This window comes from Desmodus rotundus, chromosome 4, assembly GCF_022682495.2.
Source record: "Desmodus rotundus isolate HL8 chromosome 4, HLdesRot8A.1, whole genome shotgun sequence".
Taxonomy (NCBI): domain Eukaryota; kingdom Metazoa; phylum Chordata; class Mammalia; order Chiroptera; family Phyllostomidae; genus Desmodus; species Desmodus rotundus.
Window position 1 is genome coordinate 124173714 of NC_071390.1, and position 144179 is coordinate 124317892.

The 144179-nt window shown below is 36.0% G+C and overlaps 1 long non-coding RNA gene across 1 annotated transcript; it reads right to left on the reverse strand.

Annotated features, from left to right (window-relative positions):
• Nucleotides 1-46067: 46067 nt before the first annotated feature.
• On the reverse strand, nt 46068-103880 carry LOC128780635 (uncharacterized). The gene is made up of 3 exons (XR_008426576.1): nt 103757-103880; nt 101996-102093; nt 46068-46659 (listed from the first exon to the last, which is right to left on the reverse strand). It is a non-coding gene; the product is annotated as an uncharacterized lncRNA (long non-coding RNA).
• Between the last annotated feature and the right edge of the window lie 40299 nt (nt 103881-144179).

Below are 144179 nucleotides of genomic sequence, written 5' to 3' on the forward strand. Positions count from 1 at the left end.
GTCTCTAATTACTAGTTATAAAAACTTGTGGAAATTGTTTGACACAACTTGCATCTCAGATTTCCATGTGGACAAAATCGGGTCTGCAAAAAGTAACCTCGCAGATTATCTGATCCTAAACTCCTAACAGGGCAGGTCATGCTGAGTAGTCATGCCCCAGGCATATACTTTTTTTTTTTTTTAGTAAAAGGTTTATACTTGCCTTCAGCTCGCCCTTTCTATTGTTCTTGTGCTTCTACTTTAACACACCTTTGAACTTCACATAATCATCCTCCAAAGAGCACATAATCTTGTTAAGTATCCTGTAATTCAGCCCTCACTTCGATTTCTCCCTCTTTCATGTAATTTTCTTTAAATTCCCTTCCTTAATTTCAAATGCATAAATGAAAAGTGCAAAACTATCATTCTCCAAAGCATTTGAGATCTTGCTTCCCAGCAATTTTGGGGGGGTTTGGGGGGATATTTATGCAGTTGTTTTTATTTACTCAACTATAAAGACTGACTGCACAATTTTTTAATGGATAATACCTTAGATTAACACTAATTACATCGCTAAAATTTAGTTCAGGATAAGAATATAATTCAAGAAAGAGAATGTTTGGCTCAAATAAATGCTTATAAAAATTCTCTACAGGTTTGGACACTCACTCATAACAGATTAATTTAAATGTCTAGAATTAAATCAGAAAATACATGCAAGGTGTCTGTCATTGAGCATTCAAAAATGGTAGCTATTGCAGGAAAATATATATATTTTTGGCATCTTTGATCTTAATTCCATCAGGCATAAGCTATTTCAAAAAAATTCTTTTTAAGATTATTTGTTTTTAGACAGAGGGGAATAGAGGGAGAAAGAGAGAGAGATACATCAATGTGTGGTTGCCTCTCGCTCATCCCCTTCTGGGGACCTGGCCCACAACCCAGGCATGTGCACTAGGAATCGAACCAGCGACTCTTTGGTTCTCAGGCCGGCACTCAATCCACTGAGCCACACCAGTCAGGGCACTATTTCAAAATTTTAAATTGCCAAAATATTCTCTGTGTGCATTCCAGAATATATTCACAATACACAAGATATAAACATTCACCTCTCTCCCTTTTACACGGCATTGCCATGTGGGGAACTTGCCATTAGCTCCAAGAAAAAGATGAGAGACATGTGAAGAAGAGACCTCCAGCAACCTCAAGCTAAATCAGCCAACATTTAGCTCAGGGGCCTCAGAACTTCTTTTCCGTTAAGGGAAAGAGGGTAAATATTTTCAGCTTTGGGGCCGGTCATACGGTCTCTGCACCAACTGTCAACTCTGTCATTACACCAACAGCGGCCATAGATATCATGATAGAAACAAATAGTCATGGCTATATTCTAATACGACGTACCCTTGGAGACTGAAATTTGAATATCTCATTATTTTCATGTGTCACAAAACATTCATTTCCTTTTATTTTTTTTAACCATTTCCAAATGTAGAAAGCATTCTTTGTCATTAAATGTAGAAAAATAGATTGCAAACTTTATTTGGCCATCAGGATACAGTTAGCCGACGACCCCTACTGGTGGCTGCTCAATCAGCCCGACTCCTTAAGTGACCATTTTTGAGAACCCTCACTTCTGTCTCCTGAAGGGCATATGGCATGAATAAGAAATACTTACTTAACAAGGAGGCCATCAGACTGAGGTGGCTTTAATGCCTTATAACCCACATAAGCAAACCCAAACCTAACCCTGTAAATGCCTCAAGATTAAAAACTCAAAACCTAAAGACAACTAATCACAAGTAGTCAAATGGGCTTTTCCAAATAAGACACATGTTTAAGATACAACCAGTCAAATCATGTCCTGGCTTTGCTTCTGCATCTTCTCTATAGAAATCTTTACCTCAGCTCCTGACAATGGGAAGCTCCTAACAACTTCCGGCTTGGTGCTGTTGGACTACAGTCCATATTTGATCAAATAAATTTTGAAACTTTTAATGTGCCTCAGTTTATCTTCTAACAATTAAACTTATTTAGTAACATGGTTTTAGGGTTGCTGTTGTCACCATGGAAACGGATATGATGCATGGACATCTAAAAGTTCAAGACTTGGTTTCCAGTGTTGCATTTCATTTTAAAGGTAAACACATTGCCAAATAATGACTGCAATATAATTTTAAAAGTCATTATTGTGGTCTTCATTGTTGTCTTTTCATGACCGTATCACTGATTTACAAATTTTACAGGGCCTCAAATTTTCTCTACATGAGGTGAAATATAAAACTCCAGAAAATAAATATAAATGTCATATATATTTAGGCAGATACGTTTGGCTGACACTATCAAAGTTTAAAATTACTAATGTGAATCAAAGCAATTTCATTATATACACTAAGCTTCAATCAGAAAGTCAAAAACAAGTCAATTATCTGTAAAGAAATATCATAAATCGTTCCTTCATACAAACAAATGCAAATAAATGACGCTTTTGAAGAATTTTTCTTATCTACAAGTAATTCTTATATTGCAGTAAAGGACTTGAGGTCTGGAGACTTGAAGTAATGCAATTGTTCATCTATGAGTTCTTTTGTCTTTTCTGTTGACCTAAATTGTTGCTCCAAGCACACTGGCATAGATATGCATTGAAAGGATCCTCTTTTGATTTAAGTAAATGAAAGGGCAAACAAGGAACCACCACACCCTTTTCCTACTTTTACAACACCAGCAATCGCATTCAATCTGTTCCTAGACATCCTCCAGTTCTGCTTAGCCCTAAATCACTGGTATTCAAAGGTTTATTGCATATTCACACTCATTTGTCATTTGCAGGAAGTCTAATTGAGAGAATTTACAGTTGGTTGAGTGCTTCATTTAAATTGTACATGTTTAATAAAAGCTTTTTAAGTTACTAATCTCAGCTCAGGAAACAACAAAAGTGCTTGAGGGTTAAAGAATAAAACATAGCAGGTAAATGTTATGGTGTGACATTTCCTTATAATGTTTCCAAGTAACTGCATTTACTGACTTTGAATTGTTTTTACACAGCTAACATACTCTGCTGGAAAAATTTAGCCTGTGACAGAAATGTGATGGTAGAATTACTCCTCAGTCAGTATGCTGTGGTTAGCTGAAAATAGTGTCAATAATTATTACACTGTAGGAGAAAGTCTAAAATAATATCTCAAGAGAAATAATCTTGAGCATAGTCTCATAAAATAAATCTAATTAAATAGTAGGGACTGACTTTCATCTATTACTCTGCAGTCATTTTAAAATGTGATTCCGATTTTCACTTGATTATTGAACGTTGTGCATTGTATATAGGATAGTACTGCACAGAGGGAAGTCTTTTTACAAAAATAATCCCTGTTGTTATTTAACCTTGTATTTCAAAGAAAATGTGAAACTATGTAGAAAAAGAGAACAAAATGTTAAGATTCAAAATGTGGCATGAATATACTTGAAAGAACCCAGATATGTCAGCATATGAATTCTTCCCTCTGGCTTGAATTGCTGGAACTGTTTAGCCACATAGCAGTAAAAAAAAAAAAAAAAAAAAAATTGACAGTAGTAATGAACAAGGCTACAGGAGAAAAATGGAATCCGGGGACCGGCTCTTTTAGTAGAAAGTTGGTACGAGCCTGCCTACCTTGTCATTACTCAGCAGATGTTAGTGCCTCACTATTTTCCTTAACCTGGTAGACTAAAAGTTAGTCCTACTGTATGACAAAGAACCGCCTTTTAAACTCGATTGCTTCAAAATAAACTCTCTGCTTCTATGAAAGTGTTAATCCACTGTTAACACCTACTGCATTTGGATTAGAATTTGAGTAAAGAAAATGTGTACAAAGTCTTCAGAAATAATGATAAAGTGAGGCATGAAATACATTAGCATGTTTTGACAGAATCATCTGTCCATTCCTTGGAATTGAATTTACAGTGGACAAAATAAAGAAAAGCATTCCCCAAACAGATGGCCAAACTTGCTAAAATGAAAAATATTAATGAAAATATTCTCCCTGATTAGACTGTCAGACATTCTCTATTTATTCTCTAAATAAAACACTGAGTTTAGATTTCAATGAGCGTGATTCACATTCCCTTGTGCCATTACATTTTGGACAGCCTGAAGAGGAAGGAGTAAGGGAAGTACTTTGGCCCCATAGAGGAGAGTATCCCAAATAGGGACCAAAGGTTAGGATTTCTCTTCCATTCATTGAACAAGTAATTATTGAGCATCATAAATAATTTTCTAGATGCTGGAGATAAAGCAGTGAACTAACATGCTTTCTGAATTTATGAAGCATACATTCAAGTGGGAGAAAGATAATTAAAAAATAAATTAGTAAATGTTTTCTTCGGGAGTTTTATAGAGAAAAGTAAATAAAGCTTTCAAAGAGAGGTCTGAAGTAGGATGTGGCAGAATATTTCACACTTTTGTAGAGTTTCAGAGAAGGGCTCACTGACCACGTGATATTTGAACGAAAACTAGGGAGAAGTGACAGAGTGAACCATAGGGATCACCAGGGAGAAAAATGATCAACACTTTAAGTGTAGTTTTATATGATGTCAAAATTACCCTCAGCTACATAAGCAGCAAAGTATGGTGAAATTATTTCTTGAGTCATCAATTCCTTCGTTGAAAGCTTTATCCAATACAGCATACAATTTGCAGTCTTTATCTCCATTTACCATTCCCGTCGCTTCTTTGCTGTGTGGGCTTCATCTCTCACCTTGGCTCTCACAACACGAGGCCCTCAGTGCGATCTCCTTGACTACTTCTAGGACACATCACACAGCTTGCACAACTGCATTTTCTTCCCTCCCTGCTTTTTGGTTTGTGTAATCATTGCAGGTTTAAGAGAAATAAGGAATTCACTCACTTTCTCTAAAAATTGAGTTTTACTTTTTTTTCTATTTTATTATTCTATCATTAGTTTCTTCAGTTTTGTGTATTATCCTATGATGCATTCATTTCTTTACTGTTTGTATATCATTCATATTAGATAATAAAGGCATCCTTGTACCCAGGGATATTACATTTGCCATTACTCCTGCTTAGAAAATACATGCATATTCATTTTCTATTGCTGCTATAAGAAATCACTACAAACTTAGTAGATCAAATAATACCAGTTTATTATTTCACATTTATTGTGGGTCAAAAGTTTATGCAAAGTCCTACCCAGCTTAGAGTTCTCTACTTAGAGTCTCACAAAACTAAAATTAACATGTTGGAAGGGCTGCTTTCTTTTCAGGAGGTTCTGGGGCGTGAATCAGCTTCCAAGCTCATTCATGTTGGCTGGAGGGAAAAGGTCCCTGTTTCATTGCTGTCAGCTCTGGGGATCTGGCTTTGCTCCTAGAGGCTGCCCACATTCTCTGTCATGTTGTATGTGTGGCCTCCTCCAGCTACAGCAGGTCTAATCCACATACTTCAAGTCTTTCTGATGTCCTCCTCACCCTCATCTCTCTTCTGTCACTGCCTTCCCCACATCTGCTCATTTCTGTGACCATAACTAGAGAAACTTCTCTATTTTTAAGGACTCAAATGTTTAGTGGGCCTACCCAGATAATCAAGAACATCTCCCTATTTTAAAGTCAGTTTATTATTACATTTGATTCTGGCTCTCCAGACCCTCACTGCAGCACCTAGATTACTGTTTGAGTTAATACACCAAAGGACAGGAGTCTTGGCGGAACATCTTTAGAATTCTGCCTACCACTGAATGTTAAGACCTATGTCAGTATGCATTGTCATAAAAAGAGTTGATGTTTAATCATCATAATTTTATAAAGACTATAATTATCTTCATGTTATAGATGAAAAAAATTGAATGTGGTTTGAATAACTTACCCAATGTTCTTTATCTAGAAAGACATGGAACAGGTATTAGACCTATATCTGAGTGATTCCAGCACACATACTTCTCCTCAAATACAGCCATACTCAGAGATACTGTAGGTTCAGCTCCAAACCACCACGACAAAGTGAGCATTGCATACAGCAAATTGTAATCTTCTTGCAGGTGGAAGGTCTTGACTTGCATTTGTAAAACACAAAACAAAACGAGACTAAACAAAACACACACTCTGTGAAGCACAACGAAGTGAAGTGCAATAAAGTGAGGTCTGCCTGTAATGACACGAATTGCAAAGTCAGATGATGTTACCCCTTGATGAGTAGGCATCAAGACAACGGTTCTAAGTTAACCTTGTTCAGCAACTATTGTTGAGTTCAGATTATGGATAAAGTAGCTGAACCGGCCCCCTGTAGCACATTAGTCTTCCACATGGAAATGCACTGCACTTGAAACTATTGCTGTTCCTTTAAAAATACAATATACTTTTTGCTGTTTAGATAACAAAATAATTCTCAATTAAAAGAGAAATAACAAAATTCAACTTATATTTGGATATATAGTATATAGATTTTAAAGCATTCATCAGTAGAAAGAAAATGTGTTTTCTAATACCAGAATTACAATGTTATGATTTCCTAAAAGGCATATAGTATTTTAATAATTTAGTGACAATTAGAAAGATAACTACCTTAATGATGCTACATCAAGTAGTTTTTAAGGCAATTTCATATTTGTAATAGTGTCAAATATGAACTTCAGCTCATACATATTAGTTGTTTAATCTAGAAATTATAATCAGATATGAGTAAATTAAAACACAGAATAAGGAATCTCATACATAAAGATCTCCAAACACAAATTAAAAAGAGAGAGAGTTTGGCAATATGTGTTTAATTAACATAGATAGTAAAAGTACAAAATGTACTAATGTATTTGCATAAATAGGCAAACTATATAATTCAAGATCATAAAAATTTTAAAAATTAATAGTATATAAATTTTTCTATGATTCAATGAATATATTGGATATTGGAGAAAGTGTTCCCTATGGATTATTGACTATAGATGTATAGCTTTTAGAATAGTTTGAAATCCAAGATTCTAAAAATTTTCAGAGAAAGTAAAAACTCAACATGTTGTTTAACTGTTGAAATTCTTAGCAGGCTATGTGTATAGATTTTTTTGACCCAAATCTTTGTGCTACAATCTCAAAAGAAGACAAAAAATGGTAAAAGTCTATTCATTTTTTAAGACTCAAAACCTAGTTAGATTTAACATACAGAATCCATTAATCAACATGTTATTTGTCATTATTTGTTATATAAAATTTTTATCCCCACTCTTTTAAAGCAGAGGTCTTGTCAAATTCAAGGAAAAAAATGCAGCTAAAGGAAACAATTTACCAAAAATAGAGGTAAATTATATTTATGAAAATTAAACACACTAAGAATTCTCCTAATTATTGACAGATTCAATTTTTAAATGCTATTAATTCACATAAGATTTTTTTTGTATTTAATAGTATTTTAGGTACAAGCTACAAGATAAAATTTGAAGATTTTCTAGGATATTATAAACTTAATGAGTTTGGATTTTAACACCTGTTATAGCTTTAAGGATGTGGCATTTTTCTTACTAAAAACCCCAAAAAATTCCAATACAGGAAAATCGGCTGGGGCGAAGTCAAACCTGAATTTGAGCCAAAACCTCTCTACTTCAGCCGACTGTGATTTTTAAGTTCTTTCCAGGCCACCCATCTAGTTTTCTGACTAGTGAGATTTTTCCCCACTCTGCTAAAGCCAGAGGAAGTATTCAAAGACCCTAATTCTGGGGTTCTGCTTGGCATGCACAGGGTTACCCAGAGGAGCAATGCTGCAGCGTTTTCACAGAGCAGCTTGGCAATGGAGGTTTGCGTGTATCAAATCCTTGACAAGTGTTCCGGCAGTTAAGTAAAACTTTGTTTATATTGCGTGCCTCTCAACAGAAATTAAGAACTGTGGAAATAATTTGCGCAAGTGGTTGGCAACCTTCTCTCATTCTCTCTTAGTGAATATGACAAGTTAACCTGCTGTGGGAGGCTGCAAATACAGGACAATCTCACCACATTAATAAAACATGAGCCACAACTGAATCTGAGGCCAACTAAACCACCAGAGACCTAGGTGACGCTTAATTTTGTCCATGATGGAAGTAGTTTAGCCTGAGGTAACTTTCACGGCGGCCATACTTGCGTGCAAAACTTCACTTAAAGCACTAAGCCAAGCAGAGCCAATGTTCATGAGAGTGTAAACCTACAGTAAAAGACAGGAACCACATAAGATGTTACATCACTCAAGCTAGTCAGCTTTGGTAGCGGCCTAATGTTTTATTGAAGCTCTTTCTCCTCACAGGAGATCTGAAAATCCACTTAGTGCCCTCAGAGATTTGTCTGTTTTGGCTACATGGACTGGTTCCTAATCACAGAAAGATAACAATATTAAAATAAGCTAATAGGATTTTTCCATGAAATACAGTCCCAAGAGAACTAGAAGTAAAAGGAGGAGGTTTCTTAGACATCTATTAAGTTCGAGGTTTTACTGAAGTTAATGTAATATACTTCAGTAAAAAGAAAGAGGGAACAGAGAGAACATATAAGAGAAAAAAAATGAAGAAAGAAAAAAAAAGAAAATTATTGACTAGAAAATGAAAAGAAGCAAGACCCAACAAATTGAGTAAAGCCATCCTTAAATTTTGTATGTCAGCCTTTTAAAATGATGCTCAGGCACTGAAAAAGAATTATGGAGATGGCTCATGAAAAATATTATTTTAAAAAGTGTTTAAATAATATCTCATAATGAAGTGTCACAGAGAAAAGACATTTTGTGAAAGAGAATTTTTCTTCTGTCAATTATATAACCATAGGCAACAATTTCAAGATTATGTTTTCATTTATTTCCATGCTTGTTTCTTGAGACTGAGAAGGTCTGATTTTTAAAAAGAGTTATACTAATAATCTACTTTTTTAAACAGAGCATTTCAAAAGGATACTAAGAAAAAGCATATAAAATTATTAATTATTGGAGACCCCTGGGATTTATTGTTGGTTTTATTTCAACTATTTGTGGGATTTCAACCAAAGGCTTAGAGAAGGAAGTTTATAAAGGAAACAGTGCAACTAGCAGAAGAGTTCATTTTTCCCTGGTCCCAGTGTGTTTCAGTTTACCGTGAGCAGAAAAACATCACAGCTTAGAAACTCCTATCAACTTTTGTGCAACTGTGCAATTTTATATCTAATAACTCATAGAAATTCGTTATGAGAAGCAATGGCACCCACTAACTGGTTCATAAATTTGTTACGTAGGGCACTGATGTTTTTGCTAAAGGTATTAGAGAACAAATTTTGAGCCATGTATTTCTCATATTTGCAAGAGCATCTATGTTATTCTGTGCTCTTTCTTATTTCTACAGCAAGAAAAGATTTTAAGGAAGCAATAGATCATACAAAATGTGTGTTACCTTGACAGTTCTTGTCTTATATTGTATTAACTGTGAACCTTAGTCATTCAGGTGAAAATTCCTACTATTCTTTCAAACCCTAACAAAACATGACCTCAGGGAGTAGTTGCAAACAGTTTCCTCCTCTAGCTGAATCCAGCCAGCGTAGGTATTTTGTGTGGTCCAGATGCTTTTATTTTTCAATGTTTAATAACTTGATCCAATTTTTTAAAATGAAAATGTTTGAAATTCAAAGCTGGAATTCTAGCTTCTCTTGAAAGTCCAAAGTTGTGACACTGTTTGGCCCACAGTGTCTGCTGGCAGCTATCAGTGGGAGCACTGCCAGGCCTGGGCCTCGCAGCCAGCCTCCTCCCGTCCACAGTATCTCCATCCTCCCTGTGCTCTGTTTAACACTAAGACAAACATTCTTTGCCATTCATTGTTATAGTTACCCTATTTCTAATGTTTTTCAATTATATGTATCTGTATCTTTGCTTGCATCAAAAGTTGGAAAATGTGTATAAAATAGTCAGTCTATATAGTTCAAGAATATAGAAGAATGTACTTCTTCGGGGTCATGAAAAATGTACCTGTATTTAATGTACACTGTATGCCAATATCTTCCACCTGGACTACTTTATTCATTTAACTTATCTATCTGTCCCCCATAAACATTTACATTTCAACCTCCTCTCCCCCTTTTTTTCTATTTTATTAGAATGTTGATCCCTGTCCTATGGACCTTTAAAGAATTTCTTATGAAACCTGACTCTGCCTTCCTGGTATTTAACAATATACGTGGATACTTCTTTCTTAATAGAATCAAGGATCTCTGAGGGAAAGCCTCATACATACTTGTTTTGCGCCACCCACCCTGAATACTTGGTATAACACTCTTAAATAACCTTAATTATTTTGTCAAAACTAATGAATGCATAAAGATGAAACTAGTTAATAAGCAATACATTTATTTAAATGGAAAGGTACATCAAAGGGTTACTAACTAAAACAATTCTAAAATGTGGAGGAGACTGGTTCACTACTACTGGATATAATTACATCTCTTCTTTCTTTAAACATGATAAATAAAAGTGTTTTTATGGACCTCCTTTGTTGTAGTTTTGTCCACTGACATCTGCTGAAGACTCTTTTTGATCTTCCAAATACATGTCATAATTTGAAAGTGGAATATGATATAAAATAACATTCTTCGTGTACTCTCCACTCCAGATGAGACAAATATTTTATGACTATTGCATTTTACTTTTTATGGGTAGTTTTACCTCTACCTATATTTGAATTAGAGACTTATTTATTAATTGACCCAGAGGTATTTGATAGAGTCATTTAGTATTTAATGGGTTATATGTAAGAATGTTTTTCTATTAATTAAGTAATGTTAAGTAGTGAAGATTTTCAAAAATTCAAAGAGAAATTTTAATAGCTATAGCATACTACATCTATCACTGTAGTGCTATTTAGAGAGCTCTCTGAAGAACACTTCTGATGTTGTCATATGCAGTGTGTTATTATCCTAATATTTTTTCTGTATTTGGTCCTCTTGCACATGTTTATAAAGTTTACTTTGTTAAAAACAAAATTAGATGTGGAACTATGTAATAATAATCTCCAATTAATAATCACTGATGACTTCATTTCTGTATGACAGTTACTATAACAAGACTTTAGGTGAAGAAATCTAATGCTCATGATAGCCCTCACTGTACTGATGAGTAAGTTGAGACACATGCAGATTACATAACTTGCTCAGGTCACCCAGCTAACAAGTGGCAGAACTGGATTTCCACCCAGGCTGGCTAGCTGCCAGGCCCCTGCTTGGAAGCACCAAATAATACTGCCTGTATTTATTGTGACATCATGTGAAAGAACTGTGAGTTTTGATAGTTAATTTCATCTGATTTTAAAGATACATCCTGGGTATAATATTTCATGAAAAGATAATATCTACTTTGTTAAATTTGGAAGCAAATGTTACTATAAAATATTTTAACACGCAAAAAGGATTGTTTAGTGATTTCTCATATCTCTGTCAATGAGTATCAGATTGGTTAGCATTTAAAGTAGATGTTTAAACCAATAATAAAATACACTTGTGCATTGTCACTTATGAAAAATCAGACATATCCTTGAGCACATTTATAAGGGGTGTTAAATATTACATCCCTTAATATGCCTTTGTACATCCCTGCATTAATTTTTCTCAGAGGATTTATCTGAACTCATTCTTGCTTACACATTTGTGTATATGTATATTATTTCTTTCACAAATTATAAAATAAACTTCAGGAAGGTGGAAACCACATGCACTACATTCACTGGGACATATCCATTACCTACCACAGGGTCCAGTATAAAGAAATATATTGTATAAAAGACTTCCAACGAATTGTGATTAGCTTGGTACTAAACTAAAGATGGCTGATAGTTGAGAATCAGTGTGAGCCCAATAAGAGATGAATTAGAGAGAAAGCCAAATGTATTTCATAGATTCTTTTAGTCTATATATAGTTTCATCAATACCCTTTAGCACCTTCTAAAACATTTTTCTTATACATCCCAATCAATAAAACTTTTTGAGCATACCCTCCCAATGTAACAATAGTCATTTATTTAAAATACGATTTCACCTCCACTGCTTTAACCATAGCCCAAGCCATCATGCCTCACTTACAGTTCCAGCAATAGTACCCTATCTGGTCTTCCTACTTCTACACTTTCTCTCTCACATATTTCAACACTAAAGCCAGAGTAAGGCAGACCATGTGCCTCCTCCAACCAAGCACTGCCATGGGTCTTTGACTCACTCACCACCTAAAACAGAGCCCCCCACCCGCAGACCCAGGAACAAGAAAAATAAATGCTACTGTTATAACAACTTGTTATGCATTATTATTTATTGTTATAGCCACTTGTTATACATTATTATTATGGCAATCACTAAAGTGCCTAAATATATTTATGAATTGTATTTCCTATCTCTTTCCCTCTACCAGAATACAAATTCCATGAAAGTAGGAGAGGGAGGAGTTTTGTACCCCAAATGCCTAAAACAGTTTGTGACACATAGTCGGCAGTTACTAAATACTTGTTGAATGACTAATTATATATTATTAGCTAATTTTTATAGTTACAGTGAGATAGCACAGAGACTTGGGCCAAGGATAAGAGGGACATTGGTTAAGAAAATCCAAGAGCTGGCACCAGCCCACCACCCTCCCCAGGACTCCAAGGATATCAAACAGACAGGAGAAACACCAGATAAGCCCACCACAAGAATGCAACCACCCTTCCACTCCCTATGAAAACTGTCTCTTTTAACAGCTTGCTTCTCACACAATTAGAGGTGATATGGAAAATTCCACAAGCATGATTTTTCCCTATAAAACCCTTACTTTTTCACACAAGCCCACATTGTCTCCAGTTCATATGAACAGCCAAGCAGAGCCTGGCCCTGAACCAGTTCTGAGGACCTTCCTTTCCTCTCTGCTGCTTCCCTTGTGCTTGAGCATAAACTAAATACAATATCTAAGAATTTCTCTGGAGTTTCCTCATAATTTCTATCTCAGGGAACCCAATAATCTCAATTAGGATGAATCCTCAGTTCATACACATAGGATGCATTTTGTATTTTGAAGAGTAACTAAAATCCCAACTGGAATTATCATTATTTTAAGATGTCAAAATTAGTCTAAAATGTATTTTGAAGACTAACACATAAAAATAACAAAAAAATCCAGAACCATTGAATAACGCTCCAAGGTACCTATTTTAGTAAATGTTACACCATTTTATAAAGCTTCTGTTTTTGAAACATTGGCACATGAATGATCAAAAATTCCCTGTGGGAAATAATATAACTAAGTGATATCACCAAGATGTGGAAGCTGTTGACAATTAAACAGGTATCTACAAAAAAAAACCCACATCTCTTGGAGAGCTCAGGAGTCCAATTTTAGCAACACAATAGGATAAGACATCTGAAAATAATGGCATGAAAAGGAAGAACAACTTCATTGGTCTGCACATCTTTGATAGGGAACTGCCAAGATAGAAAGAGGTCTCTCGTAGGAAAGGAAGAGTAGGGTGAGGTACAAGCTTCTCCACATTTCAGGGCACCACAAAAGAACCTGCTTAGGTTTTATCTACCCAGGGACCAATAAAGCTGAGATTTATCAAGATAGCTAGGAACAAGAAACAATAGGGGCCCTGGAGGCTAAGAGTATCAGCCACACAGTAAGATACACCACTATTTCCAGTGACCTTCTCTATGGAGGATCCAGCAGCTTTTTACAGTAAGGAAACCAAAAATCAGTGAAGCTGCCACTGAACTCCTGAAGATTTTACCAGTTTTGACCCCATAGGTATTCATGTTCACGGATGCCACCACCTGAGGCTCTGTCTACACCCTCTCCTCATCTCCACCACCAAAGCTCAAGATCTTCACTGGCAGCCAGCCCAGGCCTCTGTGGCTGAGTGAATGCAAGACACCAACCTAGACCCATGCAGCTGACAACCACCACCGTGGGTGGATTTAGGGCTAGCTGCTCCAGCTCTGTACCCGGCCTGACTTCTCTCACTGGTCTCCATTACCTGTGGCAAAATCCTGCAGCCACAGAAGTCTGTGCATATGGCTAAGGCCCTCACACTGTTTGTAACCTGCATTCACTCACTAGCCTACTGACCTGCAGCTAGTCCCTTCAGCTGTGTGCCTGCATGAACCCCCATAAAGCTATCAGCAGATTTCTCAGCTGAGTTTTTGCAGGCCAGTTTAGTGGAAAGATACAGTCAAACTGCTGAAAGAAACAAAACTGGCCAAGATATTTTATCCAGAACAAAATGTCTTTTAACATCGAAGGCAATATAAAGACTTTATTAAAAAGAAAAAAAGAAAAAAAAAAGCTGAGGTGTCCATCACTGCTAGACCTATCATACAAGCAATGCTTTAAAAAAACTTTGAAGCCAAAATGAAAAAGATATCAATTAGTAGCATAAAGATGTACAAAAATATACAACATTGGTAAAAGTAAATATATAGTCAGATTCAGAATACTCTAATAGTAAAAAGTGGTGTGTGAACCACTTAATTCTACTATAAAAGTTAAAGAACAAAAGTATTAAAAATAACAATAGCTATAATAATTTTAATGGATACACAATATTAAAAGATAAATTTGATGTCAAATACAACATGGAGTGGAGGAAAGGTAAAGTTTTTGTATGAGATCAAAGTTATCAGCTTAAAATAGACTGTTATATCTGTAAGATGTTTCAGGTAAGCTCTACATAACCAAAAAATAAAATAAATAAAAAAAAACTACAGTAGATACACCCAAGATAAAAGGAAAGAATCAAAGTACAGTTGGCTCAGTCATATCCATGGGTTCTGAATCTGTGAATTCAATAAACCACAATAACTTTTAGAATACTTTAGAAAATATTCTAAACATACTATATTGTTGCTGACAGACAGTATGAAGTTAGACCTACAATGGTTGCATCTGTACTGAACATGTATAAAACCCTTTTCTTATCATTATTCCCTAAATAATACAGTATAAAAACTATTTACATAGCATTTATCTTTTACTAGGTATTATAAGTAATCTAGAGATTATTTAAGTATATTGGGATAATATGTGTAAGTTATATAAGGGACTTGAGTATCCACAAAGTTTGATATTTGCAGGGGGTCCTGGAACCAATTCCTAATCAATATTGAGGGACAACCATTTATCACTAAGGAAAGTCATCAACTCACAGTAAAGTCAAGAGAGGAAGAAAGGGGCAAAGACACTACAAATGGACCAGAAAACAATGGGTAATTCCTTCTGTAATAATAATTATTTTAAATGTAAATGAATTAAATTCTCCAATCAAAAGACAGAGTGGTTGCATGAATTATAAAAGCAAGGTTCAGTCATATGCCCCCCATAGGATACTCGCTTCAGCTGTAAGGACAGACATAAGCTCAAAATATAGAGATGGGAAAAGATATTCCTCCATGCAAACAAAAACAAAAAGAGAGCAGGGGTAGTTACACTTTTATTAACTTAAAATATACTTTAAGTCAAAAACTGTAATGATAAAAAAAAGTTCATTTTATTTTTTATTTAAAAAAATTTTAAGAGATTTTATTTATTTACTTTTAGAGAGAGGAGAAGGGAGGGAGAAAGAGAGGGAAAGAAACATCTATGTGAGAGACAAACATCACATCAATCAGTTGTCTCTCATATGTGCCTCAACCAGGGACTAATCCTGCCACCTGGGCCTGTGCCCTGACTGGGAATCTAACCAGTAACCTCTTGGTTTGGGAGATGATGCCCAGCTAACTGAGCCATGCTGGTCAAGACAAGAAGGTCATTTTACAATGACAAAAAGTTAATTCATCAAGAGGATATAACAATTGTAAATATATATACACTTAATATTGAATCACCTAACTATATATAGTAAATACTAACAGATCTAAGGGAAAGATAGATAACAATATATTAATAGTAGGGCACTTCAATACCCCACTTTTGATAATAAACACATCACCCATGCAGAAAATTAACAAGAAAACATTGGACATGAATCATACTTTAGAAATAGACTTACTCATACTTTATATCAAATGGACCTAATAGAGCTATAAAGAACATTTCATCTGCTATCAGCAGAATACACATTCTTCTCAAGTGCATGTGAATATTCTCTAGGATAAATCATAAGTAGTAAAATAAGGCAGCAAAATTAAGAAAAATAAAATTATACCAAGTATAATTTCTGACCACAATGATACAAAACTGGAACTAAATTACAGGAGGGAGCTAGAAATTAACAAACTCCTGAACAACCAATGACTCAAAGAAACAAATCTAAATGGGAATCAAAAATAGAAACAAAACATACCAAAATGTATGGGATGCACAAAAGCAGTGTTCAGAGGGAAGTTAATAGTGTAAATGCCTATACTAAAAAATATATAATTAAAAGTCTCAAATAAACAATTTAATTTTATACCTCAAGTAACTAGACAAACAAGAACAGCCTGAAGATAGCAGGAGTTAAACATTAGAGCAGAAATAAATAAAATAAGGACTATAAGGACAACAGAAAAGATTAATGAAACTAAGAGCTATATTTTTGACAAGAGAAACAAAATTTACAAAACAAAATTTTTATTTATCCTCACCTGAGGACATTTTTTCATTGTTTTTAGAGAGACAGCAAGGGAGGGAGAGAAACATCGATGTGAGAGAGAAGCATGGATTGGTTGCCTCCCATATGTGCCTGCACTGGGGATCATATATACCCAGAATGGGAATCAAACCCACAACCTAGGTTTGTGCCCTGACTGGTAATTAAACCCACAACCTTTTGGCACTCCAACCAACCAGGCCACACCAGGCAGGGCCAAAATTCATTAAACTTTATATTGACTTATTTAAAAAAAAAAGAGTATTCAAATAAATACCATTACAAATGAGGGAGACATTGCAACTGATACCACAGAAATACCAAGAATCATAAGAGACTATATGAAAAATTGTATGCTAAGAACAGGAGCCAGCCTAGAAGAAGAAACGGATAAACTCCTGGAAACAGTGACATGCTCTGTGCAGTCGTTCTCTGAGAGTCCTCATATTTTATCCTTGTCCTTCATCTTCATGACTGCAAGGTGCTTCACGAATATCTCCCTGTTATAATATGTGTATCTTACATAAATCATCCACTGTATTGGTTTTCTACCATTGCCAAAACAAATTACCACGAATTTAGCAGCTTATACCACACACATTTGTTATCTTACATTTCTGCAGGTTAGAAGCCCCACCCAGATCTCAGTGTGTTGACAGGGCTATGTTTCTCTTCTGACTGCTCTAGGGGAGAAGCTATTTTCTTGCCTTTTCCAGATCCTGGAGGTCGTCCACATCCTCCACCTCTCCTTCCTATACCTTCAAAGCCAGCACCACTGCATTTCTTGGACCCTTCTTCCATGGTCACATGAATCTCTTACCTCTGCTGGGAATGGTTCTTGTGGTTAGATTTGCCCCAACTCGATAATCCAGGAGAATTTCCTATCTCAAAATTCATATCCCTATCACATTTCCATGACCGTGTGAGCCTTTTGCCACGTAAGGTAAGAGCGGCTGTGTTTCCAGTGGTTGTGTTTAAACATTTTAGGTGTTTATTATTCTGCCTACAACATTCACTATGAAATGTTCTCTCAAATATGAGAATTTAGTATGTGAGATCTCTAATAACATAAAACTAGATGCAGAATTCCACATATGCATTACAAAAAAACCCCTTTAATTATACTGAACATATATGTTTACTAATAATCTTATAAATTTCCATGTAACAGTATAACAAATTTCCCACTGATCAGTATTCACTCAATATAACTTAATATTTTATTTAAAATAAAGCATTAATATTTTATAATAAATATATTGTTCAACTGGTATTTTACAAATGGAATATTTGGAAACAAATACATCTATATTCTCATTTTACAAATCATTAGAATGAATGAAGATGTAAATTATAATAAAATGATCAAAGGGAAGGCAGGTTGCATCTGACTCTCTGCTTTGGAAGCTCAGGGATGCCATTCCTTTCATTTTCAGAGATAATCAGCCCCTGAGGGACTATCTTATGCTAACTAAATAGTGGAGAGTGAAGGGGAAAAAAAAGGATTGCAGTTTTATTAATTAAAGTGAGAAATAAAGTTGTCACAAGACCTGAAATTCAGAACTTATTTCAAATCAAGTAGTATATCTTCATAATGTAGTTATACTACCTAGAAGTTACATCATTACCAGTTGTCACTTTATTATAGCAATTTAAGAAATAATTTTCCTAAAGGCATAAATACACATGGACTCTGTAAGCAGCCTTTCTTGGTTTTGTTAAAGGTGAATGGCACCAGATGTTAGAAGTTAGACCTTGGTCCTTGAGTTCAGCTAAGAAAGAATTCAGAGTCAAGAACTTTCTAATGCAAAAAATTTACTCAGAAAGTCATAGAAGTAGAAGTGAACCCTCTGAGCTACTTGGGCTCGGAAAATAAATTATAGAGGCAAAATGAGGGCCCTTGGAGCTCAGGACAAAGAAAGCAAAGGTACTCACCTTGTGGGTAGAAAAGGAGAAAGAAAGGTACGGGTGAGAGAGAGAGAGCGCACTGCACTTGGTCCTTTGTCTTAAAGGTCTTTAAAGGTGGGGATCTTAGGAGAAGTTTCAGGGAAGGATATCAACAGAATATTCATCAGCTTTCCAGGTGTGGCCTTTCAGGGTTGTGACCTCTACTGATTGGTAGTGCTATGGTAGGAGATCATTCATTATCATTGCACCTGATGGTCCTGATGGCATTGCCTCATCTTGGTTTTACTGCTTTTCTTGGCCTGGAACTGAAACACTACTAACACCTACATAGTTATCTCTAGTTGGACCAAAGCTGTCTGTGGTCAATAGACTCAAGGGTTTGTTCATAAGATTATTTGATGCTGGCCAGAACTTCGTTCTCCTGAGGGATTAATGCTTAAGGAAATGGTCGTGCAAGGGCTTGTATGGGAGTACATGAGGCTATTCTCTCCCCCCTTGTTCCTCCTCTAAGGGGGTCTCCCACATGACTAGCAACAGGCCAGGAAAGAAAAGGTCAGGAGAGGGTCTAAACTGCCTGACCAGTGATATGCTAGGGGAGGACAGGTCACCCTGGGGTGTGGTCCACCCTAAAATACTTGTCTTCCCAGTTTTTCTAGTGCATTACCAGGGTGCACTGCCAGTCTCCAGGGTGCATTACCAGGGCTTTCCACCCTAATAACGTTCTGTACCTGGCCTATCAATCTGACTCTGCTCATGTCTGTCTACAGTAGGATTCCCACCAAGGTGACTGGCATACCAACATGGGCGAGCTTCAAATGAGAAGAGACTTAAAAATGATATCTCTAACCCCAAAGCGTCTTAGATCCCTTCAATTCAAATTCTACTTAACAAAAAATATTCAAATGCTGTCACTTATATGCAGGGAAGTGCGAGAAAATTAGCCCTTGGTTGGGAGCAGCACATTAGTGCCACCATGGAAAAAGAGAAACATAGAAGAAAGATGTACGCATTAGTCAAATAACAAGTGCTCTGAAAAAAATCTTATAATTTCAAGTCTTTTTAATCATCGGCCTCATTGTCAGTCTTACTGAAGAGTTCAGGACCTCTTTGCTACATCATCTCCCATATAAACAATCCTAAGGTTTGCAGGGGCACATTTCAACATGCAATACTATACCCGAAAATATGAGGCGGGCTCCCCCAAAACAGGAATTTACTTATAAAAGTTCATGTATTTATTATTACATGTTTAAACTTCAGTCACACTCAAAGCACTCTCCGTTTGATGCAATAGAACTACCAAGACAGTAGTAGTTTTTCCCACTGCTCAAAACAGTGTTTGGACTTATCAATTTTGATGCTTGTTAGTGCTTCTGCCATTTTTTGTTTCACCTCTTTTACCTTAAAAAAACATTTCCTTTTGAGGATTTTTTCATCTGGGAAAAAAAAAAAACCGCTTGGTATGAGATCAAGTCAAGAGGGAGGGTGAGGCACAGGGGTCATGCCATTTTTGGTCCAAAACTGCTGAACACTCAGCTTGGTTTGGGCAGGTGCCCCAATAAATCACCCACCATAAAATGGGCAAATGTATTGAAAAAGTCTTCAGAAATATTTCACTTGCCCTGGCTGGTGTAACTCAGTGGATTGAGCACCAGCCTGTGAATTGAAAGGTCACCAGTTTAATTCCCAGTCAGGGCACATACCTGGGTTGCGGGTAAGGACCCAGGTTGGGGGCCTCGTGAGAGGCAATGGATATCTCTCACACGCTGATGTTTCTCTCATTCTCTTTCTCCCTCCCTTCTTTTCTCTCTAAAAGTAAATAAATAAAATATTTTTAAAATATTTCACTGAAGCCGAATGCAGCCTCTGACAGCAATGGCAGCTGGCACAATGATACAGATGGGTTTCTAGAATAGTGACCTAGCTGGGGAATTCTGTACTACAAGGACCATCCTCCAGAAGATAATTCTGGGTTTTGGGGGGTCACTCATTATAAAATAGATGGTTGAGATACAATTTTAATTTTTTATCTTCTAATTTTTCTTAAAAACAGACTCTTTGTCTCTGTCTCTCTCACACACACAGAAACACAAAGTCAGTAAGAAAATGAAAATGACTTAGCCACTCATCTACCTGTTATCAAGATTACTGCTTAATCGATCTAATAATACTTAATTAGTGTAAAAAAGAAAACCACAGTCCCAAAATGGCATCATTCATGCTACAAGCCCATGACACCAATCCTAGACATCAAATCTGATCTAATTACAGTTTCAACTTCTCCCAGAAACAAAATCTTCATCAACCAGTCTGAATTTTCTGGTCAGGCACCAGTAAGGTAATCTGTCACATGGGCCTTTTCCACCCCCTATAGAAAGAGGAAGCAATCTGTATAAAAACCCTTCTCTCTCTCCTCCCCCAAATAAAAGATGCGGTCCCCAAATAGCCTTTCTTTTCTTTAGCTAATAGCTTCCTTGTCCCACCCTTTTTCCTATAAGAACCTTCCATTTCGTACAACTCCTTGGAGCACACCTCCAAGTTGCTTATGGGATGTGGCTTGATTTATCAATCTAGTAAAACCTATTAGATCACCAAATTTACTTGGTTGAATTTTGTTTTTAACACTAGGAAGAAAACTGAGAAAAAAATTCCATTGTTAAATAGCCACAGATATTAGAATGTTTCTTTAGTTTTCTGGGTATGCAGCTCCTTTAATTGTTAAAACTCTGCTACTATTGGAAGAGTTTTCAATACAGGTCTAAGCAGGTGTCTAATTTTTGCAAAGTATTGTGTTCATGTGAGATTTAAAAAAATCCAGATATTTTTTAAAATAAATGTATTTTTCTTAATTAGTTTGTGCACTCTTTTGGAAAAAGATCTGAAAATGTGAAAGGCACAGGGGAAATTTAATGGTCAGACCTAAGAAAAGCTAAAATAGTGTAAGGCAGATAAATGTTTTATAAAATCGTTTTTAGTTTTACTTCGGGGAATATGAGTACATACTTGGGAAGCTCAGTAGAAAAGGGAAATGTTTCAGATGATGGTGTGTTTTTCTATTTAGCATGACTGCTTAGGGGAATAAGTTATTTTGAAGTACATAAAGGCATCATTATATTTTATCCTGAACAACTTCTAAGCATAAATGAGCATTATTTGTGGTTCAGATGCTCATCTTGAGCAATAAAATTGGATTTGAAAACTTCTACAGAGTTCAAATAAATAAGCAATTTTTTAGTGTGTGTGTTTTTGTAATCTTTCTTCATGGCCAAATGTCTTTCTTCTGGAATCTTAGTTAATTCCCATTATCATTATCAAGAAATAATCTTACCTTGTTTCTAGTGTCTTCAGCTTTCCACACATTCTGTTTCTTCAGCATTTACCTAAGGTCTGTTTTAGAAGCGAATAGAAAGGTGGAAGAAGTATGAGTCAAATAATAAAAGTCATAGCATAAGAGGAAATGAGATGATTTTGTACTTCCTGAAATCTAAAGGCAGTTTATAGCTTTTTCCATTGTAGCAGCCTGAATTTGATCGCTATATTATAATGCAATGTTCTTATAAAAGGTACATTAACCAAAAGAGGAAAACCGAAAGAGTTGAGTAGTGTTTATTGAAAACTTTAGAAGGGTAATTAAAATGAATGACTCGCCATAAATCATTCTAACCCTGAAGTTTCTCAGACACTTCTTTTGACATATTAACAGAGTGACAGGAAAAATAGCCTGTTTCCAAAGATATTTTTTTCTCTTCCCTTCAGGTTTTCTATTTACATTGCCACATTTAACTTGTCAAATTAAATAGATTGGAATTAAATTGTAAATGAGCCTTTTTTTTTATTTCCTTCCTAAAAAAGGATGAGCATGGTTTAAAACATGTTTACTTCTTTAGCACATTATGCAGTAAAATTGGTTTAAAACTAAATTAATGTTTATTCTCTAAATACACATTTTAGATTACAAAAAATCTTCTCCTCTTTCTCTAGTAAAATTCTTAATTTTTAAAACATTTCTTCCAATTTATTTTCCTCAATTTACTTTGTACAATAAAGAATGGAGCCCTGGCTGGTGGAGTTCAGTGGATTGAGCCCGGGCCTGCAAACCAAAGTGTTGCTGGTTCAATCCCCAGTCTAGGGCACATGCCCAGGTTGCTGGCCAGGTCCCCAGTAGGGGGGTGCGCTAGAGGCGACCAAACATTGATGTTCTTCTCCCTCTCTCGCTCCCTTCTCTGTTCTCTAAAAATAAATAAATAAAATCTTAAAAAAAAAAATGGAACTGCAGCCCTGGCCATCAGTTGGTTGGAACATTGTCCCACAGACCCAAAGGTTGTGGGTTCAATTCCCAGTCAAAGCACATACGCGGGTTGCAGATTTAATCCCCAGTCTGGGTGAGTACAAGAAGGCAATCAATAAATGTTTCTCACATCGATGTTTCTCTCTCTCTCTCTCTCTCTCTCGCTCTCTCGCTCTCTCGCTCTCAAAGCAATGAAAATTTTTAAAAAGCCCTCTTGAAAGAAGAAGAAAAAAGAATGGATCTGCATATGCTCAGAAAACATCCATAATAATTGATTGATTTCCTTTGGAAAAATAGATTTAATGATGAACTAAGAAACAAAATATCAATATATTATCCATACTCTTCACTAACATAACAACTAACACTTGGAATTATTGTTGACCTTTTTCACAAAAGAAAGTATTTGTTTATAATGAACCCCCCAAAATTACACCGATATTCTGAAGAATTAAACATTTCTTTATTATAGTTTAACAGTAACAGAAATTTTTGAATCAGCAATATAAGTAGTTCGGAATATAAAAAACTTAAATATTTGGAATATTCATGCCTTTTATTTTTAATTTAATGAAGTCTTGTCTACACAAAGACTGGCAATGATAGCAATGACTGTCACAGCACACTTGCTGGGTAAATTGTAAAAGCAGGAACTGACACTTTAGTGCTAAATGATACCTTACTAAAGGGGTGTCTTCATTTTAAAAATAATAACACAAGGGGCCAGAAATTTAATGATTCTATCAGAATCATAAAACTTGATTATATCTCAAGTCTCTTACTTCTTACCAGGTATGAAAACGTTTAGCTGCTATGCTTTGATGCCCCTTAGGAAACTGAAAATGACATTTGTACTCCTTACACTATGTTTTCTTTAGCCTTCTGTAACTCTGGAAAACTTTACATTCGTAACCAACTATTTCTCACAGATCTTCTAGTTTATAAACAATATTGCCACCTGTGAGGTGATATCAAAGATGTGTAACACTATCTCTCTAGGACCTGAGGGATAAAAAAAATCTATAGACAATAGAAAGAACAGCAACAACAACAACAGAGACATTTGAAAGGCAAAGCCATGACCTTCAAATTTCCATGCATTTTCTTTCTTACTTCAAAGAATGCCCTGACCAAGTAAAGCTCCATGTGTATCAGAATAATATCATTTCATGTAGGAAATATGAAACACCTGGTAAATACTTGTCTTTTCCCCTCGAATATTGCCTAATAAACTAAGACAGTTTGGTCAGAACCTCAGAGTTTGGGATAAGAGGACTTAACCAGAGACCATCTCTCTAACCACACACAAAAAATTTAGCACAGTGTCTATGCATATAATTTAACGCACACTCAGTGCTTACCAAGTGGTAGACAGTTTTCTAAGAACTTTCTTTGTACCACCTCATTTCATCTTCTTAACAATCTTACCAAGTAGGGCTATTATTACTTCTATTTTATACATGAGACGAAACTGAGACAGGTGAGACTCACATACCACACTATAGCAACTGTCTTGGACACAGCTTAAACTCTGAATATTTGTTGAACAAATAAAATAACAATATAATCTGATAACAATCACATCAATTTAGCCACCATTTACGATGTTCAACAATATTAACAAGCAGGCTATAAATTCCAATCTATTAGTATGCTTGGGGAATAATAAACATTTTTTTCTTCTTAATGAAATAACAAAAAAAAAAGGGGGGGGGGGAGAAGAAGGTTTCATCCAGTGTATCCATCCTAACTAATTCTATTTAGAACATCTCAACTTTTGAAGAATGCATATAGAAATATAAAGATATCTACGTTTATCTATATAGGTAGGTATTTACATATAGATAGATACATTTGTATATATAGATATTTTCATATACCTATATGTAGAGAGAAGGATAGAACCCAAATAATCTCTTTCACTGCCTTAGAAGTTGCAATACTGTGCTCTTTCCCTCTATGTCTGCATAATCGGTATCATTGCATAAGAAATTGACTTGGCTGAATTAGACAAGCCCAGGTGGCTCCCCACTGTTTATCGTGTGCACATATTGCCTGGCACCTGCTGAATATTACTTCTGTCTTTTCTGAAATAGCACTTTAGCCACAAAATTAATAGTGTACCCATAGGTGGACAGACGGAAACCAGGACACATTATTCCAAATTGTTATTATTTCTCTCAGATTGATTTGAAGGCACTTCACCATCTTGGGACCTAGAATTGATCCATTTGTCTAGTAACACATAGTCAAGCAGAGTCATAATTTTCTCTATAATACTGGTATGGTTACAGTTTCCTTATAAAATATTCAAGCCTTTGAGTAGAGAGATTTTATACAGTAAATATCAATGAGTTTTTGTGTGATTTACTCTTTTTAATGATTCTTTTAAAGTGCTCTATTAACATGGATTCACTAATACGGTATGGGTTGGATCCACAGAAATGACACTTGCCTGCACTTTAGAATAAAGAGAAACATATTATGGAAAATGTAATCAGTTTTTAGTATATGTTTTTTTGTGTAACTCATGGGAAACCCACAGAAATATAGGATATACAATACATTCTGTATAAGGAATTAAAATATATTTGGAAGTATTATACAGAAAGAAATAAACATACTTAAGATTCAATTTATATAATTTGTTAATTATAAATTACAATAGTATAAATAAAAATTGTAAGTTGAAGTATGCAATTTGCAATAAATATATTAATCTGTTATTAATTTTCCTTAAATATTCAATGAATTATTTTGATAATTATTCTGATTGTAGTGATAGACATAAACATAAAAGATAGTGGTCCTTAAAAAGAACATAGTAGAGTGAAAAGTTAGGAGTGTAGAAGCAGACGAAAAGGAAATCATAAACAGATTAAAATCCACTTTACTATCAGCATAATTAAAACTCAGGTTCTTCAGCCAATCCTAAAGAAGAGTCAGCAAGGAACTAATGATATTCAGACTAAACTAACTACACAATATATGAACTCTATAATGACATGATTAGAAATTTAGGAGATCAGAGTCTTTTAGATTTACTTTGGGCTGCTTCTTGTAAGATAGATTTTTGTATCTTTGTTTCCCATATGTGCTGCTTCTGCTCATTTTAAGTGAAATTTTGAAAGAAATAAACCCAGTGTATGTGTGGGTTAATACTACCTTCATTAATAAATATTTGCATGCTACTCCAGTGTTGTCTCATGCTAATTTTCCTAAAGACTGAATATCAAATTATTCAAGTAAGGTAATAACCAATCATCCAGCGTGATCCTAATTAGACTGTGAACTTACCTACAACTGAGATATACCACTTGGGACGGAGGCACCTGCTGAACCCCGTGATGAGGAGGTATCTGTTTTGGCACATCGCCAGTGTTTAATTAACCTGTCATCCTTTATTATGCTTCTGCAAGGCAGCTAAATCTTGTACAAGTTAAACATGCTAAAAGTATTTCAAAATCAAACCTATGATTAATTTAAAGTTAGTCAAATATGGGCAACGTATAATCTTTTAATTTATGTCTTTCAGCTTGGGAGGGTGTTTTGTCCTCTTGATGGTTAAAGTTTGGCTGTGCCCAGCTCAGAGTAATTTTAAATGGGTTAAGTGAAGCAACACTCGGAGGGATGTGATTTGGCTTCAGCTATGCATTACATTTGTAGTTTTTTTTTTCAGTTGGACCCAAAATTTTTTTAAAAATTGAGTACTTTGACCAATGTTATGTCCCTAAGAGCCAGAACTAAAGTGCAAGTGTATTCAGTATGATAACAAAGCATACTGTGATCATGTAATTTGTGTTCCTGCAGACAGCTCCATTTCCCTAGACTCTTTACCACTATGCTGTGTGTGTGTGTGTAATTACCAGGTATAATAAGTACTCTGTGTCAGCAGTGGTTCATGAGTAGAGAACCCTAAGGTGAGCTTGGATTCAGGATCTTCTGTTCTAAGCGACATGGTGCTTAACTCAGTTATGACACTTTTGACTAATTTTAAGTTTACAAAACACATCTATAGGTAATATTTATTAGCATCTCCTAATTTTCCTGTTTATGAATATGTTTTCTATGAAGCTTCCTATTTAGAACAAAATAATATATACTATTTTCTTAGCCACTACATATTTTTGGCCAATGGTCTTTTTTATTCATTGAAATTTCTATCAGTTGTTCTATGGAAATAGTCCTTCGAAAAGAATTTCTGCGTGCTCTTCCAGACCTGGTGGTGACAAGGGGAGTAAGCTGGTTGCAGCATTTTCTGGAAGATGAGTCAGGTGGTCTCATCATTTCTTAGGAGTCTTACACATAACTCATGAGTGTGCAAATTTTTCCACTGCAGAATGCACGTGTGTTAAGCAAAGCACTTGTAGATGACATTTGTGGCAGTTGAAAAGCTCATAATGTTTCTTCAAAATGTAAGAGGCCCTATTATAATCTGGATTTTTAGATGTACATTGTCCGCTTTTCCTTTCTGTAAGGCTACAGTAATAACTGTTATAGAATTAAAAGTAAAATTAAATATGTAGCTTCACCTGTGTTGATATTACATATAAAAAGAAAACGATAGAAGAGAAGGAATAAATCTCTTACTTGTACAAATTGTAAGAGAATATAAAACTTCCCAAGTCCCACAGATGCCAGTGCCAATATACTGTAAATGTGGCACAAGTGTACTCCTGACTTAGAGGGAGTCTGGCTCTTCCAGTTACGTATGAGATGTGCTTCTGCAGGACTCCTAGTCTCAGGAGTTACACACTTCACTATTCAAGAAGTAAACTGTTAGAGTCCTGCTCTAAAATGACTGGAAAATTATGGAAATATTCCAAGTTTAACTTGCCACTATAATGAACAGTATACAGCTTGGAAAGCTTGAACTTTTGGCAAAATGTAAACTGTAAAGTTACTACAACTTGTCTGAAATTATCTGTATTTACAATACCTGTTGCCGAGGAAAGAGTATGAATAAGATGTCACTACAAATTTGTACAATGCTTTGCTCATCAGCATTCTGGATGTAGAGTGTCTTTACAAACAAAAATAAATGATACAGTAAATGAATAAACAGCACAAATTGTGTGGCACTAAATGATTCTTACATAAGTTATATATAATTCAATTCATTACATTTCTATATTTTTATATGATAATAAATTATTTATGTGGATCTTCAATAAAATGAATCAGTCTTCAGTTCCCCTGACCTTTCTGATATACTTAATTGCTCAGCAGATTTTTAAAGTTTCAATAGCTCGAGACCAAATGCAATATATATAAAAGGTGAAGAATAAATATTTTATTATTAAATGCAAGAATTAATGATAAATGCATATTCAGGGTTTACACTCACTTCATTAAACCTATACCAGGTTTATTTCATTACAAATAATATAATATACTTTGCTTATTTTGAGTAAACAACCTTTGTGTTTGGTTATAGGAATTCAAGAAAAGTAATATGGTACAAACCAAAGTCATGCTAAAATATGTGTAGCCATATCGAATTTTCTCACTTTAAAACAATAGATCTTAAAATAAATACAACTGCTTGTATGTTTTAGCTATCCAGAATGCAATAAAAAAGAAACAATTTTGATTGAAAATTACACTGAACTTTTAATTCTCATATTGGTTTTGTAAAATTCCCAAGAAGAAATCCACAGTTTATATATCTTGCTATAATATAGTAGTTTCCCCAATTTTTGTTCCAATTAATATTCCTCAGGTAGAAAACAATGATTCTTATTATTTAAATATAATATTTATAATACTATTAAATTGGGATATGTATAATATTTCAGATATTTTTATCTTAGATTTTAAACTACATATGCATCATCAAGTCAAAGCAGCATAATGAATGCATTTTTAAAATAATACTTAGTTGACCAAATAATATTTGAGGACAAAACACCTATAATTAAGAAAAAAATCATGCCCTGGCTGGTGTGGCTCAGTGGATTGAGTACCAGCTTGTGAATCAAGGGGTCAACAGTTTGATTCCCAGTCAGGGCATATGCCTGGGTTGTGGGCCAGGTCCCTAGTAAGGGGCATGCAAGAGGCAACCACACATTGATTTTTTTCTACCTCTCTTTCTCCCTCTCCCCCCCCTCTAAAAATAAATAAATAAATAAATAAATAAATAAAATATTTTTTAAAAAAATAAAAAGAAAAAATCACTTACTTTGCACATGATCGAATCTAATATTATTTGGTTATTGGATATACCCTGAATTTGGGAATTCCTTTCAAAATGCCGGCATTAAATTCACATCCACATTTGTAGCTATTCTTGTCTGTGTATTTCCATACAAATGGCTGAAACTAAATTATTAAACACTTAAGTAGAACTATTTTTTGTCTTAAAAGATTTTAATGGTTAAAAAATGGCACTGCCTTTACACAGAAAGCTAAGTCATGGCTATTAGTTAAATGAAAACCAACAAATTTTTCTAACTTAGTTAATAGAGTCAGTTGAGTGCTTTGATGTATTATCCATGTACCTTCTTTAGGAACCCACGTGTTTATGCCTGTGTTGCCAAGAATACTGGCATCTCAATGTAATCTCTTCCAGGGAGTGGCCTTGGAAGGTAAAAGGGAGTTGCCTGGCCCAAGGTCATATGCTTCCCTTGGGATAACATTTACCCAATGACCTGTCAGAAATGAGGGTAAAAAGCTTCAGGCTTGTTCTTCAATTTGAGGCATTTCTCATGGGTCGTCTCAACTTCAGAGTTCCTTTGGGATATGCTGAGGCAATTATTGCACCTGTGTTACTGTTCAGTTCCCTTCCTACAACTCTGCTTCCTTCTGACTCCTCACAGATGTCATTCATTCCTGAGAGTATCCCCCGTGAACCTTCTGCATGCCGATCTCTGTCTCAGAGTGTGTTCCCAGCTAACCCAATCGAAGATGTCATCTTTGTTGGGAGAGGAAAATAAGAGAGACGTAGGGCAGATATCTGATCCTCAGACAGCTTTCCTTAGGAGAAATGAGTGTAAGGAGAAATGCTTCCATTTTTTTTTCTCCTCCCTTGGGCAGGGCAGTTAAGTTACAACCAGCCATGGACAATAGGTAAAATTACCTTGCTTTAATCTATAACAGCAAGAATGTAAATCAGCATTTTGGAGGGAAGAAAATGTGTCAAAGGAAGAGACCGAGGAAGTGTCAAAATAAAAGCTTTGCATTTTTCCATCACTGTAGTGTAGTTTGAACAAATGTGTATAGTTCAAAGGTCTTCGTGTTCACATCTTAATATTAGGTAATGACCCTATGTTTCAAGATTGAATTGATTTTTAATTTTAATTTTCTTTTATACAGTGTGTGGATAGCTCCCTTTTCTCTGCATTTAGGAGTATAAACAACATAAATTTGATAATTTGGTAATTTTATAATTATGATGTATCTCTATCCCCTCCTTAAAACATTTCAAATAAACCCTTTACTTACAACAAAAACAACACACCTTAGTGCAGAAAGTCCCAGGGTTTGTGTGGTTGAGCATCAAAAAGGCAAATTGCTCTTTTCTGAACAACAGAAAATATTGCTATCTTAGATTTCATCATTCAAAATAGAAATCATTTTCACCAGCAGAAAGTGCCTATATTGCAATAAAGGCAAACAGAAATCACACTTGGTTTAACAAAACGCTCTATAGTTCTGAACCTGCTTTTGGTTTTCTATTTGTGTTTGTTACTCTACTATTTGTTACATAGTTGCAAATTCTCAGAGCAAATTATATTTTATGTTATTGACTTCTCAATGAATGTATAAAAAAAATCTCTGTAAATTTAATAGAACACATATGAAGCAGAAGCACACTGTGGCAGCCTCTAGATTACTGTATACAGACTTTCAAATGAGAAAAAGCAATGAGAAGAGTTAAGATACTTTCGATGTGTGGTTTATAAATTATATGGCAGGAGCCTTTAGTTTCATATATTCTATACCAATTATTGACAGAGTAGATGACATATCTATATAGATATGCATGCTAATGCATTCAAATTTCTCAATTGATTGTTTTTAACTATGATGATTAATTTTTTCAGACATCTAAATATATGTATATTGGTGCTGTTCAATTGTACAATCTTTTTTAAGTATATTTACTTTATTATGTTATTACAGTTGTCCCTTTTTTTCCTCTTCTTTATTCCCCTCTGCCCTAAACCCCGCTCTCTCCAGCATCCCCACCCACTATAGTTCATGTTCATGGGTCATACATATAAGTTCTTTGGCTTCTCCATTTCTTATATTATTCCTAACCTTCCCTTGTCTGTTTTGTGCCTACCAATGAAGCTTCTTATTCTCTGTACCTTTTCCCCCATTCTCCCCTCTGTCCCTCCCCACTGATAACCCTCCATGTGGTCTCCATTTCTGTGATTCTGTTCCTGTTCTAGTTGTTTGATTAGTGTGTTTTTGTTTCTTTTTTCTTTTTTTTTTGTTTGGTTTTCAGTTCAGTTGTTGATAGTTATGAGTTTCTTGTCATTTTACCATCCATAGTTTGATCTCCATTTTCTTAGATAAGTCCCTTTAACATTTCATATAATAAGGGCTTGGTAATGATGAACTCCTTTAACTTGACTTTATCTGAGAAGCACTTTATCTGCCCTTCCATCCTAACTGATAGCTTTGCTGGATAAGAGTAATCTTGGATGTAGGTCCTGGCTTTCCATGACTTTGAATACTTTCCAGGCCCTTCTTGCCTCTAAGATTTCTTTTGAGAAATCAGCTGATAGTCTTACGGGAATTCCTTTGTAGGTAACTGTCTCCTTTTCTCTTGCTGCTTTTAAGATTCTCTCTTTATCTTTAATCTTGGGTAATTTAATTATGATGTGTCTTGGTGTGTTCCTCCTTGGATATAGATTCTTTGGGACTCTGAGTTTCCTGGACTTGCATGTCTAGTTCCTTCACCAGATTGAGGAAATTTTCCTTCATTATTTGTTCAAATAAATTTTCAATATCTTGCACTTCCTCTTCTCCTCTGGCACCCTTATGATTTGGATGTTGGGGATATTTAAAGTTGTCCCAGAGATTCCTAAACCTCTTCTCATTTTTTTTTTTAATTCTTGTGTCTTCATTCTGTTCGAGTTGAAGGTTTATTTCTTCCTTCTTTTCCAAATTGTTGATCTGAGTCCTGGTTTCCTTCCCTTCACTGCTGGTTCCCTGTATGTTTTTCTTTATTTCACTTTTTATACCCATTACTTCTTCCTTTATTTTGCATCCATACTCAATCATTTCTGTAAGCATCCAGATTACCAGTGTTTTGAACTCTGCATCTGATAGGTTGGCTATCTCCTCATCACTTAGTTCTTTTTCTGGAGTTTTGATCTGTTCTTTCATTTGGGCCATATTTCTTTGTTTTAGCATACCTGTTGTGTTTTAAGGAGTGGAGCCTTAGGTGTTCACCAGGGTAGGGCTACCCATATAACTGCATAGTGGAGCTATATGTAAGGGAGCAGTCGGAGAGGAAACAATGCTGCTTGTTCAGCTCTCGCCCCACTTTCAGTCACTTCTCCCACTATCCCCAAGTAAATTGCACCCTTCTGGTGCTGATTCCCAGGTAGGTGGGTTTGTGTACTTTCTAGGATCTTGTGGGCCCCTCCAACAGACTTTTCTGTGAGACTAGGAGTTTCTCCTGCTGCTGCAACCCCCACAGGTTTTCACAGCCAGAGGTTTTGAGGCTGTATTTCCCGACTCTGGAACCCTGGGTTGCATGGTCTGTCTCACCCCCAGTTTTTCCTCCTGGTTTATCTGCATGTGAATGTGGGACAGCCCACTCTGCCAGCCACCTCCTTGCCTGGTCTACCAGCTGCTACCTTGCCATGCATTCTCTCCATCCCGGCTGCCTATCTCTACCCCTTCTACCAGTCTGAATGAATGTTTCTTCTTTAACTCCTCAGTTGCCAGACTTCCATACAGTTTGATTTTCTAGCAGTTCTGGTTGTTATTTGTTTTTAAGTTGGTTTTATCCTGCTTTTTTGGTTGTGTGAAGAAGCAAACTGTATCTACCTATGTCTCCATCTTGGCCACACTCTCAATTGTACATCCTTTATAAATAATATGTAAAAAGGGCTATTTGCTAAATAATTATTCATAGCAAGATATGTCCTCATGGCCCTAGCTGGTGTACCTCAGTAGATCGAGTGCCAGTCTTCAAGCCAAAACATCATTGGTTTGATTTCTAGTCAGGGCACATGCCTGGGTTGTGGGCTAGCCCCAGTAGGGGGCACGGGAGAGGCAACCACACATTGATGTTTCTCTCTTTTTTTCCTTCTTTTCCCCTCTCTCTAAAAATAAATAAATATTAAAAAAAGAAATGTCTTCACAGAAAATGCTGATGAGAAACCCAACAAAAAAGAAAATTAGTACAGATAAATGATCAAGTATCCTCATATTTGGCAGAAAGGCTAAAAACCATCATTGTCATCAAATGCATATTTTGTCTTCCACCATTTTTGAGGACTTAAATATATTTAAGATAAGGTGATATGCCTTTGAATTATGTATACGTGCCAGCTAAATACACTGGCAATTTGACTTACAGTCCCCATGGTAGTGACAGGACCTTTTGGTAGGTTTAATCATGACTCTTCAAAAAATGTTTTCAGCATGTAATGCCGTCATTCTTTAAATACTTCTTGTAAAGTACTGTAAATTCTTTAAAAATAGTTACGTGGACTGGGCCTCTTCTAATGAATTACTTTTGTTGTTGAAATCATCAATATATTATTTCTTGGCTGTGTCATTTTAATAGATACTTTCCAGTAAGAATGTAATAGTATTTGTTACTATTTTGTTTTATCTAAGTCTATTTTACTTAGAGGGTTTTTTTTTTTTGTATCTGTTTTGGACTTTTTTTAAAACTTTGAATGAGAGGGAAGATAATAACTAGACCATAAAAGCAATAACATTAGAATAAATCATAGAAATATTTTGTAAATTTGACCCAAATGATATATTAATTACAACATGGTCTTCTATCAGTAGAAGTTTTATAGTACAAACATCTCTTCAAAAGGAAAACTTTTCATTGTCCTTTTAAATAAGGCAAATAAAAATATTCATGAAGAATTTAAGTAGAGAAAATTTGCATATGGGTCACAAACTACTAAAAAATAACATTCTAAATGCAACACTTTTAGAGATACTCAGTTTACCCTGCTTAGTGAAGACTGATAATTTAGAAGAAAGCCATGAATATTACATAATAGAACAAAATACTACATATCAGAGCAGAAAATGTTTTTCTATAACCACACACTAAACACTAAAGTACTTCAATTTACTATTGGGCGCCTATCCAAATTCCATCTATACTCCTTTTAGAATATATGGTGACCATTTACTTGAAAAAGAAATGCTACATCACCAAAACAACCCAGAGAAGGGCGTTTTTAGGCCTCATTTTATGATGCATCAACACGTTCTACAGACAGATTCACACACTGGAAAAAGAAATTACTTTTAAAACTCTCTTAGGAAGAATGGAAGCTTCTATTTGCTATTAAATTATATCATAAATGTGTACATCCATCATACATTAGGGCATTAGGAGGAACCTGGATTTCCTGAGTAACTTAGGATTATTTTATGAAAGTCCTGTAGAATCATGTCTCAAATTGAGGACCATGACGTGCAGAAGACAGTGTTGACGGGCAGATGCAGGGTAAACTGGGGACACAAAAAGTGGCTAATTGTGTAGAGAACTGCAGGTCCTACAAATGGGAAAAGGATCCTTTCCCTCCTATCTGAAGTATTTCTCTATCTGAAAAAACACATTGAAAATTTAATAGGGATTGCCATAATGTTAAAAGATCACATAAAGCATTATTCTTTGGCAGTTACTTAAAAAATTATATACAATTAATTTGCCAGAGCTATTTTGTTTTATGCTAATTTAATGCCTAGACATTTGGTCGTGTATGAAATTCGACTATCAGTATTACTTCAACTCAGTTCTAGAAGACTGCAATATGGTGTTAATTACTTATGTAAATTTGGTTAATTACACAGCGACTCAGTTATCTTATTTATTGCATTTCAATTAGCATCCTTTTAATAGTCACTAACTCTTTAATTAACTCACATGAATAAGAGGTGTCTTGTTAAACGTAAATTAAGTAGATTTAAGTAGACAATAGATTGCAAATGGTAGATTTACTGCTAACGCTATAGAAAACTGTTGTTGGAAGAACTAGATGTACTCAATACCATCTGCCTTCATATCTAGGCAAGAAGAAAATTTTATTTTCCTTGGAATTATTTTTATCACAAAGGTAAGAGCAAGGCAAAACAAAAGCATGTCAGGCTTTTGTTCTGTGTTTGCAAGAGTGGGTTAAATGTAATTTAGAGTTCTGTTTTATTGGCAATGAAAAATTCTAACAATATAGGGAAATATAAAGTAAAATCTTTCTTGAGTGTGGAATTACTTCTGAAATGAATTTGTAAAAGGTTCAAAAGTAATGTACAATCACTGATGTTCAGGGTAGAAGGGAACAAACTATTATAGCTCTTTCCTAAATGATCTCTTGTGACCCGACCAGGAAATTAGTTAGCAGGGCACCACTATGTAACAACAAGAATGACTACGGGGGAGGCCGAATGTCAGTGCGCTGATACTGTAACCTGGTTTTATTGGATAAATGTTTCTGCTTTAGCCAGTTTATTTCTCAGAGGTCAAATAAATGCTTAGCTAATAATATGTAGAGAGTGTCTACTTTAGTGCAATAGTGAGTATTCCTTGCAAAGGGAGTGAAGAGCATTTCTGGATTCAGTTATTTTTGTGGGGGGACTGGCAGAGTCTGTCGCTGAAAACACTGAAAATAGATGAAAGGGGGTTTGTGCATAGTACATATATTCTCTGCTGTAGTCTCCACGTTTTGACTTTGTAAGGGTCTCACATAGAGGAAAATGAGTTTTAAAATATTTTCTGCCCAAGTTTGGGGTACTTATTGTATAGAGAATAACACAATAGACTCTAATATTGCTATAAAATCCTGAAATTTTAAAACCAAGTTTTTTGCTTTTTCTTTCAAGATTTTAGTAGTCCCCTCTTATCTGTGAGTGTTACATTCCAAGATTTTTAGTGTAGGCCTGAAACTGCAGATACTACCAAACGCTATATATGTTTGAAAAAAAAAACCTGTTTTTTTTCTATACATACGTATATCTATGATAGAGTTTAACTTATAAATTAGACACGGCAAGAGATGAACAACAATAAACAGTAAAATAAAACAATTATAACAATACACTATACTGAAAGTCATGTAAATGTGCTCTGTGCGTGTGATAAACAAGAAGGCTGCCATGTGACTAAGGGCAGGGAGCGCACGCCACGTGGATGCGCTGTGTAAAGGGCACAATTCACGTCTCAGGGGGGATGCGGCGGGAAATCAAGAGATTTCGTCATTGTTTATTTCTGAAATCCCCCACTTAGTCTCTTCAGAGCATGACTCCCCACAGGTAACTGAAAGCACAGGAAGTGAAATCATGCATAAAATGAGACTACTGTATAACACTTCAGAATTAATGATAAAAAAAATAAGCTTTTAAAGCAATAAAAATATCGAAATGTAAAATAGAAAAAAAAAGATTATCAGAACACATTTTCACATCTTTGGCAGCCCCCACATTCTATTTATTTAACTTGTTACTCTCAATGTGGTAGCCTCAGATTTTTCCCTTTCTTTTTGAACGTCAGGAGTGAGCGAGCTGGAATGGTATCCATGGTAAAGTAAATCTGACTGCAAGCAACATTTCCTGTGACTATCCTGTGAGACTACCTAATGCATTATACCTTTTTCTTTTTATTACAATTATTAAATTTTACCATTTCAGTATTTCCAGCATAAAATCCCATGTCGTGCTTTCATTTAAAGCTCTTCTTTAAAAAAAAAAAAATGTTCTCCATTCAAATTCCTTTGAAGGGCTCAGAGTATCTGTAGAAAAATCTCTGAACATTTTCTAAAGTAATTAACCTTGGCAATACTGAAAAGAATATGAATATTGCTTTATCCTGAAACTCAGTTTCTAGAAAAGCATCTCGTGTGGGTCTATTAGCAGAACTGTTCTAACCTGCACAGCAAATGGTATGGAGCTGACCTTCTGAAGTGATGGGCCTGAGCTGGGGTCTTGGCTCTCACATTCAGCAGCTATATTCCCCGGGGAAATTTCTTAATCTCTCCAAACTCCAAGTCCTTATTTTTCCAATGGGAATTATAATTTTAACATATTAGGCTTTATATGAGGTTCGATTGGTGTTTTATGTAAGTGGTATGTGTAACATGTTTAATAGAGCGTCTGATACTTAGTGATTACCAAATAAGTGGTAGTTGTATGTATTAAAACATCCAAAGGTTATTTTTGCTTCAGAAGGGACAGAAACATGTTGCTAGATGCAAATGATAAAATATGTGTCATTTTGTTTTATAAATTAAGAAACAGGCAGAGGTCAAAACTAAAATTATTTGAATATTGGGGTTTTTTAGATTATGTATCAACAAAAATTGTAAGTGCTACGTTATGGAAACTCTACCTACAAATTTTTCTTTCAAAGATATTTTAAAAATTGTATTTATTTATTTTTGCAGTTGTTCCTGCTCATTCTCCCCTTCCCCAACCCCCGCCCCCAACACTCTTCCCTCCTTAAGCCAATCCCCATATTGTTGCTGGTGTCCATGGGTTGCGCATAAATGTTCTTCGTCGAATCCCTTCACCATCTTTCATCCCGTCTCCACCTGCTTTCCAACAGCTGTCAGTCTGTTCCATGTATCTAAGCTTCTGTTACTATTTTGTTCATTAGTTTATTGCATTCATTAGATTCCACATATAAATAGGATTATGTGGTATTTGTTTTTCACTGACTGGCTTAGTTCACTTCACATAATATTCTCCAGGTCTAGCCATGCTGTTGCAAAATGTAAGAATTTTTTCTTTCTTACTGCTGCATAGTATTCCGTTGTGTAAATGTGCCACAGATTTTTTATCCACTTATCTACTGATGGGCACTTTGGCTGTTTCTAAATCCTGGCTATTGTAAATAATGCTACAACAGACATCGGGATGCTTATATTATTTTGAATTAGTGTTTTGGGGTTTCTTCAGATAAATTCCCAGAAGTGGAAATGTAAGTCACAAAACCACAAAAATCCTAGAAGAAAACATAGGCAGTAAAATCTCACATATCTCACATAGCAATATTTTTGCTGATATATCCCCTAAGGCACCACTGGAAACAAAGGAAAAATGAACAAATGGGACTACATCAAATTAAACAGCTTCTGAACAGCTAAAGAAACCATGAGAAAGATGAATAGGAAACCCATTGTATGAAAGAATATTTTCACCAATGATACATCTGATAAGGGTTTAATCTCCAAAATATACAAAGAACAAATACAACTCAACACCAGGAAGACAAACAACCCAACTAACAAATAGATAAAAGAGCTGCATAGACACTTTTCCAAAGAGGGCATAGAGAGGGCCCATAGACATATGAAAAAATGCTCAACATCACTAATCATCAGAGAAATTTGAATTAAAACCACAATGAGATATCACCTTACACCTGTCAGAATGGCTACCATCAATAAATCGACAAGTGTTGGTGAAAATGTGGAGACAGGGGAGCCCTTTTGTACTATTGGAGAGGATGCAGATTAGTGGAAAGCAGTATGCAGGTTCCTCAAATAATTAAAAATGGAACAGCCTTATGATCCAGCAATTCCACTTCTGGGAACTTATTCAAAGAAACCGGAAACACTAAGTCAAAGGTCTTTATAAAGTATTCTTATTATTAACATAGACAACTTCAACAACTCCTTCAAGCACTTTAACTCCACTAACTTAAAAATTATTTTACTTCCTGATAACACTTTATATATATATTCCTTTTTAGCTAACCACACCACAGAAGGCCCGTAGACCCCATCTCCTGGAATGGCTCTGCCTCTGGAATCCGAAAGTCCATTCCTCAGTGGACATATTCTAGCCCAGCGCTGCTCTTCTAAAGCACCCGACAAGCACCCGTCCCTGATCGCTGGCTCATATAATTCATGGAATTGCGCATATAAGTCATGGGATCTCTCAACCTCCTACTTCCACAATTTAGAATGTTTCTGCATCTACTCTCATCCTCACTTGCTTTATTTTTTTTTTACTAATTTTGCTATTTTAATGTAAGTCTAAATTTGTTAATTTTTTTATTGTTAACACTTTTACAGATGTCCCCCATGCTGCCCCTTTACCCCTTACCTCCAACCCCTCTTCCCCCACCAGATTGTTGTCTGTGTCCATGGGCTATGCATATATGCTTTTTTTTTCTTTTGTTTCAAAGGCTGAGATAGCCTGTTCATGTATAATCCTGCCACTTGATCTCTGATTCCATTTCCTCCTATTCTTTCTGGAACTTATTCCATTTCTTATACCTAAACAAACAAACCCATTATCTCTGTAGGTCCTGAGTCCCCCATCCAGCTGGTATATATTGTTTTCTTTCCTTTTAATTAAGGTTATGAATGAAACTCCCACCAAGGATAACATCCACTTTGTATGTCCCTTGTTCAAAATACACAATCTTGAACTCACCACTTCCCAGAATCCTCTGGGAGGGTTCACCACTATCATCACTGCCACTTAATCAATGACCAATGCTTTAGGAACTCAGCATCTCCATTGCAGGGGACACTGCGACCATTTCTCTTTCTTGGAAACATCCCTTTTTCGCTTCCCATGACAGTATTTCTCTCTGGATCTTATCTGAATCCTCTTTTTATTCCTACTCAAGACCAGTTGCTAGCTCCACTAGCAAACATTTTAGATAAGCCTTAAATTATAATGTTTCCAAGGGTGTAGTTCTTTGTCTACTTTCCTTCTGACTTTCTATATCCCTATCTTCTCATCCACTCTCTTAACTCAGCTAATACCCATACTAAATATTATCAAAGGTGTGTCTCTCCGGTTTTCCTGAAATCAATATCACTATGTATTGTCACACAGATAAACTGCACTTTAAATGTCCAATGGCAGGTTTGACTCAAATGACGAAATCAAAACTTCCATTTTCTCTAAAATTCTCTCTCTTTAGGAGCAAGAGTCCTAAAACCACAAAAATCAATGCATCATATGTACATTGTTTAAAATATGTCCACAGAAATACAAAATACATTTTCCCAGAAATTTTAAAACTACATTCAAGGTGATTTATTTTGTGACAAATATTAATTCAAATGTCTCAAGCAAAATATTGAAATGGAAGTTTTAGCTTTTATTCCTTATAAGTCCTTCTATTGTAACCTCCAAACACTCAAAGAACTTCAGTACAGAATCATTGAGCAGAGGGTTCAAACGAAAAGATTTTATTGTTAATAATTTTTATGCTAAAATGCATTTTATTTTATTTTATTTTATTTTAATCCCTACTTGTGGATATTTTTTCATTGCTTTTAGAGAGAGTGGAATGGAGAAAGAGAGAAATACTGACCAGTTGCCTCGGGTGCGTGTTCGGACCGGGGATCAGTCTCACAACCTAGGTATCTGCCCTGACAGGGAACTGAACCTGCAGCACTGCAGTTATGGGACAACTCTCCAATCGACTGAGCCACACTGGCCAGGGCTAAAAAGGCATTTTAAAATGGTTTAATGTATCAATAATTAAATTGATGTTAGCTTGTCAAATTACTTAACATTTTTTTAAATCCCAAGTTAATTTTTTTCCATGTCAGAATGAATAACTTATTTTAAAGAGGATTCTCTAAAAAGAGGGTGACACATGACAAAATTTACCCAATAATTTATTGTTTTAATCTTTTACTTGTAATTTTTGAGAGCACGATTACAATAAAGGTATTTGAAAGTCTTATAATTTATCTCACACCACCTAAGAATACTTTTTTGAAGAAAATCTTTATGAAGGGTTACTTTCCTAACATTTTTTGAGCTGGATTTATTCTCTACAATGTCAATACCATGACTGCAGTGTAAAGGAAGAGTAACTTCCGTAACGTGTGCAGCCACAAGTCTTGCTGGAAAAGGAGAAAGTAAGTTGTATTGCCTTGCTCAGCCCAGGGCAGGATGAAGAATAGGGCTGCATGATCAAGAAAAATTATTAGACAGTCCATATTTGATACTTCTTTATATAACCCTTTTAAGAAAAGTGGGAACAAATTTATTCTGTTTAAGTAATTATATGGCTATTAGTCATGCTATCTTTACAGGGTCTGAAAAAACTAAGTAGCACAGGAAGTTAGAAAACTGCAGACATCTCTAAAGTTGACTCATACGCATAAATGCTTGCTTCAGCTAAACCACCTCAATTTGTAAAATGACAAACCCTTTAAACATTTGCTCGATGTGTTTCCCTCTTTTGAAGTTTAATGGATACAATGAAATAGTGGATTTAATAACAAATTTAATAAGCCACCTTTCCTTTCCATTCACTCTAGCTGAATCTCAGGGTTTTTTTTTTTTTTTTTTTTTTTAATGTAATCTTGAGAATAGAAATGTTAGGAAAATTTGCCTGAATACCTAGTCATCTTATTGACTGCCAGTCATTGATTCACCTACTTTGGTGAATAGGTAGGCTTCTTTCTTTTTCCAAATGCACCCTTCCAAAGCTGTGGGCACCACATGTTGAAGTGGATAAACTTTTGAGATGGTAGGAAAAGAAGATGCTGACAATCACACATATGTGATGAAGATGATTAAAGTGTACAGAATATACTTCATGGATAATAACTTTGCTAAAATGTATTTTACAAATATAATTATCACTAGTAGTCAGGGTAGTACAATCAACTGGACAGATCACTGCAGTACATTGAAAATATCTACTTGTTTCTTAGTTTCCCCTTTAACTCTGCACACATCAAGAGAACCTTATATGGTCCTCAATTTTCTGAACTATGAAGTAGATAATTATCAATCAAAGATTTAGAGGTAAAGCTCAGAAATTATACATATATAAATATATATAATTTTCTTTCCATAATATTTATCATTTATTTAGCTAGTACAGTTGATTCTTTTTTTTTTTTTACCTGTTAGTCTCCATGGAGACAACAAGAGGCAATGGCCACGGCCTCACAAAGCATTTCCTCAGGTAATTACTCAATTTTCATAGCTCTCTAGCTGTTGCTAGTGAATAGTTAGGTTATGTCCCCTTAGGCTAGCTATCATAGATGTTTGCTAACCTATCCATTTCAAAATGACCTTCTTGGCTTTAGAAATTGGGAGCTATTGAAACATCCTTCGTTTCACCGGTTCATATACGAGTGAAATAGAACAAGGAAATTTCTTCAGCATATTGCTCATTATGAAAATAAAAACAATAGTCATAATGATGAGACCCATTTACTATTTATTTCAGCAAATAGTTGTAACGGTAGAAACTAATGGTGTTATTACCAACTCAGCATAGCCTGGCTTTCTTTTCGTGGAGATGTGTCCTAAATTTAGTTTTGGCAAAGAAAGTGTGGTAAAGGATTCCTTAAAATTATTCTCTTACCACTGCAAGTTATTATTGTTACACAGTCACATAGTTTCCCTAATTTTTCTATATTAAGGTAGAGGTCATAATTTCTAATTCACCTTCAGGATTGTAAAACATTGTGTACTTTAATGGAATACTTGTTTATGGAGAATACACATCTTTCTGCTCAAACGAGTATGATGGTAGTGTTACATACAGCCTTGTGGGGGTGTGCCATCTGCCGCCAATAAACTCTGGGGGCAAGGGTTTGGTGAAAAGGGAAAGGGGTTGTTTTATTTAAAGGCTAAAATTATTGGAAGAATAATGGGCTTTTACCTCAAAGTTTATTTCCTTTAAAACACCCAAAGCCAAATATCCCCTCTACCCTTTGCCATCTCAGTTCAAGGGTGTGCCTGGAATCCCCACTCCTATCTAAAAAATACATCATCCTTTGGGAAATACAGGTGGATTAGCGTGTTACCGGTCACAGTTCGACTCCAGGTGTAATTTGGAGTCGGTACATGCTGGCGTCCTTCTTGCCAAGTGCTGCCCTTTCCTCTGGCTGCTGCCCACCTCTTCTCACGCTTGCAGAGGGGTGCTGGGCTTGTCTGACCATGCAGTTTCTAAGGCCTGCCAGCCCATGAACACTGGGCCCCAATCCCTGATGAGGAGTGCAAGGGGGAAGGAAAGAACAGGAGCTTCTACATGCATTTAATTTTAAATATTTTGCCCCCAAATCCTATGCACATGCACTCCAACATGTTAGCCACTATGCACATCGGCTTGCACCCTGCCTCTGTCCCTCCTCATGCCATGATCTAGAAGCAGGTGGGAGGGTTTTCTAGCCATGCAGTGGCGCTGCATCTCTGCCCAGGAAGGGGTGTCACCTTGTTATATGTGTGTTGTGACCTTTTCAGCCTGAGCTGACTCTGTGCAAGCTGCCTCCAGCTGTGTCATGCCACACTGCTTAGTAGCCAGGTCAATGTAGAGGGGCACCATACCAGCTTGCCTGAGCGTGTAGAAAGGCTATCATGTGGTTTGGGTTGCAATTTCAATGTTTACTTCATGACACCACCCAGGGTTCCCTCCAGGAAGTGCAGGCTCTCGCACCAGCTAAGGGTTTCTTTCCACTCCCCAGCAGTCTCCCCAGACCCCTCTGTTACAGTAAAACCAGCTCAAACTGCCCCTATCTTATTTCTGAGTTGCTTTTCAAGTTAAAAGACTAAAACTTCAAAAAAAATACAGCAAAGCATGTGCAAAGGAGAGAATTTTGACCTCCAGTTGCACCTGGAACCAAAGTCTCACCTAACCCATTTCCCCCAGAAAATCAAGAACTTGGACATGACCAGAATTTAAACAACTGAACCCTTTCAGAAGCAAAGGGTCCATTGTCCAGGAAGATCTGGAACTGAAACCCCTTATCATATCTTACCATATATGGTCAAATTTCCAAAACCCTCAAATTGAAACCTGCCCCACCAGCACTTCTATGTAGCCTGTGCCCCCTAACCTCCTAAAACTCGCCCCAAAAATCTTAATTCAAGACAGATATGAGCCTTGCCTCCTGTTGTAATCTCACAGAAACTAAATGTCTTCAATATGACCTTTGCTCCTCTCTTTCCTTTTGATTCAAATTGGCCTCTTCCAGCACTCTGACTCCCTCTCCCCTGCAAGATCTACTCCCTTAATCACTAGGCCCTCAGGACAGTGAAGTTCTGACCATACCTAATAATCTCAGGAACAAAGCCTGGGATCTGTTGACCACAGAGTCAGAGTTCCAGTTCAGCCAGACCCAGAAAAGCAGAATGGTCCCAGTGACCACCCCCTTTCAAGCTAGACAAAGCAATGCCATGGCCGATACCAGGACCAGACACCATCAACTACCTTCCACCCTAGTGCCAACCGAATAATAGAGACCACAAGCCTAAGCATAACCCTATAAAAACCCATCCCCTAGAATCCATCAGGGAGCCAGGTGTAAGAATATGGATCCACCTGTTCCTCTGGGTTTGGTGCCATTTACTCAAATAAATCTTAACTTTTTTTGCTGCAAACCCCTGTTCACCTCCTATTGGGCTTTGATGCCTGCAGGCAAATGGACCCCTTTATTTGGTAACACTGTCTCCTCACTGGCCTACTCTGTAGGAAAAGATGTTCTTTTTCCTCAAAAGTCAGTGTCAGAGTATTAACTTTCATGGGTGTTGGCAGCGACTCCTTGCTGGATAACACTCCAATATCCCTGCACTTTCATGAGAAATATTCCCAGGTCACTTCTCAAGATCAGAAAGGCTTTTGATTGGTAATGAAATCAATTAGTGATTTGCTGATGAGTTTTCATTAAGAAGTGATTTAATTAAGAAGGTCAATAAAAAATAATATATAGACCAATCTCATTTGTTTAAAAATAAGCTTATATTTGAAAAAAACAAATTATATGATGAAGGCATTGGAACATTTTCTTCACATTATGAAAATCACTTCAAAATAGCCTCTGGCTAAGATTGTCTGTACCATTGTTTACATTTAAAATTACCTAAAGTAAGGAAACAATTATTTTTAACTGAGAAAAGTAAAACCATGCCCTTTAACATCACAAATTTAATCTTTAATACCTGACAAATCAAACTTCTTTGACAATTCCCTATCCAACTGATAGTAACATAAAATGTACTATAAATATATGAACAAATGTATTTTTAATATCTGAAGAAATGCTTTTCACTATTAAATTTTGATATTCTTTGATATAATTAGTGTGACTAATCAATTGGGCCAATAAATCAGATATTGTTACAGAGCTAGTCATTCATTTATACTTTTTCCTTTAAGTAATTCTTTTAACTAGAGGTTTATCTTTATGATTTGTGGTACTTTTCTTTGAGTTTAGCAATGCAAACCATTTATCTTTAAATGAACTTTGTGACTAAAATAAAGTTGTAAAAATATTTTAAAGTGAAGATCAGAATTATATTTATTTCATTAACAAGATTGCTATATTTATACTTTTTGTTCCTAAATTTTCAATTAAAAGTTTCAGGATGCATGAACAGTTTTAGTGCTTTCCTTTGGTTTTTGTCAATTAAAAAATGCCATTCCAATTTTATTCCAAATTCTCTTTCTCAGATTTAAAGTTAAAAAAATTAGAATTTTTGTCTTCTCAGTTAATTAGATAGAAATTATAGTGCTGAATCAGCCTGACGCAAAATCCACCATTGGCATTGTTTTGCCACCCCCCCCCCCCCCGCCCCCGGGCAGGAAGGGAGTCTGTTGGGAGAGTATTCACCTTCAATGGCCATAACGCTGGCAAGAGAAAATCACCGACTTTCAAATTACATTTGGCCTTTTGGAGTATTAATTATTTACACAACAATTTTCTTCTGAGTGTTCAAGTACAGAATTACTCATACGCTTTGACTTTCGTGACAATGAATAATTGCAAAACGAGGGCTGAAGGAATTGAATCCTCTTCTTGGAACTGGTTTTAGGACGCGTCTATTTTAGTTATTTTACCTACATGGCACTAACAAAAAGTTATGTGTTCAGCATTAGAAATTTCTCATCAAATGAGTTTTTGCATGAAAATTACAATGAGGATATAAAATGACAATGATTTCTGAAATGTTAATCTTTATTTAATACTCTTGTCTTACATGCAGGGTAATAAAATTAAACTTATTACATGTAAAGTTCAAATGTGAAGAAAAGCATAATAGCATTTATGAAGTATACTATTACTGTCATTTGTTTAGAATCCTTATAGTTTGCTCCATTTACCAAAGCTAGTTGGCTTATTGTCCCAGAGTGGAACAGCTCAATGAGAAAAGTACGGGACATGGTAAATTCTCTGTCTAAATGACAAAATCCTGATCTCAACTAATCCCTATTCTGGGGCCTTATTGACAAAAATTCTGTGTAGATTAGTTAGGGGGGAATCAGGCATTGGTACACCATCAAAGCTCCCAGGTAATTCTAAGGTATAATCAGTGCATGAAGTTCCTAGCCTTGTTGCACTTTGGAAAGATCTGGGAAACTTTAAGAAATATGGATGTCAGCATTGTACATCCAGATATTCTCATTTAATTGTAATGAGCTTTGGCCTGAGTATCATAGTTTTGAAATGCCTAGATGATTCCCTGGGCTGAAATGGCCGTCTGCATTTGACCCCAGCAAATTCTAGCACACCCTTTATGCTTGTGGTCCAGATACAAGCCAGTTGTTCCAATCTGCTATTGCTATTGCAGCTGAATGTTGCTGCTCAATTTTTCTTTGGTATCACCTCCATCCTCTGCCTTATCTTCACATTTTCATTTTGGCACCTCTCAAGTTTGACTCATGTTCTCCCCTTGAAATCCTGGGAAACATCTTGTCCTTTTAACTGACTCTGCGGCTCTCTTGCATGTGACTCTTGCCTCTCACATGGCTGAATAGGAAGTCCAGGTGCACCTCAGAGATATTGCAGGTTGGGTTCCAGACCACCTCTATAAAGTAAGCATCACAATACAGTGAACATCATAATAAAGGGAGTAGTAATCATTTTACTGGTGGAGGGTCTTGCCTTTAATTTGTTTTTTAAAAAAGTAACACAACATCTGTGAAGCCCACGAAAGTGAATTGCTATAAAATGAGGTCTGCTTGTACTGAGGTTCTGCAGGTTCCCACCCAGCATGAACAGGACAAAATACAGGCTGCTCCTGAGTCATGAAAACTCAGTAGGCAAGGCTGGGAAACCCCCTGTCAGCTCAGCTGCCATGAATAATATGTGAACCAAAGTTAAGGAGATAATTAATTAATTAATTTAATTAGATTAATTAATTTGATTAATTCCATTAATTCCTCCACAGAATGTGATAACTGCATCCATGCATCCCTGTAGAAAATCCTTCACTTCCCAGTTCTATTGCCTCCACTGCTCTGTAGAAAAAAATTACTTAATTTGGTAAACTTCTCTTAAAATGTCCAGTGTCTCCAACTGATTCCTCCTGCTCTTTACTGATGTCCTCTACAAATCCCAGCACCTATATCCGTTCCTTTTAGCCACAAATTTCACCAACTGGTCAGAATAGACAGACTGTTTGAGTTTTAGTTTCAATTCACTTAAAAAATACATTACTACGCTGCCTTTAGTTTTGTTGTTTCCAACTTTTTTTTGTTACATTCTGTAGCTATAGTTAAAAATACTGAAATTTACGTTCATTAAAGCATCGAAACCTAATTTGTGAAATACACTATAGAATAGCATACTCACAACTGAACTGCAAGGGAGTTATTCAACAACTGAAATACTCGTCACATAAGCTTTGTAAATTCACGCTGAATATAAAATTCTCTGAAATGCTGAATTACACAGCTCTGGATTACAGTCTATTTCCTTCAATTTCTTTCAATGAATGTGAAATTATTGACTCCACCTGGAGTCCTAGCAAGTTAAAAAAAGTAATTCAGTCTTTATAACAAAAAGCTATTAATCAGGTGATTTGTTTGTGAAAAATGAAAAGAATAAATCCTTGCTACTTGATTACAGAGAAAGATTTCTGCTTTGTTCTTTGTTTCTTACATAAGACCATACACTAAACAATAACTTCCAGGGTACTTATATTTTTCATGTTACCCATTAACGATTAAATGAAAAAGTAAATGGGGTATGTGATAATTCTTAGGGAAAAAATGGTTTAAAATGGCTGTTTTTCCATAAACAAGTGGACCAAACATTGAAAGTGTAGCAAAATCAATAGTATGATTTCTCAGGACAATTGCAATAGGTGGAATATATTCTTTCTGTGTATGAATTTTGTCAATATTTTAATTCCAAATTCTTTGATTCTTCAAATAGCTTCAATTTGAAAGAGATTAAAGTCATTTAAGGCCCATTTTGAAAATTATTTGGTGATTAACACAAAAATAATTAATAAATAATAGAACTACACATTATACTAGGTATTTGTATAGTTCCTATCATTGTATAATTGTATAATAATTAATATAATGAGATTCCTCTAAAGTAGTTTTTATGCAGACAAAGGCACATAGCCCTAGGTAGCAGTGTGATGGTAAATGGCTAGCACCGGCCCTTCAGAAAGACATGTATACATACGGCTATAGGTTTATTATAAATTTTACAGATAAAAAAGTTTGCAGCACACAATACACAAATAATAAAATATACAGTATGCTTTATTCTAAATTCCATAGAGCCAATTGATTCCCCCAATATGCTTTTGATTTTTGCTGAACTCTTGTATCCATAGCCTCTGTTTGTAAGTGATTAATGAATAAAATTCTGACAAATGTTGATGGGTATTTTTTGCTTCAATGACCAAGATGAAAGTGAAACAAAGAAGCCATGCACTGGAAGGTCACCCTTCCATCAATGATATTAGGGACACCTTTGTTGATTTGGTAACAGGTTGTGACAAATGGAAGAGGAGTTTCTCATTCTTGGGTGCTATTCACAATGCAATGGCCACAATCACAACACAAACACATTCCAACTGCATTATTATCATTTTTTCCATTGCCTTCTGAAGTCCAGACCAAAGTTTTGCAAACTTCTGAAAGAGCCAGATACCTAGAAAATCCAGGCCTGCAGCCACACGGTCTTTGTTGTGGCTACTCAACTCGGTCATCGGAGAGCACGAACTCAGCCTGCCCTGTCTCATTCCTGTGACACTCTGTCTAGAAAAACAGTAAGCTAACCCACAGGCGACAGTTTCCCAACCCCTGGTTTACACAGTGAATAAAACAATAAATCAAGCTCAATTTATAGAATGTGCTGATTTTCATGGTGTAAATACTCCCAGCATGGCTGACTTTAAGCTACCAAAGTAACGTTACTGAGAGAGGAGTTTGGGATATATGCTGGTAGCAGAATGTCATGTACTATTTCAAGCATACAACTATATAGTAGTTTTACTACTATATAGAAGATATAGTAGTAAAATGTTTATTATAAAATTTGTTCATAGGTATAATATATACTTATGTATTCTGTACTAACAACCAGCTTGTAAAATTTTTAATAATATTCTCTGTGAGCCAGTATAGACTATTCCAAAATGCACTGGTTTTAAACTTTATAATGTACAGTTTAAAAAGCAAGGGTTTAGTCCAATCTCCACAAAATATTATGAACATTCCTTAAAAATTGTCCTTAAAATTTTTGACAAAGCATCTATTCACTAGTTTACCTTTAACAGCTTTTATGTAAAAACAAAACAAAAACAAAAACTAAAACAATTATTAGTGCTATTTTGCACTAATAGCATCAGTAGATAGAGATTATGGTGAACACCAACAAAAAACTGGATATATGTTCATACAGAGTCAAACAATAAACATCACGTATGGGTTCTGATCGTTGTCCCTCCAAATTGAAACACAAATGTAGGGAAAGGGCATTGATCGTAAATGAATATTCTCATGAATAATATTTTTATTTTTTCCATTGATAAAATATGAGCCCTTTCATCTTTTGATACCTCTTCCATTCATAAAGTAAGGATTATGAGCTTTGACATTTGCCTTCCTCACAAGAATATCCTAAGTGACAATATCCAAAGAGCATGCTTAGCTAGCTAGTGGAAAGTTGTGTTTTGTGTTTTACTAAATAAAAAAAAAAAAAAAAACCATACGAGAGAGAGAGAGAGAGAGAGAGAGAGAGAGAGACTTTTAAACTTCACACGTGATGTGACCCAGTGTCACAGTTAAATTGTGGCACTGAGTAGGCCAGTTGGTTCACTGTGAATACACAGCAGGTGTGTTAGGTCCCGACCTGTGCTGCATTTGCATGGCCTCTATGCCAGTCTCTTAAAGCACCCCTTTGAGTACAGCCTTGCGATGACAGTAAGCACGGTGTGACTGATGGTCCGGCAGGGAAGTTGCATGACCTTTGACTCCTCTATGCTGAGCTTTCCTTTAGATAATCCTTCATGGACTGACCTTTGAGATAACTGTTGGAACTTTGACTCTACAGTGCAAACATAGCTGTGCCAACAGTAGTCTGAGGGAGGATAATATTCAGTCTACTTGAGTGGGGGAAATGAAAAGCCCTATGTTTGTGAACTGAAGAAACAAAAACTATAACCCAGTAGTGTCTGTGAAATAATTTCCAGCTTATTTGAAGATATATTTCATGTAAGAAATACAATACAGGATATGCAATTTTCAGAAGTGAAGTGCTTGCTAGAGAAGACTTTACTAAGAGAAAAGCCTGAACTATTTTAGCTGCTAAACAATTTTGAATTAGCTTTTATGTTTACTGATTTATGGAACAATTCCCTCAATTACAAATTCTAGTAGCTTTCAGAGGAGAGAGTGAAAACACCAAAGCAAAGAGCCTGGAAGGAATTAGGAGAACTCCAAGAAGACATTGGCAGGGAAACATCTCTTTTTAACATTCTGTTTCTTGTTTTAGTCTTTAGGCCCCTGCTAGAAAGCCTAACCAATAACCAGCATTGCGAACCCAAGAAGCAAAGTATCATTTAAGGGAGAGTTACTATATTAATAGAAGCATTAAGTACTCCCATTTATTAAAAAATAAAAAAGTTTAGAATAATGTCATGAGCTGTCTATCTCTCTGTCTCCTGGGAAAAGAGGTTCTGGTAAAAATTAATGACAAATGTCATGGAGCATTGGATTAAAAACATTTAACCATTTTGGTTGGGGTACATGTATGTTACCTTTTTATCAGTAATAACAAAATAATACTGCTTAATCATGTCATTAGTGTTTGAGATCAAATTTTGATCTTTTGTAGAACTTCCAGGAGATTTAAATCTAAAAGTTATTTTTTCTTTTATTCATTGGTATTTGTCTTGTTCTGTTTGGGCTTCCATAAAAAATACCCCAGACCGGGTGGCTTATAACAAACAAAATTTGTCACATTTCTAAAGGCTGGGAAGCGTAGGATCAGAACACTAGTATAGCCACATTTTGATGAGAGACCTCATCTGGTTCATAGCGAGAGCTTTTTTGCTGTGTCTTAACATGATGGAAAAGACTACGGATCTTTCTGGAGCATCTTTATACTAAAGAAGTGTAGGATCAAGGGTGGGGAGTGGGGATGGCGGGGTTGAGGGGGAATAGTGGGGGGTAAAATGGAGACAACTCTACTTGAACAACAATTAAATAAATAAAAAGCACTAATTAGATTAATAAAGATTCCATCCTTATAATTCAAGTACTTTCCAAAGGCCTCTTCTACTGAAACCATCATCATTGGATGTTAAAATTTCAACATACAAAGTTTGGTGGGGAGGAGGATGCAGGCTAAGACACAACCATTCAGACCATAACATGTTCTATAAAATACAAGAGTATAGTACTTAATTATTGATTCTTCAAGTTAAAAATGTTTTTGCCTCTGGGCAAATACCGTTCCTATGTTTTCATGATGGTTTCTGGTAGTGTAGGTGAATGGATACTGCATAGAGCAGCTGGACAGCTATTTCCTTAGAGCAGCTATTTCTTTAGCTAAGGACACAGACTGAAATGGAAAAAATAGAAAAATATTCCATAAAAATGAAAACTAAAACAGAACAAAAAATCTGGGATAGCAACACTTATATCAAATAAAATGGACTTTAAGACAAAGGCTAACACAAGACAAAAAAAAGGTCATTATAAATAATAGGCCAATCAAGAGAATATAGCATTGTAAATATGCATATACTCAACAAAGGAGCACTTTGATATATGAAGCAAATATTAGCAAGCATACAGTAGCAAATGACAATACAATAATAGTAGGTAATTTCATAATGCAATATCATCAATGAATAGAACATCCATGCAGAAAATCAATATGAAAATATTGGAATTCAAGGACATATTATAGCAGATAGACTTAATAGACCTTTATAGAACTTTCCATTCAAAAGCAGAATAATCCACTTTTTTTCTTAAGTCCATATAGAATACTTTCCAGAATAGATCATATGTCAGGCCACAAAACAGGTCTTAATGAGTTTCAGAAGATTGAAATTATGTCAAGTATTATTTTCAACCATAATGGTATGAAACTAGAAATTAATTAAAAGTAGGAAAAAAAATATAAAAATATGTGGAGATCAAACAACGTTACTAAATAATCTATAGGGCAAAGAGGAAATCAAAAAACAAATTTAAAAATAAAAGAAAAATATGTTCAGACAATTGAAATGGAAAACAATGTACCAAAACTTATAGACTGCACCAAAAGCAGTTCTAGGAGGGGAAAATAGCAATAAATGCCTACCTCAAGAAATAAGAAAAGATAAATAACCTAATGTTACACTTGAAAGAACTAGAAAGAAACAAAGCCTAAAGTTGGTAGGAGGAATAAATAATAAAAGTAAATATAAATAAAAGTAATAGAAAGTAAAGAGACACTAGAAAAACTTAATGAAACTAAGAACTCATTCTTTCAAAAGACAAAATTGACAAGTCTTTAGCTAGACTTATGAAACAGAGAGGGAAAGAGAAGGTTCAAATAAATAATATCAGAAGTGAAAGAGAAGATATTACAACTGGCATGAGACTACTATGAACAATACATTCCAACAAATCGTACAATCTAGAAGAAATGAAAAAAAAAATCCAGAAACATACAAACTACTAACACTGAATTATGATGAAATAGAAAATCTAAACATACTAATTTCTAGTAAAGAGATTGAATCAGTAACCAAAAACTTCCCCCCAAAAATCTAAGTCTAACACCAAACAACTTCAGTGGTAAATTCTACCAAACATTTGTAGAAGAATTAATACCAATCCTCAAACTCTTTCTAAAAATTAAAGAGCAGGAAACTCCTTCAAACTCTTTTATGAGGACAGCATTACTCTGATACCCAAACCATAAAAGGAACCCCCTCCCCCACACACACTCACAGAACAAGAGAGACAGAAAGAGAAAAAGAATTACTGGTCAATACCCCTGATGAATAGAAATGTAAAAATCTTCAAGAAAATATCAGCTAACCAAATTCAACAATGCACTAAAAGAATCACTCACCATGATCTTTGGGATTTATTCCAAGAAGGCAAGAGGAGTTTAATAACCCTCATGGCACCATCAAAACACTGTTAGGGCTAATGAACAAATTCAGTAAAGTTTCAAGTTATGAAGTCAATATACAAAAAAAATCTGTTGTATTTCTATACACTAATAATGAACTATCAGAAAGATAAATTAAGAAAATAATCCCGGCCCTGACTGGTATGGCTCAGTCAGTTGGGCATTGTCCTGCAAACCAAAGGGTCATGGGTTCGATTCCCGATCAATGCATATGCCTAGGTTGCAGGTCAGGTCCCTATTTGGGGGCCTGCAAGAAGCAACTGATCGATGTTTTTCTAGCACATCAATGTTTCTCTCCCATTATTTCTCCCTCCCTCTCCCTCTCTCTAAAAATAAATAAATAAAATCTTTTTAAAAAGAAATAAGAAAGTAATTCAGTTTATAATAGCATCAAAAATAATAAAACATTTAGGAATACATTTAAGCAAGGAGGTGAAAACAATAAGCCATTAAGGAAATTGAAGAAGATGCAAACAAATAGAAAGATATTCTCTGCTTATGGATTGGTAGACTTAATGTCATTAAATTGTCCATGCCACCTAAAGCAATCTACAGAATCAGTGCAATCCCTATAAAAATTCCAATGGCACTCTTTACAGAAATAAAAGAAATAATCCTAAAATTTACAGAGAACCACAAAAAATGCCAAAAAGTCAAAATAATCTTGACAAAAAAGAACAAATAAAGGCATCATACTCCTTGATTTCAAGCTATATTACAAAGCTATAATAATGAAAACAGTATGGTATTGGCATAAAAACAAACACATAAATTAATAACCAATAGAGAACCCATAAATAAATCTATGTGTACATGGACAATTGATTTACAACAAAGTAGTCAACAATGGGGAAAGGATAGTCTCTTTGATAAGTGGTTTTGGGAAAACTCAACAATAACATGCAAAACAGTGAAAAAGTACCAAGTCTTTCCTACGCCATGCACAAAATTAACTTAAAATTGATGAAAGGCTTGAATGTAATACCTGAATCCATAAAACTCCTAGAAGAAAACCAAGGAGGAAAACTGCTTGACATCAGTCTTGGCAATGATTTTTGGATTTTACAACAAGGGCAGTTGAAACAAAAGTAAAAATAATCAGTTATGACCACCTCAAACTAAGAAGCCTTTATAAGCAAAGAAAACCATAAATAAAATGAAAAGGAACTTATGGAACAGTAGAAAATATGTGTAAATCATATATCTGATAAAGAGTTAATATCAAAAATATATAAGGAACTCATATAAGTCATTAGTAAAAAAATATCTGATTAAGAAGTGGGTAGGTAATCTCAAAGGACAATTTTTCAAAGGACACATAGCAAACAGGTACGTGAAATTGAGCTCAACATCATCAATATCAGGGAAATGCAAATCAAAACCACAATAAGATATTACCTCACATCTGTTAGAATGGCTAGTATCAAAAAGATAAAAAATAATAAATCTTGGCAAGGATGTGGAGAAAATTAAACCCTTGTGCACTGTTGGTAGGGAATGTAACTTGGCACAGCCACTATGAAAAACAGTATGGAGTTTCCTCAAAAAATTCAAAATATAACTGCTATTTGATCTACCAATAGTACCAATACCACTTCTGGGTACTTATAAAAATAATTAAAAAATAATTTGAAAAAGCATTTGAATCCTCATGTTCACTCAACATTATTTCTAATAGGCAAAACATGGAAACACCCTAAGTCTCCATTGACAGATGAATTGATAAAAAAATTGTGGCGCATATATACAATGGGATATTATTCAGCCATAAAAGAATGAAATCCTGCCACTTGCAACAACATGGATGGATCTTAAGGATATTATGCTAAGTGAAATAAGTCAGATAGCAAAAGACAAATGCTATTTGTTTTCTCATTGTGGTTCAAGTACAGTTGTCTCCACTTTCCCCCACAACTCCCCCCACCCCAGCCATCACCACTTCCCACCATCTATCCTACCCCCTTTGGTTTTGTCCATGTGTCCTTTATAGATGTTCTTGAAAACCCTTCTCCCTTTTTCCCACCAGTATCCCCTCCTACCTCCCCTCTGGTTACTGTCTGTTTGTTCTTAATTTCCAGTCTCTGGTTCTATGTTGCTTGCTTGTTTGTTTTGTTGATTAGGTTCCACTTATAGGTGAGATCATATGGCATTTGTCTTTTACCACCTAGCTTATTTCACTTATATATAGAAACTTTAAAAAATGAAAAACACATAGATACAGAGAACAGATTGGTGGTTGTCAGAGGCAGGGGGTGGAAAGTTGGTGAAATAATTAAATGTGGTAAAAGGTAAAGCCCTTCCACCCTCAAAAAGGAAAGCCAATTTTATTTACATATGTAATTACAGGAAAATAGGGAAAATATATATAAGTTCTAAACTAGTAGAAGCTAAACATGTAGAATGAGGAAAATCATTGAATTAATATAAAAGAAGTTGGAATGGTAACAAAAAGAAAAATATAAAATATAAGACAAATATTTTATTTATACTTATATAATGCTTATTTGGACCAGGAACTTATGTAGAAACTACAAGTACAAAAATAGAAAATAAGGTAACTGATTTAGATCCAAATATACCAACAATTTCAGTAACTCGTCATGAACTAAATGCTTCTTTTAAGAGATCATCTATGTCCAGAAATTAAAAATCACTTCCAAATAATACATAGGTCAAGAAAAAAATAGAAAATATTTAGAAACGTTGCCAATGATACCTTGGACAAGCGTTTAATCTCCAAAATATATAAAGAACTCACATGACTCCACACCAGGAAGATAAACAATTCAATTAAAAATAGGCAAAACCTGAACAGACACTTCTCCAAGGAGGACATACACAGGGCCCAGAAACATATGAAAGGACGCTCAGCAGCACTAGCCATCAGAGAGATGCAAATTAAAACCACAATGAGATGCCACTTCACACCTGTCAGAATGTCTATCATAAACAAATCAACAAACAATAAGTGCTGATGAGGTAGAGAATAGGGAACCCTAGTACACTGTTGGTGGGAATGCAGACTGGTGTAACCACTGTGGAAAACAGTATGGAATTTCCTCAAAAAACTAAAAACGGAACTGCCTTTTGACCCAGCAGTTCCACTGCTGGGATTACACCCTAGGAATTCTGAAACACCCATTCAAAAGAACCTATGCACCCCAATATTCATACCAGTGCAATTTACAATGGCCAAGTGCTGGAAACAGCCTAACTGCACATCAGTAAATGAGTGGATCAAAAAACTGTGGTCTATTTACACAATGGAATACTACACAGCAGAAAGAAAGAAGGAGCTCCTACCCTTCATGACAGCATGGATGGAACTGGAGAGCATTATGCTAAGTGAAGTAAGCCAGTCGGTGAAAAAGAAATACCATATGATCTCACCTATAAGTGGAGCCTAATCAACAAAACAAACAAGCAAGCAAAATAGAACCAGAAACACAGAAATAAAGAACAAACTGACAGTGACCAGAGGGGAGGGGGAGGGACATAATGAGGGAAAGAAGGGGAAGGGTCATCAAGGAAAATGTATAAAGGACCCATGGACAAAGCCAAAGGGGGTGTGTATTGAATGTGAGAGGTGGGTGTGGGTAGTGGGGGAGAGAAAGGAGGGAAATGGAGACAACTGTAACTGCACAACAATAAAAAAAAAATTTTAAGGAAAAATTCTACAAAAAACAAGGATTAAAGCAGATCACAAACTCAAAAAAATAAAAGTATATAATATGCCGCCACGTGTAGATGGTGACTAAAATACTGTCTTCGGGAAAATTTATAGCCTCCAATAATTTTTCTAGAAAAGAACAGAGAGTAAACAATGAAAAACAATACATCATGACAAATTAGAAGAAGTAGAGCAAAACAAGCTCAAAGAATGTAAGATATAAGAAATAATGAGGATAGGACCAGAAATTTGTGATTTTGTTTTTTTAATTAAATTTACACTAGAGAGGCTCAACAAAGCCAAACTTTGTTTCTTTGAAAAGATGAATAAGTGACAAATCTTAGTGAAATCTGATAACACAGGAGAGAGAGGAAGCATAATGCCAGCTTGAAAAAGGAGATAGCATTGCAGGTGCAACCAAAATTGGAAAGAATAAAAGATATCAATTGTAGTTTTATGACCAAAACTTGATGACTTAGGTGAAATGCAGGGGGAAACGAATGATATTTACTCACAAAGAAATAGGCCAACTGAGTATGCACAATCATTATACTTTTTGACTCAGTAGTCAAACTTCGTCCCTAAAAGAAAGCCACAGAGCTGCCTCTGCCTTCCCTCCCCTGGCAGTGGTCCCTCGGTGGTCCTGCACGCCCACGGTGTTCTAAAAGACAGAAGGCAGCTGTAAAGTAGGATTGGAATTTGTGAGAGAATTCCATTTTCATTTCATTAAGTCACTAAGAGTTGGAAAGGTTCATTTATTGGAAAAATAAACCCAAATCTTGCTTAAGCTACTGATATTTCAGGTTGTATTTCATGTAGCAGTTCAACCTTTTTGTGAGACAGCGATAGCATAGCTGACCACCTGGTGACTTGGAAGCTCAACATTGTTTTCAGGGATCCACATTCCTTGCTAGCTTCCTGCTTTTAAGTGGCTTTTGTTCTCACGTTTGCAAGATGGCAGCCAGTGTTCTAGCTGGCATATCTTCATCTCAGACATAAAGAAAAGGAAACAGACAGAGACAAGCCAAAGAGTCGATTCTTCTTTAAAGAGACTCTGAGGAAATTCCATACAAAAGTCAACTTCCATTTCAAATGCAGTGGCCTGAGCTCTGTCATGTATCTGCTTGGGAGACACAGACATTGTCTGTTTTAGTGGGGCACATTTTACATGCAAGGAAAGATGTGGTTATTAATATAAAGAAGGGGAGGATGAATTCTAGACAGGCCAATTAGTCTATGCCAAATGATACTTTCTAACACATTTCACAATGTGTGAAAAAAGTCCTTTAAAAAGAACCATGTGTTAATCATCTTTGCATCATCAGTAATTGGCACACACTAAAAACAAAATATGTGATGATTTTATCTATTGTATTAAGTTAACAGCATCGGAAGCACTACATTGAAGATACTATATTCAACTCATGACATTTCTTTATTTTCTAATACTATTTCTCTCTCAGAGAGAATCAAAGATGGTATCAGAAAGATCTATGTGCATTCGATTCTGCATTTCAATACATTTCGTATTTCGTCTTAGCTAAGCAACATAAGGCAAGGTACAGAACCTGTCTGAGCTTTATTTTTCTCACCTACAAACCAGAGTGATGAGATCTAACTAAAAGGGCTGTTGAAATGATTAAATATGACAATATGTGTAAAGTGCTTAAAAATGCCTGAGACGTGGTCATGCTAAGTAATAGATGTAATTTATTTTAAGCATTATTCCCGTATCTGAAAGCAGAAGATATTTAGCTTTCTCTACTCATCTTTGACTCAGTTGGACTAAGAACACATTTAACTATTATTATTACAAAAATTATATAGATGAGTAAAATATCCATTTTTCATTTTTGATAAGGACTTTTTATACTAAAATGAAGAATAGCTTTGGGAGTCATTTTTCCACATTTCTTCCTTCAGACAGAGGCCAATTAAATACCAGAAACTGAGAGTAAAATATACGATTGAGATATGTATATAGACACACACATATATATATATGAACATAGAGATAACAAAACCACAGATGAATGTTATTCTTTAACACTATCTGCTGTGAGAAAAATTCATATATATTTTTCATTTAAATCCCACATGCTACATTTAAGCTTGTTTGCTCTTTGTAGATTCTCAGTGGAGGCTGTAAACAGGTGCTCTCACTGAGAGAGAGAAAACAAAAAACATCATATGGATAAAACAACAAATATTTCTATTATAATGACCTTAATTTTGTATATAAAGACTTGACTACCATATTGGTAGGAATACAATAGCTATCTGTCAATTCTATTTAATGTTTTTTAAAGGCTTATTATACAGAGAACAGACTGACATCAGTCAGCAGGCAGGGGGGCTGGGAGGCTGGGTGAAAAGGTTGAAGGGATTAAAAGAAAAAGAAAACTCACAGACACTGACAACAGTACAGTGATTACCAGGGGGAAAGAGTGGGAGGAGGTAGAAGAGGGTAAAGGGTGGATAAATGGTGGTGGAAGGAGACTTGAGTGGGGGTAATGAACAAACAGTATAATATATGGATAATGTGTTATAGAATTGTACACCTGAAACCTATATAATTTTATCAACCAGTGCCTCAATAAATTCAGTTAATTTTTTTCTAGTGGCTTCCCTAGAGTTTGCAATTAACATTTAGAAGTAATCCAAACCCATTTTCAAATAAGCCCATATTACTTCATGTATATAGTGTTTCCCATATTAACAAAATAATTTTAATTTCTCCCTTTCATTCCTTGTATCATTGCTGTCATTTATTTCATTTATGTATAAGCATATACAAGTATATACATGTATAAATGTTTATATATGTATATATACACAAAAATAGAAAATAAGGTAGATACAAATATGCTAATAATTTCAGTAAGTGTTAATGAAGTAAGTGCTTCCATTAAGAGATCATCTATGTTCAGAGATTAAAAATTGCATCTAAAGAATGCATGGCTCAAGGAAAAAATAGAAAATATATATTACATATATGTATATATACACCCATATATAACGTACATAATGTAATATATTGTTGCAATTATTATTTTGAACAGATTGTTAACTGTTAGATCAGTTAAGAATAAGAAAAATTAAACTTTTTATCTTACTTTCATTTTTTAAAAAAGGCTTATTAATTGACTTCATAAAAATTCTAAAGTTGCTAAACAAACACCTATAAAAATAGGTTCGTGTAGTGGAATGAGTAGACACAATCATTCCTAATAGGGTAAGAGAGTCAGCAATCTTTGAAAACTTATTCATGCTCCGGACCCAGGGGATGCTCAGGAAATTGGAAAAGAACGCAATAACCCTGAGTTTCTAATGGCTCAGCAGAGCTGCATACACACTAACACTGAAACTGTAGTTAAATAATCACGGTGCGCTGCCTCGTGAGCATAAACATGATGGCGGTGCTTCACAGCTTCTAAAGATTTTTTGTCACACTTCTACATAAAATGAAGGAGAGTTTTATGTATAGTTTAGGAATTATGATTCACCATCTAATTTATGTATTTGCCTACTGCCATAAAATCAAGGTAATCAATTTAGCTTTTGACAATATAATCTATTTTCCATATTCTTGCATAATTTTTTCCAGAATTCATTTTATGTTAATTGAGATCCACACGATTAATCACATGAGATCCCTGGACACTTGCTGGCTTTCGCAACATTCTCCGGTAAAACAACAAGCTCATTCTTGGGTGTTTGTTTCTAAACATTGTAGGTAATTTCACTCCTAATGCTTTTTAATGGAATTAGTGAAAAATAAGACTAGTGTCCAATTAAAGATGAGACAAAAATTGAGAAGATTTTTTTTTACAGTGATGCTTACAAAAAAGAAAAAAACAATAGTGAGAGAGACGGAGAAAAATCCATGAAAAAACAAGATCAAAAACTGTGGAAGCAGAAAAGAAAGACAAAATATCTAGGAAGAGTCTTACTTATAGGGTATGAAGAAGGAGGTGTAGCAGTAAAGAAAATGAATAAACACAGAAATATACAGAAAAACTATATTGTATATTTCTCTCTGAGTTATGACTCCAGAGAATGAAGGTAGTCACAATGTACAGAATTTAGTTTTAGATGGGAGCAGAGTACACAGAATTAAATGTGAGTAAATTATTAAAGGTGCTTTGAGTACCTTTAAGAATAGAGTATAGACATCAGTCAAATTCAAAGAAGAAACTGGAGCTGTTGTAAGAATCCTAGAGGTCATGGTCATAGACAAGCAGAGGCTTGAAAGGAAAGGTGAAGTCAGAGCAGCAACGACAACTGTAGGGAGGCATTGGAAACACAGAATTTTTACCAAGATGGAAAGGGGTGGAAAAGTTTATCTGCTCATCAAAGAACTTTTGTTCTTTGACACTCAGCAGTAAAAATAGCATTTTTTCAACAAATATAATTGCACGAACATATCTTATTTTATCAATACTTTAATTCTGAAAAGTATTTTAAACCTAAGTCTTCTAGAGCTATCAGTAAGGCAAGAAGTCATGTTTGAAATTTGAAAAGGAATGATAGAATACATGAGGCTTAATTAATAGATCCTTTATATGCACACATGTGTATGTGCACACGCACATGCACATGCACATAACATACACAAATATATACAAAGGAAGACCCCCCAAAACAGAATTATCTTCTGGAGGGAAGGCCCCCTGTAGTACAGGCTTCCCCCACTAGGTAGGTGAGTGTTCTAGGAACCTATCTGTATCAGTGCACCAGCTGGCATTGTTGTGAGAGGCTGCGTTTGGCTTCAGTGAATTTTTCTGAAGACTCCTTTCAACACATTTGCCCATTTCATGATGGGTGATTTACAGTGCACCCGTCCACACCATGCTGAGTGTTCAGCAGGTTTGACTGAAAATGCCCCATGCCCCACCTTCCCTCTTCACCTGATCTCATCCCAAGCAACTAATTTTACTATTTTTTGTTTGTTTGTTTTGTTTCCCCAGATGAAAAAAATCCTCAAAGGGAAATATTTTGCTGATGTGGAAGAGGTGAAACAAAAAAAATAGCAGAAGCACTAAAAGGCATCAAAATTGACAAGTTCAAAACCTGTTTTGAGCAGTGGAAAAACCATCTCAATAGGTGTATTGCATCAAATGGAGAGCACTTTGAAGGCAACTGAACTTTAAACATGTGAAAATAAATATGCAATTTTTTATAAATAAATTCCATTCTTGGGAGGAATTCATGTGTCTCCCTACATCTCATTTGAATCATTGCTGAGTGTGCTCATTTTACTTGTTGAAATGTTGAACGTTAAATTTCAAGGGTGATAATTTGGAGAAAGCATACTAGCCTAAAATAGTTCTCATTCTGTGGATACTTAAATATATAACCTTAATTAATTTAACTAAAGAATCTCTAGATTTCTATTTGTAAAAGTGGAATATAATAGAATTCAAGATCCATTTTATATATCAAATTGTATTCTATTCTCAGAGTTTTACTTTAAAACATCTGAAAAAATTTAAGGCCTACATTCAAAGTTGCCTTTGTACTTAGCACAGTCAGTACAACTGTATGTTTTTAAACTCACAGTAACCTTTCTTAATAATACACTTTAAGGAAGCCTTCAAAAGTGATGACAGATCACACTGCCTTTTATATTTATTGGATATAAAGTTGTAGCTTGCATTAAATGCTCTTAAGGGCATTAATGCATGCATAGCATTTTTTTCAGTGTGTCACATATAATTTTCATGCAGTGGATAATATATGTAGCAACAAAAAATATAAACCACCTGTTGTTCAGATTTTCACTGCTGAGAGTACTGCATTGTTTAGCTTTTTCTACAGTGTGCTGTGTGTGTCAATATTGATTTCAGAAAAAGTAATAAAGGATCCTGTCAAAATAAAATTAAAACCTAAGGCAATTTACTTTGCTGAAGGGGGTCAGCTTTAATAACCATCACCATCTTACCAGAACTGCTGTGAAATTTCATTAACACTGTACTCCAGTCAAACATCAGCTAGGTTTACAATGACTACTTGATTATATGTCTGTATAGATCATTAGGCACAAGTCTCCTTTTTGTGCCCTGTATTGTTCTGTGCATGGGGTTTCTTTTCAATTCAGTGGAAACTCTATTCAGAGAAAAAAAATGATAAAGAAACTGTTGGTACTGAAACTGTTCCTCAACTCTGCACAAAATTACTGAACACATTGCAACTTCAGGACATTGGCATTTTAATCTATTCACCCTTCTTAAATTGGGCATCTAACTTGAATCAAAACAGAGTAATTGTATATGTAAATGTAAAGAAAAGAAAAAATATGCAAGAATGTGGGAGACTCAAGTTAATGTACCAGAAAGAACATGTAACTGCCTTTTTTCCCAGCTCTGAGATGGAGGATACTCTCAGCTCCATGCATTATTTATTCCATAGACGTTGACCCATCCAGTGCCTTAGAGAACAAACCTGAATGGACACGAAACAACAAAGGTTGAAACGGTGAGAAATGCAAACATGTGATCCTGCTCATTCACTAGGTTGATGCTACTACATAATTCCTTTCAACTACAGACTGGAATATTTTTTGTTAAATACTGGGTGAAACTGTCTTATAAGTTTTTGTTTTATGCTTCACAAGATCACATTGTCTTATACAATATCCAAAAACAGACCAACTCAACAGTGAATGCTTTTGAGTAATAATAATGCATTGAGTTGAAGTTTCAGTATGCTTACAGGTATGCTCATTTGAAAGGCAAGCTATAAGTTATCTTATAAATGTGTAAATAATACAAAGTTCCTTGACCCGCACCAACATTGAGAGGTACATTTAAAAGTAAGGGTAGACATCTTCCAATCACCCAGGCCTGTAACCCACAGGCTTTGGATACAGCCTTGGAGGCAACCCCGACCAAGTGGGCAGTGTGTTAGAAGGCCATGTTCACCAATGGGCAGTTTCTAGATAATCATGCAGCATTAACCCCAACGTCCAGCATCCATCAGACCTCACAAAATCTGGGAAGAACAATGTTTCTCATTAATCCTGTCTTGAATCTCAGTTGTTCATTTGTACTTTACCTTTCTTCTATGACGGGGATCTTGCATCGGCCACTCGCACTCAGGGTTAAGCCCTTCTCAGTCCTCAGTCTGGTCGGTTCAGACCCAGTCCTACCTACTAATCTCTTATGCTTCACCTGGAGGTCAGTTACAAGCAGTTGAATCACCTTCCTTTGTTCCTAAAACCATTTGTCTATATTTGCCCTGTAATTACTATCATTGCCATCTACAGGTTATTTGAGTATATTGATTAAAAGCTCAAAATTCAAAGTAAAATAGATCTTGTTTCAAATCTAGGCCCTGTCTCCTGTTAACTATAGGTGATTTTATTTCTCTGACTCTTAGATTTCTTATTAAAATAGGGATAATAGTTTCTACCTCATAGAATTTTTTAATAATTTGAACAGACAATATTTCTAAATGGTCCAAATATCATACTATGTAGTGAATACTTGGTAATTGTGAGAAACAATCACTATGTTCTCTCATCTTATCAGACACATATACTATTATGACTATTCCAGACTAACACAGAAGCTGGGTTCCTCCTTGGATATTGTAAAATAAATGAGCAAACATTCTCAACAGTTCCAGTTCTACAGTTGTCTTTCCTTGTCTGCCAGAGCTGACAGTAACAAGAATTATGGTATTTCCCTACCCTAAGAGTTTTGCCTGCCTCAAACATTTTCTTGGTGGCCTCAGGGGGAAAATACCTATTCTGTGGCTTAACATTTGCAATCAGCAAGAGTTGCCTCTGTCACTGTTACCGTTTTAATACGGATACATCGGTGCTGATGGAGGCGTAAATACTGACCTTTACTTCACCCAGCCACCCATGCTGCGTGCAACAGACTTCAAGATGAGCACAGATCTCCCGAGTATTAGAATCATTGGATTAAGTTTCCTAAAGGGTGAATTTATCCTTTTAGTTTTGGGATCAGTCTCTTCTCAACAAATACCATATTAGGTGCGGGGTTATATTTGAATGGTACGATTTTAGTGTCCTATGTATAGACCTCTCACTCTAGTGTTTTCTCTCTAATCATGGCAGCCAGTGACCAAATCAGAGGCCAAGTACTTCTGCAGTCTTACTTCAAATGGATCCCCCAACAAGCAGGGAAGTAAGTGTGAAAACACAATGTCTGTAATTAAATCCTGGATTATTATTTATTAGTTGGGTCAATTTGGGTGTGCTCCTCAGATTCTCCAAACCTAAATAGCCTAATTATCAAAATTGGCATAAACTATTTTGGCCATTACATGACATAATATTATATATTACTTGTCCCAGAGCCTGAAATATAATAACTAAGAAATATAAGCTAGCATTATCATTATTATGAATATTATTACTACTCTTAATACCTTGGTTTCATTTAGGATATGTCCCAGGCAATGTGATTCATTGCTAAGCAAAACCGTCTTCCATAACTTAATACCCGAGGCCTTTCCTAGTTTATGAGAAAAGAAAAAGGAAAGGGTTGTTGACACACTATCTTTAATTTCTTATTCCCCATCCAATTTTTAACACAAATATCCTGTCTTCCATTCTGAAATTGCTCTGAATTCCCAAGTAAAAGAATTCATTTAGTCCTCATCCAATTTGAGATTCCTGGACCCTCTAACACACTTTGAATGTTGGTCATTAGTATGATATCCTGATGACCCGGATTCCAAATTCTTAGCTTGCCATTGAGCATTCACAGGCTTTCACCGCACACCGACAGCAACTTCTCATCATCACAAATATAAGCATTATTTCAAACCCAAATGACTCACAAGATAAAAGCAACACCTTTATTTCCTCATGGCTGCATTTTCATATGCATTTCGTATCTTGCTTCCTCACTATTCCCTTGGATGAATCAAGGTTAGGCACTGGGACTCATGGTCATTCTCGAGTACTGGAAAATCTCAAGTCACATTAATATCCAAAGAAGTCAGTAACAAAATATTCAGTCTTGCCCTGGTTGGTGTGGCTCAGTGGATTGAGCGCTGGCCTGTGAACCAAAGGGTCTCTGGTTCGATTCCCAGTCAGGACACATGCCTGGGTTGCTGGCCAGGTCCTGGGTAGGCAGTGCATGGGAGGCAACCACACATTGATGTTTCTGTCCCTCTTTTTCTCCTTCCCTTCCCCTCTCTGAAAATAAATAAATAAAACTTTTTAAAAATATTCAGTCTTATGAAATAATTTTCAAAATCTTCCTAATTTATTCAAAGTTAAACCTCTTCCTTCAGTTTTTGAAGCCTGGGTTTATCCAGGAAAGGGTCCTGAGGTTGATGGCTTTTTAACTGCTTACAAGGCTAGCACTCACATCACTTCTGGCTACACCTCCAGAATCAAAAGAGGGGAGAAAGGAGGAGTGTTACTGGGAAGGATCTTCCCTGACAGGTACTTTGATGAGTTGGCTTTAGAGATCCCTTGGGGGAGGACAGCTGTGGAAACAGCTTAGTCCCATGGTTATTTTGATAATGACACTTTTCAAGACAAGTCACTCATAGTTCCATTGATTTGGAAGAATGAATTATTTCTGGGTACTCTTTTTTTTTTTTCATCACCATTTAGCTCCCCCCCAATACCCTCTTGCACCTTCACCCACTCCACTCCCCCACAACCCCTTGCAATCACCATGCTTCATTCCTCAGTTAGTATCTGCACATTTGTGACTACTATTGGGTCATTTTCTGCCAAATGCTCCAAAACTCAGATTCGGTCCTCTAGGATGGAGCTTTAAGACAAGTGCTGTTTTGAACACTTGTGCTCTATATAAGATACACAACAGATTCTGATGCATCATTTGTAGGAATTAATCAATAGTCAAATGCATCCTCTTTCTGCTTAGTTACCATGCAGGGAGTTCCAGCCCAGCCTATTGATCTTTAGATTTTCCAGGCATGTGTTTGCACCCCCATAGGTGTAAGGCTGGGGGTTCCAGAGGTGCTACTCCCAGCATAACAGAAACTCTAAGAAGAATACATTTTTCTAATTGTCCACTGACCTTTTTAACTTTACCACAGAATGTTTTTAATGTAAGTGAATGACTAAAAAGCCCATTTTTGGATGAGTGGCTCAGCATTCACTCTGAATTGTGGGACTGGTTGAAGAATTTTAAGACTCCAAAGACATTAAAAATAAAATAGTCTTCTTTTAATATCTCATTAACCTAGCTAGGGTTTTGTCACATATCTCTATATGTTCTAGTATCATGTAAACACATTGGGCACATAAAAACCACTGACTCCTTTAAGAACAAGTGCAAAGGCTGACTTAGCAATCTTTTTTTGTGCTTTAGACCCAAGCGCTACTCTGGCTTCTAATAGGGTTTTGAAAAGAAAGGCACATGATGCCCATCTTAGTACACCAAACTTTTAGAAGAGAAGTGGAAGGGAATACCCAGAATAGGTCTCTCACTTGGAGGAGAGCACTGCCTGCGTGTTCCAGGTATACCGTACCAAGCCGTTCTGCTACCACCACAGGAGCTGTCATTTACCTGAGTCTTTGTTCACCAGCGCTCTGAGGATTTCTTCCCCCACTGTTTTGGCTGTTTAGAGAAACCTTATTCATTCAGAATTCGAGAACTACATATATCTCTTCTATATTTCTTATTTTTCTCAAATGAAAAACTTTCTCCTGGACCATGTGTACCTATTTGCTTTTCCAATTGCCATCACATGGTCTAGCACATCACAAATGTTTACTGGGAAATTTGGATGTTTAAATCATTAAATTTCTTGGAATGTATATAATAATATTATGTGATTTTTCTAAAAATTGTGTTTCATTATCAAATAAGGAGATGAACATTTAGAAATAACTTGAGTGTAATTTGGTGTAGTATATTTGAAATAAGCTCTTTTGACACTCACTAGTCTTTAATTCAACAAATGACTACATGCCCACCATTCATGATTCTCACTCTCAAGTGGGTCATTAAAGTTTATTAGAAAAAAGTGTATCCACTGATTTTCATTGTTTTTACCCTAAAAAGTCCAGTGCCTTTCTTAAAGTAGGTTGGCCATGGCCAAGGCACCGTATCAATAGTGGCAGGTCACCACGCTCCGAAGGCCTTGGGTCAGCCGAGAGATATTCCCGCATGCGCTCATTCTGACTGCAGAAGTAAACTACAGGGCACTCTTCCTTGTAATGGCCCCGGTTTGCTAACGAAAGGCTGTGGTCATTGGTGAGCGTGTTTTATTGCACACAGGCACCATGCTGAATCGGACATTCTATTTAACAGAGTTCATGTCAGATGTTATGCTTGTTAAAGGCTTTTTAGAAGTCAAATAAAAAGATAAATCTAGAAAAAAATAACCCATTTCTTTTTATAATTCATACCACCATGTAGGTGAAGGACCACAAAAAATTAGTATAATCTTTTGCCTCAGATATCTTTTTTTAAAGATTTTATTTATCTACTTTTTAGAGCGAGGGGAAGGAATGGAGAAAGAGAGGGAGAGAAACATCAATGTGTGAGAGATCCAGTGATTGGTTGCCTCTCCCATGCCGGGAACTGGGGAACCTGGGCCACAGCCCAGGCATGTGCGCTGACTGAGAATCGAACATCCAAGTTTTTGGTTTCTAGGCCAGTGCTCAGTCCACTGAGCCACACCAGCAAGGGTTGCTTCAGATACCTTTGAAACAATCTTTTAGTTCTTAAATTCTTTATCTTGACTTCAATAATTTCAACAAGGTAGTATTTATTACATTCTTAGTATGTAAGCAACAAATTTGCAATGCATTGTAGATGCAATGGGATAAGGTATAAAATAAAGTCTTTGCTTTTGAGACTTCCTGGTGGTGGAAAAATATATTGATGCACAAAATAAAGTAAAATAAAATGGGAAATTAAGTGCTCAATATATGAAAAACTTACAGGTGTGAAGACTCAATATAATGTAAAGGATTACTTCAATAATAGAGTGAAGGTTCCGTTAGAAACTGAATGAATAATGTAGATAGAATAGAAAAGGATGAAGAATACCTTGTATATAACCACAAAAGAATATTTTAATCATCTAAAGAAAATTCAAAAGATGTAATCATTCAGAGGAAAATTAATCTTGCCACTCGAGAAGTAAAATACTTCTATAATATAAGTAACTGGTAGCATTTTAACTTTTGACAATGTAAAATCTGTTTAAATTAAACCTGTTGTTTTAAAAAAATATATCACTTGATCTACATGCTACCAAGTTCTTCCATGGCCTTTATTATCAGAATTCTACCACCACCAATGTGCCTGTCATGCCCACGATCCCTCCTAAAGAAAACTGCTCCACCTGCAGCCCTGTTGCAGGATTTCACCTTATGCAACCAGACTCCTAATAATGTCCACTGAGTCTTCTTCATCTCTCCTACTTTTCTTTAATTACAATTTATGGGAGCAAGGAAGGCATCTGATCCAAGGGCAGCTAATACAAATTCATGACTTGGATTGCCATAAAAGCTACAACGGGGGCTTTAGGTATACTTAAACAATCATGCTTCTTTTCTTGAAAGACCTGTAAGAAGAATTGGCCAGGATGCATAAAGAAGGGAATTAAACAGAGAAGACTAGGAAGTGTAGTTGAGTTGAATTATTGCAGAACATCGCATTGAATCATATATTTCTGCCGCTGGGTCTCTGGAATTGACTTGTGCCACAAATGATGCTTCTTGTTTTACAATCAGTGAGGTCTTTTCATATGAAGGTTCCTATTCTTGGACTTCCATTAAGTTGCACTTCACCTACTCCCCTGTGTATTCATACTTTAACACCTTAACGTAAGCTGGCTTTATGATATCTGTTCATTATGTTGCAAGAGTTTCCTAAAGCATGCACAAGAGGTCCTTGAGGGCCTTTGTGTATGGTTTTCTCTCTGCCTGAAATACTTTCTCCTCTCCTAAACCTACCTTCGATTAGCTGATATATATTTATTTTTTAAGACTTAGCTCAGATGCACATTTCTGGTGAAGTCTTTCTAACCACTTCAAAGATGCTTAACATGCCTTTTTACAAACTCCTATTTTACTCTAGGTCACATCCATTCTGTCACATTTATCACATTATTATATGATGCAGTAAATATCTTTCTCCACCAGACAGCAAGCATTTTCTAGAACAAGTATGCTACTGAACTATTTTTTATGTCTCTGCAACTTATAAAACAGTGACTGATTCATTGTAGAGACTCCAAAGTTATTGGGTGAATAAATATGACAATGATTCTAAGCATTTAAATGTTTGGAAGCTGAGAAGCAAGTTTCAAGACATGATAAATAGTTTTATATTATTCTGCTGGAAATAATTACTTTCATCTAAAGGAGTTTGATGATAAAAAGAGTAATTAATACTAAAGTAAATAAAAATTATTAAAATAATTCATTGCATGAAGATTGTCAAATGCATACCAAGTTAAAGTGGGGGATTACATAAATTGCTGAAGTAACTAGAAAAATTCAGTGGTAGTGTTAATGTAGGAATAATATGTCTAATGTTATTCTGAGCTGTGTTTTAAAAGCTATTTTGGGTTGTATTAACTGTGTCTACAAATTTATATTCTGCTAGAATTTATTAAAGTGTAAATTAGGTTCACAACAAGAAAATAGTACATAATAGACTTATTAGATTTTCTCAGATGATATAGATATCTTTGTCCATTTTGAGATTGTCCTAAAAAATAGCATATTTCTGAATCACAGTCTCAAAATGTTTTGTCTATAAGTACTTGCTGAAAATATCAATGGATTTGAGCTATTTATATGGCTAAAGTATTCATTTTATATGTTGAGAGAAATTATTTTAGCAATTTATAAAATTGCCTTTAATGTCAAGTGTAATCTTTATGAGTACATATGGAGAATTTTGTGGTCTCTGGTATTTTTTCCCTCAAGTTTAGCAAATCAGAGTGCTAGCCAGTGAAGTTAACATGTGTCTAAAATTCCTTAACTGTTCAGCCTCTTCAAATACTCTCAAAAGCTTTCTTCATCTAACTCTGTTTCATATTTCATTGCAATGCTTGCCAATCAGTTACAGTCTTTGGCCCCATGTCACTTTTATCCCATTGGATGACTGTCATGGGAGCTGCCCAATGGTGCGATGCTAATGAGGCAGCTTAAAGAGCAGCTGGGGATGTGCAATTGCTGGATTAGGGTCAAGGCCAAGGGAGAAAATGGATGAGAGAGAGAGAGTCTGAATGACTGCCAATAAGCAAGGGTTCTATTATCCTGCTAGAGCAGGACATTCATTACCATCTATTGTAACATAATTTGGGTTCAGTCAAGCTGTCTCTCCCTCTCGTTGGATTTACAATTCATAAACCACAAATGGTCCAAAGGGTGCATTGTCCCTTGTGGCCATGTAACCCTGGGTTACATGAGGGAACCATGGCAGAAATGAATGAGCTACGAAGTCCCAGTATGAGCACCATCAGGAATGACACCTTGTTCCTTGGAGCTGTGACATGAGTTGTAGGCACAATGCCAAAATAGTTTTGCATCTCTCTGGAGCCAGTTTGCTCATTAAGCAAAGATAAAGTAAAAAGTCCTTATTTATCCCTTGCAAAAATCAAACCCTAATGTTAACAGCCAGCATCTCCATGCTAACTAATGTCCTTCAGTTGCTGGTAAGATTACTGCACAGCAACAGAAAAGTTCGTTTTTCCATGAGGATACAGACCCTTGGTTGTTTGACCAACTTCTTCCGAGTCTCAGAGGATAGCATGTTCAATTTTTCAGTAGATTTGTGTTTCTATACTTGAAAAGTGGCATGTGCTGCAAAATTGTCTCATATATCTTTCTTTTTTCTTTAATCACAAAGCATCCTTTTTGATAGGATAAATGTGCCTCTCCTTCTTCCTCTTCTCTCCTTGCATTCCTACTGATCTTTTTCAATTATACTACTTATTACCATTTGGATTCAGCGCTAAAGCCCACCTGCCATCTAAACTAATGGGACAATAGTGTTATTGTCTAGGTGTTACTTAGTTAGGGAGGCAAATGAGCCTGGTGAAAAGAGAGCAAGTGCAGTAATTCAGGGAAAATTAACAGGGGCACAATGAAAATAGTTAATCACTGTAGTAAAGCAAGGTGGGAAAAGTACGCAGCACCTTTGTTCTAGCCTGATTGGTAACGGGGCACGAGGTACCTCAGGTGTGTGATGGAAGTACTGAAAGCACCACTGTGGTCCTTACACGTATGTGTAATATGGCTTTAACAAAAGTCATCTGAAAATTGTTCTTGCATTTTCTGGGAGGCTCATGACTCAATCCAGGTTCACTTTCTTTCCTCAGGTGCTAAAATTTCATCTTCCAGATCTATGACCATTTCACATGTTCTTCCCTGATGTAAATTTGCTATAATTCATCTGTAATTATTTCCATGTAGGTCTTATTAAAATTTTGGTGTTTTGAATTTCAGTGCTCACCAGCATAGGTATTTCAAACTGCCCACACAAACCATAGGAAATGACCCATGAGTCAAGACAGCCACTGAGTCTTACAAAGACTCACTTTATAAATGTGTTTACAAATTTCAAAATACACATTTCCTTATTTAATTCTTACAAGCAGAGAGAATTGCCTCTTAATGATTTAAGGTCATTTAATATTATGATGTGACATATTGTCATAATAGCAACTCTGATACCTAACAGAAAAAAGCCTCGCTGTGATCACCAATACCTGAAAACTCTTAACAAAGCCACCTTTACTGAAGGCATAAAGTGCTAAACACTGATTTTTTTTTCTTGTGTGTGGAAATGTATTAATGTTCCTGGTAGTTTAAGACGGTTGATTAATTTTAGCTATTTTCTTTTACTGAAGATAATATGGTTTATCAGTGGATCATTGGTCTAATAAAATATCTATTTTTGATGGTAATGCAGCCTATATGAATGAACATGTTAGTAGATCTGTTAGTATATCTTTTGCAAATGTGGGAGGAGGCTAGATACTCAAATCTGTGAAATCTAATTTTATACTGAACGATACACATGGAAATGAGTAATGTGTTTTAGAAATAGTATTTGTGTCAGATATATTAAGACTGTTTTACTGAGGTGAAGTTTCCATTCTTAATTTGTTCATGAAACAAATTCCTACCCTGATGTGGTTTAATTGTTCCTTTAAAAATTGTGCAGTCTGTAAATTAAAGGTTGGAGACATAATATTCTCAGGAAATATTTGCCTATAGAATTGACAGAAGTGGAAGGGCAAGACAGAGGGTAGGAGAATGGGAGAGGGAGATTGAAGAGATGTTTTTATATCTGTGAGTAAGTTCTAAATGATTCTGCCACTGGAAGATTCTTTTCTTTGTGGTGAAATAATTGGTAATGCAAATTTAAAAGTAGAAACTGGATCTAATCTTATTCTGTGTAATGAAGATGTTGAGTAGATTCTGGATCTCTGGGGCAAATTGACGGAGAAGGACCGTGTTGCCAGCGATGCTGAGTTGCATTAACCTCTCCTGCAGGGAAAGCCCAAAGACAGGCTTGGAGAATAGGGAAGCAGAGTTTTTTAATATGATTCCTCCACAGGACATTTAAAATCTTCTATAAAATTACAAAACCCACATTTGTAGGTGGGTAAACTTTGTAAACTTGTAAACTTTGAGTGAAGGGGCTGAACTCAGCAAAGGGCAAAAACAAAATCAGCTCGAGATGAGAAGACTCGCGGGTTACATCCACAGCTCTCAGGTGCAGTGACATGCCTGATGAGATCGTGTACCCTTTACAGGTCACCAAGGCCCTTAATACTTAGGCAGCTGCTGCTCACAGATTTGTCACATGTCATTATATTTTGGAAATAATGATGGCTCATGTTTACTTAGTTTTTACTGAGACAACTAGTATGCTAAGTGTTTTCATCCTTACCACATACCTCTTCAGTAAAGAAGAAATTTTCCCATTTTTTTCCCTGAATGCTTAGAGGTTAAGCGATTTGTCTTAAATCACCCAGTTATTAAGCTGTGAGGCTGAAATTCAAATCCAGGCAGTCTGGCTTCACAGCCCACAGTCTTAACCACTGAACTGCACTGGTAGGGAAGAGAATGTTAATGTGTTCCCCTAACCATTGCATTTCTGCCAGGGGATGACTTTAATGCCAAGAGAGGATTGGTCTTTTGGAATGAAGCCCCAAGGGATAAAGAACAAATAGAAAATTTGAAATAAAGAAAATAATTACCACAATCAGAAGCATGTTCTAACATTATAATTTTTTCATCAAATACATTTACCTGCTTAGCTTCTAGGAGAGTAACACTACATGGACTTTGTGGAAAATATGTTTATTAATGTAGCATATATTTAGACTGATCTAATATTCCTTTTTGCAACCCTTCCCCTTCACTTAATTCTGGTGGGCTATAAAAGAATAAATGCATAGACTCAATATTTTCCTAAAGAGCTTAGAGTCTTATGGAAATGAATGGTCAGATTTTTCCTGTCATCTATATGTCTATTAATCAAACATATTATCATTTGAAACCTATTAGCAGGCAGGTATAGGTATAAATCAAATATTTTGCCTTAAAATTTTAACATCATGTTATGGTTCAGATGATACTGAATGGATCAGGAAGATGTATATGTGAACACAAACACCCTTAGTTCTACCCCCATTCTACTCCCCACACCCACGAATGAAATGATCATTTTTTGTAGGTACATGCAAAAATTATGTTTCTTAAACTAGTTAATACATGAGTAGAAATAGCTATGAACCCCAACAGCTCAAAAAACATATGCCTTTTAATTCTGTCAGTGAAAAATAAAATACTTTAATAAATATTTTCTTCCTTAGCTCATTAAAATATATCCCCAGAGGCTTCCAGAATCCATTTCATATTTACGAAGCCTCCCACAAAACCTCACAAATGGTGACATTAGTGGCCCGAGTAATCAGCTGGAGTGGGAAACATAAATGAGAAGTGCTGTATAAATCAGCCTCGATATTGTTCTGCTGCTTTTATCTGTCCACTGTGGGTTGGGTTCATTGCTGGGCAAGCTCATCCTGGCTGGGTAAAGTCCACAATCAAGTTGCAGACGAAACAAACGGCTCACAGAGCAATGCTGGCGAAAAAGGGGAATCACAGAAACTCCTGCAGGTTGCATTGTGCACAAGTCAGCAAGTGCTGTCACACCCACGGAGGCCTATGCACTTCTGTTTTGTAAATGCTAGGTCTCCACTGCAGTGTGGTGTTCTCCTGAAATAGCAGCCACTCAACAAGTCAATGCCAGCACCCTCTGGGTGTCTGAATTCCCCTACCATCCGCTTACTTATTCTCCATCTTTGGCTACCATGGTTTGTGCTACCCTTCTTGTTCTTGGCAGGTCTCTCCGAAGTAAGAATGTGGAAACATTATCATGATCGTGGAGGAAAACACACTTTGAAATATCAGTGGAAATACATAAAATCCAACTTTCCTGAAAGATCATGTTAAAAAGCCCAGTAGGCTTTTGAACTTAAAAACTAGTGTTTTGCTTGTTTTAAATTGAGTGAACAGTTTCTTAGGGATTAATATTTTCTTTGTAGACTATATAAAAAGATATAAGCTATTTATATACATTACATATGTAATATATTATATATATGTTATGTCAATTTTGATTTGCCAACAAGTTGTAGCCTTGGGGAAAAAGAATATAAAATATTATTTGTTTGTATATCATAAAATATTTTATATTTACATATGTAGTACCTGATACAGTAGATCACTAACATTTATCTGAAATTCTTTGGACATAAAGAAAGAATAAAACAGATACTCCTGAGAAAAAAAGTTCTGTTATCCTTATTTTATATGAGTTTAAAAACTTAGAAAACTTACTTAGGGTCCCCTAATGTTTCCAGATCCAGCTGTCTGAATCTAGAACTTCCCCACCATGCTAAAATTGACATGGAATCTACAAAATTCTGGTCAACTGAGGCATCAAGAAAACAGTGAATAAAAAGTAATTATTCAGTTAAAAGATTGCTTGCATAGAATTAGCCAATAAATTGAGATATAACAGTCAGTCTTATAGCTCCATGTACTAATAAAATAAATTCTTTCTTCTTTCAAAATTCAGTTAAAGCGAGCATGAAATGCCAAGCAAAACAAACAAAAACTGAGAATATATCAGCATTTATATTAATTCATAATTGTCATGCCTGTTTTGGATTTCAGTCCTTATCTGAGATATTTTATTAATGCAAAATAGATTATTTTTCTGAATCAATTTAATAAAAAGTATTTGTTGAGCACCCATTATGTGGTCAGCAGATGCAAATACAGAAATATTAAAATGTGAAGTTATGGCAACCACATCAACCTCTACCCGAGGACTTAGGGAAGGGGGGACTTTGTAAAATAAATGAAAACATTTAGAAATCGTAAGCTAGTAAATGCAGGCAGGCTTGGAGGGTTGGAGTTAGTACTCAGTAAGCTGAGTCTTACGGAAGGACGGCAGGCAGACTGCTAGAGAGAAGGTGGCATCGTGGGCAGCTATGCTGCTATTGCAGTGACCTGGGTGGGACACTGTAAGAGCCTGGATTAAAACAGTGACACCACGCTGCTCTTCTTACTTGACTTGTACGAATTTAGGACGAATCACGGTGGGCTCCAAGAGTCAGGTTTCCCAGCTTTCACATGGCGATGACCAGTTTCCTTAAGCACTGCGGAAGTTCTTCAGGTGGTGAAGCTGAATCAAACTCTGTAATTAATTCCTACTTCCACACATCCTGCTCCTTCAACACTGCCAAGAGAACATCTCCACACTTTATTGTTTGCCTCTTAATAATTATTATTTATATCATCGCAAGTTCCACGGAAACAGACAAAGCGCTTCTAGGTGTGGTCCTTTACAAAACCCTCGCAGTCACATGATGGTGACAGTGTCAGTTGACCCCATTTTCGAGATGAAGCTGAATTCCTGCACTTGTTAGCATTTGTTGCTCTCACTAGTTTCCGAGAATGTGGATTCGGTATGTCATGTAACTGACACACTTACCCCAGAATTTCAAGTCTCATGCAGACTTAGGAAGTGGCTAATGAGGAAGAGAGATGGTGCAGTCTTCCGGGGCAGGCTGAGCTGAAGAAAGGAGGGAGTACTAGATCTACAGGCACTTTAACACAAGGATGCTTAAACACCAGGATAAGGACACTTATCTTTCTTTCATTTCTTCCTTTTTCTCATCTTACATAACTAATCAGCTCCTTTTCTTGGGTATTATCCTTTCAAAAGCTTTTTACACCTACACATTCTTTCAGGACACTCCCATAATCACAACTCACATTCAGTCTGAACACTATTACCATATTCATATTATTTAGTGGCTCCTTAATGTCAATGAATTTCTATTCAGCAGAGAATAGAATTCAGTCCCCTAAACAGTGAAATTTAAGCATGCCCCAGACCGATCCAGGGTTTGGTAGAGTTCTGAAGACAATGGTTCAGGGGGAAGATCTCGTTACGTGCATCTCTTCCTTCTCCCATTTTCAGCGATATCATTGGTAGCTTGATACCCAACACGGTAGGAACACATATACCAAGGGAATTGGCAAACACTACAAATCAGGTTTGCTTTCACCAGAGAGCCTGTTGTTAAGCATTTACCTGGAAACCCCTGGCTCTCTTCCAAATTCCACTATCACTACATTTGTTAGGTACATTTGATATTTCCTAAATTTGTCCCAACTAAGTACACCCTCTCCCATCATCCTGTGACACACTTCTTTCCCATTTTGACTAGGTAAAAAATTATGACTTTTGGGTGGAGTTTTTTCCTGCTTAGAGATTTCTGTTGAGATGATCCTAAACCTCTAAGAAAAAAATAAAAGTAATACCTATATTTCCAGGCCAGGCTATAGCACCATCTCCTCCCAAGGCATGCCTTACTATTTTTAATCAAAACCTAAATTTTTAGAGCAGTTGCAGGTTCACAGCAACATCTGTGAAGCACAATAAAGTGAAGCACAACAGAACGAGGTATGCCTTTGTGCTTCCTGCTTCCACACTAGCTTAACCCTCCGCATTGTCAATATCCCCCACCTGAACGGTACGTTTGTTACAACTGATGAACCTGCGCTGACACAGTGTAGTCACCCAAGGTCCACAGTGTACCTTAGGGCTCACTCGCGGTGGTGTACGTTCTATGGGTTTGGACAAATTAAGGATAATGTGTATCCATCATGGCACTATCATACAGAGTAGCTTCGCTGCCCTAAAAATCCTCCCTGCTCTGCCTATTCATCCTTCCACCCCCGAAACTTGGAAACCTCTGATCATTTTATCATTTCCATAGTTTTGCTTTTTCCAGAGAGTCATTTAGTTGAAATCACACAGTATGTAGCCTTTTTAAATTGACTTCTTTCACACAGAAATGTGCATTTAATGTTCCTCCATGTCTTTTCTTGTCTTGATGGCTCATTTCTTTGTAGCTCTACATAACACTCCATTGTCTGGATGTACTACAGTTTACCTATCCATTTACCTCCTGAAAAGCACAGGCCTTCTTTTTCACAGGTGAAAAATAATTCTGCTTTTCCCTGTTTTCTAATAACATTTTATCTGTACGTTCTTTATCAAACTTAAAATCTTACTTAGCATGATTTAATTTTTATCTTTCCTATTATCCTACGTGTTTGAGGGCAAAGTTTGCATCTTTTCCGTGTTTCCTCCCATATTGCCTACTTTAATGTGTTTCGGTAAATACGTGTTAATGGATAAATAAGAGTGAACATTTTACTGGCCTCATGTTTCCGCAGTTTTGCCATTTATTCCCACTAGAGCTCATAACTTTTCTCAAATAACTATTGAAAATGTCTTTAAAAGAGAAGTGGAAATCTGCCCCTCTTAACATCACTTCATAATCAAACATAAACATACTAAATGCCAAATGAGTCACAAGCTCTGCTCTTGAATGACACTTAAGAAGGCAATAAATTGAGAACAAAATGCTAAAACAGCTATTGCATTTCATGTATTTTTTTGCATTATTTCTAAGAAAATAAAGCAAACTAATATGGTTTTTTATAATACATTTACTTAAAGGTCGTGGGAGAAAAATAGCAGTTGGAGTAACATGTTCTGTAAAAATATTTACTTAAATGTTATTTGTAGCAAAAGGAAGAAAGATCTGCATGATACAATTGTTTTACTAACAGTATCCCAAGCCTCACTTTTTCTGGGTGGGAAAACAAGCTAAGGATTCCCAATACTATTTTTGTTTTGTTTTCCAGTAGGATAAATGTAGACAACTTCAGAATTTAGTGAAAAACTCTATTACTCCCCCAAATGCCCAAACACACTTGCTGAGATTTGCAAAGCTACCTGAGTCAGCTCAAATTCAGTAGTTTTAAAGCTACAAAACACACACCCCTTCTTCACTGTTTCTTATGCATGAAGATTTTTGTCACTTCCAACATATTGATTTCCTTTTAATGTATTCCATAAACATATTCAATCAGCAGCCAATTGAAAGACTAATTCATGGGACAGCAGAGTAAGTACTGCTGACTTCCCACTTGGAAGCAGCTGGCTGTTTTTATCAAAATGTTCTTGGTCAGCTCCAGTGTTAAGAAGGATGCCAGGGTACAGTGCTCGAGGCTTTGATTTCTCCCTGCTTTGTCCAGTTCCCTGACCATATCACATGTTACCCTTAACCTTCATCAACTGTGTTCATTACACAGCCCATGCTGACAAAAAAAAAAAAAAAAAAGTTAGATTCTAGCCAGAACTGCACAAAACCACCAATGTTAATGGAAAAAGGCAATCTGAAATGTATGCACACAACTAATGGTATTCGGGAAGCACCATTCTTGCATAGAAAGAATAGAAGTGCCAACACTTAAGTTTTTCCATAATTAACATTACAAGATAAACTCCCATGGGTTGCTTTTGGGAGAGGGAAGGTTAAACTTTTAAATTTAAGTAAAGAATGTTGATTTCTGGTTGATGTAATTACAGAAGCAAAAATAATTTCAAGAGGCCTGCTCTTTTACTGGAAAGAACAGTCTCCTTAGAACCATCCCAGATTACAAGAGTCAGCAGATGTTAGCTTTGTGTCATGGGAGACCATCCTGGGAAAAGGTCACTCCCTATGACAATACAAGCAGGGGGAATCTGCAGAACTGCGGATTGTGCAGAACAGAGAGAGAAGATATTCTGTTCCATAGTTTAATGTTAATTGTTTCAGATTATTAACATTAGGTGATTTAGGTTAAATATAAAATATAACTTATATCTAAGAAAGTATAAATATATGCAAATTATATCTAGACTATACTAATATATATTATAAAATAGGAAGTGACAATATGAGTACTATAAATTGAGAAAGTATCAATACTTTAATAAATGTGTCAATAGAAACAGTTAAGTTTTCTGAATATTTTTTATGTCAGGCATTATGTGCTACATAGTTGTTCTATTATCTCATTTATCTCCAGTACTACCACACAGAAAGCTATATTATTTCTCCATTATAGTACACCTGAGGAAACCAGGGAGTGGAGAGACTTAGTATTTTTCTCCTAATCCCACAACTAGTAACTAGTGTCACCAGGGCTTATACCCAGAGTTTTCTGCCACCAAATCTTTGTTTCTTGACCATTATACTAATGTAAGTATGCTAAAATATTAAGATATTAAAAATTGAAGTATCACAAGATATTTATTAAAATTCTTATAAAAACATAACCACTTATCTATGCAATATAGATATTCGTTCACTTTTTTTCATCTTATATTCCAACATTTAAATATTATTTAGATCAGCATCTTTCAAAATGCTCTCCTTTAGGTAATGACTATGCATGTTACTAATAAACATCCCATTGAAAACCTGTGTCACAGTAAAATGAGCCTGGGTTAGACGAGTGAGTGTACATGGAGCTGTCTTATGGCGGAATTCACTTCTCAGGTCAATGTGCGTTTTTTTAGTTTTCCTAGCAGGAACTTTATTTTTTAATTATATTTTATTGATTATGCTATTACAGTTGTCCCAATTTTCCCCCTTCTCCCCCACCCACCTAGTACCCCCACTCCCTCAGGCAATCCCCGCACCACTGACAGTGTACACAGGTCATGTGTATAAGTGCTTTGGCTGCTCCATTTCCTATACTGTACTTTATAGCCCCATGGCTATTCTGGAACTCCTAATTTGTACTTCCTAATCCCCTCACCTCTTCACCCATTCCTCCATACCGCGCTTCCATCTGGCATCCATTAAAACGCTCTTAGTATCCATATTCTGTCTCTGTTCTTCTTGTTTGCTTAGTTTTTAAGATTCATAGATATGTATTTATTGCCATTTTATTCTTAGCTTTGATCATTTTTTTTCTTAAATAAGTCCCTTTAATCTTTCATATAATAAGGGCTTGATGGTGATGAACTCCTTTAACTTTACCTTGTCTGGCAAGCTCTTTCTCTGCCCTTTCAATTCTAAATGATAGCTTTGCTGAGTAGAGCAATCTTGGCTGTAGGTCCCTGCTTTTCATCACTTTGAATACTTGTTGCTAGTCCCTTCTAACCTGCAAAGTTTCTTTTGAGAAATCAGCTGACAGTCTTATGGGGACTCCCCTGTAGGTAACTAACCACTTCTCTCTTGCTGCTTTTAAGATTCTTTATCTTTAACCCTTGGCATTTTAATTACAATGTGTCTAAGTATGGTCCTCTTTGTCCCATCTTGTTTGGAACTCTGTGCTTCCTGGACTTGCATGTACATTTTGATTCTCCAAAAAGGGTAATAACATTTGGCTGCCAATTTTTAGTGCCAGTTTATGTTTCAGGAATAAGCACTATTTCATTTAATTCTAGCAGACTTATGAGTCCAGTTTACTATCATTTAACAGATGAGGAAGCTGAGGCTTATAAATGTGAAATAGATTGTCCAAGGTCCCCAAACTAGATTGAAACTGCAGAACCTAGTTGCTGCAATGACAATGATATGCTATATTGCTGCCTTTTCTATTGAGTCCTTTTAATTTTTCTTTCTTATCTAGAACAGACTTGAAATCACCAATTGCTGTAATACATAGTTAAGATACAATCTTGCAATTCCTGCCACACTGTATATAATTATTGTTTTGTCAAAATATGCTCACCCTCCCTGTGGTTTGTGAGCTTCTTGGAGGTAGGACCTGAGAATTCATATATAATGGATCCTAAAAAGAGTCCTAGGCACTAAATAGGGATTCAATAAATAGTTATTGGAGTAATTTTATCTGTGCATTTGATTGATTTTACTCTTATTAATTGCCAAATCTATATAGACAATGGTGTTGCTAATCCTCTTAATGTTGGAAGTAAAAGCGGGTAAGTAGAGGAAATCACAGTTCTGTCATATCAGAATCTTGAGAATACAATATATTTAATAGAATACAAATTAATAGATAACATGTGACTCGAACTGGACTGAAGAATTAAAAGTATACATTGTAACTCTTACCAATAACCATTGTTTAAAACTATCATCAAAATAAACAAATCATTATCTTATTATTGTTAAGAATGTGAGATAATGAGGAGGTACTGTTAAAAACAGAATGAGTTTTGATAGAAGGTGGAATTCTACCTTTTTTTATTTTTTTAAAAAGATTTTACTTATTTATTTTTAGACAGAGGGGAAGGGAGGGAGAAAGAGGAGAGAAACATCAATGTGCGGTTGCCTCTCACACGCTCCCTACTGGAGACCTGGCCCGCAACCCAGGCATGTGCCGTGACTGGGAATTGAACCAGAGACCTTTTGGTTCACAGGCCAGCACTCAATCCACTGAGCCACACCAGCCAGGGCTGTAATTCTACCTTTTCAATATTCCCTCTTTAGGCAGTAAGTACTTAGTAAGTACTTGAACTTTCTTCCTCATTGCCAGAGGTTCTCTTTCTTAGAAGATACTGAAAAAAATTGAGATAAACCATCCAGAGTAGTATCCAGAACCTAACAATCACCAAATAAACAGTAACAATGATTTTTACTCCAGCTGACTCGAAATCAATTCAGATTATTGATTTTTGAAGAACCCATTTACTTATAAGGGAACTGGACCTATGTTAAGTAGCTTGGTCATAACATGCTACACTGAGCTCACTCCTGAACCTGTCTGTTTCTAAGAGGTTCACTTCTTATTTTTAAAATCTGCTGATAGTAGAAAAAGAACATGGATGAGTTTTCAGACAGGGCTATGGTACCCTACCATTTATCAGGATAATTCTCCAATTGCTCTAACAATCTGAAAATTGATTTCGGAAGTTTCCTTCATCTAGATATAAACTTAAGCATTTTGAGACATATTAGATTGTCGTATATGGGACAAAAGAGATCGGCAATTCTGTGTAAACCTGATAAATGCTGGCATAAATCTACTGTTATTTCTAATAGAGCATAGGCCTTTCTGACATGTCATTGCTAAATGTTCTACTTTACAAGATTGAAATTGTTCAAAATCACTCACTATTCTAAACAGGATCAATACTAAAAGGGATTTACTCATCAACTCAGTGCATAAATCCACTATGATTGAGGCTGGTTCTACAGAATACAGCACTAACACTGGCAATTTTCCTTTTCTTGTTCAGAGGAAGTAGTGAAATACATTCGTTTAAAGGGTGACACAGAAAGCAATTTATTTTTTTCACCATAACTATCAGTGTTGTTCAGTCACTCATTTATTCACGGACTCATTTCTTAAATACATTGGGAGGGTGTACTGTGTACAGGTATTCTGAGAGATACAAGGGTAGGTTGTGGATCCTTCCCTTGAGGAGCTTATAATCTATCAGAGAAAAATAAACATGAACAAATAAATTAATGTCAGTGTTGAAACATTTAAGTGTCATAAGTACATTGAGATACTTTTAGAGAGGGAGAATATACACTTGGCTTGGAAATCATAAAAGGCTTCACAGAAATTTTGTGAATTAAAGTTGGAACTTTGAAGAATGGACAAATTTGGACATACAGAAATAGAGTTGAAACTGCATACTTTTAATTCTTCTAACACACTTTAAGCTTTTACAATAGAATAAGTGATAGGAGATGGGCCTTAAGTCATTTAATTAGTCTTTTCAGTTCAATTTAAAAATGTATTGAATGTCCAAGAAGAAGGCATTATGCATAATTCTAGAGAGGTATCAGAGCATAATGTTGAAAATCATAGGTTCTGGAGTAAGACTGTGTACATGTTGTAGCTCAGATACTTACAATTGTTACTTATCCTCTCTATGCCTTACTTTTCTCATCCGCAGTGGAGATGATGATCCAATAATCAATCTCCACCGGCAGTGTTATGAGGACTAAACAATTAAACAAACGTGAAGTTCTTAAAATCATTTCAGCCACATAACGAACATAACACATGAACTAGCTAATGTTATAGCCACCATAGTACAGTAATTTAAAAACATTTTTAGCTTCTTATAAGCTAAAAATTTATTAAACATCCTTATCCAAGTTTGTAATCATGTTTTTATTATTCTCCATATTCTCTCCAACACTTGATGTCTCTCTTTAGTCACCCCGATGAGTGTGAAGTGGTATCTTTTTGTGGTTTCAGACTATTCATATAGGACTAAAAATATAAAGAAAACTAGAGGGTGGCTATCATCAAACAATATCACTCTAATGCGGAATGAGAAAACAAAGAAATTAGAATTAAAAGTCTTGTCAATCACTAGCCATAAGTACATTGTTTTTTTGACAAATGATCAAGAATATATTCAATTCCTTGAAGACATATAGAAAGCTCTGAATGTTATTTTTCTCATTTTAGAAACTTAAAGAAACTATGGTCTATTTCAGTAAAACCAAGCTTTTCAATACACTTAAAAGTATGAACCTTTTAATAAAATGTCGATTGTACATTGGAGGGAGTTTCAGAAACAAAGAGGTACTTGGATTACACTTTTTTTAAGTGTATGTAAACAATCTTTAAGTTACTACTTCTCAAGTACTTTATGGAGTATACACAATTTTATTTACCCTTATTTGTAATAGTGTTCTATGGCTGCTATAATAAAAACCAACTTGGTAACTTAAAACACAAATTTATTCTCTTGCAGCTCTCTAGTCCAGAGTCTGAAATCAGCTTCACTGGGTGAAAATCAAGGTGTCAGTGAGGCTGTATTTCCTCCAGAGATGCCAGAGGAGAATTTGTTTCTTGCCTCGCCCACCACCTGGTGACTGCCGGCATTCCTCGCTTTATGGCCGCATCACTCTGATCTCTGTCTCCGTGGCTACATATGACTCTCTACATGACTGTAAATTCAGATACACTAGTTTGTACCTAGAGATACAAATATTTTGTTTTAAATTTCATTAAGTGGTAATAATAAATCCTTTTATATTCCCGTGACCTGATTTTCTTAGTCTTAAACAATCTAGTAGATCTAATTGTCTACAAAAGTTATTATGAAACCTTTGAGACAAAACTACATCAATTATAATATTATTTCAGGAAACAATTATTGCACACCTATTCTGTGCCAAATATTTTGGTCAGTGATGATGATGTAAAGGTCACTAGTGAATTAGTATTCAATGGAGACACAGATGTGGAAACAGAAATGCAGACAATAATGTAACAGGGAATCTCTGGGTAGAGCTGAAAGAGGTTCACAGAAGCTTAACTGTGTTTCAGCAGCTAGTAGCAGGCCTGACACACTATAGTAGACAAGCAATAAATATTTGGGGGTGGGTAACTCAATAGACAATTCATTCAAAAAGATTTTTATTTTTTTAAGGGTATGATTTTAATTAAGTGATCAAAATTGATCAATTGAAGATAGAATTTCTATAACAAATACTGGCAAAATCAATAATAGTTTCTTGATTTAAATAGGAGATATATTTCTATGAATTAAACTATTTGATATAATTAGGATACCTTAAGATCCTTAAAAATTATTCAGAGACCCAAAGAACTTTTGTTTTTGTGGGTTATAGCTATTAATTGTTACCCTACTATTCAAATTGAGAGCTCCAAAAAAATATTTATGCATTCATTTTAAATAAACACATTGCTTGTTAATGTAAATAGTATATTTTTATTAAAAAGACATTTCCCAAAACAAAGTAACTTAGAAGAATAAGTCTCTTTACTATATGACTTAAGAGAAGATAGCTGAGTTCTCATAACTGCTTCTGCAATTAATCTGCTGCGATGTATTTTTCTGTTAAAGTAGATGAGAAAAATCCATGCAGATGTTTAACTGGAAAATAATTATAAAATAGTATTTCAGACAGTTATGTTCATCCTTGATAGTACACTAAAATATGCAAGTGAGAGTTTCTTGAAGAAGAGTTGCCAGCCTAGTGGCTGGGTCAGCTTGCAAATGGAACCACTGTCCAAGAGCCCTTCCTCCAAACAACCCTTGCATTTGCTGTTCAGTATAAGCGCTTTGCTGTGTCCTTCCAGTTTCACTACTTTGGATATTAGAAAGAAGTGTATTTAAGTGTTAGGGTGTCATGAAATAAGTTTTTGCACTTTATCAAGGACCTTCTTAAGTGATTTTTTTTCTCCGCTGTGAGTATGAGGCAATGAAGAACATCATGATTGTTAGGTTGGTTTGGTGCCATTGAAATGGTCTTGGAGTTCCTCCAGGATGCATTTACTCCCAGTTTAATTGACTGAATGGTTGTCGTGGATATTTCTTTAAAACTGTTCTTTTACAATCATAAATCTTCATCTCTTATAATGTGAAGACAGCAGTAACAACATGACACTTCTTGCTCATGTGATGTAGACTAGACCTTTTGTATCTTGAGGAATCAGCAGGAACAGGTTTTCCCAAAATTGACGATTACTCTTTCCCAACTCGTCATTAAAATTTAGCCTCACAACTAGCCCCGTGGAACACATGCTCAGCACTCTTCTCAGGGGACACTGAAGCCAAGGCTTGGTTTTACTTTAAGCATGCCAGCAGTGATATGTAAAGTATGTGGCCACAACAAGCATGTCATCAGCAAAAAGTGGCTCAAAAGCCTTGCGCACAAATTTCCCACACATAACAATTTGTAGATTATCGGCAAGAACCTTCAGGGTGACTTTCACTGAGGAGCTTTCTGGAACTTGAGAAGTGCCATGAGAATCCAGCAAGAGCATCCAGCCTGAAGTGTTTATACCTTGAAGCACATTAGAAAAAGCATATGCAAGGATTCCACTGAGGCAGGTGCTTTTTCACTCGCCACTTCTGTGACTAAAATGCCATGTTCTCTGACTGTCGGACATAATTGTTAGATAATCTATAGTCATAGAAAAGTGTGCTCTGTAGCCAGAAGGAAACCCAGGAACAACTTTTAAGACCAATTTAAAGTACCACAATTTTCAATATTAAGAATCTTAAAATTAAGGACCAGATTTGTTTTTATTCTAAAATGCTATTGTGGATGATATCTGGAACCACTGAGAGCTTAAAATGTACTGAGGACTTTGAGAGGTTTTTTTTTTAATAGAATTTTTTCTTTACTTAATCCATAATATAATCAATGATAGAAATAAAATTATGATCACTTTCTTAAAAAATAAAATCAACTCTGAGGCTTAGAGTTTGAACTTCATGTATAACTTCTAAGAAAGAACTAACAACATATTTTAATTTCATATTTTTAATTTAAAAGAATCTTGACCCTGTGTGTTCTATAATGGACCAATATGAATTCAATGATTAGGCTCTATTGTGAAGTGTGAAAGGTGAGAAGTATACATGTATATATATACATACATATATATACATATAAAGTATACATATATATAATAAAAGTGGTAATTCAACTGTATGACATAGTGTTAAAACAAGTTACAGTATCTGATGTGGACACCGGCCCACAGTGTCTGTGGCGTTGTGGATGAGACAAGACAAATCCACACAGACTACTGAAGTCCTGTGGAGGAAAAAGGATGGCCTGGCCACTCTCTCAAGAGGAGAGCGTCTTGACCCTTGCCTGGACAGGTTTTTATTGGCTTTCTAACAGCATCCATTAAAGAAGGTTCTCATTCATTATGCTCAGGTTTGCTTTAGGTAATTACTTTTTACAGATAGCAAAGGAAAGGATGGTACTGATTACTTCCTACAGATTAATGAGGAAAAAATGTTTCAAATGCAAGGGAACAATAAGAGTAATTGGTCTTGTTACACTTCAGTCCTTGGGAGAATTAGCACAGACTTCAGGAAGTTACTTTAAAGATATGATATGCAGTAAGCTTTTGCTGCTTCAATTCAGGATGAGAGAGTTTTAGCAAGAGCAAGCCTCAAAGCAGCCTAGGTATAATGCAAGCCTGATTTCCCACAGGAGAACTGATCCGTGAGTTTGGTGTCCTGTGTGCCGCCACATGCCTATGAGCTTTCCAATAGGGCTGGGCTACATGCCACGCAGATAGGTTCCCTATAAGTATCATCTACTAGAGAATTAATTAATAAAGCTATGGTTATGGATTGAGATTTAGTAATTAGATAGAAACCATTCTCTCTGTGCTAGGCATAGTGTTCTTTGGTGAGAACACACTGTAAGCACATTAGGGAAGATCTTTGCAGTCATGGAATCTGCTATCACAGAAGTCCTGAATGGGGCACATAAACTGTGATAAAGAGAATTTAAAAACAGGGTACCTGTGGGTTAGCAGAAGAGGCAAGTTGCCACATTCTTGAGTTTGATAGTTTCCTGGAACAATGTACAGTGTGTGTATAACTGTTATTGATCAGTAACTGCCCCAGTTTCAGTAAATTCCCTGGGATTGCAGGGCCAATTTTCCAATTTATATATCATGAGAACCAATTTATTCTTCACTCTACAACTACCTGTCTTCGGGCTATTTTTCTGATAATGTTTACCACAAAAATAAAATTGAAGGTCAATCAACAGAGTTGTCTTCTTTTTCTTTTTCTTCTTCTTTTTTTTTTTTTTTACAGTCTTGGTGAAACACGGATGGGAAAGAGAATTAAAATATTGCTTGAAAGAGTTTGACAATTTTTAACATTTTTATAGATTGTACTTGTCCACGATATCATTGTTTCTCTTGCTACTATTAAAGTATTGGATAAAGACAGCGAGCATTCCCCATCCGAGGTAAAGGAGAGTATGACCAATTCTGTGACACTCAAAAGATCCAATGAAGATTAGGACCTAATTTCTAGCTATATAAACTACTTGAAGGAAAAGAACACTCGGGACAACATCAGGTAACATAACCAGACAGATCTTGAATCACCAGACAACACTGCATATTGTGCTCACTCAACAGTTCTGGTGATAGGGATGAGTAGGTTTTCGGTGGGTACTCAGAGTGCTGAGAGAAACCAACAACCCATATTTGTTAAAAGGATTAATTTGTGCTCATGACATAAAAAGCAGAAGAAATACCAGAAGAGACACAAGTGTTACAGGCCCTGATGGTGTCATACTGCCATGGGTAGTGCTTAGAACTATGTTGGTAATAAACATAGTCCATGTACTTCCCTGTATTTAAATTGCAATTCCTTCTATAACAGCTATAATTTTGAGCACATCAAGTGCTATTTAAGTGTCAAAGGGACTGGGAGTGGTAGCATGCACTTTTCTAAAATGATGCCAGTTTAATCTTTATAGTGTTCAAATATTTAGGAGCACATAGTATTTATAAACCTACTGAATGAAATAAGTTGAATATGTTAATTACTCCTGAAATCATCTGTATCTGAAGCACCAACCATATGTGGTATGTATTCCTCCCCGCAGTGTTTCCTCCGTAACAGTTCAGAGGGTCGGAATGTGACGTATTTGGGTGGAATGGGTGGAAGAGTCTGAAAGAGTCTGAAAACAGTAAGGTCTAAAGATTTCCCAACAAAACACTATAAAAACATCTGGGGTTGGGGGAGAAAATAGTCACTAATCTCATAGGAATCTTTTAAATGAAGAATATTACTCATTTTAGATTTCTGAGAGACTAATATTCATCTCAAAGTGGATGTTCCTTTACTATCAGCAATAAATTGGCATTTGTGTAATTCATTCATTTTCAACATACACAAACTGCTAGATGTACATTTACTTCTACTGAAATTTAACATTATTCAGTCAAATTATAATTAAAGTACACTTATTCACCAGAAGGAATTCTTGATTCTTCCCTCTCTCATAAGCTGCAATCAATCTCTCACGTCTTGTCTATTCTACATCCAAATGATGTCTCTAATCTTCCTCTTTTCCCCACTTCTAATTCTAGCACCGCCCCACCCCCAGCAGCCTAAGCCATTCAGCATGCCTAAATGCATATCAGGGTAACTCCTCAGTCACAGCTATCTTTTTATCCTTGCCTGGCTCCTAGACAGTTATCATATCAGTAAGAGCAATGACAAAGAAAATCATATTATGCACACCTGCTTTAAATCTTTAATTTTCTCCCTTATATCTAGAATAAATATAAATTCATTCCATATCATATAAATAAATCCCTGAACTGTTCATCTCCAGCCCTTTTTTACAAAACTCCTATTATTCCACAGTCCTCCAACTCATTATATTCCAGAACAAGGGACTTCTAAAATGTCTAGAACAAACATTCTACCCCAAATTAAAGTATATGTCTTTGTTGCTCAAAACCTTCTTCATTTACTTATTAGCATAGTATTTCTACTCATCTTTTATAAATAAGTTTAATTGGTAATTTCTCAGAAATTTTGTTTCAGAATAAAGGTCATTCTAATAAAAAATATTTTATCTAAAATAATCTCTTCTTAATATTTAAAATAATATTTTATTTGTGGTATTTCCCTTGCTGGAATAAACATCTCCCTGAAAGCAAACAAGATGTCCATGTTTTTCCCTCTGTGGCAAAACTGTACAGTGATTAATGTATAGTATGCACTCAATAAGTACTTATTAAATTAGTAAATGAATGAGTGAACCAACTACTACTCACAGCCTTAAAGTACTGTGTTTTTCTTTTAGTTAAAGTACTAAACAAATAAGAAAAGTTTACATGTTATTATTTTTAGCCTAAAAATCAAAAGAAAAAAATACACATGTTAGAAAGATACTATTACCACTCACATCTTGTAGAGAAGAAAAGTAAGGTCCCCAAAAGGTCTCATAACTTCCCAAAGTCATAGGGTCAGCAAGTGCTGAAATCAGTCCTTAGATCCAGGTTTAACATCAACACCTCCACTCTCGAGTTTTTACGAAAATAAATGCCTTAATTTTGATTAGGTTGGCACTTTTTCCACAAATTGTTATCATTTGTTTTAGAGAAGTCATCTTGATCATTTAAAAGTCTGTAATGCCCACCAATATATGTGGATTTATTTTATTTTATAAAACATAGGATTTTTACACTTATTGTTCATATGTATGTTTAATCATCTAAATGAAAGAACAGACCCTATTTTCTAACAAAATATGGACATACCTTGTAGGATATCTTGTCTTATATTTTGTTATACAGATGTATGACCTCAAATTATGAGTTTTAAAGTAATTATTCTGTTGCACATTACATTCTGAATACTCATGTCACACTAACAATTCCAAAATTATAAAGCAGAATACAAAAAGATTGCAAAACTTTGTTTTTTAGCAATTTTACACATCACGAATATGAAAAATGTGCCCACAGGATTGATTTCAACAAAGCTTATAAAAATACAAGCACTGATTTTTTAAAATTACCTTTATAAATTAGTGTAATGTATATTTATGTGCATAAATATCTTAATAAAATTGTTTTTCTAGAAGAGACTTTTAAAATGTTATTGTTTCATAAATTGAGTCTACTGTCCACAGCTAATCTCACAATATAATTACATGGAGACTAACTGCACGCCCCGGATAACAACATGAGGATACTTCCCTATGTTATCTATATTTACTTCGCAGGTAAAAAATGACTTTGGGGAAATTTATGGGCAGCTTTTCTATGAAAGACTCCTCTAGGTTGATTTATTATGGGCAATAAAATAAATTAAGACACTAATTAGCTGTGCAAACCTCAGGTGGTGATGTGACCATACAGAGGACAACACATGACAGCCTTTTGAAATGTGTTTACAGTTCTGAATGCAATAGAAATCAATTATTATTTCTTTTAAATTCACTACAGCTCCAAAATTAGTTACATCAGCTCTTTAAATAAAAAATGTTAATGAAGCTGAATTAATTTATTTATATTTAAGACAAAAAACCCATGACTTCTACCAGATTTATTTTTGTCCTAGACCAGCGAGCCATCAGCCTGCCAGCCAGTAGTGAGGAGGTTAAAAGGAAAGGGTATTTCTTGAAATACCTGTCTACCACTAATGCAAGAGTGACTTTGTTTTTGCCAATAAATAAAATCAATTCTCTACCTTGTCTGCCACTGGTATGGATGGAGTCGCTGCATCCATTTAGTCCATCAATTGCTTATCTCACAGGAGTGCTGGGTTAAATGCTTTTGTTCAGGAGAAAACAAGAAATAAAACCACAGCCAGTAAGTCTGAAGTTTTAAAATACTGAAACTAGCCTTAAGTAAAGCGAATAAGGAGACTACTCATTTTGAGATACCTCATTGATTTAATTATTGACACAGGTCTTTCTGGATGTTTTGAAAGTCTAGCTACTCCTTCAGATAGGGTGAATCGAACATACTGAGGAGCCACCCACCAAATCCATGTGATATATGTGTTACTTAATACTGGGATACTTCAATAATTACTTTTTTATAGCAACTCAATGCTAATTCAAGAGGGAAAAAATTCACTCCTCCTTTCTTTTGTATTTCAAGGACATAATATTGCACAAATTAACATTAATATCACTTGTTCCATCTGTCTATTTTTTTTATTTTTCTGTATTTATTGATGAAATAGAGAGAGAGAGAGAGAGACATTGTCTTCTTATTCTACTTATTTATGCATTCACTCGTTGTTTCTTGTATGTGCCCTGACCAGAGATTGAACCCACAACCTTGGTGTATCGGGAAGATGCTGTAACCAACTGAGTTAGCCAGCCAGGGTTTAACCGTTCTGATTTTAAACAAAAGAAAATATCAGAGTTAACCTATTTCACTCAATTCTTTGCACATAGGTTATTGTTTTTGTCTTTGTCAGTGGGGTGAGAATTTAAATAGCTTTAAAAAGACCTGACCCAAAAAAACTCCCACCAGAACTTCCTGAATTGCTTCACTTCATTTATGCCTTAGTAACCTTACATAAACGAAACTGCAGTCATAATGGATGAGCAGAAAGGGGAACTCCCCGGAAAGCTTAGGAACTATAGCAATCCAGAAGGGAACATCACGGGTACTCTGGGCAACTTTGCCTTACGTGACTCTCACCTTGTGCCACATGGTGCAGGCTTTTGTTTTGTTTTGTTTCTGCCTCTCTCCATTGTTCTGTTTTATTATTTTCTTTTCTAAATGCAGCTATAACTTACCCATAATTTCCCCCAAAATGTTGTTCTTAGCACCTAAATCTTTATCATATATACAGTTCCATTGCCACAAATAATCAAATCCATGTTCTACTTAAACTTTTCCAAAAAAGAAAATCTGATTGTGTCAGTCAACACTTCGGATCTTTCAAGGCTGACAAAACAGAATAAGACATAGATAAATCAATCAATCAATCAATCAATCAATAAATAAATAAATAAAAATACTGCTCTTTGGTCAATTGTCAACTCTCACTCAATTAGCTTGGCCTTTTAGTGGACTTGGGATAGCAAGAATGTTCCATCCAATAAGGTTTTTACAATTACAAGATGGCTGTAAGAAATATATATTATATATAAAAAATGGAATACACATTTATGATAAGATTTTTGTCAGTATTCCATTTTAAATTAAGAAATGATTGGTTATGAACTTTAAAATTCTTATTTTTGGAGGAATGTAAATAATGGAAGAAGTTTTGCTCAAAGTGAAAGATTGTATCCTATAAAACACATTTTTTGGCTAAGTGACCCTTTGGCACAGGGTGTCAAACCTTTTGGCGTCTTTGGACCACATTAGAAGAAAGTTGCCTTGAGCCACACATGAAATACACAAACGCTAACACATAAAAGCCCTACAGGAGAACATAGGCAGGAAAATCTCAGATATTTCATGCGGCGATATTTTCACTGATATGTCCCCTAAAGCAAGGGATATAAAGGAAAGAATAAACAAATGGGACTTCACCAAGATAAAAAGCTTCTGCACTGCTAAAGAAAACATCAGCAAAATGAAAAGGGAACCAACTGTATGGGAAAATATATTTGCAAATGATAACTTGGACAAGGGTTTGATCTCCAAATAATATAAGGAACTCACACGACTCCACTCCAGGAAGACAAACAACCCAGTTAAAAAATGGGCAAAGGACCTGAACAGACACTTCTACAAGGAGAACATACAGAGGGCCCAGAAACATATGAAAGGATGCTCAGCATCACTGGCCATCCGAGAGATACAAATCAAAAACACAGTGAGATACCACCACACACTGGTGAGAATGGCCATCGTAAACAAAGCAACCAACAACAAATGCTGGTGAGGTTGTGGAGAAAAGGGAACCCTAGTACACTGTTGGTGGGATTGCAGACTGGTGCAGCCACTGTGGAAAACAGTATGAATTTCCTCAGAAAACTACAAATGGAACTGCCTTTTGACCCAGCAATTCCACTGCTAGAATTATACCCTAAAAATCCTGAAACACCAATTTAAAAGAACCTATGCATCCCAATGTTCATAGCAGCACTATTGACAATAGCCAAGTGCTAGAAGCAACCTAGGTGCCCATCAGTAAATGAGTGGATCAAAAAACTGGAACATTTACACAATGGAATACTACACAGCAGAAAGAAAGAAGGAGTTCCTACCCATTGCAACAGCATGGATGGAAATGGAGAGCATTATGCTAAGTGAAGTAAGCCAGTCGGTAAAAAAGAAATACCATATGATCTTACCTATAAGTGGAACCTAATCAACAAAACAAACAAGCAAGCAAAATATAACCAGAGACATTTAAATTAGGAACAAATTGACTATAACCAGAGGGAAGTTGAGAGGGGATAATGGGGGGAAAAGGGGGCAGTGTTGTCAGGAACATGTATAAAGGACATGTGGACAAAGCCAAAGAGGGGTAGGATCAAGGGTAGGAGTTGGGGATGGCTGCAGGACGGGCAGGAGGGAAATGGAGACAACTGTATTTGAACAACAATAAATAAATTAATACACAAACACTAACAAAAACTGATAAGCATCCCTGGCTGGTGTACCTCAGTGGACTGAGCATTGGCCTGCAAATGAAAGGGTCTCCAGTTTGATTCCCAGTCTAGGGCACATGACTAGGTTGCAGGCCAAGTTCCCAGTAGGGGCATGTGAAAGGAAACCACACACTGATGTTTCTCTCCCTCTCTTTCTCCCTCCCTTCCCCTCTCTCTAAAAATAAATAAATAAATAAATCTTTTTAAAAAATAGTTTTAAGTAAATTTAAGATTTTGTATTGGGCCACATTCATAGCCCTCCTGGACCTCATGCAGCCTGTAGGCCATGAGTTGGACATCCCACAAAATTCCATATCTGTTGTTTAAAGAAGAGGCATGAAGCCTATAAAAATATTTTAAAAAATGCTGACATGTATACTTACATGGAAATGTTATGTTTTAAATTATGACCTCCAAAGCTTTTAACTTACCTCAAATTACTCAACCATCAATATCAAGAACATATGTTAAGTGTAATAATTATAGCAAATGCATTAAAATATTAAGTGAGGATTACTAACAAACTATATTTTTCAAAATCTTTGGCAAGGATGAATTATTTAACTCTAAATTTATTTTAACCAAAACAAACAAACAAACAAAAAGAGTATTGACTCTTGATTTACACCATACATAAAATTACAAATATGATAGCTACTCTAGGAAAGCATCACTATTCCCTGGATCCTATGAAATTACTTCCTTGCATCTCAGAAAACATGATATTGCTCAGTATAATAAATATCTTCAAAAATGGTCTTCTTAGTGTGTACAGTAAAGACAAACTGGGCTGTTTTTTCTAGTGTGGGCGGATATACCAACATGCGATTCACTAAAAACAATTGTATATGGTGGGAAGGCAGAGGTGAGTAAAGGCTCTCAGGAACAAAAGATTATGACTCAGTTCTGAAGCTTTCTGATGGTCAGAATAAATCCAAAAATAAATGTATTGGGGATTATTAAAGAATGACAGCAAAAATAGACAATTTGCTATAACTCATTGTTTAGTGGCTTTTGCATTTCGGTGTGATGTATAAGTATATCTGAGGCCTTATTTTCAGGAAAAAAAAACCTATTGAGAATAAAACATATAATATTTTATATTATTTGTCAAATACAGGGCCATATGCTTCTACTGTCAGGTCAGGAAGGAGTCTGGTTTGCTTTCCTTATTGAAAGATCAGAAACCTGATGAAGACACATCACTTGAAAGAACATTACCACATAGAGATTGTCCCAGGTTAAAAAAAAAATGAGGTTCTACTCTAAAGTAGCCAAATGTCAGCAAATTGACCAGATGTTTTACCAACTATAATATCCTATCTCAAGGCTATGGAATATCTGCTGCTATATTTTACGGGAGTTCACTCACAATTTTAGATCTTACATTTAGACCGAGCATACATACATCTGGAAGGTATTATGATTCATACAAGCTATAAATAATTTATTGTTATTGCCTTGAAGTAATGCTATTTTTGTGACTACATTTACAATATTATTACTTTTTTATTTTTCTTGATTTATCACATGATGGACCCATCAGGATAATGCTGGCTACTATGTAAAAGCTTTGCTCCTAGCTTGGTGATACTTACAGTATTTAACTGTGCAATATATTTGCTGATATTTTCTAATATATTTTATTTTAAATTTATTATTGTCCAGCTATAGTAATTCTGCCTTTTTCTGCCTTGCTCACTCCAACCCCCCCACTCCCACAGTCTAATATATTTTATTAGGTAAGGAAGATGTTATTGTTGAGAGTTTAAAACTCGAGTATATTTCAAAATTTGTTTAGACTCAGTAATAAGACTGTATCACATGTCCTTTTGTAGGAAATAACTTTAACATGTTTTTAATTTATTCCATTGTACAACTAGTTTATGGTATTACTGTTATATAGGTCAATATTTTTAACTTATAACTTCATTTACAATTTTGAATTATTACTAGACAATTTTACATATTTTATGCATTGTTATAATAAATAATAAGTATATTTATTAGTTATAAGTATAATTAATCATAATAATTTTATTATACTTATGTATAATAGTTAATTGTGTGATTATTAATTATTATAATTAATTAATATACATAAGTATAATAAAAATTAAACTCCTCTTTATAAACTGTTTTCTTTATTGTTTTATTCAAACTTCTACTTACATCTTGTGCTGCAAACACTAAGCCATCAAGCTGAATTTACCCTGAGTAAAGAGAGAGTTTCTGATGGAAATACTGCTATTTATTACAGAGCCAACCAACGTTCGTAAACACTAGCAAATACAATCTCTTCTTGACCAGTCACTAGAATTAGAGCTCCAGTATCAGTTTTGAAATTTGTATTACTTGCTTTTCCTAATGGCCCATTTATGTAAAAAATATTGATGTAAAATTGAAGTAGAGCTATGTGGAGGATTCATCAGTCCGTGGAGGGTGGGTGCAGCCTCAGAGAAGGATGAGAAGATTGCAGTCGCGGAGTGTAATGAGAAGGCAGTCGGTTATGTTCATACCAATTCTCATTACAATCTTTGTCACTGCAATGCATTCATGGGGTATCATTTTCCACCCTTGTTAGATTCTTTGTCAGAAAAATGAGACATCATTCATGCCATCTGCCTCTCTTTCTCACACCCCTCCCAGACACTTTACCGTATTTTTCACAGATTGCATTAGAGGAATAAATTATGGAACTCATACAAAGTCCATCGAAGAGTCTCAATATCAGAACACAGTCCTAAATTGTGAGTCCCGCAGGCCACATAATAGAATTGTAAAACAAAATAGTGTAATTACAGATAAATACACTGCACTGAAATAAAAGTGCATGCAAATGTATCCCTTGCTTGTACGGCATAAGTAAGCAAAATTTCTATAAGACACTGTAGTAGCTTGGAATGAGAATATTATGAATGTAATTAACAAATCATTCCAATTCCTAAGCTTCCACATCCCCTCCTCTCCCAATCACTCACACAGGCAAGTAGGCTGGTAAGGAAATATGTGTGTGTGGGTGTGTGTGTGTTTTCATTGTGCATATTTGATCAAAGTGAAAACCTGCAGCAGAAAATTTGGAGAAGCCAGTTATTTCTAAAATCTTGATAGAACAACAACAAAAAGTGCCACTGAAGCTCTTTGAAACTTTATTTCCCAAGAAATATTCAAATTCACAAGTGTAGTTCATGTTTGCTTATTATCCTGACATAATTATGAATAGCCCTTTTTTCACTTATAAATTTCCCTGTTAAACAATTTTACTGCCACTATATTTATAGGCCCCCATGAGCCTACCTCCCAGAAAGATCTACTTCCTCCCCAGTTAAAAACAGCTTTCATATTTATACGCATAAACTCTTTTTTCCCTCAGCTAACCACATTGTTCCTAAGTTTTGCAATGAAGTAGGCTCGTGTGTGTCAGCCTCACCTTCTCTGTGGGGGCTAGGGGCGTGGAGATCTAGCCCTTCAATCTGCTCTTTGGACAACCCAGGTATTGTAACCTTAATAAAACTATATTATGAGGAAAGGAGTCATTAAGTGAATTATTTTAATTGCAATAATTATTTATATTCATTTTGCCTGAGTTTTACTGGACATCCTAAGTAGGTATTCATACCTACTGCATTTGGTAGACAAGTAATTATTTTTACATAGTCACTTTCCCACTGCAGCCTTCAAAGGGGCAGATAACTAATGAACTAGAATCTAGATACAGGCATACCTCATTATATTAAGCTTCACTTTATTGCACTTCACAGATGTTGGATATTTTGACAAATTGAAAGCAGACTCACCAACGAGCAAAATGATTATGACTCACTTTGCTGCAATAATTGCTTTATCATGGTGGTTTTGAACAGAACCCACAATATCTTCAAGGTACACCTATACTGGCGTGTTTGTTTTGTTATATGAATAAGTGTGGTACTCTGAGGTGAAAATATTCCTTGATTAAATAAAGTCAAGCTTACTTCTTTCAATTTTAGAATGAGTATTAAAATATTAAAGTATAGGCCCTGGCTGGTGTAGCTCACTGGATTGAGTCCCAGCCTGGAAATCAAAGGGTGACCAGTCCGATTCCCAATCAGGGCACATGCCTGGGTTGCATGCCAGGTCCCCAGTGGGGGGCACACGAGAGGCAACCACACATTGATGTTTCTGTCCCTCTCTTTCTCTTCCTGTCTCTCTAAAAATAAATAAATAAAATCTAAAAAAAATTAAAGTCTAAGTAAAGTAAACTGAAAACTGTAGTAAAGAAATCTGTTTAATATGATAAACACTCTGCTATGTAACACCTGTTATTAGGACACAGAGGCAGACCTTTGAAGTGTACCTTGAAATATGCTGAACTAAACAGTTAAATAGTCCTTGTTCTAATAATTGCATGAAAAAGAACTTGAAGCTACTATTAAAGAAAAAAATTCACATATTAAACCATCCCTGTGGTTACCCTTAGATATATACTCCTTGCTAAAATAGAGGCAATAGGTACCCTCAGACCTTAGGTCAGAGAGATAATTTTCAATACAAGTAAGCCTACAGAATATAATTAATTTTTAGGTCAAATCCATTTCTGAGTCATCTTTAGAACTAGGTCAGCTGCAGAGCTGTTCCAAATAGATGAGTCTATCACAGAAAGATCCTGAATAGAAATGATACTCTGTGAGTAGAATCAGTAAGATGGAAAGATAGGAGGAGGCTCTGGAGTCCCGCTTTACCCATAGACACACCAAATAAGCAGCTACACATGGATCAATCCCCTCTGAGACAAAACTGGAAACTGGTTGAGAGACTTCTGCACCAAGTAATGGAGAGAACTTGCACTGAAACAACTAGAAAGCTGAGACTCGCTTGTATCATAAACCTCATTCCCAGCACAGCACCATATAATTAGGAAGAAACCCTCAACTTCCAGCTTCTCCCTTATTTTAAGGAGCAAAGGATTTGGACCAAATATCTAGCACTCCAAATTTTATTGCTGTTGCCAAGAGACTGGCTTCTAATACATCCGTCTCTGGCAGCTGATGGGGCCCTGCATTTGCTAGTCCTTTGTACCTCAGAGAATAAAGAGGCAGTTTTAAATGAACACAAAAACACTTCCTGTGGCTCTTCTCCTTGGCTCAGTGCAGAGCAAACAGGGGAAAACAACAACAACAACAGAAAAGAAAGAAACAGCTCTCAGATTCTCCTTGGAGATATCACACTTCTTGATTTCAAACTTGATTACAAAGCTATAGTAATTAAAACAATGCAGTACTGGCATCAAAACAGACATAGAGACCAAAGGAAAAGAATATAGGGCCCAGAAATAAATTTACACATTTACAGTCAACTGATCTTTGACAAGGGTGCCAAGAACATACTATGGGGAAAAGATAATCTTTTCAATACGTGGTGATGAGAACACTAGATATCCCCAAGAGAATGAAATCAGATCCTCATCTCACACCGCAAAGTAGTTTCCATTTGGAGCCACCACTCAACTGTCTTGTGGCAACAGGAAGCACTGACCGACTATCTCACTGCATTCACTACCATGTGTCTGCGTACGCCTCACTTCCTTTAGTTTTTCCCCAGTCGACAACTGAACACCACTGAGGGAATTAGTGTAGGCTCATTCCTGCAGTATATGGGAATCCTTTCTCTGTTGGGCAGCCTTGGTCCAAGGACTTAACCGACAGCCTTACCAACACTGCCTTTGGGCCCAGGCACAGTCTGACTTCACTTTCAGCTCTTCTGCATACCCACACCATCGCTTCCATTTGTCAGGCTGGAAATGTAATCTGAAGGCTCTTCTTGCACAATTATCTTTTACCAGAACTTCCTCCAACCAATCTTTTGCATATCTAATCTTGTCCTTGGCTCTGCTCCTTGGAGTACTCAGACTGGCACAGATAATAACCATTGTCTTAAATGTTAAATTGGTTTAGATCATTATCAGAAATAATAAAAATGTTACCTCTTCTATCACAAAAGAATGATTATATTAACAATATAGATAGTGTTTATTTTACTGTTACTATGAGGCAGGTATGACCTTAAGCACATTACATGTATTATCTTATTCTATTCTCATAATAATTCTAAGATGTGAAAACAAATGAAGGAGAGCCTTTCCTTCTGGCAGAAAACAGACATACGCTTGAAAAGGGCAATTGAAGAGGGTTAAATAAAGAGTACATTTACAAATGTGTGGCCAGATTAAAGAACAAAACAAAAATAAGATGTAGAGACACCTTGGAGCTAACAGCTAGCGAAGCCTCACCACACCCACTGAGCTCCAGGCAATACTGGGGGAAGGAGAAGGTAACCAAATGCCTTAAGAGTTGAAACTGAGAGAACTAAGGGAAAGACCGGCATGGGATGGGAACTTTGTTCTTAGGTAGGAGAATACAGAGTCTGCAGGGAGACAAATGGGGAATAGCTACACAGAACTCTCCGTGTATTCTCCAGTCTCCCACCAGTTCTCCTGTTAGCCAACCCCAACCAGAATCTTGAAGGCTAGAGAGCCCATTTGATGCAGCCCATACACGTCAGCCACCTGAAACTCAGAGCCAGTGAAGACTGGTAGAAAACACATCTGAATGAGGACAAACAAAATACATTAAGGATAGGAAGGTCATCATTTAGTCACATTACTTGTATATCACATAAGAGGAAGTACTGGAAACTGAGTTAAAATTTGTCCAAATCCATAGGTTCAATTCTACCATGTATTATTCAGGGTTCCCCAGAGAACAGAGAAACAAAACTGAAAAGAGGGAGAAAGAGAGAAAGGAGGGGAGGGATGGAAGGAGAAAGGGGGAAGGGGCAGAGATTGAGAGAGAGTGATTGAGACTGAAACTGGTTGATTATAAAATATTGGCTCATATAATTATGGAGGTTGAGAAGTCTTATGACCTACCTACTGTCTGCAAGCTTGAGACCCAGGAAAGTTGGTATAGTTCAAAAGTCCAAGAGCTGAAGAACTGATGGTGTAGAATCCAGTGTGGGTCTGAAAGCCTGAGAAGCAGAAGTTTGGAGGACAGATCAATGCCCCAGCTCAAGTAGACAGACAGAGTTAAACTAACCTTCCTCTGCCTTTTTTCTTTCATCCAGGCTCTCAAGGGATTGAGAGTGTGGGTTGGCTCACCCACACTGGGGAGGGCCAACTAATTCATTCAGTCTACCTATTCAAATGCCAGTATCTTCCAGGTTCACCCTCATAGACATGCCCAGAAATAATGTTAAACCAGTTAACATGCGCATCCCGTGGCCCAATGTCATATCGGCACATAAATTCATGATCACATGCAATTATGCAATCGTGCCTTCCTCAAAGGTAGTGTTATGATGAGTTCCATTATTATTTTTTCCACCAACAAAACAAACAATTAGATTATATTAATCATTCCTGAAGTAAGCAGCAGCTACTAAAGAGAGGAAAAATTTCACATTGTCTTAATCTGGTCAATGTCAACAAAATTATGATGTCAGGAACAGTTTCTCAGCCAGATATTTGTATGACTATGGGGTGAAGATCACCTCAGAGCCCCCCTCCTGATGTGAACTGCTGAGGATCCGGTATTACCAGGATTGACAAGCTAGGATGGACAAAGAACTGGAGAGACTAAGCTAAATCACAGAGAGAAATAACAGTCCGAAAAAGTCAACATCTCCAGTATCATCAGTCACTGAAACTATTCTGGTAGCACAAGGTCATCTTTAACTGGCAATGATACGACTGAAATAGATCATTTAGGTAAGGGAAACAGTGTTGCAGCTAATTTGATGCTCACCACTCATTTTCAGGTCTCAAGGGAAAAAGTACCAGGAAGCCAGAGTTCAGATTTATTTTACACCAATTTTTTTTCCTGAACATGTTTTTTTTATTCTCCTAGTTTAACCAGTTGAAATTCCTCTTTAAAACATTCCATTAGTAAAAATTTTAAGATAAGGACTAAAGTGGTAAATCTGCATTCCATCAGAAATATGGAACACATACATTTCTCCAAATAGGGATTTTTCCCTAGAGTAGAACAAATTTTAAGGTATATATAATTTACATATATGTTTATATATATACGCATGCGCATGCATGCGTGTGTGTGTGTGTGTGTGTGTGTGTGTGTGTGTAAAATCTAGAAGATGAGTGAAGTAAATCCACTGGAAACAGGAAAGCTGCAACTGGACTTTGAGACACTGAAATGTGGTCATTGTAGTGAGGAGCCCTGGAGACACTGAACTGCAACATGTTTGGAAAGGAAATAAAGCCAGACGACTAAAATATACTTTTAAGCTGCCAGCCCTATGTGTCCTCTTCAGTTAGCTGCCAGGTACCCACACATAGTTCTAGGGAAACACCTAATAGTAGCTTGGATGTAATGAGTGTTTGGGGCTTAGTGAGTGGAGATAAGCATTACCTCCCTACACACATCTCTCTGCATTCAAGTGTTTATGTAGGTGCTTAGTAATCACATGCTTGGAAAGAGACTTGAGTCTAGGATCCCGGTCTTTGAAATTCCAGAAATGCCAAATGGCAGGGTCTTGATATCTGGGAAGAGGAATCAAACTCTGCAAACGAAGACAGAGGTCTGGGGAACACTGAATGTATGTGTATGTGTGAATGTAAGGAGCCGGAACAGGAAGGGAAATGGTGTTAGACAACTTTGCTTTAAGTACTGACCTTGACATGGAGTGAAGCAGTGTCACCAGGAACTAGGGCATTGAGCCCAACAGGATAAGGTGGCCCAGTAAGGACCCGAGTGGCCAACAGCTTCAGCATGGCTCTCAGTATTGTTGCAGCTTCCCCAGAAGTCCGGATGAAGCTGTTCCAGAGATGCTAGGACTGGGACAGTGGGAAGACACACGCCCTCAAGGACTTGGCGTGCCTGTACTCCATCTTGCCTGGAAGAGAGCAGCAAATGAGCAATAAAAACAACTGAGTAATGAAAAAGCATTAAAACACTGAAATTACTCAGAGTTAAAATTTTAGGAAATAAAGACACCCAGAAAGTGGTAAATTGTAGAAGAAAACTTAAAGTATTACAAACTGGAAGGCATTTCTGTAAAATACTTTTTCCAAAGCCATAATTTCTTTTTGTTATTTTCCTCTGTCACATACATTTTATATCAGGATTAATATCATCTTGATGAAAAGTGTGAACTTTTAAGTTTCATCTGTTCATCCACTTTTTAAATTTTATTCATTTACTATTTCTCTCATGTGTCCACCATTACAGCTGTGGCAAGGAACTTTGCTCTAGGTGAACAAAGGTTTGCGAAGTCAGATTTTTCACAGATCCCATCACATGCTTTGCAAACGTGGACATGCAGATATCTGCTAAGGCACAAATTCCTTATTTAGTAGTTCAAACATTAGATTTCACACTGGGACATCTGGAATTTGGAATATTGACAATATCTCTGTTCAGTGTCTCAATTGTTCAACTTCTAAAATGAAAGAAATATCTTCCATTTCCATTTCTATCCTCATAGGTGTGTTTTAGGACTAATGAGATAATATTTATAATCTTAGGAAGTAGATAGCTTTCTTTCTCAAGACATTAGTGTGCAATTTAGTGCTTATGGAGAAGCAATTTACTGAATGGCACCCTAGTGGTATAAGAAATATTTCAAGGACCGCTTCATTTTGAGGAAGAGAAAAATTGGTGGATTCCGCATAGCAGAAATTGACAATACTTATAGTTAAAAACTTTTAAGCAATTAAAAAAAATAAAAACTAATCAGTACAGTTTCTCTGGAATACATTTCTTGAATTTACATATTTTTTTAGTTTTCATTTTCTCTTTTAAAGACAAATATTTTCTTATACTTAATTTGTAATTTCTCCTTGTTCTCTTTACCTTTCCATATATTTACTTACATTATTAACATTATTTTCTGAAAATGTCACCTTTTAAGTTTTATATTTAACCCATTCTTATTGTTTGGTGTTAACCTTATTGCTTCACCTCATCCACTTACCATTTCTCTCCCATGCCCACCATTACAACAAAATGTAACCATATCCTTAATTATTTTTTAATTAATGAGGGAGAGAAGTAAATATTTCCAATACACAAATTTTACACAAACTCATATTATACACTGATAATGTTGGAAAACCGGAAAGAGTACATTTTCTCAGGGGGAGCAGGTTGGCATTGCTCATTTCCTGTGCTACAGATAGCTGGGGCACTGAGGGTTCAGACTGTGCTTGTTTTTCAATTAGTTTTTATTTTAAACTTATTTGTACCTAATTTATTTTCCACTTGTATTTTAAAGAGCAAAAACTAGCAAGGAAAAAAATCCAGCCACTTTAACAAATTGATTCTAATAAAGAAAAGAACTGTACTAGTCTAAATGCATGGCAGCATGGGAATGTATGTCTACCATTTTAAGTACAGTTTCTATAGTTTATAAAATTCCGAAATCATTTTTAATAACTAAAATGTACCAAAAGGATTATTAAAAGACATACTATTAACTATTACATGAAATTTGGGAGCAAAAAAAAAATAAATTCTTTAAAAAACAACAAATGGAATGTATATTCTATATCTAAAAAGTAATAATTAAAATGATGGATTATTCTATTAATATAGTAAAACAAATTTCTCCTAAAACAGGCATATGAATATAATTTGAAACTATTCTAAACACAGCAGTTGAGAGACCACCAAGATATCTTGAACCATCACACAAAGGTTAGAGCTGGTTAAGTTTTTGAGCCTGCAAACTTCATCTGTACTACTGCTATTACTACTACTACTACTATTATTATTATTATTATTATTATACACAGGCATTAGAACACAGGCTGTGAAACTGGGGTCAGAATCTACATTTACAAAGTCAATCTAGACAAAGAAAAAGCAGAATTTGTTATCCTTTTTCTTTTGTGCCTAATTAAACTTATAAACAGGAAGCCCCTAAGATGTTAATAGCTTAACTTTTACTTTTGCAATATTTTTTGTATTGTCAAAAGTTGTGTTTCAACTTTATTTTTGCAAATCACATTCGAATTATAGGTATCCTACTTTGGTAAAAAAGCAAAGGTATTTTTTGTTGTTGTTGTTAGAGAAAGGTGGTAATCATTATTGTCATTCACCCCACTTCTGGTTCCTCTGCATTCTTGAACTATATGGATTGATATTTCAAGCAAGTTCCCATGTGGTGGGCAAGGCTGTGTGAGTAAATCTGGGCAAAGTGCATAATGCTGCTGAGATGCCCTCCCCAGCTCTCTTTTCCCCTTGTGGTGCTCAGAGCCAACATTCAGCACAGCAGTGCTCAGGCAGGCCCATCTTAGAGTGAGGAGGGTGTTTGAGGGAGGCAGCACTCTCTGCTCACTCACAATGCAAAGGTGTCATGAACAAGAAATAAAACTTTGGGTTATAAACTACTGAAATTTTGGAAGTGCTTGTTACTGAAGCATAGCCTAGACTTTGATGACTGCCAGGGCTATCTGGATTGACATAGGAGCCCAGTGTTCTGCATTTCACTTTGAAAGGTATAACTAACTTCTTATAATTTCAAAACTCTTAACTCTGTAGGTAATTTTCTTTTTAAGACCACCTTTTTAAACTAAATGACAGAGTGGTTTTGACTTTTATATTTTGCATGGTAGGTTAAAGGCAAATTTAATAAATACTGAATTTCTAGAAAGTCACAATCAAGGAATGAAACATTAAAATTAGACCTTAGAACGTCCACTAACATTCAGAGCTTTTTGGTACCTGCTGGTTGGCAATTTTCCTCCCAATATAACTTCATTGCTCGGTAGTTTAACTCTCAATGGGAAAAGTAAAACTTTAGAACACTAAGTCTGAGATAAAGAGAAGACTATTCAGGGGTTTTTTTGTTGTTGTTTCGTTTTGTTTTTTTAAGGCTGGAATAATACATCATTCCTGCTCCAGCATCCCCTAATGCTTTCAGAAAGAGGTGTTTACTAAGCATTGAATGAATTAATACATGCCTAATTCTATCATTTACCCTTTAACAAGTTTCTTCAAAGGCCCTCCCACTGTTTCCTGAGAATCATAGAATAGATTCACTTTAACATACAGTTTTCAACTCCAAATTGTGAGAATATGCTTCCTACATTGAAATTGAACCCAAGATTACTGTTTTTTAAATAAGCCTAATTAATTTTTACATATCAGAATGTTTCAATTCATAGATTTTACAAGCAATGTGGATGTGGACAATGTTTCTTTCCATGTACATTGTTAGACCAGTAAAATAAGAGGAGACTTATCAGTTTTAAATGAATGTGAAGCTTATGCATGCCCTTTCTGGGGTAGATGCCTAAGACTTCATTCTTCTCCTGAGACAGCATGTATGCACAGAGGGCAGGGAAGCACAGCAGTTAAGACTGTAGGGCCTGGGCTGGTGGCTTGGATTTGTGGCTCCACTCCACCGCTAAGTTAATCTCTAAAGTATCAGTTTATGCATGTATAATACATATGGTGATAGTTCTAATTTCATACATTCTTCACAATGACTAAATGAACTAATAAAGCATTTTGCCTAACACATATTAAGTGCTTTAAAAATGTTCATAGCAGCACAATTTGCAATAGCCAAGTGCTAGAAGCAGCCTAGGTGCCCATTGGTAAATGAGTGGATCAATAAATTGTTGTACATTTACACAATGGAATACTACATAGCAGGAAAAAAGAAGGAGCTCCTACCCTTCACAACAACATGGATAGAACTGGAAAGTATTATGCTAAGTGAAGTAAGTCAGGCGGTGAAAGACAAATATCTTATGATCTCACCTATAAGTGGAACCTAATTAACAAAACAAACTGGCAAGCAAAATATAACCAGATACATTGAAATTGAGAACAAACAGACAGTAACCAGAAGGGAAGCAAGAGAGAAATAACGTGGGACAGAAGGGAAAGGGATGTAAATGAACATGTATGAGGGACCCATGGACAGAGCCAAGGGAGGGTGGGATTGAGGGTGGGATGTGGGCGTGGGTAGGGTGGGGGGAAGTGGTGGTGGGAAAATGGGAACAACTGTATTCAAACATCAATACATAAAAGAAAGTAAAAAAAAAAGAAGAAAGAAACATGAGATTAAAAAATAACTGGAAATTATCTATCTGCTGAATTTGACACAACAGAATTAGATTCTAATCATTAAGAGATAACATTTGCTTCTTTTACAATATGTTTCAATTTAAAACATGAAGTTCTGTTTTCACTATGTTCAGTTCCTCTACCTCCATATCTTTATTTTTCCCTGTCTTAGTTCTGTTTCTAAAAATCTTTTGGATACAGAAAATTAGTTTATTAAATTCATTTCTTATTCATTCATAATTGTGACCAATTTTCCTCCAAAATGGATCTGTAATATTTCATCATTCCCTTTTGAACTGTTGGTGGGAATGCAGACTGGTGCAGCCACTGTGGAAAGCTGTATGGAGATACCTCAAAAAATTAAAAATGGATCTTCCTATTGACCCAGTGATCCCGCTTCTGGAAATATATCTGAAGGAACACAAAACACTAATTCAAAAGTACATAAGCACCCCTATGTTCATTGCAGTATTATTAACAATAGCCAAGTATGGAAGCAGCCCAAGTATCCATCAATTAGATGACTGGATAAAGAAACTATGGGACATTTACACAGTGTGATACTACTCAGCTATAAAAAAAAAAGAAAATTTTGCTCTTTGCAATTGTATGGATGGACCCAGAGAACAATATGCTAAGTGAAATAAGCCAGTCGGAGAAAGACATACCATATGATTTCACTCATCTGTAGAATCCAATGAACAAACTGAATAAGCAAAACACAGACAGACTCATAGACGAGAGCAGAATCAAGCTAGTGAAGGGGGGCAGTTCAGGATGGAGGGATTAAGCCAAAAGGAAAAAGGACTCATGGACATGGACAACAGTGTGGTGATTGCTAGGGAGAAGGATGTATAAAGAGACTAAATGGTAAAGGAAAAAATACAATAAAGATTAAATTAAAAATTAAAAGTAAACTATAGACAAAAATAAAAAATAAACAAATATTGATACAACAAGAACATCAGTGTCTAGATATTAGAATGTGAAAAAAATTTAAGTGTGAAAATCTGAACTATGATTCCTAATGCATAATTTTTTTTCCCTTGATTGAAAAGATGGTCAGTGACTGGCTCTTTCCCCATTGGAAGACTCTTTCACGTTTTCAAAGCCTAAACAATGATGAGAGGAGCCTATGCAATACATTATAAAGAACCAACCTAACCTGGACACACACACAGAGAAAGAGATTCTACTGTCCTTCTGCAATTGATGTATGTTTGAGAAATAGAAAAGTACCATATTTTTCATGACTTCCTTTTATATTCTGCATGATTTTGTGCATACATTTAGAGGACAATGACTATGTCTACTTGATTTTTTTCAAAAATTAAGAGAAAAACTTTAATTCATTTAATAGGTTTTTCTACTGAATAACTGGTTAGTGATGGTTTCATACAGTTATCTAAATTAACTAAAGGTGTGAGCAGTAATTATAGCCTCAGCTTTTTTAAAAAAATATTTCTGTTGTCTGCCAGTTTTGGCTCTGCTTTCACTCCCTGTATAAGTACAAACAATTCTGACTATGATATGTGATCTTAAAGGAATAGTTTATGTTGCCCTCTAGTGATTCATATGAACATTGGAAAAGTGGCATAGACTTTCTCAGCTATTCAGAACTGTAGAGACTTCGTATGTTACCATGTAGAATCTATACCTGTTTTTCATTATTTAAGTGCCATAATAGCTTCAGTTTTTTCTATTTTATCTCACTATTACACAAGCCCAAACTAAACTGTTCTTTATTCCCCTTAAAAAACAAAAACATGATAAAATATGTCCAAACTAGAACAAGAAGTATTTCTTTTTCAGTTACCTCTAACTAAATTTTTTGTTTAACTAGAGAAGTCATTAACCTAACTGCATTATTAAAAGTTAATCACTTTTCTTTTTTTATTATTCCTGCATATAAGAAATGACAAGTAGATTTCAATACCTCTGAAAAGGTCTAAAGTAATATATATCAATGGTGCATATGTACTATCTCTGGAATAATTTCCTGAAATGCTTGTTTAAAATACAGATTCTTTGTCCTCAAATCTGAATCAGAATATCTGAAATTGGTGCCAAGGCAGCTGCGTTTTTATTTGGCTTCCTAGTTATAGTAAGTTATTCTTGACCATTTAAAATACTTCCCAGATCTGAGCCCATCCTATTTCTTCCCATGTAATTCAAGTCTCCTCTTGCTGGATTAACCTTTGCTATCTATCAGTTTCTCACAAATGACCTCCAAGCACAACTACTTACTTCTGACATTTTATCTCCTTTCCTGATTTTTCTTAGGCAACATTGCCTCTTACAATTTTATCTTAATTTGATTTTATATAACAATTTATGCCAAACATTAAGAAAATTCTCCTTTGAGTAATTTAATTTCTAAAATAATAGTCAGGAGAACTTCATAACTTATACCATGATTTATTTTTATTTTTACAAATGTTAATTTGGAAGCATGTTTCAATTGAGTAATATTTAAAGCATCTCATGCATTATCATTTACAGTACCTGTATTTTCCCATTGGTTCTTTCATTAAATAGCCACAACAGTGCTTTTAGATATTACTACTACTCTTCCTATTTAGAGCAGAACACTCAGGACAATAAAGTTTAGATGATTTGACTTAGTAACTGAACACAGGAAAGAACTAGAATTCAAATGTTCTTTCTACTATGCAAACCAAGATGATATTTGAAAAGAAAATTTTAAATTGTAGGTATTTTCCTTGTTTTGGCATGGGGAAATGAGAAATGCAAAACATTTCATGGTAGAATGTGTTTAAGAAAAACATTTTTGCTTCAGTAGTATCTGTTTTATTGTTAAATTGTTTTGAAAACATTATTGATAAAGTGGCTGACCTAAGAAAATCATTAGAGATCAACAAAAATGTGTTTGCCATTCAAATTAGGAATAAAAACATCTTAAATAGTTAAGAGCTTGACTAAAAGCAAAGCCAGAATTGAATACTGCATTTACAAGTTTTTGAACTAAAAAAAAGATTGAATCATATTTCCCATTGCATTTTGCCACTTTTTCCTCTGGTGCTTTAAAAATATCTTCTAGTTTAGCCCTGGCCATGTGTGTCAGTTGGTGGAAGTGTCATCCCATGCCAAAAGGTTGTGGGTTCTATTCCCAGGTTGCAGGTCCAGGGGTTCGATCCCTGGCCAAAGCATGTATACAGGAAGCAATCGATCGACATTTTACACATTGACATCTCTCTCTCTCATAGCATTTCAAATCATATGTGTGTGTATGTATATGTGTTCAAATACTAAAAGAAATTATTTTAAAGGTAAATCTAAAATTTACCTTTAAGATTCCATCATATTTACAGAGACTTATAATCTATTCAAGAAAGTTTGTGATTAAATAACCTTGACAATTTCACCTCAAAATAGAGCAATTTGAAATGGACTAAGAAGAAGAGGTAGATATCAGCAACTGGAGATAGTAAGGATTCTTAGGACGAGCTCAAGAAAATCAGTAAAGTTACAGAGTCAGGACTGTGTGGGCAGGTCCAGAAAACATGTTTCAGTTCCTCTTCCTTGATGTTTCCTCTTTACTGGGTATCTGAGACTCGCAGCCTCCTACTTTGCTGACTTCTCTAGTCTCTTCTCAGTCTTCATTTGTTACTCTTCCTTTGCTCCATAGAGCTCTCTTCTCCTTATGTGTTCAAGCTATATAATCTCATCCATGACTTCAATCCTTGGCTTTACCTACTACCTATATGATCATGTCTACCAAATCCAGATCTTTAACCCCCACAACCTACACAGAGTGGATATTCTGGTGAGCCGCTCAGACACCTCTTTAAGAACCAAGGCACACTTTCCCCCAGGTGCTTGGAGTGTTGCATTGCTCAGTCCAGTTCCCTTGCAGGAACTGCATTCATCAAAAGAGAGCTTTTTCTTTAAAAGAAAAAAAAAAGATTCAATATGTAAATGAGATCATACCCTATTTGTTTTTCTCTGTCTAACTTATTTCACTTAGCATAATGCCCTCAAAGTGCACCCGTATTGTCACAAAAGGCATAATTTTCCACTTATAATAAAAAGTATTGAGACTGCAATGTACAATTTGATGACTACAGTTCACACCACTGTATGGTATATTTGAAAGTTGCTAAGACAGTAAAGCCTAAAATTTCACATCACAAGAAAAATAATATTTCTCTATTTTTTATGTATCTGTACTAACTAAACTTACAATGGTAATGATTCATAATACATGTAAATCAAATCATAATGCTGTACACTTTAAACTTATATACAGTGTTATATGTCAACTATATCTTAACACAACTGAAAAAAAAAGAGAGCTGCCTTGCCCAAAGTCATGCCCCCTCCTCAAGGATGCCCACATCCAATAATTGTTAAACACAAGAATCCAAAGTTCTGTAGCCCTTGTGTGTCAATGCAGAGCCCCCAAGATCCCAAGTTTTCCTGAGATGGGTCTAGTTTAGAAGCGGATCTCAGTTCAACTCCCCCAGCTGAATAATTCTACTTCCCTCAACCTCACCCAACCTCCAGTGTATTTTAATACTGAAGTCACTCCTCAATAACTCTTCTCTATGCAAACCTTCATATCAGAGACCATTTTCGAGGTAATATGACCTTAAACAGTATCTAGCTATACTAGGTCCTCTCTACTAGGAAGAAAAAGGCTTTTCAAAGTCAAGATACTAAATAAAAATTAAGCTTGATTATCTTTTTCTGCAAAGCATGGTTATTTGTTTATGTTTTCTTTAGAAATATTCTGTTATACACCTCAACGGTGCCCTCTTCATCTATACACCTCTTCTTAAATGAACTACTTCATCCACAATCTGAAAGGAGCAAGCCTATGTACTTCAGAGACTACCATTAATTCTTCCCAGGGGTGGTCATTTCATTCTAGCAATCAGGGATTTGGAATAGGACATAGGACAAATACTGAGTTACTCCTTTGATTCTAGACTATAAAATTGGCGCTAAATTTTATTTCATGCTAAACCCAAATCAAGCAGTCTGAGATCATAAAATGGAAAACAAATACTACAGACTTTTCAGAAGAAGCCATGTTGCAGAGAAAAATAACATAAGTTTGTAGAAGGAAACATAAATTAGAAGTCATTTAGCAGAAGACAGGGGTAGACAGGGATGGAATACATGCCTAATTACCTCCTACTTTCCTTGTATTCGGACTATTACTTTTTGGAATTTGGTTTTGTAATATTACTCTGAAATCTAGTAGTAAGGATTATATTTACCACCAAATAAAATATCTCCTGCTTTTTAAAACAACACAACTTATCCTTTTGTTTCAATCAGTAGTCTGCAAGACATTGAGGCCATCCTTATTCCCCAGAGACAAATAATTCTTCCTTTTTATCGCTACTGTTCTGTCTCTCTTTCTCCAGCCCTACAGGAGGTACCAAAGCTGAGAACTTCCCTGTTCCTTGCCTGTCAATACAGAATCATTGTCCATGGTTCAGACTCTAGTCTTGACCTTCTCCGATCAATCCTTCATATTTATTTATGAGTGTTGTCACTAACATACTAATCTGATAGTGTCATTCCTTGTTACACATTCTTCAACGATGCTTTGTCCATAAAGGTTGAGAAAATAAACTGCTGTAATAACACACAATATTCTTTCTTCTATGGCTCTATCTCACCTGACTAGCTACTTCTGTTGCAAGGATTGCTTGATTTTTATTACCCTTCCCACAGTTTCATAAATTTGTCATAATTTCTTGTTTCTTCGCTTTTGCACATTTTTCCCACTGCTTAGAACATTATCTTTCACTCTTGTGGAAAACCTTATTCATCTTTAATCTATCATTTTAAAAGTCACTGTTCTCAGCCAACTGGGTTATAAACTTCATCAGGACAAGAATCATGCTTTGCAGTAGTCACTGCCGCTCCTCCACATAGGTGAGGACCTTCCGTGCAGCAGATCTATCTCCTGTTTTATGAGTCAGCTAAAGCCTTTCTTCAAGTTAGGCAGATTTGGGCATTCTTTTTGTCATAAAGAATTTTGTGTATTATTTCATCATCACAATTAATATTATATTGTCATTTTTGTAAGCCTCTCTCTTCACAAGAATAAAAGCATTTTGAGGTAATAGTCCATAAATGTTCGTGCTTTCAAATGTTGCCCAGAAACTAACTATGTACTTGGCATATTGCACTCAGGAATATTTGCTGTATGAATGAGGGAATACTCACAGGATAGAAATAAAAGATAAGGCTGCAGCTCTAGAGAAAGCTTTCAGCTCTCAGTTGGAAGGTAAAACCTCTGAGGAATAAATCTAGCAATTATTTTTTTAGAACAACAGAAACAATATACATGGACTGAGAGTGAGAATTTCCCCCAAAACGAGATTGTATGAAGAAGTAAGGAATGCCACAAACAAGCTATATTTACAGAAAGCAGTCTGTTGATTCAGGAGGCAGGAGGGAGAGACTGCAATATCAGCAGCTGTGCAAATGCTAAATTCAGGGAGCTGGGAGTAGGAAAATGCTCAAATAATGTCCTTTCACATCCAACCTTGTGCCATGGGAATAATTCCTGCAACCTGGTGGCAGAAGTCTGGTTTTCCCTAGCCACTGGTGCCTGCCCTCCCCATACACACCCCCACACAAACAGCTCCTACACACAACAGACTTGAGAGAAAATGAAAGGTGAGCAATGATTTAAAAGGAAAGTCAAGGAAGCTATACAGAAACAATGCAAAACAAAAAAAAGAGAGAGAGAGAGAAGAGGAATGAGAAAAACAAGAGGCAGATGGAGAGGACTTAAGGAAAAAATATGTTTAAGACATTGAGATGATTCCAGTACATTTAATGAAACAGCCAACTCTATAAAATAATAACCCAAAGGGAAAGGGAAAGGCTCAGAGAAGATACAGTGAGAAAATGGAGTGAAAAGATTGAATGTAAGAAAATCAGGAAAAAGAAAGTCTCCACAGGAATGAAAACCATTTATGATGCCACAGAAAGAAGAGAGAATAAAGCTCAAAAAATTAAGTCATGTAAGACTATATGCAGAAACAAATAGTTAAGCAAAGCAATATATTTAAAATATATTTTTCTAGTAGCAACAAAAATATGACCTGCATAAGAATAAAGCTAACAAAAGACACTTATTAACTTTCCATAGAAAATAAAACTTCTTAAAGAACATAACTAAATAAATGGAGATACCAAGTTCATGAATAGAAGGTTCAGTAACAGGTAAGATAACAAACAGATGCTACGCAATTCAGACTAAAATAAAAATGCTTTTCAATCAATATTATTCTTACATAAGTATGGAATATCAAAAGGCTGTGTATGTATAGCCAAACTAGTAAGACTAAAACTGAGGTAAAGTGACTTGACAAAATGTCTGGATTTATAAAGCTATTTTAATTAAGACCATGTGGTATTTTTATGTGAACAATTATTAATAATTAAGATGATATAATTTACACATATGGCTCTTACTTTACATAAGACATATAATAACCTCATGGCAGTGATATGATCATACTTGCTTTATAAATGAGGAATCTGAGACACAAGGAAGTTAAGCAACTTGACCAACGTTACAAGTAGCAGATTGTGTTTTCTACCCCATCCTCCCTATTCTGGTTTTCAAATGGCCATACTTTTAACAACAATAACTACTACCACTACTACTACTAGTACTACTACTACTACTACTACTACTACTACTACTTCAACAAACCAGAACAATGAACAACAACAATGAAAAAATTCACAAAAAAACAAACAGAATAAAAAATTGAAGCAGACCTATGCATGTGTGGAAATCATATATAGAGATGGCATCTCAGAAACTGGGAAAGGATGACTAGTTAGTAAGTAATGCCATTATAATCAAGTATTCCTAGGGCAAACAAAGAAAATGAGATCCATACCTCACACTGCATGTGAAATTATATTCCAGGTTGAATAGTATAACCAAATATAAAAGGCTAACATTGTATAAAAAAATAGAGACAATTTCCTAGAACCTTGACATGGGGATGGTTTTATTTCAACAAGTTACCAGAAAAACCCAGAAACCTATAAAATACTGCACAAATTCAACTATATTAAAACAAGAATTCATGCTCTTCAAAAGACACCATAAAAATGTCATACACTCAATTTAAACATATGTAACCAAAAAAGAACCTTTATAAATCAATTCAACAAAAGAACAAAACTGTAGGAAAATGGCAGAGGTGACATAGGAGGAAAACAGAAACTTCACAAAAAAAGGAAACCCAAATGGCCAATAAACATATGAAAACTGCTCAAAAATTTTAGGTGTCAAGCAAATGCATGTTAAATGAGAAACTGCACCACTTACATCAAACCAACACGTTTTAAATGTCTGACAGTATCAAGCTTTGGTGAGCACACAGTGCAGCCACACTTCTGTGGAGCCTCGACTATGTTAACCACTTGCAAAACCAATGTGTCATCATGTGACAAAGCAGAAGATGCTCAGACTATAAATTTAGAAATGCTGAGTAATTGGAAGCCATATTCCAGAATGTTCCTAGCAGTATCCTCAGACCCTCTTGCAAGTAAGTTTCTGACAGATCCTTCCCATAACTTTACCACATTTGTCTGGGACCTCAAAGGTGAACGTACTTTATTTCCATTCTGGGATCCCTACCGCACTATAATGGCCTCCATTTGTCTTGGTAGCACATGAAAATTTCTCAATGTGAAAGTTTTCCCCGTGACTACAGTCAACTTAGGTTCAACTGTGAATACCAACTTAACAGGCCTCGTTCCCTTTTATATTCCTCTTAAATCTTGTAGAACACCAGAGTGGATCTCTGGTCCCACAACTTCCCATTTGATCAGTTGATAGACACCTCAAGTCTTAAGATCATCAAGAGTTAGAGTACATTTGGCCTCCAACAGGAGACATGTATAGTGATCGACCCTCGGGGAATTCAGCTGGAGCTCAGTCTTTCCCGTAGCCTGGCTTCAACTGAAATTCATTCAAAAGTGTTTTCTGAGCACCTGCTGCATACAATGTACTATGGAAAGTGCTAACGACACAGCAGTGACCAGGGCAGACATATATCTTGCCCACACTGAGGTCAAAGCATAAAAAAGCAAGCTTGGACAAAGGAAATAAAAATGTGATGTAGGATAGAAAGGGAGAAAATTCTATAAGACTTTATATGGTCTAGGAATTTAAACCAATACTTCCTAAATTTAGTGAAGTAGTGACAAATGGGTTTGGTAGAAAGATAGGGGAGTGTGAAAAAAGCAGCTGCAGAACCTGTATAACCAAGTTTGTTATACAGTAGGGGGGGAAATAAGATTAGTATACTAGAAATATAAAAAAATTAGGGTAGAGTCATGTAGCTAGAGAGGTAGATAAACATAAATCATACTAGGCTTGTATGCCACAGTAAGGGAATTGTGTTTCAAAGGTAGTATAAAATGAATAAAGGGTTTTATATCATATTTGCATCTTCAACAGACATGATTAATATACCATCATGGCTTCTCCATGGAAAACAGACTGATCTAAGGAAGAAGGAATAGGTAAGAAGCTGAATCTTATGAGGAAAGTGGCAATGTAAATGCAGAGACTTTGATGCATCTGAGTGCTATGTACAAGACAGAATTAGTAGGACTTGTTCCTAATTGGATACAGTGAGTGAAGAGAAAGTCGAAGTCCAGGACAGCACTCAGATTTCTGGGTGAGTAACTAAGCAGAGGGTGGTGTTACAAACACGGAAGGAAAAATTGGGACATAGTACAACTAAGGTGCCCGGAATAGATCTTAGCTCCTCTCATTCTGTTCACCAGAATAATGGCAGCAGCTGCTTTTTAGGGAGCACTTCTATGTGCCTCTCAAAGTACTCCATTTGCATTAGGAATTCACCCATAGTCACACACCCTGAGAATAGTGTCATTGAAGTAGAACCCCAGGATGACTTCAGAGCCAGAGCTTGTGAAGACCACTACTCTACTGCAACTGTTAATCAGGTAAACCTTCACTCGGGGTAGTGTCCCAATGTAAATAAATACTAATGGCGGGAGAAATGTGTTTCCGTTGGATCCTGGAATCTTCCTCGTGGAATAATCAAAGAAATGTGAGGGGCTAAGAGTATGAAGGAACTTACATAACGAAGAGACTCTAAAGAGACTACACGAGGTAAGACAATGTGGATGAAGCATAGAGGCAGCAGGAAAGCAGACAGTGCTGTGAGGCCTCTGTTAAAGATCTCTCAGAAGCCAAGAAATGAGCAGACTGTACTTTGCAGATCAGATTACAAAATAAATAAGAATGAATGGTGTGTTTCCAGGAAATTTCATTTTTGAATAAAAGTGATAATTCTATCAAAGTTGCAGTCTGGGAGGATCATAAATGTTATTTTCTTCATTCAGAGGGTTATGAAGCATGGTTCCTTCCTTAGGATTCTCAAGAGTGTTTGAAGAGTTTCTAACATCCACTGACGCATAATCTTGGAAGAGGGTGGGAACAAAAAACTGCCAACTGTCTTATCCCACATGTGTCAGGAATGTGTTGTTACAGCCCCCCCCCCCAGGCACAATACATGGATGGCATCACTTAGGTAAACAATAAACGTTACCTTTCACTATACTGAAGAAGTCTGTTCATTTTACTAACATACGTAATGCACATACTTATAAATATACATAAATGTATATGAATGTCTGTGTGTCTGTATAGGTGTATGTATATGTGGAGAATATTAGTTAGTGGCCATGATTGCAAGCAGAATCATTCTAGCTAATTAAAGCAGAAAAGTAAATTGAAAGTTGACTCACAGAATCACTGAAGCCTGGAGAAGTATCTTGAGGCAAGCCTTCCAGGGATATAACCACATCCCAGAATCTGTGTGGTGAAGTAACTATTACCATGGCAGCTGCAGGCCCAGCACCAAAAGCCAGACCTGCTACAACCACACTGCCAGCAAAGGGGGCCACATCTGCAAACGCAAATTAGCCAATGTACTCACTGCCATCCCAAAGAAGGAAGCCTCATCTAGACTGAGATTTACATGGTTACATGTGCATCTTCACCAAAAAAATACTGCGTATTTGAGTTCTTAATTCTATACAAGATAGGCTATATTGTGGGAAATTCCTCAATTATAAAAAAATGCAATGTTAAAAGATGCAAAGGTAGCCACAGTCTGACAAATGTCTATATTCATACGTACACATATACTAACAGAGTTGTGAGGATTACACTCTTTCTTGCATGTAAAGGGTTTAGAAGCATGCCTGGCACATTGTGTGATATAAATGTTTGTTATTCGTCTTTCCTTTTCTTCTGTCGTCCTTTTTTTCCCTCCTATTTTTTTTTGCATACACCAATAATATAAATGGGTAAATATTATTAAGAAATGCATGTAATTAGGATTATGCTTGGGATATTCTAATCTGTGGTATTTTACATATCATCTTTAGTCTTCTTTTCATTTGAATATTGGAATTTCCTTAAAAATCAATGACATTAAAATCCAACAGTAACCCAACTAATGTTTCAGAAGAAGTTCAACTTTCTTTTTCTTGCCAGATGCTCAGAGAAACTGCAAATTTTTTAAATAATTTCTCAGAAAACAAAACTCTATACTGGAAGTATAAATGTTCTCTCATTCCTACCCCCTACCCCAAAAGCAAACAAGAAAACAAAAATAGCCATAGACATGCACACACAGAAAAACACCTCCCTGACTCAGCATCCCCACTGATCTTTACCATAGGCACAATGTAATAAGCTTGCGCTTGGAGCTAGAGAGACTGGAGGTGTGACCCTGCTGTCATCATTACCTGTTGTACTGTGAGCGATTATCTAACAGTCTTAATCTCAGTTTCCTTACAGTAATATGGGAATCATAAAATATAGCAAATTAAAAACAAACAACAGACAATATATGGGTGCAGAGTGGCTGGCTTTGTAACCACATGTGTCAGGTGCGTGCAATGCCATTGGTTTCACATCCTGTAATTATTATGATGGCTGACTTACATTACCCACAATTTTCCTCATGGAGTTTGCTGAAGTTTTCTGAGATGTTACTGCCAAGAAATATCATACCATAGAAAAGTCAGAGATACTTAGAGAAGTGTTCACCTGAGTACTTGACCCTAGATAAGTATTCAATAGCATATTGTCTTGCTAGGTAACAATGGCAAATGGAAAATTCATAGAGCTGGAAAGGATCTTCAAATACAGTCCAGCAAATTCTCCACTTTTCACAAATGAGGACACACAATGTGGAATGTTTATGCAAATAGAAATCTTGGACTAAACCCTACACCCTGGTTTTCACATTTCCATTAGATTAGATTTAATCTAATCTACTCATTACTCATTATCTAATCTTACTAATCTAATCTTACTCATTAGATTTTCATTATAAAATGGGGAGAATCTCACATACAAGTTGTTTTTTCCTTAATTTGTATATTTTATTTATATACATATTTATTTTCCAAAAGTTTATTGAAATTCTACTATGTGTCTGCAGACAGGAGGAAACAAAGTATTTTATTCTCAAGCTCGCCATCACATAGTTAATATAACGCAGCTGAAGAAAAACAACACAAGCCAAATGTCATAAACATTACAATACTGAGAGAAGTAGATATGTAATTTAACTTATTGTGAATTTTCTTTGAAAATGCCAATTAGGGTGGCATATAAAATGCAGATTTTCATTAGCTAGTGTCATTAAATACTGTGAATATATTAACAGTAAATACATTTTCCAAAACCTGCTTTGTACTTCTGTGACACCTCCTAGAAGTCAAAACATTTTAACTAAAGACATTTTAATCTTGATGCTATATTTCCTTTTTGTGAAGTTTTATAATATTCATATTAATTATGCTACTCCTGCCCCAAGTTAGCTAACATGTGCGGAAGAGGGACTCATGCTTTATAGGCTTATTTTATAACAGCTTTATTTAGCATGACTAGTACTAATTAAAAACACCGTGCTGGAAAGAAAAACTCATAAATGTATGTATAAAGATTAGGCCTTTTTCCTTTTACTCAAAGTATAAGCTTCCGGGGGATGTTTATTCCTCAATTTTTATTTTAACTATGTATTAAAAAAGTGGAAAATAGTCTGAGTGTTTTATCTAACCAAAAATAAAATTCAATAAAAATACATGCCTCAGAAGACTAAAATAGACATAATTAAAAGGAGTATTAATAACAGTGTTCTTTTACCCTTGAAAATTGAATACCCTAAGTAAAATTTTAAGAAAAATAATTTAATATAGGAGAATATTTGTTTGGTTAAGTGCATGTAGCCCATATGTCAATATTAAGATGAAAAAATTAAAAATCAGTTCAACATATTTACCACATTATTAGGGCCAGTAGAAATCCCTCGACAGTTTTTGGGAGAAATTTATTGCTTAAATTTTACACACATAAAATTTTGATTTAATATTGGTATTTTGTGTGTGTGTGAGTATATATATATATATATATATATATATATATATATATACCCCTAATTCATAAAATACTTTTTGAAGACTGTCTATGCCGTATGTAACAATTAGGCATTGTTAGTTGTATCAAAAATTTAGGATACTAAGATAGCACTGATTAAATTATTGATGGGTACCTATTTCTTCTTTGCGTTGGAAGAAAAATGTGTGTTTTAACGAGATGACCTATTTTTATTCTTTCAAAAGGCATTCTAACCTGATGCTGAAATCATGGGCACATCCATCAATACAGATCCCAAAGTCAACGTTCCAACTGCAAAATCCAGTACATTGTTTCTGTTGCTTCTTAATTTGACATCTACAATGTTTAACCTGCTGACCTCTTCCTACTTTGAAAGTTCTTTTCTATTTTTTGAATCCTTTGAAAGTCCTCTCTGGTTTAATCTGGCATTTCCTTCACGGACCAATTTTAAGATCATCTTCTGTGTACACCTTAACATTTTTCCTCCAAGCTTTTCTTCCTTTTTTATTTTTCCTCTTCCTTATTCATTTCTTCATTCCAAAAATTTCATACTTTTCTGTACCAACACCAAAGTGTGCTTGATTTTTAGAATGAGACATTAATAAGAAAAACAAGAAATCAGCAGTCGTACAGCTTGGAGTCTTTGGGGAATACAGACAAGATAACATGCACCATTAAATTGCAATATACACAGAAAAGTATTGCGTGCCGTGGACACACATAGGCGGTTTCAGTAACTGAAAGGCATGTGGGGTGGGGGCTGAGGATTGTCAAGCAATGTATGCCAGATAAAATAATATTTAGACGGAGGACTGAAGGATGAGTGGGTGTTAATCAATTAAAGAAGAAAAAGAACAATACCCAGAAGAGATGAAAGACTCACAGGAGAGAGAGAAGGTTGTCTATTGGAGTAACAATCAAAAAATATTTCAGAAAGGCTCAGGAGCCTCATATGATCATGGATTAAGAGTGGGGCTGGGGTTGGAGTTGCTGCTTAGAAGGGGTATTGCTGAGATTTGAAACAGAAACCATGAACAGTGTAAGACTGATGCAGGGCTAGAAGACGTAGTAAGGGACATGAGCATTATCCAAAGAAAATTCAGCATCTCTTTTTAAAATTTTTATTTTTATTTTCATTGTACTTTTTCCATTACCATTTATCTCCCTTATACCTTCTTCCACCACCCCCCTACTCTGACCCCCTACCCCAGCAATCACAACCCTATTGTCCATGCCCCTAAGTCTCTTTTATTTTTTCTTCAATCCTTGTACCCCACCAACCCCACCCCAACAGATGTCAGCCTTCTATCTATGAGTCTGTCTCTATTTTGCTTGTTGGTTCAGTTTTTTTCATTAGATTCCATTAGATTTTCATTAGATTTTCACATATAAGTGAAATCATATGGTATTTATCTTTCTCTGACTGGCTTATTTCACTTAGCATAATGTTGTCCAGGTTCAAGTACTGGTGAGGATGTGGAGAAAGGAAACCCCTTTTGCACTGTGGGTGGGAATCAGATTGATGCAGCCATTGTGGAAGGCAGTATGGAGTTACCTCAAAAAATTAAAAATGAACTGCCTTATGACCCGGAGATTCCACTTCTGGGAATTTGAAGAAAACCGGAACACTAATCCGAAAGATATAAGCACCCTTATGTTCACAACAGCATTATTTACAATTGCCAAGCTTTGAAAGCATCACAAATGTCCTTCAGTAGATGAGTGGATAGTTAGGGGGTTGAGGGATTGACCAAAAAGGAAAAAGGACTCATGAACATGGACAAGAGTGTGGTGATTTCTGGGGGTTGGGGGTATAAGAGGACTAAATGGCAATAAAAAAATACAATGAGGATTAAGTAAAAAAATAAAAGGAGGTACTTTTGTAATTAAAAAAAGAACTATAGGACATTTACATAATGGAATACTACTCAGCCTTCTGCTCTTTTAAATTCAGGAGCCATAAGACGATGAGGTCCACGTGCACAACACCTGATAGTAGTTACCCCAGCCTTTATCTTCTTCTCAAAACTCTTCAGCTCTAGCTGCTTATATCCACTGTCCTGGGGAACTCACACTGGGAAGTCCCCCAAGTATCTCTATAGTAAACGTCCAGATGTAACTCCATCATCTTTCTTACACCGCCAAACCATGCCTCCCTTGTTTACTAAGTTCTTTGCCTTAGGAAAGACCATCATCCTTCACTCAGATACCAAATTCAGAGGTGGTTGTCAACATTTGACTTTCTCTTAGCCTCACTTCCAATCAGTTGGTAAGTGCTATTAATTTTGCTTCCCCGAAGCATTTAAAACCTGCCCAATTTTTTCCATATCAACTGCAGTTGCCTTTAGCTAAGAATATGACTAGATTTCACACTGATTTGCAATATCCTCTAACTTGTATCCATGTTACTTTATTCTTTTACTTTTCCTGCATTAGTTCATCAATCACATGGCACAGAGTGATCCTTCAAAGATGGTAAACCCACCTGTGCCAGGACAAAACCATGTTGCAGCAAGCCATCTATTGATTCAGATGGTCTGACTGCTAGGACTGCACAATTTTTCAGCCTCTTCCTCTCTCCTGTCTATCTATCTATCTATCTGAAAACAAAAGATAATAATACTTTCTTTATAAAAGTGATTAAGTAAGGCAATATATGTGCAATTCTTCTGATAGTATCTGAAACATACAGTTAATTGTTATTATCAATCCTACTTGTCCTATACACCTCACTTAAAATATCCCAACTGCTTTGATTCATAAGCTACAACAAATATAGTGTATAAAATATTTTATTATTTGAAAACTGTGTCATCGCACTCTATCCCCACTCTGTGCTAAAGCAATCCAAACTGCTGACAGTTCTCCAAATGCACCACACTTGCTTGCTCATACCTGTGTCTTTACACATAGGTTTACTTGTCTACATTCTAGATTTTTAGGGCACATGAAGATATATATTTGTTCAATTGCTACTGTATACTCATTGTCTAAGAGAGTTAGTAAATGAATTATGTAAGCTCTTATTTAGAATTAATTACAATATTTGTATTGATTCTTTCTTTTTTTAAAGATTTTGTTCATTTATTTATTTTTAGAGAGAAGGGAAGGGAGGGAGAAAGACAGGGAGAGAAACATTGATGTGAGAGAGAAACATCAATCAGTCACCTCTCCCATACCCCCAACCAAGGACCTGGCCCACAACCCAGGAATCAAACTGGTAACCTTTCACTTTAAGGGACAAACACCCAACCCACTGAGCCGCACCAGTCTGGGCTGATTATTTCTTGGTTGGGTACCTACTGGTATGGTGAAAGGATAACAAAGAAAAATTTTCCTTACTAATTCTGCCTCAGGGTAGGCAAGACCTTACTTAAGCTATTTTTCCTCAAAACTCCTGAACTAAAGAGAAGAAAGTTTCTCTGCTGATAATTCTGGAGTCAACTGACTTGATAAGAGTCATTCCCCATGTAAGAAAACAAATAAGTGAGCAAATAAGATCAAATAAACAGTTTAGATTACTTATAAGAAGAGAAGCAAATGATATCTACCATCCCAATAGTGTATCTTGGAATGAGACTTGGAATATTATAGGAATTAATACTTGTTAGTTCACAAGTTACTAATACCCCTAGTTGTTTTTATGTTATCTGTAGGGCTGTGTAGTAGTTTTCTAGTGGTGCCATAAAAAATTAGCACATATTTAGTAGCTCAAACAACACAAGTCTATTATCTTAATGTTCTGTAGATCAGATTTCTGACATTGGACTTATTGGGCTAAAAGTCAATTTGTCTACAGGGCTATGCTCCTTTCCGGAGGCTCCAAGGGAGAATTCATGTGCTTACTCGTTCAGGTTGTTGGTAAAATTCACTACCTTTCTTGCAAAGGTAGTACAAAGGACCCTTTCACCTTGCTAGCTGTCAGCTGAGAGCTAGTCCTAGATTCCAGAGGTCACTTGTATTCCTGTCCTCATCTTCCTCCTTCCTCAATCTTCAAAGTCAGCAGCAACAAATGGAAGCTCTCATTTCGTGTTTCTTTTTCCATCCTCACATCTTTCTGAGTGACTCTTCTGCCTTCCTCTTTTACTTTTAAGGGCCCAAGTAATTAATTACACCAGGCCCTCATGGTTAATCCAGAATAATCTCCCTATTATAAAATCTTTAATCTTAATTTTATCTGCAAAGTCTTACTTTGCCATGTAAGTTAATGTAGTCACAGGTTCTAAACATAAGGGTGTGAACACCTTTAGGGACATTATTCTGCCTACCACAACTTTGTATTCTACACAATGTTTTACCACAGGCTAATTTGGAACGTTAATCTGAGGAGTTGGTTCAATCTTAATGAAATATAAATTTTTGAATTTGTGATTTCAGCAACTAAGTTAAATGATTCACCTCCATAACAGGTTCTTATATTTTTACTTATACATTTTAACATTATTCAGAGAAAAAGATTAATATTACATATTACCTGAGGATGTAGATTTCATCAATTACTGAATACCAACAAAAGTCAAATATTTTATGAAAATTATAATTTCCATTGGTTAAATAAATTCTTTTTTTTTTAGGATTTTTTTTATATATATATTTATTGATTATGCTATTACAGTTGTCCCATTTCCCCCCCCACTCCACTCCATCCTGCCCACCCCCCTCCCTCCCACATTCCCCCCCATAGTTCATGTCCATGGGTCATACTTATAAGTTCTTTGGCTTCTACATTTCCTACACTATTTTTACCCTCCCCCTGTCTATTTTCCACCTATCATCTATGCTACTTATTCTCTGTACCTTTACCCCCCTCTCCCCCTCCCACTCCCTTATTGACAACCCTCATGTTCTAGTTGTTTGCCTAGTTTGCTCTCGTTTTTGTTTTATGTGTGGTCGTTAATAACTGTGAGTTTGCTGTCATTTTTACTGTTCCTATTTTTGATCTTTTTCTTAGGTAACTCCCTTTAACATTTCATATAATAAGGGCTTGGTGATGATGAGCTTCTTTAACTTGACCTTATCTGAGAAGCACTTTATCTTCCCTTCCATTCTAAATGATAGCTTTGCTGGATACAGTAATCTTGGATGTAGGTCCTTGCGTTTAATCTTGGGTAATGTAATTATGATGTGCCTTGGTGTGTTCCTCCTTGGGTCCAGCTTCTTTGGGACTCTCTGAGCTTCCTGGACTTCCCAGAAGTCTATTTCCTTTGCCAGATGAGGGAAGTTCTCCATTATTTGTTCAAATAAGTTTTCAATTTTTTGTTCTTCCTCTTCTCCTTCTGGCACCCCTATAATTCGGATGTTGGAACATTTCAAGATGTCCTGGAGGTTCCTAAGCCTCTCCTCATTTTTCCAAGTTCTTGTTTCTTCATTCTTTTCTGGTTGGATGTTTGTTTCTTCCTTCTGGTCCACACCATTGATTTGAGTCCCAGTTTCCTTCTCATCACTACTGGTTCCCTGTACATTTTCCTTTGTTTCTCTTAGCATAGGCTTCATTTTTTCATCTATTTTTTGAACAGATTCAACCAAGTCTGTGAGCATATTGATAACCAGTGCTTTGAACTGTGCATCTGATAGGTTGGCTATCTCTTCGTCGCTTAGTTGTATTTTTTCTGGAGCTTTGAAGTGTTCTGTCATTTGGGCCATTTTGTTTGTTTGTTTGTTTGTTTGTCTTGGCGCATCTGTTACTTTAAGGGGCGGAGCATTAGGTGTTCACCAGGGCCGGGTAATGCTGGTCGCTGCGCTGTGACTCTGTACATGGGGGAGGGGCCGAGTGGGAGCAATGGCGCCCGCCTCACTCTCCTCTGGATTTCAATCTTTCACTCCAATACCCACAATCAAACTGGGCCCCTCTGGTGCTGGTTCCTGAGTAAGTGGGCCTGTGCACACTCTAGGCCCCTGTGGGTCTCTCCAACAACCTCTCCCATGAGGCTGGGAGTCTCTCCTGCTGCCGCCCCAACCCCGACGGGCGTTTTCAATCAGAGGTTTGAGGCTTTATTTCCCCGAGCTGGAGCCCTGGGTTGCAGGGTCTGCTTCGCTGCCCGCTGTTCGTCCGGTTTATCTGTGGGTGAATGTGGTGCCGCAAGGTGCTACCCTCCACTCTGCCTGCCCCACTCTCCGCCACTCTGAGTCCGGCCCTCTGGGTTTATCTGTGCAAATGTGGGGCCGCAGGGTCTGCTAGTGCTCGGACTGCCTGCACCATTTGTCCCACACTCCGCCAGTCTCAGTCCCACCACAGCCAAGCAAGTCCTCTCCACCCTGGTGCCCGTCTCCGCCCCTCCTACCAGTCTGGATGAATGTTTATTTTCTATTTCCTTGGTGTCGGTCCCCCTTGCCGTTCAATTCTCTGTCAATTCTGGTTGTGCAAGGAGGCGCAGTGTGTCTACCTATGCCGCCATCTTGGTTCCTCCTAAATAAATTCTTACAATATACCTTGTTATATAAATTGTAATTTTTAGTATTCATTTATATTTTACATGACTATCTATAGACCTAGTTCTTGAGTCTGGAATTAAGCATAAAATAATTTTACATATAATCAAGTTTCATATTAACTAAGATACTTTAAAATAACCTGTCCCAATCTGTTGGGAGTACATTTTAGTTCAACAAAAACGTACCCTCCTATTGCCAGGATATGAGCTAATGGTGCTTACTGAAACTCTGAATCACGTATTTGAGTGCAGAAACGGGAGTCAGGAAAATGTCTTGCCCCTCAGGATTTCCGCCAGCCCCAAGACATTGAGGGACTCTACCCATGAAAAGGAGGCTGCGCTGCAAGAACACTTCTCTTTGCTATGGCAACAGTTGCTTTCAAGTCACCTCATACAGGTGAAATTAGGAAAGAAACACATGAACAGAAACTGTTGTTTCTGGTACAAAGAGAAAAAATATATACACAAAAAAGCTCATAAGTTTAAAATTGAGAAAAAGAAATTGATTTCATGTTATTCTTATTAGTGCAGTTAATACCTAGAGACCAACTCTAAATCTTACAGTTTGCAAAGATTTTTCAGTTTTACAGTTTGTTTGGATTCATTTGATGCTTGCCCTTACCTTTCTTCTATTATTTTTTCCACATGGGCTACTTTATTGATAAATCAAAAGAAAAAGGATCAAATAGACAAAGCAACAAAGCTGTAAAGTGCTCACTTCAAGAATGAGCAGCCAATCTAATTAATTTTTCATCTGGTTCTCATGTATTAGAGACCAATCAATTTGGGATTATGTTTACAGAGTTATAAAAGGAGAAGAGACCTGGTTCTCAATTTGTTGTCTATTCTGTCCAAATTAGTCAGTAAATGATCTCGGGGGATACCATAAACTATACAAGTAGGTTCTTGTAAGTACCTTTTCGTTTAATTACAGATCAACTTGTCAACACTTTCTGCAGACCTTGACTTTGGTAGAAGGGCAAAATCAAACAATGGAGCTTCATTTTTCAGATTTTTTTCTTTGCTTATCTCACTGACATATTTTAGTTAAAATGTCTTCAGAGAACTATTTTAACAGGTGGAGGTTTAGAGTGTAAGAATTGACTATCACTCAATGAAAGGAGTTTCCAGTCATATAAAAAAGTGATATTAAGATTGATGGCCTTTATCCTATGAGAATCTGTCACTCTTAGGGATATACCAAATTACCCCAGAAAATGGAATTGTATGAAATAGTAGGAAGGGACACTATATTTCATGAAAATAAAGAACCTGGAAAAATAGTGTCTTCTAAAATGAAGTTCCCAGAACATTAAAGTGGAATAGAAGTAAAATCTATGTGTTGATTAAAGTTTGGTGGTGCACCTGTGCAAGGTTGGAGGCGCATTAAGGTGCCCTAAAGCCAGCGTTAAAAATCACTACTCTAGGACCTGGCATTTTAAAATAATTGACTTGAGACTGTCTAGTAACCTTTAAAATCATCTCTCAATTCTCTCTCTCTTTCTCTCTCTCTCTTCAATCGATCACCAAGTCCCCAAGGTCTCAGCTTAACGCTATTCTCCCTGACGTTGCATCATTACTCACCTGGCCTATTGCAATACATCCCAACCTAACTCCCTACCTAACTCCCATCAGGATTGCTCCAATATCCCCTGTACTGTGTTAACACACTTTTTATATATCACATCCTTTACACGACTGTTAAAGTTACTTTCAAAAGTGTAATCAATACTCTACTATCAATCCTGATATTTTTATAACTCAGAGTTTAAAAATATTCACTGCCTCTCTGAAGGTCTTTGGAAACTTCATTTGTTCCATTGTACTCAGGGAATGAGGAAATGTCATACAAATAGTCACTTCATACCACAGGCTGACAATAAATATCAACATGACTCATTCTGAAATCCTGCCCAGATTCTCAGTTTCTGGGTCAGGAGGACCTAATAGACTTTAGGGCAACACCTATTGGACTAGTGTGTGCCACAAAAAAAAATTTGATATAAAGTAAAAAATACTGAAGAAGGGGTGAAATTAGTATTTTAAAATATACCAATATACTTTGTGCAAATCTTAGTTTAAAAAAAAAAAACACTAAACAGATTTCCTAACCCTTAATATAATATAAAGTGAATTTTAATAATTTTAAAATAATTTTACTTAAAAATCAGCTCATTGTTTTACTACAGATAAGTGTCTTCTCCCATTCTTAACAAGGATTTTTTAAAAGATTTTATTTATTAATTTATTTTTAGAGAGATGGGAAGGGAGAGAAAAGGAGAGGAAGAGAAACATCAATGTGTGAGAGATATATCTACTGGTTGCTTCTTGCCTGCCCCCAACCCAGAACCCAGCCCACAACCCAGGCATGTGCCCTGACTGGGAATCCAACCAGCAACCCTTTGGTTCACAGACCAATGCTCAATCCACTGAGCCACACCAGCCAGGGCTAGAACTTTTAATTGAGATAGCTTGGGAGAGGAAATGAACTTACACTGTAAAACCAGCTGGAATCACAGAATGCCAAGATGAAGTCTGAGGTTCATTTACAACATTCTGGGACTTTTTTTCCTCTCACTTTTGGGAAGATTAGTTGGGGCATGATACTTTTTATCTCTATGCAAATAATGACCTGAAGTTCATGGCTCCCTTACGATGTACTTTAAAAATTGGATCAGTGTTGAGTCCCTTCAGAGCCTCACGAGATTTTCTATTATATTATTTTCATTGGGGTTTTATGGCTTAATTAGTACTCGGTTAGAAGTCAAATGAAAGAACTTGCTTTCTATCCCTTCCCTTCAGATTCATTAACTCAGTGTTTTGTAAACTGTGTGAGATAGTTGTAGTTGTTTGACTTAAAAGTACATTCCATTTTTAACTCATTTGTGAAAGACTGAGGAAGACACAGTTAAAATAGATTTTACACTTTCTTGAAACAGGTTTACTAAGGTATAATTTACACAGAGTAAAATTTACCTTCTTTAACTATAAGGTTCAAAGAGTTTTGAAAAATATATATTGTCTTATAACTGCCACTACAAGAAAGATACAGAACACTTTAATCATTCTACAGAGTTCCCTCTCCACCCTGCAATCAATCCCCTCCCTCAGCTCCCAGCCTCTGGCAATTTTGATCTGATTGATTTCTGTTCCTTTTTAAAAGATTTTCCTTTTTCAGACTATCATATAAGTGGAAATATACCATATGTTGCCTTTTGCATTTAATTTATTTAGCATTAATGATTTTGACATTCATACTTGTCACTGCAATTATTAGTATTTGTAACTTTTTATGTCTGGGAAGTATTTTATTGTATGAGTTTATTAAAATTGATGCATGTAGCTGATGATGGACATTTCAGCTTCCAAATGCTAAACCATCCCCCGTAGTGACTGTTCCATTTTTCATCTCCATTAAAAGCCTACTCTAGAAGTTCTGAATCAGAAATTCTTGAGGTAGAAACCAGGAATCAACATTTAAAAATAAAAACCACATTGATTCTTATGCACATAGAAGTATGAAGTACCAACATGCCTATCTCCAAGTCTGGTATTATTTCTCCTAACTAAAACTATCGTCAGAATTGTTACCAAGAATTACTGAGTTTACCAGTTACCTACACCAATATGATAGCTGCATGGCCAAAACACAACATGCACCATTTGTCTATTGCCACTGGGAAAAGTCACCGCCAACTTGATGACACCAAGTCTTCCCTCAGAGTCCTGTAGGCTAGAAGTCCAATACAGGTCTTACCAGGCTAAAAATCAAGGGGCTGTCAGGGTTGTGGTCCTTCCTAGATGACCTGGGAGAGAGTGTGTTTCCTTACCTTGCCCACATCCCTGTTCCCCAGCTGCAAAGCCAGCAATCTTATATCTTTCTGACTGTTCTTCCACCTTAGTGTTTCCTTCTGACTCCGGCTACTGGAGGTCCTCCTCTTCTAAAGACTCATAGGATTGATGCGGCCCACCTGGCTGGCTAATCCAGGGTACTCTCCCCTCTCACGGTCCTTAATTTAATCCATATACTAAATGCTTTCTGCCATGTACAGCAACATACTCACAGCTGCTAAGGATCAGGATGTGTCTTTCAAGGCTATTATTCTGCCTACTACAGACCATAAGATTCTCATGAAATTATCTGACAACATTGACAGTTTTGCTTTCTTACTAAAAATTTCAACTTTGTTTCCATTTCATTGATTTAATAAAATGTGATATAAATTATCTAGTCCCCCAGAATTTATATTTTTCTATCTATGATAAAAGGCATAAAATAGGTGTTTATAATATCAAAAAAATTGATGTCTGTAAATATTGAATAATCTCAGGAACTTTGTTCATAGCATCCTGGTTTGTAGGGTGCACGTTTGCAAACATCAGGAATAGCAAGCAATGTTTACACAGTTATCGCCTTCAGTCTTTCCCTGTCGACCACTGGCAGCAAGGAGAGAACACAGTGTACTGACCAGACTTGGAACCACACAGTGAAGAGACAGCATGCCTACATCTGGCCCCATTAGTTAAAAGCAAATTGTTGCTTACTTAAAGACAAAATATACTCCAAGGTAAAAATTTAGTATATATGTTTTACATTTCTCAAAGCATTTAGACTATTAATGTATGCAACGTAAACAATGTAAAAAATATTTAAGATGCTTTTGAATATGGTTACCCAAGTTACTTGATTTATATTTATATAAATGTAAGTGTTACAATAAAGAGAGAAGAACCAGAGATTAGAATTTAGAAAGTCCAGGTCTCAGTCCTGAATCTATCATGTACTAATGTACAGAGAGACTGGAGATAGCGTATAACCTCTCTAAACCTCAGTTTCCTGATCTGTAAAAAGGAAGTCGTGATGCCTCCTCCCAAGATTGTGATGTGTATCATGCAGAAGATAATTGTCTACGCATCAACATCATCATCATTATTTTTTATCGTGCATACCTCATAGCATTTTTGGATCACCAATGAGATGTTACATTAAGTCATCCAGGACTGGAACCTGGGAAAGTAAAACTGACAATAAATGTATCATCACTAACACTGGCAACATAACTAAAAGCCTGAACTTTCCCCTTCCATTCCAAATATTGGCCAATTAATGATTAACAGACATTTTATATGCCACCCACAACATAGCAATTTCACTCCTAGATGTATATTTGGAGAAACTCAAGTATCTACATGAAGAAACATAGGAGAAGGTTCTTAGCAGCATCGTTCGTAATTGCAAAAATATAGAAACAGCTTCTTTGTCCACCAGACAAGGTGTAGCTAATTTGTGGAATAATCATCCAATAGAATACTGTGTGACATTAAAAATGAATCAAACAGAGATGCATACCAAAAAGATAATGCAATAATTGTTATTAAGTAAATAAAAAAGATTACAAAGGTCACACTTTCAGGGTGAGGCAAAAGTAGGTTTGCAGTTGTTCATATGGAAAATAATACAATAATTAATAAACAATAAATAATAAACACTGTTTCTCATTCTCACAACTGTAAACTTATTTTTGTTCCACTCCATATAATAAGATATGTACTAATATATATTTATGTAAACTTTTAAGTCATTGCATGTATAGTGGAAGTATAAAGAAACACATGTAGAGTTGGGAGTGGCATTGCCAACTAAAGTAGAGGGAGCTCGTTAATATCTAAATTTCAGAAAAATAAAATTTTTTTAGTGTAAGCATATCCCATGCAATATCTGGGACAACTAAAAAGTTTTTGGTTGTTTACCTGAAGCTTTATCTTGCTGGTGGTCTGTATCTTTATTTGCTCAATCTGGCAACCCCACGAAGGAAGAAGTACACACAGGCTTTAATTGCGCTGGGGATGTGTTGTTTCTCAAGCTTGGGGATGGGTAAATGGGTATATGTTGTATTAATCTTTAAGCTATTTCCAAAGTCTTAAATATTTTATAGTATGCTAAAATATTAATGGCAAAAAATGAACCATTCACCAGAAGAAAATCTCTAGTTAACACATAAAACTAAAAGCCAGGGCTGAAAATAGAGAATCAGGAAAGATGATTAAAAAATAAAGTAAAAATATAATAATAACTAGAACATATAAAAGAAAAAGTGTGAGAAGAAAAAGCAATAAAGTAAAATCATACTCTATTTTTGTGTTATTAACATCTTTTATTTTGTGGCATTTTTTTCCCCCCAGATCAATGACCTGAGATGGAATGCTTAATTACCGTATTTTTCAGACTATAAGACACACTTTTCCCCAAAAATTTGGGAGGAAATGGGGGCACATCTTATAGTCCAAATGTAGCTTACATTTACATTAGTGAAATGTTATGTTATTTATGTTATTAAATATTTTACCACATTTTTTGCTTCAAAATTTTTTGCCTATTTTCCTTCTCTAAAACCTAGATGTTTCTTATTGTCTGAAAAATACGGTAGTTACAGAATTCAACCTAGAAACAAAAACTTGGATCTTAGGCATTTTTGCAGACTCTGTAATAATTTCACTTATATTTCAATCAATGAAAATACATTTGGCCACAGGTAAGAACCATAAATGAAACATTTAAATCTATAGAACAAGTTGCAAAGAGTTGACCATCACATAATTATTTTAAACCTAGAAGAGAAAAAATATGAAGAGATGAAACAGAATAATGAGATACACATCTACTTCTCTCATCAAAGTAAGAAAACAGTGGCTCTCAATCATAGGGAGGGATCATATTAAAGTCACCTGGGCAGTTTTAATGATTCGAATGCTTGGCACTCACTGCAAGCAAGTCACTTAACTTTAAGCAACTTAAACCATCTGCAGGAGGAAGCAATCTTTGGAATCTCTAAAACTCCCAGGTGATTCTAAGATATGGTCAGGGTTGAGATTCATTGCCCTAAAACCTGAAAAGTCCATACTGTGTGGGAGATAGTGTAAAACCAAAATGCCTGTATCGTGAGTTTAAGAGCTGGCTCCTCAGAGAACAAATTCAAATATCATCTGATTTCATTGACTTTATACCCAGGGTTTAATATAAGTGATAGTAAAACCGGTATTGTGGGAGCACAATACTGCCACAGTGCTGAATAAACAGATCTTCCCTGAAATACTGGAAGTGTGTAAATAGTACCCCAAAGGATAATGACATTTGTAGTTTACATAGTACGTCTTGAGAACTCTCAGTGAAATCCTAAGAAAATGGGAAAAGGTCTAATTTCAAGATGTGGAGAATGAACACTTACAAACTTTTATCTTAGAATGAAAATTACTTCAGTGTCTCCCAGCAAACCCCTGCCTTTACCACAATGAGATGGATTTAAGACAGTCAGTTTTTATTTCTAGTTGAGTAACATGAGCTTTGGTTTTATGGCCCTTTTTCCCCTAGCCTCCTAATTAAATGACTAAATCCCATCCACAGCATTACCTACAGAACATGATTGGAGAAAAATTAGCCATTAAAGAGAGAAGGGAATGCTATTATGGCTTTTGAGGCCTATAACCACCCACTCTCTTAGGAATCCTATTATGGCTGAGCATTTGTGTTATTGGTATTGCAACTCAATTCACATATATCAAGCTGTAAACTCCATTTACAGTCAATCCATATTTCTAGGTCTCCTCTAGTAACTTATTTATTTATGTGTTTCACTTTGGAAGAAGTTACGTGCTTCAAACTATCTTCAGCTGTTGCCAGTGATTATGGAGCTGCTGTTTGTGGTACCAAAAAAGCATCCTGTCCCTATTAACTAAAATCCAAACATCTGCTGTTTTACCTTTGGTTTTAGTTAGAACATCATAAAAATTTGTCCTGCTGCTTCATGTGATTTAGATCTACGTTCAGTTCAAAAGAGCAGAAATAATATAAGTAATTGTTTCCTTTGGTGAAGAATGCTAATCAAGACCAGTTTCACAAATCAGGATAAACAGACACCATGTATGAATGAATTGCATCTATAGTCCTTTTATAATTTAAAACAATTACACAATAATGTATTCATGTCTTTAAATTCAACTCTTTAGAAACAAATGACTGGCTCACGTTTGTTAAGCAGGTGAAGGGCTCGATTAGCTCTAAAATGCATTTCTTTGACAGCATAGCTTGCAATGTTTGGCGAGCCTCCATTTTCTTTCCTCACTATTATGTGTACCTAAGTGAAGGATTTCTCCTTTTTCCATGTTTAAATTCATTTCTTTGACAACAGACATTGCAAACTCCTCAACGATTTCTCTGTGCCAAATGAATTTCTGTCAAAAGGCTCCGATGAAATCTGTCTACACCTGGTGACCAAATTGATCCAGCTGCAGCGCGAGATGAAACAGATGATTCATCTAAGTTGGGCCGTGCCAAAGCCCGCTCCCTCCTACGCAGCCATGGGCGCTGGAAAGGAGCAAATAACTTTATCTTACCACCAGAGCTTAGAGGAGCTCCGTGTTTTCATTACCTGTGGACATCAATGGCTTTGGGATGTAATTCATCATGCTGAAATCACTTCATTATTTTAATGAGGTTTTTCCTCTTTCCTCTAACTATGATAAAAAGTACAGGGGAGAAAAATTTTAGCTCATTATTTCTGAAACTAAAAAAAGAATGAAGGAAGTGGAATAGAGATGCAGAGAAAACCTGCAAAACAGAGGCAGCCTTGCCCACTGCTGCTCATCTCTCCTTCTGCCTCAGCAAAGACCAAGGAAATGTGACGGCCAGGCTTTGTGGGCACTCGGAGCTCAAAGGCAACATGGCTGCTGGGGCCTCGGTATGTGAAGAAAGCCGATTTTATTTCAATCTTTTCAAAAGCTGTTAACCCTGAATATTTGAGAGCACATCTTTTGAAAGAGAGAATACATGTATCTAAGCTAACACTAAAATTAAATGACCTCAGTGCTCTTCAAATCAGATAATTTCACCATTGTTCTCTAATAAATTTATAGAATCATCACTATGTTTAGAAAGTGGGAGAATGGAAGATGTTCTTTGAGCATGTCAGCCTGTACACATAATATGTCTTAAAATATTGGCATAGCTTTTGTTTTATGAGAAGGAACTTCAGTGAGATTAATTCTGAATAACAGATAAGCCAAGTCTCAGAAGACTGGTCAGCCTTTAAAACATTGTTTTCTTTAAAGCAGTGGTTTTCAAACTTTAATATAAATCAAAGTCATCAGAATTATGGATCCCTGAACTCCACCCACACAGTTGCTGATTCAAAGGTCTGGGTTGGGGCCTGAGAATTTTCATTTCTAACAAGCTTCCAAGTATTGCTAATGATGCTGGTCCAGAGATCACACTTTGAGAACCACTGTCTTAAAATCACCATAGGGTACAGCAACTGTGTGCTGTTTTGCAGAAGGAGCCAAGGCATGTTTTGCATCCAAAGGCCTCAGACTCCTTTCACTCTGAGGAGAGCCATCATAGAAAGATAGTGACTTCCAGTAAGCATAAAATGGTGAATTCATATTTTACTCTCTTGTTTTTCATTATCTAAAACAAATCACCTGTCATTAAATAGGTGAATAAAGCCATTGTATATGCCATTGTATAAAGCCTTGAATATGGTTCAAGGGCCTCTTACTCTTTTGCATTCACTCTTACCATATAATGCTAGAGAAAAACATGTGTTCTATTATTAACCATAGCACTTTTGTGCTGCTGAAAGGTAAAATTTCATATAACTCAAAAGTTTTAAATATGTTCAACATCACTAATCATCAGAGAGAGGCAAATTAAAACCACAATGAGACATCACCTCACACCTGTCAGAATGGCCATCATTAATAAATTAACAAACAACAAGTGCTGGTAAGGATATCGAGAAAAGGGAACCCTAGTGCACTGCTGGTGGGAATGCAGACTGATGCAGCCACTGTGGAAAATAGTATGGAGTTTCCTCACAAAATTAAAAATGGAACTGCCTTTTGGAACTAGCAATTCCAGTGCTAAGAATCCTAAGAATCCTGAATCACCAATTCAAAAGAACTTATGCATCTCTATGTTCATAGCAGTGCTATTTACAATAGGTAAGATCTGGAAACAGCTTAAGCATCCATTAGTAGATGAGTGGATAAAACACTGTGGTACATTTATACAATGGAATACTTTGCCGCAATAAAAAAAGAAGGAATTCTTACATTTTGAGAAAGTATAAAGAACTGGAGACTATTATGCTAAATGAAATAAGGCAGGCAATGAAAGACAAATACCATATGATTTCTCTTATAACTGAAATCTAAGGAACAAACTGAACTAATGAGCAAAAGAGAATCAGAGGCCCAGAAACAAGGGGCAGACTGACAGCTATAAGACAGGAGGAGGGAGATTGGGACTGGTTCAAGGAAAGTAAAGGACTAGACAGAAAACATATACCCAGGGACATGAACAGTGGTGTGGGGACTGACTGGGGGGGGGGACTAGAGATAAGGGGGCAAAAGGGTTAAAATTGGAACAACTGCAATAGCATTAACAATAAAAAAAGTTTTAAAAGCCTTATATCATGACAAAATCTCAGATTTTTGTGTCATAAAGATTAAATCTAGAAGACACATTATATATTATGTAGTCCATCCAACTTGATTCCTCCTTTCCAATGACAGAACTGGGACCCAGAGGGCAGAAGTACATTCCCAAGGTCACACCGCTACATGGTAAAGATCAGAGGCAGATTAGAACCAAGACTTCTGGGTTTGTCCAGGGCTCTGTCTTTATCCACACACTCACACACTTATCTATAGCCTCCCTCATTCATTAAACAATGACATTACACATATGAAATATGAGCCAGAAACTGCTAGGCACTGGCCATGAGAAAGAAGAAAAGAAAGGGTAGAAGAACCCACATCTTCTTACTCACTGCTCTGTGTGAAGCACTGTGCCAAATAATTTTAATGAAATATCTTTTACAGTTTTCTGTGTAATCCTGATAGCTACTTTGAGAAGTATTACCATCCCATCTTTACTAGGAAAAATCTTATATTGGTTGAACCCAAATGTAGTGATCTTAGTATCATGACATAGCCTTATCCGAGAAAAAAATCAAGACCTAAACAGACTTGAAAACAATTTTTTAAAATGTCGTAAGAGCCATAAGAGGTACACATGAAGAAAGGAGCAGTGAACGTTGCCTGTGAAGAAAGCGAAGCTGACAGGTATTGGTCATGTGTCACATGGTAGGAAATTAACTTTCATCAATATGATTTGATCTTTTCAACAACCCTGTGCAGAAGGTACTATTATCCCCATTTTACAGATGGAAAATAGAAATAGAAAGGAATGTATCCAAATTCAAAGCAGAACCGTGTTTTTTTTTTTTATTATTGTTCAGTTACAGTTGTCCCACCTTTTTCCCCATTGCTCATCCCTACCTCACCCCCCCACTCCCACAGTCAGTCCCCATTGTCCAAGCTGTGCTTTAAAACAAATGTATGCAACTCCAAAGCCCACACCTTTCCCATATGCTCTTCGTTTCATCATGTATGCTATACCAAGGCTGCCTCTCTCTTTCCTGTCTCCAAATGCTCAATTTCCCTGATACTTGGATTGCTCTGCTGTTTACCTACATATTGTCAACAAACGTCCACTCTTCTCTAGCCATGAATCCTGTGCCTCCAAAAAGTAGCTTCGGGGCACACACCAGTGCAAGCTGAAAAAGTGCCTGCACGATGTTACTAAGAGTTTCACCAGCAAATCTGTACCCTTCCTAGATGCTTCAGTCCGTGTTATCTTAGGATGTCTTTCTCTGCTTTTGGCAATTATATCATGAGCTTCACCCTTAAATGGAGCAGATGAGGCAGAGAGAAAGAAAGTTCCCTCCATAGAGGACCACAGAAAAATAGTGTTCCAAGAGCCTTATTTTCATAAAGAAACTTATTCATTCATAAGATAAGTAAAGTGGTGTTGATAAGCTTAGTGTCTCCAAAAACTTTTCCAAAATTGAGCTTTCAAAAAAATTAATAATATAAAGGCTTTAAGAAACAAGTGGTACAGTAACTATGTTCTGTTTTGGGGGGTTTTTTTAGAAAAAGATAGGCTTCCCTCCCAGGGTAACAAGGTTTTTCACAGCTCTCAGCCCTGCAGACTGATTAGATAGAGTTAAACCCATCAGGGCCATGCAGTATCTGTTAATTCTTGGGCGGATCATGGGACTCTGGATACAAACAGCCTGGTGCCCAGGAGAGCATTATCAGGGGCAGCTGAATGATGCCTGACTGCTGCCTGCTTCTGTTTCCCTTTGCTCTTCTGTCAATGCCATGAGGGGCTCTGAGCTTTAGGAACCTCCAGAGACTAATAATGCAAGTGCTAATCGTTAGCATCTCCCAGAATTCTTGTAGTTCTCATCTCCTCCAGATTCTCCGGCTGCTGTTTGTGTAATTGAAGAAAACAACACAGCCAAAGGGAGGCAATTTATCTTGTGAGCCTCCCTGTAGCAGAGCAGCCTAGCTGGGTTGCATAACAAAACTCCAGGCAGAGGAAATAATTGATCATCAGGGACGTGTGGGTGTGGTCTCTCCTATTTAAAATGAGCTAAATTGAAAGATAAAAAAAAATAAAGTAGTTTTAAAAGGAATTAAAAATCTTTACACTTTAAAGCAATCTCCAAGAGACATCTTTCCACTGGGGGGAAAAAAAAACATTTCAGCTGAGGCTCACGCAGGAAGAGCAGCATTTGTTATTCAAAACCAGTAAATATTGGGGAATGACATCTTAGGCTAAACAGGTCTATCCTGAGCTCACTGGCATTGAATCACCGAGCTGAAAGTGTAGTAAGAGACTATTAGTCTGGCATAACCAGTTAGATGCAGAGTATAAAATGTAACACAAGCATCCCGACACCCTCTCAGTATTGATTCTGCTATCATTATGTGGCCTATCATAATAATCCTTAGAGTGTGATGTGATAATCACATCACACTCTAGAGAACAAAAGTCACACAGCTGCTGGGCTGAAGAACACCTACACATTTATGCATCAGGCACTATTTGAGAAAACTCTCTAGGTATACAGATCTAAATACAGGTGATCCAGGACTATTTCCAGGTTATTCAGTGTATCTCATACCTCAGGAGGCACTAGTAGCAGAAAAGAAATAGTGGGACTATGTATTAGCAATGAGCAGTTCCCACCTGACCTAGAGAGTTAGTTGTTAGGGAACATCAGGCCCATCCCCAGACTTACTGAATCTGAATCTCCATTTTAACCTGACAAATTATGTTAATAATCTTTTATTATTTAGTTAGTCTTTAAAACTCCCCTTCATTTATGCCAGCTGCACCAAAATATTTTAATACTTCAGGGAAACACACTTGAAGAAAAAAAGAAATAAAGGAACCAAGTGGAAATTAAGGATAACTAGGGCCTGAAATATAGCAGGGCCTAATGAAATCCCTTATTCATTATGAGTTTACCTTCAAGTTTTCTTTCTTCTTCTTCTTTTTTAAATCTTATCCCAGGTTTATTTTTACCTCTCATTTTGTGTTCTAATTCTGGACTAAATTCTGGCAACATCATCTCAGCCTGCTCCTTCTGGTATCAAGGGGCCAGGACTGCTGCCTGGGGCATGATGGCTTCGTGGTTCCAGGCTTCTGCTGATGGAGTTCCACTTCACCACAACCACTTACCATCTGGGCCTCAGCAAAGTCTTCCTTCACCTGCTCTTGCTTCACGACAACTTCCTTACTGCTATTTCCTTCCCTGTCATTTTATTTATAAGTCTGCTGATAGAAGAAGGGGGTCCCCCAGGATGAAGCTACAGCAGTGTGATTAAAGTAATAGTGCTGGACTGGATAAATGCAGAGGAAGCTGAACAAAAAGGAACTCTTAATAGGGTCTTCTGAAAGTGAATGTTTTTGAGACCACAAAAGTGCTAAATATATTATCTCCATCTCCACTAGATCCTTCTCAAAATAAAAAAAAAAACCATTTAGAAAAGTAACAGTAGGAAATCTCAAAGCTTATTTTCATCTAATTGGTATTAACATACTTAGGCATATATAATCTTAAAAAAAATCAAATAAAAGCCCAAAGTTAAGGTACTGAAGAATTATTATTGCTCTTTATGAATTTGTTTTCTCGTGAATTTCCAACAAAAAATAAAAATATTAGTAACCCAGAAAAAATATAATTATATGACAAGTCCCATTAATCCATATTTGTGTGCTATTTGGGTAAAGTAAGCTGGTCTCAGATCTACTTCAGGTAGTATAAATTAAACTACTCAGGTAACATAAATTAAACAAAATGAATATGAGAACAAAGTGAGAAAAGCAGTGTAATAGGGATGAAATCTAAATGATGAAAGTCCTTGTGGAACTATTGGTCCCAGAAAAAAAATAATAAAATTTATAGGCAAAATTCACAAGAAATCAGAAACTGGCGGATTTTTGCCTATGTTTTTATTTCTAACTTCAGTCCTTATTTACGCATTTGTCTGTATTACTGGAACTCTCTCTATTGCGGAGCGTACAAATCAAGTCCCATTGTCAATCTTCAACCATGACTAAATCCTAGCACCTCCTTGATTAGAGCAGTGAGGTGATCTACCCGTGCCTAGAACTTAGTGAGATATCAATAATCGCTGGTTTGTTTTGTTCTTACCCCCCTTATCTACTCATCACTCATATTCCAGACCTGAAAAAAGTAACTAGGAAACTCACAAAACTGGTTGGATTGAGTCATTACAATCCGTGTTTGTCTCCTCTCAACCAGATCCTCAGAATTCTTAGAAACGACTGCATTTTTCTCACTTTTACTTTTCTGTGCCTGACAGAAGAACCTAGTCCTACTTCATTCATTCTTTAAACTCCCTATATTCACTTTCCTTGGTTCACCCCAGTTTGCCCTCTTCCTTCGCATCTATTTCACATGCATTCCTTTGGCCTCCACATTCTTCCTTTAAATACTGCTCTGTGTCTTCACAAACCTTCCATTGACCTCATTTGCAAAGCTCTTCCCTCTACTTGTTCAAGTACCTCACCCTTCTCTGTACCCACTTCCTTCCATGATCTCATTCTTATACGCTCAACTGCTCCTTTGCATTGATTTTTGCTCTCTCCTGTCCTCAAAAGATTGTACAGTTATTCTCCTGCCACCTCCAAACAGCACAAATTCATTTTCTATCAATATCTCACACCTCTTTCTCTCAGAAGAATCACATACACTTGCCTATGTATATGTACTTTTTGTATATGCTGTTGCCTTAAAAAAGTTTGTTTGTTTGTTTTTAATTTAAGCTAGACATCTGAATTACTTGAATTTAGATTGTATTCAGCAGCAATTAAGAAAGTGGTGGGACTCACCATAACTTGGAGAAGTCTCTGAAATAATTCAGGTTGCTAGCAAACACCAAAAACAGTGTTCACCTGCTCCGAGAGGAAATTGAAGCTACAAGGGCCCAGACTAAGAGGGTACAGAGATATCCAGGTTTACTTCTGGGCTCCTGTTCCATTGATCTACAGTCTGTGTGTGTGCCAGTACCAAAGAAACCCCAGGATGAGGGGTCAAGATGAACCTCTGAGTGCTAGTTTTCCAATTGCTTAGTACCTAATTTGTAAGAGGAATAACAAAAGATTTTTTAAAAATATATTAGGAAGCCTCCTTTCATGAAATCGCTTCCTTACATATTTGACCAGAGAAGTTGAAGTTAAATGGAATCTTCATACATAATCATATTTAATACATAAAATTCTGTGTCTTTATATTAATTTCTTAAAATAAAAATATTTAAATAGTCATCAGCTCATATCAAAAATGGCTGACATGGAACCAATAAAATGAAACATTCTGTTTATTTTTCTATTTGTATGTTGTCTTTTACCGAAGCAAATTAACTAAATAAATATTGTTTGAAATAAAATTGGGCTATTTTCATTCCAACAATGACCTTCATCAGCACATTAAAAATAGTATAGCTTATTAAAAGAAACACTGGAAATAGTAGAAAATCAAAAATAGAAATTTAAACTTAATAAGCAATCTGTGAAAAGGCCTTTCTTTCTTTAGACTATTTCTGATCAGTGGTAACATACAGTAGGAAGCTTCCACAATGTGTGATACCTTACGAAACCACCAAATCTCTCCTATTGGGCTTTAGCAAAATACAGATAGAGAACACATCCGCCAGCCTTCTTCTTTTGAAGCGACAATGCAGCAG